Genomic DNA, 144,179 nt, shown 5'->3' with positions numbered 1-144,179 from the left:
TTCTTTCCCTTCACTCTGAAAGTGAATTGTTGGAGGGAAAAGAAATTCGATTGATTTTCAGTCTGATTCAGTCAGAAAAGTGAGTAGGAATGTGTAGCAGGGGGAAAAAGAAGGTGGGGTCACTGTCTTGGGATTAGTCCTTCTTAGCTGAGCATAAGGCAGCCCCAGATCTGCACCTTCAGAGCAAGAGGAAGGTCATTCCTTCCAGCTGAGCAGCAGGGGCAGCAGGCATGTGCTCCTCTTGAACCCCTGCCAGCTGCAAAGGAGAATTACTGCAGCCAAAACAACTGCCAAGGTCAGTGACTGCTGTATATTTATAGCAGCACCGAGTGCCCAGGCTAACAAAGGAAAGGGAGCTGGGCTAGGAGTGCCACCTCCAGCTCAGGTTCCCTCTGCTGCCCGCCTGCTGCATGTCTGGTCTGCTGTTGGGATGAATTCTGTCATGATCTCCTTAGCAGATGTGAAAAATTGAATCAGGTCAGGTTACCATATCAATGGGACTCAGTGATCCTTGCGAAGACTGCTCTGTAATGCTGGGGTTGGCCAGTCCTTAAGGAACTGATGGCACCTCAGGCTGCAAAACGACACTAGTGAAATCGGGAAAGAGAAATTCCAAGTGCTTCTGGCTGTTCAGGGCCTCAGACAGTGGCTCTGGGAATTTTATTTAGACCAGGGTGCTTCTTCGCTGCTGAAATGTCTTATAAGGTGTGATTTGGTGTTGCAAAAGGTTCTAGATATTTCTATCTTAAGCAGGAAATAACAGCAACATCCCTTATAAAAGTAATTGTGAAGTACATGAACCACTGAGGCCATTCAGTTATGTGATTAATTATGTGTGTCTCTGATGTTTACATTGTGCTGCCCTCACTGGCTCTGGGATAACCCACACCTATTGCAGCTATCTGGGTCAGGAAATAAAGGGTGCTTTCATATAAGCCCTTCTTTGCTGCCACTCCTCCTCAGAGCATGCAGAGCCTCCTGATTATTCTTATCCCTTTGCAGCTGGTATGAAGATTGAAAACCACAGTGGAGATGCCTAGCTTGCACTTATCTATGATTTCCTTCAGATAGAAAATGAAGATCAGAGCCATACAGTTGGATGGCTTTCTTGGAATCTGTTTTTAGGAGAACTTTCATCCTCATATTTATGCTCTGGTACGATAAATTCTTTAGCTGGCCAGCTCAGAATGTGCCAGGGTAATGTTTATTCTCCCAACTGGTGTTTTTTACTCTTTGCTCTACTTGTAGCTTCAACCTAAAAGCCAGTGGAAACTCAGACTGGAACAGGAAGTGTTACTGCTGATGGAGATTTAAAGTTTTTTAGGGGGAATGCCTCTGAGAAATTGACATGGCATTTTATGCTGTGGGATCACAGGATATGACTCAGGTTTCCAGGCACAATCATGGCACAAGCAATGTTACATAATGGTGTCTCACTGTTACATCCATCTGCACCCTGCCCATCTTCTCCTCCTCCTAAGTTATGCTTTGCCCTGTTCTCAGAGAAATCTACCCTGTCCTGAATTCTGTGTCAGGGTAACATTTGTATGCTGTGCATACCCAGCTCCAAAGTATTTGTAATGATCACAACTCTACTGATGATTTCTGTCATCCAGTTACTCTTTTGACCATGGAGCAGATTTTTATTTCACTCACAGTGTCAGTAATTTATATGAAAGGCCTGCCATATTTAATTATTCTTATAAACTCCAGATTTAAGTTCCCTTTGGTTCACCCTTCAAGCTCATCACTTTTCTGCCTGAAAAAGCCTTTGGAAACCTTACCTAAGCACTGACTGCTCTTTCTTTTCCCTCACACTTCAACTATTTTTCTTATCTGAAAGTGTATTTTTTTTTAATCTTGAATTGTGTCTATCCACTAGGTGCAGAAGAACATAAACCCAGGATATTTTATAGACTCTGTGGTCCAAAAGCACAAAGTTAGATTTGGAGCTTGAGGTTTCTTAAGGGAATAGAGCATTTTACAGCAGACATATAAACCAACAGCAAATAAATGGCTCCAGATAGGCTTGGCCATCTGCGAGACAGCAGGACCAAGGATCAGTATAAAAGGCTGTGTCAAGGTTTAGGGGTTGATCATTTATATGTAATTGGATTTGCTGCCAAATGAGGAAGAAAGCAGACTGTTATCATGAAGCAAAAATCCCTCAGGACCTCTGAAGCACTGAATGCATAATTAGCATTGTGCATGACAGCCTCTGTTACTATTTATTTCCTCTGTGTTTCATGGTCTAGCAAGAGAGATAAGTAAGAGAAGGGTGGTAATCATAGAATCAGAGCACAGAAAAGCCTCCAGCAGTCAGTAGCTTAGGGATGGAGTTTGCTGCTAAATCTGTCATTTGCTGGAATTCACAGGGCTGAATTCCTAAAGATTCTCTGACAAAGAGTCTCCAAAGCAATACCAGCTGTAGGATGGGACAGTGGTTAAACCTTGGGAAGATCTGACCACGTTGTTTCAGAATGAGCTCCAGATATAAAGCAGATAAATTTGGATCACTTCAGTTCTGGTATCCCAGCATGGAAAGTGCCTGGAACATTCAATTCAAGCTTATTCCTCAGAAAGAAAAATCTCATCTCATGTCCACATCTGCTTTGTAGTCATTTTACATTACAGGTAAAGAGAGGCATATAAAACAACTTGTTTTAAATTTTCTTAACAAGGCATCTCCACTAACACACCTTTGGAAGTAACCATTAGGCAAACCCAAAAGCCCTGGTGTAGTACAGTAACTGAAGGGATGTGATCACTACAGGCACTTGGAACTGCTCGCTGACACAAACAAACAATTCCAGTGCTTGTGTAGCTTCCAGCCCTTCTGGGAAGTAAATCCATGTTCCTTGGCTCACATGACCCCTCACAAAGACAAAGATCCCATTTCTGCAACCTTGTTGTCTAAGGGGCTTGTAAACTTCTTTACTTTGGGTAGTACTTAGCCTTATTTAGGTCATTTACCTCAATGGGAATCCTTGCTGTAGCCTTTGCCTGAAATGAATACAAGAAATTCCTTCAGCAGATGAAAAGCATTTCATAGCTAGTCAGTCTTGTATTTACTTCCTTAAAACAATTATAGTGTTGTTTAGACAAATAACTGCTAGTTTTCACAATTAAAGTAACTTGTCCCCTAATGTGTCAGTGTTTACATTTTGCCAGGAGCTATTCATTTAGATATTCTGCCAGTCAGGCAGAAATATGCTCCTAGGAATTTAAACCAGGAAATTCAAGAGGAAAAAGTAACTGCAGAAAGCAGTGCACTTCCTCTTCAGAGCCAGGGTTTGATGAATCCAGAAAAGGATTTCAAAGCAGCAACACAAAAAGAAATAGAAATTATCAACAGTGCTTAGAAGACACCACTGTCTATTCATGTATTTTGTTAGTACGATAGAATATCCAAAAGTATTAGTAATCCAGAAATATGTAAATCCAATTATTAAGTGCTTACAACTGACTTCTCTTTTCAATAGATGGTTCCACATACACAGCCACATGAGAATTGTGAGTAGACTCAGTCTTTTGTAACTGCAGTTTCTACAGGGTAGAATGAGAGCCTAAAGTACACATGAAATACAGCAGAGAAAAAAAAGAAAGTGGCATGCCATCATATTTTAATTTCCCCCGTCACTCAGGTCATGTCCCTGGTGTTGACCTGGTGGAGCTGGATCTTTTTTTCCCATGTAGAAAGTGAAACTTGGGTAAAAACCAAAAGAAATATATATGTATTTTAAATTCTATATGTATGTATTTTAAATTTTCTTCTTGAGATTTCTTCACATAGATACACAAGAGTTTTCTGTGAAAGCAAAGAGCTGGAGAAATGTTGAAATTTTCCCAGGAGCCTTATCAGCACATAAATTCTGAAGAGCCTTTGTGTTTCCCAAAGTCCACAGGGAATTTGCTTAGCTACTCCTCTCTGTGAACTAGGGCTACCCAGAAATATCAGCATTCTTTTTCCTGGAGATAACCTTTATCTCCCACACTTCAGAGGATGGCTGTAATTGCTCCGCTTGTTGGAGTCAACAGAACACCAGCCTGAAGTTGTTTGCCCCAAGCCCTGTCTCCTCCAGCAAACAGAGCAGGGCACCAACCTCTTCCTTCAGCACTCTGGACTAGAGCTGGGAGGGAAAAAAGCTTCAGTTCTCGTATCCCCCTCTCCAAGGCTGCTTGTTTTATTTTCTACCCTGCCTCCTAAAAGATATCACAGCTCCAAATATGACCATTTTTACAGGCCCTGCCTGTGGATGACTGTCACTCTGTTATCTCTGGAAAACTACCAGTAACTCCTGGGCAGTTCAGTAGCAGATGAGGGAGGAGTTGGGTTCTCAAAACCACTGGCTGTTCACACACTCAGTGAAAAAGCACCAGAAGAGATGGGAATCTTTCATGCTTTCGTCCTGTGTGTAAAGTTATGAGTTTGCTTTCTTCATGGCTATCAAAGAGTCCATATGATAGAGATATTTCATAAAACAGACTCCATTCCTTCTGCAGCATTTTTCAGCATGCATGGTCCTCAGAACAAGCTGGAAAGAAAGAATAGGCAGAATTTATCACTCCTGTCATCACAGGACAGCAACAGAGACATTGCAGGGATGGAACAGGGAAGGTTTGGGCTGGCACACACGTACATAGGCAGAAGCATGTGGTATAAACTGGGTGTCTGGGGAGTACAAAGGAGGAAAAAAAAACATAGGGGAAAAATGTTTACTAGTCTGTTGATTAGTAAAAAAGCCAGACACAGCTTGTCTGTTTGTTCTTCAGCCGGAGCAGGGCTCTGGTGACACGGGGACAGGCGGATGTGCAGTGTCAGGGGGTCGGTGGGGGTGGAACCTGGAGGATGAGAGCAGGAGGTGTGGCTGATGTGTGAGGCTCTGTCCCCGATTAGCGCCCCAGCAGCGGTGCTCGGAGACCGAGTGAGCCTGAGAGGGAAGTGCGAGTGCCCTGTGCCGAGTGAAGGAGCCGGGCACAGGGGCTGTGCTTCACTGCTGGCACACGTGCCGGGACACCCCATGTGCCAGGACAGCCCATGAATTCAGCGCCCCCTCCAAGGCATATTCCTCTTGGCTGCTCCCTCTGCCAGCAAACGCTCCCCACGGGTTGGATCAGCGCCTCTCGTTTTCAGACTCAGCCAAATCTTTAGTTTCTGTTACCAAACCCATTCCCATTTTTTTCCTCATGTACTGGGTATGATGAATCCACTCAAGGACAGCCTGGCAAAGCTAAAAAAGTTTTAAGGATGGCAGAATGGTTGTCTGGGAAGACAGCAGACAGCTCTGCAGTCTGATGGTTTTGTATGCAAGAGGTTCACCCACCAAGAAGGAGCACAGCACAGGCAGCTGAAGAGAAGAATGACTCCAGCTAAGAGGGAACATTGGCAGATGGTACTTTACTCAATGTGCTTGGACACGTTGGGATCATATCGGAGGGGTTTCTGTTTGCATCATTTCTGCTCTCATTAAGACTTGATAGACTTTTTCTTCCCCTGTGCATTTAAATTTTTCTCCTCCTGGGTATTTCAAGACAGCAGTGATGAAAAAAGTAGAAAGTGTCGTGCAGTGGAAAACACCGGAGATGATTTAACTCACACGGTTTCTCAGGACCAGTTTAGAATAGGTTTTGCTACCAGTTACTCTCCTGCTACCTTAACAAAATTATCACCCCGAGGGGGGTTTTTGCTCTTCCTGAGAAAGAAAATTTCCTCTCTGCATTTCAAAGAAAAGCATTCAGCCCTTTCCCTGCCCCCAGGCTGTTTCCTGTGCAAACCCTTAGAATTTCATTTTCTTTTTGAACCAGCTACATTTGCATTTCACTGAGCCCTCTGAGGCATCTCTTTTGTTGGGGTGTGAGAGAGGGCTCTGCCGAAGACAGGACGAGCTGGGGTGCACATCTGGAGTTGCCTGATGGGGCCAGGACCCAAGCACAGTGACAACAGCAATGTCAGCCTTTCTCCCAGCCTGTGGCTCCTGTGGCAGCTGTTTTTCCATGCAGGCCGTGTATGTGCAGGTATGGATGCAGAGGTGGTCACACAGGGCTGTTACCCTGGGCTGTGACAGGTATGGAGAACTCAAGCTTGCAGTACCCTGCAGTTTCTGTATGGACAAGAAAACACTTGGAGCACTCTAATGTTGAAAACCCCCAATCCTGTTTAGGAGGTCAGGATGCCAGAACAACTGGAGTGCCTGATGGACCTGAGCCTGAATGTGAGGGCCTCCAGCATGAACATATATTTAGCAAGGTGAATTCTGACCAGCATCCTTGACTTAGGTTTTCACTGTACCGTGCCATCTGTCTGTGTGCACTGGATAAGCAGATTTTCTATCCCTCATGCAGCTCTAAGATAGATTCCCTTTCAGAAGTAAATTGAAAAAAAATAGCTGCCCTTGGGCATGGTGAGGTTTAGTGAGGTGAAATCATATCCATGATGGCCTGTGGTGGAAGAAATCCCTAAGTGGCACAGGAGAGGAAGGAGCAGAAGCAACCTGAGCTCTTTCTTTAATATGTCTGGCTGGCACACACTAGCATTGTGAAAAGCTTGTTAGTAATTCATATTTGCCTCTAGAGGCTTTATCTTTACTCCATTAGATTTTGATGCTGCTGTGCCAGTTGCAGGTGGATGGTGAAGCCTGCCAAGTGTACAAAAATAATTGGGAGGATCAGCACCATAGTAACCTGGTTTGCACCACAGCAGCCACAGGTGTGCATTCCATTTAACACTATTAGGAATCATCCTGCCACGAGGGGAGGTGATTTTAGACACTGACCTGGAAGCAGCACCCAGTGCCAGGGGAATGAGGGAGAGCCTGTTTCAGAGGCAGACGTGGGCTGAGATAAGTGGCAAAGCTGCAGCTTCAGATGTGGGCAGTGCCAAGTGAGGAGCTGGGATTCCATGTGTAGGATTCTGGTGTGGCCAGCCAGAGGCAGATTTACCTTGGTCTGTGGACTGAGGACACATGTGAGGTATGGATTGTGCTGATGTCCTCCCTCAGTTCCCTCTCCACAGCCTCTGAAGCTGGTTGGCCCTGCAGTGATAAGTGGGCTTGTTCTGGGAGCAGGTGCTGTGTAAGGCAGGGCTGTGCACCTGACAGAGGCTGGGCTGCATGGAGATGAACTCAGCAAAGCCCTTGTGCCCACATGGCTCTGCAAACCTCCTGAGCTGCCCCGGGCACAGCCACACCTCTGCTCTGACCCACATGCACAGCAGCTCATGAGCCAGGGCCAGAAGACTTCCCAGGAGGAAAAATCCTGGCATCATCTGTGTCACACCCACCATTAATACAGGAGGAGTATCAGGTTGGGAGCCAGCATTTGTCCAGAGAAGGGAATCTTAAACAAGATGATGCAAGACAAGCCCCAGAGATGCAACTGTACCTGGGGATGGATGAAAAGTTCCCTAATCAGGGGGTGATTATTGATAACCTGTTGCTGTGGCTTGAATGTGCCTTTGTATTGTCTGTCAGTGTTGAGTTTGTGAGGTCCCCAGGATGAGGTGAGAGATGAGGAATCTGACTCCATGTTCTCAGAAGGCTGATTTATTATTTTATGATATTGTATTATATAAAAGAATGCTATGCTAAAACTATACTAATGAAAGAGAAAGAATACAGACAGAAGGCTTAACAAGAATGATAATGAAAAACTTGTGACTGACTCCTCAGAGTCTGACTCAGCTGATGGTCATTGGTCATTAAATAAAAACAATTCACATGGAACCAATCAAACATGCACCTGTTGGTAAACGATCCCCAGGCCGCATTCCAGAGCAGCAAACACAGGAGAAGCAATCAGATAATTATTGTTTTCATTTCACTCTGAGGTTTCTCAGCTTCCCAGGAGAAGAAATCCTGGTGAAGGGATTTTTCTAGAAAATATGACAGTGACATGTCAGGGCTCCCCTTCTTCACAGCATCTGTGTTTCCATATGGGCTCCATGTGCTCATGCAAAAGTGCATATCCTGCAGAAGGATTTGACTCTTTAAATTGTGTTATTCCAGCCAGGCTCTTGTCCAGCCTTCCATAGCAGAAAATGTTTGCTATTACAAAGTGGGGAAAAAAATCAGGAAAGAAACCCCCCAGTATTACTGAGGCCAGACATTTTGGAGAGGAATATTTTTTTCTAGTCCCTGGCAGGCAGTGGATTGGTACTCAGCCTGAAGTCACAGCTGGGCTGGGAACAGCGTGGGGTTGGCATGCCACATGGAGCAATGCTGGGTGTATTGTCCAGACCTTGTTTGCATTTGGCCACTAAGCCTGACTTAGCTCTTTTCAAACATTTGTTAGACGCACTGCAAGTAATGTCCTTCGATTTCACATCAGGCATGAAGGATTTCATATTCACTCATTTTAACTCAACCAAACTTAAAGACTCCAGCTTCTCCAGCATCACTGGTGAGGAGCTGCCTGAGCTGAGCATGTGAAACTCAGGATGCAATGCTCCTTATCCCTGGAGACCTGGCTGCTTTCTCTTGCAGATGCTAATAGCAGCTTCTCCTCTTACACACATCCTCTCCCAGGAGGGAATTAGGGTTTCCACAGCATGCAAAACAAAGCCAAACTGCTTAATAGTCTCATTGTCCTGTCCAATTCAGCCCAAGGACTACTCCAGCCAAGCAAAGCTGGGGTAGAAATACCAGAGGAAAGGGTAACCTTTGGCAGCTTCCCCTTCAGCCTTATTGCTATGTGAGGCGTGGTTATTTCAAATGAGAGAGCTAACTCCAGGCCCAACCTTGGGAAATGAACCTCAAATTTTAATTCTGCTTTGTAGGTAGGGATGTGTAATGGCACAACAGAAGCTGGGATAACAGCAGCTCCACGAGTTCCATTTGTGGCTTTGAAAAAAATGTTCCATTGAAACAGCCATGGATGCTCATTCCACCACCTGTTTTTGTGCTCTGATGCTGTGCAAAGAGCAGCACTTTGGCAGGATATCTCAGGGTTTATTATCTCACCTGCTGGTATCAGTATCTGAGCTAAAAAAAAGAAATGTGCTTTTATTTGGGAGCAAAACTGGCTGTTTGAGAGGCAAAAGCAGTGCTTGTGTTTTGCAAACGTTGTCAAGAAATGCCACATTTCCATACCAAGACACACATCAGGTGAGTAAACTGAATAAACACCCCAGTCATGTTTTATGATTGAAGTGTGTAATTTTCACAATCAAGATCTATGATATTTAGAAATCTGTAACTCTTCAGAGAGAAGGTTGGAAAGCATCCATGTGAGTTTCCTGTGCAATTATTATATGCTCTTTCCTGTCAATAACCTGAATTGTTATTGCACACGTAATTAACAGAGTGAAAGTCCTATTCTACAAATAATTGTGATGGATATGGTTAATAGGAGAAGAGTCTTGTTTCAGCTAGTGTGCTTCTTTTTTTTCTCTCTGTGCAGAATTAGTTTAGCGCTTAAATTGCCTATTCAGACATGACAAAGGATGGAATCATAGATGTACAAAAAGGAAGTAAACAGTTAAGGCAGTCCTTGCCTACAGCACAAACATATCTGGGCTGCCTCTTGATGAAGTTTCCTAGAGATCATTTATGTTCCTAGGGTTTAATTTTGGTTCCTATTGCTGCAGCTTTCTAATTTCTATTGTCAATATATAGTTTTTAATACATCTCGGAAAATCCTCCTGAAAATTCTCCTGTGACCGTAATTATTTGGCAGAGGTTGCAGCTTGCTTTGATGACAGACTACACAGAAACCTTTGTTCCAGTGCAGGCAATGAAATGTGGACTAAGTCATTGTTCTGGTGGCTTTATTGACATTTGTTGGGTGGAAGTAAAAGAAACTCTGAGTTGGGAGAAAATCCATGGGGCATCCTGATCTCTAAGAACTGTGTGGATAAAGAACTCCAGGAGTCCTTTACTCTCTTGGACAATGTTTTATGTTTTGTTTCTAGTTTAAGAAGGGTTTTGTATGTTATTTAGAAACTGGAATTTAAATCGTATCTTATGCACATATGAAATAATGTGTGTTTTAAAGAAAATAGAGTTCTATCATGTTAACTGTCTGATGCCACACAAACAAAGCAGTTCAATGTTGGTCATGGCTTGCATTCATGGCTGTAACCCCAGCTCTTTAGTGAAACACTGATGGGGAAGCTCCCTTTCCTGCCTTTGGAGTCAAAAAGGGAATTAGCAAAGCAACAGGGAGCACATGAGGAATGAAGCCTTGGCAAAACCAGCCTGTTTACCTAGCAATGCCCCAAACACAATCCTACCATCACTCTGCATGTCCTCCTGGGAAAGCTAGAGGGAAGGGGAGTGGGCTGTTTATCAAAGCCTCTCCTATCTGCTTGTGGTAGATTGCTTTGCCCTTCAGAAACTGATAATTAAGGCACTGCTAACCTGGGGGCTGTTTAGTGCCCTGGACCAGCCACGTGGTGGGTGTGGGAGGCATTTTATTAAGGAAGATACACAAATGCACCCATCTCACAATCCTAAAGCAGCTTCACAGGTAAGAGAGGCCTTGGAAAGACAGACACTTGCTAATGATTCTCTCAGCAAATAAAAACCTCTACCAGTCGCATGGCTTTGTTTGTGCAGTTGTTGAATATTATCTAAATTACAGATAGGAGAGGGTGACTGGCTAGAAGAGCAATCTTTTGTCCAAATTCTTGTCTCCCTTGAGCCCTCCCTCTGCCCCAGGCAGCCAGGAAAATCCTGGCAACAATTTCACCCCGCTATCACTTTAATTAGTATCAGGGGAGGAAACCATGCCTGAGGTTTGAGGTTTGTCACCTGGGGCTGCTCCAAAGCAGGAAGATTGCTGGGGACAAACTGGGAGAGGGGATATCTGGTACATTTAGAGGCCTGTTCATGCAGAGCAAAGTGACTACATTTGACAGTATGTGTTGTAAGACTTCAGATCCCGGGGTTAGCAGTATGGCATGGGGTGAAGAACAGCTGTCTCTTGCCTCACCAGGTTTATTTTCCATTTACATGTAGGGTTGTGCCTTACCTTGCCTCTTCCTTTACCTCCAGTTTCTTAGTAGAGGACATAGCAATCAGTCAATTTAGTTTTGATTATGTGAAGGAGGGGTAGAAGCAGAGGACTGAACATTCCAGACCACAGAGAACATTTTTTCCTCATATTACTTATCTGTTGGTAATTACTAACCCTTTACATTGAAGGGCTTTCCAGTCACCTGAATGATTTGCATTCATTAAAACAGTGTAACATTTCCATTCTCCATGAGTGGCTGCCTTTCTGCTATTTTCTGCACTCATATGAACAATCTCTGAAGTATTCCAGGTGACCTAAGGGAAAAAAAAAGAAAACCAAAAATCTGAGAAACCATGAAAAGTCTTATTCTGATTTCCTCATATGCTTTAAATTGCACTGCTGCTATGCCACTGAGAGATGAATTAGAAACAAAGGAGTCAGAGGGGCTCACTAGTGACACACAGTTAAAGCTGGTCCCTTTAACTTCAAAGGCATTTGCACCAGCATTTGACCTCCTCCTGAGGGCAAGGGAGGACAGATGTACCCCTTTCACAGTCTCTTGGCTCTGCTTTTATTTACTGCAGATTTACTGCTGCTGGGTGGTTTATTTCAGTTGTGTGTTCACAGCTGTGCACACACAAATCACTCCCAACTTTCACTTCACACTGCTCAGACACCAGAGGTCCTGCTGAGTGTTTGGGGCTCTGTCATGGATGGGGTAGAGCAGAGATCCTGCATTCAGAGCCCCTCAAGTCTCTCTAGAGGTCTGGGATCTCCCACTGAGCTGTATTCATGGCTGTGGAGCCAGAAAAGTAACTGGTTCTCAGTGCAGCCTGTCACTTCCCCTGCCTGAAATGAGCACCACGGGAGTCATTCATCTAAGATTTCCCTTCTTGCAGATCTTTCTTTCACATTGATACTGGTCTCAGAGGTGTGATCAATTCTGCCCAGGCTTCTGTTTCACTTGTGGTTAAACTTGTAATTTCCCTGTATTTTTCTAAAAACTTTGTTCCATATCATCTCCACTTTATATTCCAGTATACTTGCTGTCTTTTAATCATCATAATTTTTTTTCCAGCAGTGACCTAATGACACTTATAAAATACAATTGATCAGAATAATTATGCTGTTGAGACTGAAGGGAGTGCTGCTTCTATTTCTGCCTTTGCTACTGGCAGATATGGTGACCTTGTCCTTGGAAGCTTCTCTGTGCATTTCCTCCTCTGTGATGTGTTGGTCTTGATAAGATAAATTGCAAGGAAGTAATTCCAGTGGCCTGTTACAGCCAGCCCAGCCCAGGCTTCCTGCCAGGGTGTTGTGTATTTCCTTATGTTGTGTTTTAACCCCAGATGGCACCTCAACAACATGCAGCAGCTCCCTCATTCCTCCTCAACACTAGGATGAGGAGCAGAATTGGGGAAAAAAAGAAGTAAAATGCGTTGATGTAAGAGCAGTTAAGTAATGGAAATAAATTAAAATATAATAATATTATTAATAGTAATGAAAAGAGAGGTAGTAAAAAGAGAGGGAAGAATCAAAGGTAAGAAAAACAAGTGATGCTCAGTGCAGTTTCTCCACTCCTGCTGACCAATGCTCAACCTGCTCCTGAGCAGGGATTGGCAGCTCCCCCCAGTTTTCATACTGAGTGTGATGTTCTGTAGTATGGAATACCCCTTTGGCCAGCTTTGGTCAGCTGTTCTGGCTGTTTCCCCCCCCTGCCCCCAGCTTTTTGTCCACCTGATGGCTGACAGAGCCTGGGAAACTGAAAAGTCCTTGATTTACAGTAAGCACTGCTCAGCAGCAACTAAAACATCAGAATGTTATCAGCACTATTCTCATCCTAAATCCAAAACACAGCACTGTACCAGCTGCTAACAAGAAAATTAACTCCATCCCAGACAAAACTAGGCCTCCTTGTCAGTGCTTTCCAAGCAGATTCAGGAGGTGTGTTAGCTGTGGGCTGCCCCTGGCTGCTGGGGGAATTCTTCCCTCTCTTCCTGAGAGCTGCTGGAGCAGGGGAGGTGCAAGCTTGGCCTTTCTGGCTCAGTGAGAACAATTTTGGATGTGACCATCATCAGTTCTGCAGGAGTTTTAACAGCACTCAGAGAAGCACTTTTCCTTCCATAAAGTGCTTTAGCTCCAAACATGAAATCAGCTCCAGCTATGAAATTAGCTCCAGAAGAGATTTGCATCAAGAGTCATCATCAAAATATCAACACAGTGTTACCCACACCAGCAAAAGTAAAATGGGACAAGTGGAAAGAACTATAAAGGTTGAAAAGAGGAACAGTTATTTTAACCACTCAGTTTATAGTAATTTTTGTCTCCCTCTATCACCATCTAATACATCAGACATTGCTCTGGCAGGATTTCCTTATGTAGACACATCCTTCCAAATAGCTCTAAATGGAGAGCTGAGGTTGCTGAGTAGCTGAGCCTGTAAAGTGCATGGAAGGCTGAAGCACCTCTATACAGGTGTGACTGCAAGGACTTTAACTGAGTTCATCCCATCTGAGTTCTCATTTGTTCCACAGATGAGCTTCTCTCTCCTTTGCCTGTGCTCCTAATTCATGTCTTAGTTGTGTGGGCACAGCTCTGTCTTTTTGCCCTCAGTAACTACCTGTCTTCTAATCTTTGATGTGCCTCGATACTCTGCTACCAACAAGGAACTTTTTGATTCTCCTAAGGGAACAGTAGCCACTTTTAGCTCTTAATCAAGTGATTTTCTGGGTAACTCTCGTAGGCTTTTCTCTTTAGCTGTTTTGTGATTCATGTGGGCTATAGCTATTTCATTTGTTATCAAAGGCTCTGTTCTGATGCTCCTAATGGCATTTGTGATGGAAAATGCACACTGCTATCCCAAGGATGATGAGAACTGACAGCTGGTATCCAGATATAACCAGAGCAGAGGTCTCCAGTCTTTCCAATTCTTTTTTCCATGGCACAGACTGTATTTAAGCTTTTGGTGAACTGATTGTAAGAGGCAAGATCTCATTTGTGAACAGACTCTGCCCTGAAAATGAAAATAAAGCACATGCTGAACTCTATGGAGCTGTAGTTATTCAGTTCTGTGACCAACAAAGGACAAATTGTGTTTGGAGTGAAAGAAAAGATGAAGCCCATAAAGCTTTGTACTCACATGAAAAATAGTCCAGGTTCTCCAAATGACAATGATGCCAACACAGTTTTCAGGATATACACAGAGACAGATAGATAGATAGATAGATAGATAGATAGATAGATAGATAGATAGATAGATAGATAGATAGATGATAGAATTTTTCTTAAAGTCCATGGTATCTCAGATTTTGTGAGTGTATGGGAAAATAATCTCACTTAAAGTTTAGAGAAAACAAATGTTCCTACTGTGCTCCAGAAAAGACAAGCTGGAAGGCAGACAGGGGCTCAGCAGTTAAAATGAAGAGACAAAGACTTACTGATTTCTTTTTATGTCAGAGTGAGAATGGAGAAACCCACCCAAACTTTCATCCCGGGTCACAGTGGTGGGAATGGCTGCTATTCCTGTAAGGAGTCATTGATATTGCTATTGCTATTTGCTGTAGCCTAGGCTGGCAGACTCACCTTGCACCTTGCAGGGGTTCTTTCCCACTTGTTGAGCTGGGACCTGCATCCTCCCCATGTGCAGAGAAGATTTAAGAGAGAAGAAGAAATGTTTCAGAACTTTGTTCTTGGTCCTCAAGGAGTTCAGTGTACATAGGAGGGGATTTCCAGCAGTGCCTCCAGGCATTATGAATATCTTCAGTCTGTGGAGTCAGCTCTGCCTGGTCCTCTTCCCTGTCTTCTCCCTCTTTTCCTCTGAAATACTGGGGGACACAGCAGGACACATTTCATTTAAAGTCGTGTAATGTAACATATGTGCTCACTACTTTAAATATTTTGGTAAATACGTAGCTAGCATTTTTACCAAACACAAAGCAGACCTTAGATATTTTCCTATCTGAGGCATGGGAAGCTTCAATTTAAACTGGAATGTTGATTTACTTATGTACTGTCTGTGGCAGAACAGTTCAGACTTTCCAAGTCACAAAGTTTTCATGGTAATTAGTCAATTTATGAAGCAGAATTATGGTTTTTTGTCTTCTTAATTGGCATGTTCTAACCTACCACAGATGAACTGGTCTGTTATGAAACCAACCCACTAAACTGTGAGTGGTTTTATTACTTTACCCAAAAAGACTATTTTGGGACGTGGCAAGTTTGCTTCCCCATCCACCCATAAATACATATATAAATGTGTGTGTGTGTGTGTGTGTGTGTGTGTGTGTGTGAAGTGTTTACACACATACAACAAGTTTAAAGAGCACAGAAAACCATGGATGCACAGAAATGCAGCACATTGTCTCCTGTCTGTTGTGTTTTAGTCCAATGCAGAAACTCATCTAACTCATCTCAGTCCCACTGGGTTTTATGATCATTTTGTCAGATGAAGAAAGACTGATTCTGATCTATATGCAGCAAGGCTAGGGGCAGTGAGTTTGATTTCTTGAAGGGGTCTTGATGTCAGTTTGGGTGGGCTTTGTGCCTACTCAGAGATCTCCTTTGTGGAGGAGAAAAAATCAGAAGGAGGAGGCACAAAGTTCTGGGGTAAACTGAAGAGCTCTTTCTAAAGAGTTGTTCTGGTGCAAGGTGTGTGGTACTTTTCCCAAGATGCTGCTGCTCTCAGGAGTTGTGCTCAGCAGGACATTCAGACATGATACATGCCTGGCAGAGATAGCAGCCCTGAGATGTAATAAATGACTCCTGCCACATCATCATGCAGAAACTACTGCTACTGGAGCCAGGCTGCTGTGGAGATCCTGACCCTGCTGGTAGCCAGGTGTGACACTTTCCTACCTGCTTTCAGTCCAAGTGCCTTGGAGTACTTTACAAACACACATTATTTGTGCCTCACAGCACCTCCTGAGCCACTTCATATCACGTATTGCAAGATAAGCAGTGCCACAAACAGGAAGGAAAAAAATAGCTGGTGCTGCCAGCAAAATTAGCTTCCCAACCTAGAGAAGGAGAAGCCTGGTTTTCAGTGCTGTGCTGCATTTGTTTGGGTTGGACATCTGCTGTGTCCCCAGATAGAGGCACCACAAATGAGCAGCTGTATCTGCAAGAGCTGGGGTTCTTGCCTCACTTTACCTGAAGTCAAATACCTGCCAAAAAAAAAGCCTCAAACCCTTGCTCAGCTCCCAGCCTCCACAAAGCCTCTGGAGTGGGCCTGGATGTGATGTTCACATAGCTCCATGTGGGTGCTGAGACATCTGTTACAATTTATTTTTGTGGCAAAGCTTGGGCAATTTTCAGCAAACAAGAAAAAGGAAAACAAAACAAAACCATCTCATTGTAAAGCTTTTAAGATTGTCAAAAGAGACTGTCAAAAACGAGTAAGATGCATATAATTTACATTCTTTTACAGGATTTCTTTTGTTAAGATTTCAGAAGGGTTCAGATGACAAAGGCTGAAAGCTGGTCTGAAAATTGGACTGAGTGGACACCAGATATTTCTATAGTTACCTGAAAAATTATGGATAAACTAAAGCTGGACAACCTTCCTCTCATACTTGGAGCAGTATCTGATGTTTCCATCGACCCGGACTCCAGGAAGATCATTTTAACTTGATGCCATTTCATGTTTGGGTTGGCATCTGGGCGAGTCTTGTTTAGAACAGATTCTGTGGGCTGGGATGGAGCAGGACAACTTTCCCAGGGAAGGCAAGCTCACCTGTGGTCATGCCAGAGGCTCCTGTCCTTTCAGCATCCTCCTTTCCCTGTGGGACACTGGAGTGTGGGGAGCTGTATTGGATTAGCACAACCCCAGCTATTGGCAACGCAATTTCCTTTGGAGGGAACGTAAGGAAAATCTCATCTAGAGCAGCCAGCAGTGGACACTGGCTGCTGCTGACTCTGACTTCAGAGGAGGGAGTTTTGGAAGGTGGCATAAGGCTTTGCAAGACAATATTCAGATGAGAATCTGGCTAAGTGTCATTTTCCTCCCTTTCACAATCTAGCCATCCCCAGATGGCAAGATAAACCTACAAAGAAAAGAGAGAGCCTATACAGATTTATTTTCTTGCTGCTTATTCTTTTTTTTTTTTTTTGGTGGCAAAAACAAAGCAAAACAACACCACAGAAGACAACATAATATTTCTAAAATGCTTTCAATTGGCCTCTGCTCAGTCCATCAGTCCTTCACACAACCCAATACTGGTTCCTGTGAACATGGGGTCTGGCTCTGCTTGGTGGGAATGCCATAACCACAAATGGAATTCACAGAAAATTTAGCTATTCAGGCCCAAGGAATGCACATGTTTTATAACAATTCAGTTTTCCATGTGCAGAAAGAAAAAATTCTTATCCCCATGGCTGATGATCCAGCATAAATAGAAAAGGACAAATACTATAAAAACATAAAAATTCTGAAATATATAGACCATTGATATGGTAATATCAGCATATAAATGCTTACAAAGTTGGTTAGCTGACAGAGTTAAAGATAAACTATTTTAATTAATTGCTCTGTAATTAGCTCCAGCAGGCAAATGTATCATTATCATCAAGATAAAGAACTGCAAGAGTCAAACAGTTTTGGGGAAAAATAAAAGCTGTACCTTTCAACTTGATGGATCTTAGCAGCAATGGTACTGATTCCTTATGGATCTTCTGTTTATCACTGTATAATTGATATGGAATATCTGCAAAAGATACTCAAGAGAGGTAGAAAATACATAGTAATAGAATTAGCACTACAATAACATGTGAGAGCTAAGCAGGATTAGAAACCTACACAGAATCACAGACTCCCAGAATGTTGGGGTTGGAAAGGACCTTAAAAATAATCTCATTCCACTCCCTGCCATGGGCAGGCACACCTTCCACTATCCCAGCTTGCTCAGAGCCCCATCCAGCCTTGGACACTGCCAGGGATGGAGCAGCCACAGCTTCTCTGGGCAACCTGTGCCAGGGCCTCACCACCCTCATAGGAAAAGCCTGACAGGAAAGTCAGTTTGCTGTCCTGGAGTTATAAATTGACAGAGAAGGAAGAGAAAAGGGAAATCTACTCCAGATGAAGTCATTCCCTATCCAGGTAAGGATTTTTATAGAACATCCCCCTGCCTCCTTTTATTTTTTTTTTTCTTCAATTATCCAACTACACAAGACAGCCACAGCTTTATTTTGAAGAGGTAGTTTCTAGCCTCAGAGTTCCTCCCTCCTTCTTAAAGGGAAAGGAATCAAAACTGCTAAATGCCCAGATAAATTTTATCAATTGTCAAACTAAGGGCAACAACTGAAAACAGTCTTAATAAAATTGCACTATTTCTAGAGCTGTGGACTGCTTAATGACTTGAAACACCAGAAGCTGATGATCAAGATTGAAAATAAAAAATCCTGCTGAGGTGTTCTACCCTGACTTACAGCATCTTCCATGCTCAGATACCACTTGTTCAATAACCCTACTGGAGGCGCTCCATATCCCTATTTTCTCTAAAAACAAACCCTTCTTTTTACACTGTCTTGGAGTGATTTATTATGATAGTGTCATATAGCAAGCCTGAGCATTCTCCAGGGTGATTTATCTGGCTGCAGCTCTGCTGCTGTGTAAATGTGGGTGCCACGAGAAGAAATCCTGTTAAAAAGGAAAAATTCATATGAACCAATTAGTTAGGAAAAAAGGCAAGGGTATAAAAGTCTGACTCATCAGTGCTCCACCTTATTGGTCTGTGCTATAGTTAGAAAGGAGGTTTTAGAGAGGCTGGTTTTAAAAATAGGCAGGAGAGTGGGCTGAACCCTGACAGCACAGCTCTGCAGAGAGCTTGCAGCATGAGACTTTCAAATGCACTTCCTTATTCCCCATCCCTGTATGCTACTCTCTCAGTTTAACAGGTTTGTCCCCCAGGAAGCATTTCCAAGGTGTTCTCAAATTAAGTGCACAAATGAAAAAGGACACAAATGAAAACTCACAGCAAGTCCTCCTGTTGGGCCTGTGCTCAGTCAGCCTGGGAGGAGCTGCTTTTTATTACTACAATGTCTCAAAACAAGGCCAGGATGCAAGAGGAGGATGAAAAAAAAGAAAAACACTTGGTATACCTGACGAATATCTACGTTTACTCTAACAGATAGAGGCATATGAGAAATATATATTCTTATTTGTAAGAATGAGCCATTCTCTAATTGCCTCAGATTAGTAAGAACCACATAAGGATATGTGTCATCAAAGTCACCTTTTTTTTTTATACTTCTGAAATGTTTGGCAACAGCTGCCTTCAGAAAAAGCCTTCAGGAAAATCTGTTTTCAAACTGGGGTCTCTGGCACTACACCTGGATGTGCACATACATATGTGGGTGTACTAAGAACTAAGAAAAGCAAGCACGAGCAGGTTGTTTTGTTGGCTAATTCATGGAAAATTCAATACTTTCACTGACTCTTTATACTGGTTTGCAAAGTGAAAAAAGTTAGGAAGTTGCAAGGGCTCTAAGCCAATATGAGCTTCTTCTAATGTTCCCAGGTGGGCCAGGATTTTAGAAAAAATAATTGGCAAGGCAATTAATTTGTGGAATGATTCCCAAGGGATAAAGCCCGGGCAGCAGGAGCTAATGGAGATGTACACAGACAGCTGCCAACAAAGTAGTTTCATGTTCTGCCTGTCAGAGGTTCAGTGCTGAACTCCAGGGGTTTAAAGTACCTTTTGTTCCAAGCCAGGCATCCCAGACCTGCACAGTGCAAAATCATAATCACATTTTCCCTCTGATGCCAATTTCTCCAATGGTCCCAATCCATAAGCACACGCACTTCCTCTGAGGGGAACTCAGGCTGTTGAGGAATTTTGGGAAGAGAGTGAAGCATGCATAAAAGATGAAACACAAAACAAGTATGGCATTTACACAGCAAGTTTGCATCAACATTTTCTTTTTGATTATGAGTATTGAGAGTTTGGAAGTATTCAGTGCAAAGGAATCACTGGTGATGCCCTCCATATAATGGAAAGCCTGGTGTATATTTTAATGCCGGTACCAGAAATACTCTGGGAAGCACCACTTTGCACACTAGACTTGCAAGGAGTGCTAATTTTTTACTAAATTACTTGGGGAAAAATTAGGAAATTTTCAGGCATCAGGGTTTCAATAACAGTTGCTGGGTTAAATGAATGTTAAGAATGCTCTTCTTGGGGTTTGTGTTCCTTTTATAATTAAGAGACAGAGCTACCTGAAATACAGGCAGCCAAGGCAGTCATGTAGTAAAGATGTGAAACAATTCCTAAAGCAAATGTAACAATGATCATGATAAAATACTCACTTCTACCTCTTGACTGCAGATGAGGGGTAGCTGGTATTAGCAGGACCATTTTCCCTCTTCAGCTTGGCCTCTTTGCCCAAGGGGGCCATGAGTAACAAAAGCAGGTGAGAAATAATGACCAAGCAATACTAAATCCCCCTCATTTATTCACCTGTACTCATATGTGAATCTTGGTGGGTTTAGGAAAAAAAGCAGTCATTCCCCAAATATTTATGAAAGGAATGCAAACAGGGCCCAGGTCTGGATCATTTAGAGCAGGTATATGAAGTTTTGTAGTCAGGAGAGAATTAATGTGCCTGCAAATGTTTCAAGTGCCCTCATCTGAGGTGTTACAGGTGCTGGACTCAGCTGGCCACATTCAGACAGCTCTACTAAACCTGTATGGCCACACCAGAGCATTCATAGGATCTAAACAGCTTTTAATCCATGTCTCTGCTGTGAATATTGCATGAGGAAATTGTGGTTAGAGGTGTAGCATTCATGTACCCAACTAAACTTGGGGTGGAACCTACAACTGAGTTTCAGGTCAAAGATAGTTCAAATAGTGATTGTCTGACAAACTTCCTTGGCATTGACCAAATTAGAAAACCCCAACACCCTCTAGTGTAGCCGTATTTCTCTTCTCAGAGAAAAGCAAGGCACAACTTCCCAAGGATTCACATTCTCTAAACCTCAGAGAAAGAAAAACCAGTTCTTATCTCATTTACTATTCCTGTGTTTTGGAACGAGTGGAATGCATTGAGGAAGATTATTTACCTGAAGGAATTTGCTTGATTGGATTCTGGTGTGTGTTTTGATTCATTGATCAATTGAATCCACGTGTGTGAGTCAGGACTGTCGGCTGACAGCCACACGATTCTGTGCAGTTGAGTTGAGTTGGGTGCCTGTGCAGATTCAGTTTAGATGTAGTGTCATATAGTGTAATATTGTATAGAATAATAAAGTATAATAAATAATAATTAATAATTAATTAGCCTTCTGATATCAATGGAGTCAGATGCGTCATTTTCTCCCCCTCGTCAGGGTTGCCTTGATATACTGTACTCTAGTAATTCCCTTTTCAATCAACATGCAGTAATCTTTTATTCCTAATACACGTGATCCCCTTTACTGTCTTCATTGCTGGATACCTTTTGACCAATCTTGAGGCTGGCTCCCTCCCAAGCACCAAAGGGAATGTCAAGTCTTGATTAGCCCAAGACTTTCTGGGCTGGCATAGTGGTTTTTGGAAAGACTTGCAGCTCTTTGTAGTAATTTCAGCAATATGTGAAGCTATGGAGGTTCTGGAGGCTTAAAAAGCCACATTGAATTTATTCTTGAATGAGATGTTCAGTTTTGCCTGTTTGGATTTACTGTGCTCAAAATAAACCATACTATTAATAAACTCTACTATAAACTGGGCTGAAATATAATGATTTGTTTTCAGTAGAGAAGGATTTAGGATTAGCACATCAATTTAAACATTCTATACTTTTTAACTTTGTACCTGTGTAGAGGGCACTAGTCTGGAAAGGGACGGTGAGAATGGATGTTTTCCTCAAAGAACGAATGAAAGCTTTCCAAAATTCAGACTGAAGTTATGTATGTCAGTCCTGAATCTGTCACTACCCAATTGAGCTGTTTCATTGTATGTAGGACACAGGAATCTCCAATGTTTCTCAGGAACATTTTCCCTCTAAAATACATTCACTTCTCCCCTTTTCCACCAGCTGCATCTTGACACCAAGGTGAAAAAAAGAGCGCTGTCGTTTTTTCTGAGGCATTCTGGTTTCAGGACCTGTCCGTGTGTGGTTTTCTGTGTGTAGCGCTGACATCTACTGACCGAGCTAAAACCCACAGCCTTAGCACGTGGGAACTGCTTCAGCTCTGCTCTGTTTTAATGGTAATAGCAACATTTGGAGCTTCCTCTCGTTCAGCGACTCTGAATCCAGACCCATGGTGTGACATTAGGGCAGTTTTCCCAAGAAAGCCAAGCAGAGACTCCACTGGCAGCATCATCCAGGCATTACTGCACAGTTCACTTTCCTCATCCCTGTACATCTGGACTTTATTATCCAGACCTTTGGGACTGTAGATCACTTTAAATGAGCTGTGCTCTCGGCAGGGGTGTTACTTCATGTCAAGAACAGCATGGAAATCCATGTTTTATGAAATTCTGTCCCAAGGTTGCACTGAAAAAACTGACACAAGCAAAATTTACTGACCACTAAGCTGATACCAGCAGATTAAGGACCTGATTCAGTTTTAGCAAATATTTCTCTCATTGTTGTGTTTGCAAATAAATAGGTGGAAGGAAATAAATGGTGGAAGTGGGGAATGCAGATATCAAAACTCAGTCAGGTTTTCTGGTTAAAGATTCAGAAGAAGAATTAAGAGAACATGTAGTGAAAATGGGGACCTGTAATGTGGCTGTGAGTTAATGAGTCTCACCTCTTCCAAAGCACAGATGTAGAAGTTTTTACATTCAAAGCCCCTCTGGAAGTTGTGAATGTTCCAACAAGTGTCTCATATCTTGTTTAATTATCTACTGAGCCTATAATAATTAAACAAGATATGAGACACTTCTAGGCACATTTTAAAAAAATAATTTAAAGTGCCTTTTCACTTTATTGCTTTATAAGAAATAAGAAAAATGAGCACCCAACCCACCTTTGCTATATTCTATTACTTTGTACAGCCTGAATCTATTTTGAAATGAACAAGGAACATACCACTAACACCCATGATACTTTGTTTTGACCCCTTTTAATATTTAGAGAGAAGATCACCAGACCAAAAATATCTGGAAAGATGAGGAAAAGGTTTATGAAACAATTTATGAAACACAGTGGTCATATTTTAAAAACTATTTCTATCCTCACTCAGTATAATTTAGTTTGCATTTTACAGCTATTAGTGCTCAGTGCTTTGAGGTTGGGTTGGGATTTTCTCAGGAAAGAGAATATTTGGGCAATGCTCATGGGGTGGGATTCCTGGGGTGTCCTGCACAGGGCCAGGAGTTGGACTTGATGATCTCGACATGTCCCCAAGCACTCCCTGAAAGCCTACTAAGGCTACCAGTAGATGGTGGTAACAACACAGTTTCTTGGTTGGTTGGGTTTTTGTTGTTGTTGTTTGGTTGTTTGTTGTTTATTTGGTGGTTTTCTTTTCGTTTTTATTGGGAGGGGATTAGGGTTTTTTGTTGTTGTTGTATTTTGGGGGTTTTTTTGGGTTTTGGCTTTTTTTGGTTTTTTTTTTTTTGCTGTTGTTGTTTGATGAAAGGATTGACAATTTTGTGTGCTCCCCAACAGGCTCCAGATGTGAACCACAGTTTCATCGCTCAGCAGTGGGAAAGAATGTGGCTCCACCTGAAGCAGGCACAAAGGGCTGGCTTACAAACCCTGTAGATGTAGTTCTAATTTCAGAGCAGCTAGCTGCAAAGGCAAGGGGATGTTTTCCTTGCTTGCTACAGATTTTCTTTGTTTTTCTTCTGTATTTAAAGGCTGGAGGTTTAAATTTGTGGTTTGATTCCCCCTTTAGCAGTAGTCCCCACATATTGCAAGGGTGATGCTGCAGCAGCTTTGTTTGGTATAAGTTTTAAAACCTGGTATAAGTTTTTTATAAGGCCCAACCAAATTCCTTTTTGAAATGAAATGAAATTTTAAAAAATAGTGCAGAGGACACGGTAAAGATCTTCCTGTTGCTTGAGTATTTCTTTGTCTGCAGCGTTGGTTTGGTTCCAATGGAACAAAATTTAATCTAATGAATGTTTAAATGTATTTTGACCACTTCCCTGTTCTTGCATACCTTAAACAGTCATTTCAAACAGAAAACTCACCAAACCAAATAACTGAATCTGTGTCTATTGGACCAAACATTGTTCTGCTTATGTATTTTTTTCACCTTTGCAGCCAAGTCCTTGCACAGGCAGCACATTACCAACCAAACTTTTCCCCCGCAAAAATCATACTGGAATGTAAAATTTGAATTCCCTCTGTCTAAATTAGCACATTTATTTGCTGGTAAAAGCATTTCAGCTGATGTAACTACTTAAGGTGTTCATTCCAGTTTACAATAAATTTGATATTGTTGTAGCTAAAAGTATAAGAATATGAAGGAAGTGACACTGATATATGATTAATTGCAATATGAGATGAAGACTTTACTGGACTATTGCACTCACCTTGATTAAAGAACCATACTCTACAATATTCACTACTAGTTTGAACATTTATGAAGCTTTCTGAGATTCAGTTGGTAAAGTGAGTGCATTTCTCCCAGAACATAAAAACTACTTTATATAAAATATAAAATTCTATCTTATGCTATCAAATAAAATATCTGACAAAGAAAAACCTTATATAACACATACAGTTGTGAAAAATAGAAGGCATTTATTCCTAGTTTGAGGAAATTGTTCTGCGCCTTTCATATTTTTGAAATTGCAGGATGTGCTACATTAGCATTCAGTTTCTTTATTATCATGAATCTTACACCACTCTGTGTGCAATGATTAGGCAATGTTGTGATTTATTGGAGCCAGGTGGCCTGCCACCACAACTAATTACCACCTAGGGAGAAGTTATACTCTAGGAAAACAGCTCTCTTTTAAGGTGTTCCCTTCGTGCCCTTTTCCTCCCTTTTTTCACCAGCCTGGCTCCAGAGCTTCCAAAAAACGAGCATAAATCAGGACTGAGTCTGAGACTCAGAAAACCTGAACTACTGGACAAGAACTGAGTTGAAAGAGCAATGAGTCAGGCCCTTTTTGTGTGCTTCACAGCACAGCCTGAGCAGCCCCACTGCTCAGAAGCATGAGTGAGAGCAGCTGTGCACACTGGTCACTGCGCTGCGCTGGGGCTCCAGGATATTCCCTTTAATCCTCCCCATTAGTAAAAAAATCCAGCCAGAAGAGGTCAAGAAGCTGTAAAAGACGCAAAGCCTCTTGTCTCCAATGCATTCTTTGTGGTCTATTTTTACAGAAATCTCTCTTGGTTCAAGCTGTCCCAAGATTTATGGTTCAGGGAGGGTTAGTCAGCCTTCCCGGCCATGGAAAAGTAATCACGCCACTCAGGCAGCACAACAAATTGATAAGGTGCTGTGGGAAGTGCTCTTTTATATTCTGGCAGCCTGGGCCCCCAGGCTGTGTCAAGTGCGCTCAGAAGATGCCACAGCCACTCGGCCTGTGTAAATATCTGCCACAAAACCTCTCCCAATAACGTCAAAGCAAACTCACTCCAGGGAAAGGAGCCCTTCCTGTAAATAGCCGTGAAAGAGCCGCTTTGTTGGCTGATGGGGGTATTAAACACTATTTTCCTGGAACATTTACACCACGGCTAATAACAAATAAGCCAGAGTACACTGAAGCTTTATCATCTGTCATTGCATTTGGCAGGTAAATTAGGGTTTTGCTCAACAACAGCAGCTCAACAAGCTGAGAGAGACTTGGCAGGTTCAACAGCCAGCGAGGACCATCTTGATGCTGCAAGTCTGTGGCAGATAAGAGGCTGTGGGGGGACAGCCCCTGGGTATGACCCTTTAGCAGTGTCCCTGCACCCCCTTGGGGATGCAGTCAGGGGTCACAGCTGGGCTGGTGCCTGCTTGGTTGCACTGCCCCTGGTCTGCAGTGCTTATCCCAGAGCTGCTCAGGGTTATAAACTGGGTGATAAACCTCTCTCTCCTACTCTTTTAAAGAAAGTCCTCTTTCTCTTTTAGCTCACCAGGCTGTCAGAGGAGCTGATGCAAAAGCAATTTATTCAGCTCAAACCACCATGTGACACTTTGCCCTGACTCTAAGTAGGATGGCAAGTGGAAATCGTGGGTTTTATTACCTTGTCCCGTAGATTTTATTCAATCAGATCCAGGATTTAACTCTTTGAATACCTAATGATGCTGGTTGGCAAGTAGTGATGGTTTGAAAACCCGGAAATCTGTCTCGTTGCTTTACAAAGGAACCTGAACATGAACTCATGGTTTCAAACTCTGTCAGGCCTGGTGCTGTGATCCCTTCCCTGGGGAGGCTGTTCTGGTGCTCAGCCATGCTCTGGGTGAACAACTTTTTCCTAATGTCCAGGGTAAACCTTCCCTGACACAGCTTCATACCATTCCCTCAGATCCTCAGGGAGAAGAATGGCACAGTTGAAACATACCACAAAAATTCTTTGCATCAAGTTGAGTGATCTTTTGTTGCATGAGTCTCTCTCCTACCCTGGGCTGCTGCACAGCAGACTGCTCACCAATTTCTGCTCAGGAAGGTTTTAATCTGGTGGTTTAGCCCCTCCAAACCCTGTTTTCCTGGTGTTACATACAAGAACTGGACCCTGAGAGATGGCGAGGACAGCTCCAGAGAGCCCCCTCCCTCAGCCTTATCCATCATACAGAGCCCATTTATAGAGGGAGTCCTCTGGTGTGGTACATCCTTGAAAGAAATTATCTGTGTGGATATCATGAATTAGTTATAGTTGGCACAGAAATTGCTTTTGGAATATTAGCTGTGATTATGTTTGATTTTAAAATTTCCTTCCTTCCTTCCTTCCTTCCTTCCTTCCTTCCTTCCTTCCTTCCTTCCTTCCTTCCTTCCTTCCTTCCTTCCTTCCTTCCTTCCTTCCTTCCTTCCTTCCTTCCTTCCTTCCTTCCTTCCTTCCTTCCTTCCTTCCTTCCTTCCTTCCTTCCTTCCTTCCTTCCTTCCTTCCTTCCTTCCTTCCTTCCTTCCTTCCTTCCTTCCTTCCTTCCTTCCTTCCTTCCTTCCTCCCTCCCTCCCTCCCTCCCTCCCTCCCTCCCTCCCTCCCTCCCTCCCTCCCTCCCTCCCTCCTCCCTCCCTCCCTCCCTCCCTCCCTCCCTCCCTCCTTGTTGTTTGGAAATAATTCCGCCTTCATCCTGATGTTAAGCCACATTTTAAGTTTTCCCTGTAAAATGCTCTTTGAACAATCTTTGGCCAAATGATCATGCTAGTGAAGTGTTTGATATCAAGGCAGAGCCTTTCTTTCCTTTGTCAAGCATTGGAAAGGGCTGCCCAGGGTGGTAGTGGAGTCCCCATCCCTGGAAATGCTCAGGAAATGACTGGATGTGGCACTCAGTGCCCTGGGATGGTGACAAGGTGGTCAAAGGTTGGACTCCATGATCTTGGAGGTCCTTTCCAGCCTAAATGATTCTGTGATTCTGTGATTTTTTCACACGCTGTTGCCTACTTCTTGGGCAACGTGTGAGAAATCTGATTCTTTTATTTCTTTTGGAACCAGATTGAGCCTGTATTACCAACTGACTTCACACCTCCAGTACCAGGAATATGAGTAGCCATAAAAAATAACAGAGATTTGTGCTGGTCAGTTTTAGAGCAGGTACTATGAAGCTGTCTAATTTTCAGACAGATTTTTTCCTTTTCTATCTATTTTTTTAAAAGTTCACTGGTTTCCATAGAGGACAAATGACCATCAGATCTGGTCAGCAAGACAAGTAATCCAAAAAAACCGACTTTAGATATGATGCAATTAATCTGTCCCTATTAAGGCAAAGTTCTGCATTATTTCTATAAGGAGGATGAAAATAAACAGAATGTTTATTTAATTGATGTTTTGATTGCAGTGGCTTTAGAGTGCAGACAATAATTTTCCTTCACAGATCAAAAAAAACCTTGAAGCTTTAGCAGTGCAACAGAAAGGGAGATGTGGCAAGAAGCTGAGGTTATAGTGTTCAGCTCTAAATATTCTTAAATATAGGGAGGCTTTATTGTTGTGGAATTTCTGTACCTTGATTTAAAAACCTCAGTCTGACCATGAACTAACATGAGTATGAGCTTTGGGACTCAGACCCAAAATTATAACTGGCTGCTTATCATCAATGGCTCCAGCTTTAATTTGCTGAAACAAGGACAACTGAGGCCTTTATCTCTGTTTTCTTGCCCTTCCTCTTCCCATTTCCTTCTGCTTCCTCTTCCCATTTCCTTTTGCTTTTTAACTTTCCTTTTTTTTTCCTTCTCCATCTCATTCTCCTCCTGTCTACTTTGCTTTCTGCTTTCTCCTTTTTCTCTTTCTTCTAGAGTCAATTTTTGTATTATTACTTTTTAAAAACAGATTAACACTTCATAGAATAATAGGATCACAGATTGATTTGGATTGGAAGGGATTTTACAAATCATCTTATTCCAACCCCCTGACATGGGCAGGAACACCTTCCACTGTCCCAGATTGCTCAGGCCATCCAGCCTGGCCTTGAGCACTCCCAGGGATGACAAATCCACAACTTTTCTGGGCAGACACACTTGGTGTTGTCATTGTGTGCTTGGTGAAATTTTTGCATATGAATTTACCTCACCACACTACAAGAAACACAAGCTTCAGCACCTGTCGTGACTTATAATTTTTCTTTCTCCCAGTCCTATTTTCCTGCTGATGGGTTAGCCTACTCCTAGACAAGTTTTAAAACTCTCAGGGATGCAGCTGTTGAAATGCATGTTAGCTTAATCAAAAAACAAATAAACAGCAAGATGTGTGGGAAAGGAACCAACTGCACTCACTGTGAACACAGCAGTGTGCAGGATGGAGATCTTTTCCCTTTAGTTCCTCTTGTGATTCAAAGTTGGGTTTTTTTCCACCCATGAACCAGAGAGTAACATTTGATCTCAGTTTGACTTCTGAAATAGGTCACTGTGGGGTTGGGGAGCAGAGATATGCAGAGATGATGTGTCTGCCTGGAGATCAGTTTCTTGTGGCTAAGGCAGAGCAGATAGGAAAGCATAAATCAAAATAAATATCTTTGTCCCTACTGTGGTTGAAATGGGCTCCCGTGGTATCCAGGGACAGCGGAGGATTTGGAAAGAAAGGTTGCAGTGTGACAGTATTTTTCCCTTTGTGGTTTACTCAGAGTCTTGCATGGGAAGATGGGGAGCAGCTCTGAGCACAGATAATTGGGATGAATCAGTATTTCTAATTCCACCCAGGATAGCCTCTGTGAGAACTGGAGAGGTTAGCCCCAAAATACAGCTCTGGTTTGGAAACACTGCTGCCTGTTTCAAGGGGAGCCAGAGTAAATAATGTGCACAAATGTGACTCTGGCTCTCATGACAGAGAACAACATTAAAATTATTTATCCTCCTCTTTTTTTTTTTTGTTTTATAAACAAACTAGATTACCTTGAAGCATGAATTAGATAGTAAGGACTGCAGTGCAGGAGAAATCTCTTAACTTCTGACTCTGTTAATGGAATGGTGCATGACTTAAAACTTGCAGACTGTGAGATGACAAATTTAGTATCACTGTTTCTAGAGAAATTAGTCCAAAATTATTAAAACAAATGACTAAATGTCAAAACAAACAAACGACATATACAGCCCATAGGTCCTGATGGGTTGCTCCTACAAGGGTTGACTAATGTCATTGTGAGGCCACTCTCAATTATTTTTGAAAAGTTGTGACACTCAGCAGATTCCTGCTGATTGGAAGAAGCAAATATCACCTTTATCTTCAGGAAGGGCAAGAAGGCCCTTCTGGTGAATGACAGGCTAGCCAGCCTCACCTTAATCTCTGAGAAAGTGATGGAGCAACTAATCCTGAAAATTATTTCTAAACAAATGAAGGACAAGAGGTGACTAGGAATAGTCAGGAACAAATGTACAAATCATGCTGATCAAGCTCATAACCTCACAGACAAACTGGCAAAGTGGAGTTTAGATAGGTGGGCAGTGAGGTGACCTGAAAACTGGCTGACCTGCAGGATCAAACACTTGTCATCTATGACATGAAGTCCACTCACCAGTGGTATGCACCAGGAATTCATACTGGGGCCAACACTGTTTTAAAATTCTGTTAGTGATGTATGAAAGTGATGATACTTTGATTTCTTTCTCTTATTGCAAAGAGAAATGGTCATGGATCCTGTTTTACTTCCAGTTGTAAAAGTCCCCACGAAGTTTCACTGGATCAAAGACTGAACTGAAGATATACAACTAAGTCCATATTGCAGTAATTATTACACTCCAGATGAAAATTTTCACCTCAGCATTGAAAAGTGGGAAATTCTTGCATTTTCATAAACCAGAGAGGGTTATATGTGCTTCAACTCTTTTGTTCCTTCTTAGTGCTGCAAAAAAAACACCCCTAGAAAAGTTGAAACAAAGCTAATGTAAGGAAAATTACTCTGTAAAACAACACTGTGAGATTTTTTTCCCTCTCAGTGTAAACTATACGAAGCTCACAGGAAAAGAAAAAGGATTCTTCAGTAATTGTAAATATAGCCTGCAGTAATCAGACTGACATATTATATCTATCCTACCATGGGAAACAATACTAGATAATGTTGAATTGCAGTGTGGTTTGTTTGGGGTTTTAGCAGTAATTTCAAATGTTTATTAGGTGCTCCAATTATGGGGTACTCATAGTCCCCTGCTCCTCCATGGCCTCACCAGCTGCAGGGTGACTGCCCCCAGCTCAGAAATTCCACTTGCTGGGAAGGTCCAAGCCAGTGTGTCCTGGGAGAAATGGACTACATCAGCCTGGACCCATATCTCTGGGATATCCAGAGGATATCCTGCCTTCTCCATGCCTGGGAGAAAGCTGGATAGCTCTGGAATAGAGTGAGCTGAAAGGTCATCTGTGAAATCAGGTGTTTAGGGAAGAACGGAAAGTGAGGCACACTGAGAGTGGACGTGCACCCATATTTTTGTGCTTGTGTGAATGCCTGCCTGGCTTTCTGTCCTGGTTTAGGGCAATTTCATGAGAAAAACAGGTCAGGGACAGCTGGAAACCTGCTGCAGCACCCTCAGGATTTGGAAGAACTTGGACTTCACTGATGATGGTCAGTCAGTCCTTCACACACCCGTGGTACTCTGACAGCTGTAGCATTTTCATTGGGAAACTCTGAAGGGGGTCTCATCCCCAGGCAATGTTCTGTGGCCTCATTCCTCTTCTTAAACCATTAAAGGGACTTCTTTTGGAAAGAAGAAGAAGAAACAGGGATTTTTTTGGATTGTTTTCCTAGTTCCTGCTGTGTCAGTGAGTGTCAGTGTGTGTCCATGAACATGGGACATCCATTTAAATGGTTGGAAGAATCAGTACTCCCTGCTGGATGTCTCTCAGAAGGCTCTGAGGGAAGGCATCTCTCTGGTAGATGGAGGGGCCCAAGGAGCTGGTGGTCAAAGGTTGGAAAGCTCCTGGCCATGAAGATGGCTGAGGAGATGCTGCTGTGATGCTCCATCCGTGTCTGCTGGAGGGAGCAGCAGCTGAGGTGCAGGCAGAGGCTGTGAGCCAGGCTGCAGGTGCTCAGTGAGCCCACAGCTGTGCAAACAACATCACCCGTGCTCCCATAGCTCCCACAGAGGGAGCAGGTACACAAACCCTTGGATTCAAGGCTTCAGGCCAGCCAGGATGGGGAACTGTTTGCATTTGGCTGGGGGCACAGTCAGAGCTGCAGAGAGCAGAGATGATCCACAGGCTTGGACAGCCCAGCTGTTAAACTGAGCTTAAGTTAGCTCAGCTGGTCAGAACCTGGTGCTCGTAACACCAAAAAGGGTTGATCCCAGATGTATGGGCCATGCGCTGAAGAACTGGATGCAATGATCCTTGTGGGTCCCTTCCAACTTGGAGTATTCTCCAATTCTGTGATCTGAAGGCCCTGGTAAATAAAAACTGAATCTGGTCTTGTGATGCTTCTTTGTCATTTTTCTGGCTTTCCATCTCAAAATAGGCTACAAATTCTGTGCTAAGAAGCCCCATGATTTAGGTTATACAGCTGAGGCTGGGTCCTTACAAGTTCATCTGATAGGGACAGAGATTTTTCCATACCTGCATCAGAAAGTGGCATGTAATTCTGAAGCACAGTCCTTCCCTGAGCCTTTCCTGGCACTCCCTGCTAGGAGGAGTGTGAATCCCATTGGCACAGGGTTTTTTGCCTGTGTGACAGATCAGCCATCTGCTCAGCTCTGGTGGTGCAAATCCAGAATTTCAGGTAACTTCAGCAGAGCTGCTCAGAAGAGACACATGCCGTTGAGGTCAGGATCTGTTCCGCTTAATTAAATAAATAAAGGTTAAGTATCCTGGAAGATCCATTTTCCAGTGTCCTTAACCTTCTCTTTGCTGGTGACCTCCTTATTTATTTATTTACTTATTTTCCAACTGAGCTTTTCATGGCCATTTCATTGACATAAATTTTCCAGCTTTTTTAATACAGAACATCTGTGGTCCCTATGCAGTGTCCTCTATAGGTCATGGGAAAGCTTTATCTTACTAATAAGCTCCATTCCTCTATATATTCAGGCCCAATTAATGGGGCCAAGTGTGTTTATAAATAAATATTGTCTTGTAATGACCGTTTCCATATGTCCCAGAGGAATAGAGATTTTGTCCTTTTGAGCTGGCCAGCTGCCTCCTTTGTAACAGTGAGAACAGTTTTCCCCTGTCTGGTTAACATTTGATTTATGTGGAAATGAACTCCCCAAGGTGACAGACCAGTGATACTGAAGAATGCAATGCTCCCGACTACCCTTCAACAGTCAGGGAACTCTGTTCATCCACCCACCCTTCATTTTTCTCTTCATCAAACCAAATTGGTTGTATTTATTGAATCTCTCTATTTGTCCCTGACCAACTCTGTCTGCCTCAGCCAAACAGAGACAAAAGCATGAGGAAGGCAAGCAAGTTCCACTGGAGTTCTGTCACATATCTGTCACTAAGAAAAATGACCACTGACGTAGGACTTGATTAAATTATGGAAGAATGTGTTTGCTGGGAAATGCAGAGCGTGGATTGCCAAAATGTATGGTGAATGATTGGCTCTTCTTTACTGATGAGAGCAGCAAGAAATATGCTGCCATATGGCTTCTCCTCTGCACAAAGTGTGATCCAATAGCTGCTTATGACTGAAGGATGATACTGTGCCCAGGGCTTATTTCTTAACTCTGTCCCATCAGAGACAATATGTACTTCTTACACAAGCCTTGACCTGCTCTGCATCCTCTGCCAACTAGGCAGCAGTGCAAAAGAGGTTAGGATCCATCTTTTAAAGGCTTTCAGAAGAAATCCATTGGAGACTTTAGAAGAACAACACACAAGACTTATGTAGGATATCTGTTAATCGTCGCTTCTGAAATTGTTCCTTGAGTTACATATACATGTGTTTATGTGGAGATATACACACACAGTAAAGAATGTTTATTCTGATTTTCCACTCTCCCAAAATATTGTACTGTGTGGAAGGGAATGAATGCCTGGAGATTTCTAGGCTTTGGTTTCTGGTAAAGCCTGTTTGATAAACTGTCTGATCAAGCCTCCAGGCTTGATAAATAATGAGAATACATTCCTATGGCTGTAATTTCATCCTACCCTGTAGTCTATTAGAAAGGTAATGAGGAAAGAAAGGAAATTTTCAAGAACTTCATTTTATTATGCAGAAAAATAATCCAAGTATTATCCCTCTCCCTTAGCATGCTGGGGTTTAGCACTTAGTAAAGAAAGGTTATATCAAAGTAGGACATGTATTTTGGGTATTTAGGTGTTTCTTCATTTTTGTGAGAAATCCAGTTTTGACTGATGCATGAGGGACTAGACAGAGCCTCCCTTTCCTGTACTCTGGGACATGTTCCATGGGAGAATTCAGCAGAAAACCAATTCCTGTAAATTAAGTTATGACATCCTTATCATGTTTTCCAACTCCTCTCATATAGCACAGCAATGTATGTCAGAAGGGGATGTGTGCACTGTGGTCTGGTTTCGATGCCAGTGAGATTTTGTATTGCAGTCCTGGCTCTTCTATTTCATATGGCAAAGGGAAAGCTGTACCACCAGGAGAACGATATAAAATACTGTTTGTGGATATTTAATTTCAGGTTTATGAAGTAGGAAAAAAACCAAATCCAAACAATCACACGCCAAACCAGCACAATTGATCTGTTACTGCTGGGATCTGTTCTTTTTTTGTTGTTGTTATGTAAACTGCATGATGGCCTGGCTTTCCAACAGTGGGAAAATCTCCTGAGAAGAAACGTGTCCCTCGCTTCCTCTGGGAATGCTCAGTACCCTGGAGATTCTTCTTGCTTGACATTTTGTTTCTCAAGTGACTACTGGACCTTTGCTCAGATGAGATAAGTCATTTTTTCTTTCCCTGGCTACAAGAAGTACATGTAATTATGTTGTTGTAAGGCTTAAGGCTAAACTGGTTTATGACAGTGGACATACAGGGGGTTGTCCTCCCAGAGCTTTTCTGAGGCAGACTGAGCTGGGCTGTGTTACTTTGGCCATGTTTTGGTGGCAGGTAGCACAGCAAGCTCAGGAAACCCCTGTTCCGTGGTGGGCCATTGCCCCTCCCTGCTCTCATATATTTTCCCACAGCAAATGTGGGGACCAACATACTTGAATGCAAACTAGAGTGTACTTCTTATGGTTTTGAGCCAGAAACAAACCCTGTTTATAAAATTTAAATAATTGTTCTATCTTCTGGAAATATAGCACAGTTAGTGTGAATAAAGGTTATAAAATATGATGAGGTTGCATCTGGAAAACTTGAAATCCTCCACAAAACACCAGATTCAGATTATGTCAAACAAATGTAGCTAACCTGAACATCTTCTTTGCACCTGATAGTGTTTTCAGATAGGATCTGCTCACATTCACAGCATTTGGAAGGCACTTTGCAGGCAGGACAGATCTAATAAATGCACACAAGTAATCCAAACAGTCTACTTAAATTTATTTTAATTGTACAGTGATCTGGCATTTCAAACAGCACCAGCCTATCCTGCAGTGTCTGGAGGTCTGTCTCCAAAAGGAGCCAATTGTCTCAAAACCAGTACTGAATGGTGAGACATTATCTTAGGGAACACCAAATCTTGTTTTCTTACTCGATTACTGATGTATCTTTTTTTCTTTATTGAGGTTCCATTTCTACATAATCTTCTTCTCCTTTTTTTTTTTTTAGCCAGAAAACCCATGGAACAAAAGTAGCCAGCTGCCATATAGAAAGGGCAACTAGAACCTTACTGCTGTTTCCTTTTCCATCAGAGGTTGCACTGAAATGTCTAAACAAAGATATTTGTGTTTGTATGGAAGTTTAGGATTAAAGATCTCTCTGGGGCTGAAGGCACACACCCACGCTGCCTGGGAAGAGCTGCTTCAGGATTAGGAAAACTCCCCTGATAGACAGATTTATGCTCTGGAGATCCTGCCACTTTTCCCTTTGAATGCTCTTCCTGCCTGGACTCTTTAAGTAGATATTTAACTGTAGGATCCTTAAGAAGTCTCCTAATTTGGAGGGAGCTTCTCACTATTGTAGAGGGATTGCTGAGCTGTTTAGGATTTCAGAGCTGCTCAGGTGTTTTACAGAATCACAGAATGCTTTGGGTTAGAAGGGACCTCAAAGCTCATCCAGTTCCATCCCCCTGCCATGGGCAGGGACACCTTCCACTAGACCAGGTTGCTGAGATTCCCATCCAGCCTGGCCTTGAACACTTTTTATCTCAGTAGGTAAGAGCATCCCGAGAGTTTTAATTTTGTTCTATTTATTCATATTAGCAGGCAGAACTCTACAATTAACAATTTCTTAGGTACCTATGTCTTAGCAAGTGATTCTCAAAACAACAACTGGAATCCAGCACTTGAAGATCTCCCCTTCAGAAGACTTTAATCTGAAATAAACCAAAACCACATTTACTTCACCAGAAAGAATAGTACATCTACTAAGAAATGTTTTTAAAACTGTGACCAGCTGACATTCACTTCTGCTTTCCTAAAAAACTGTCTGTCCCTTGACTTCTTCAGAGCATTCGCACATTAGCCTGGTTCCCTAGAGGGGCTGTCTTCTCCTCCCTTGGATGACAAATTTCTTCAAGTCTGCTGTCTCTGATATCCCTGTTTTCCATCTTGCCTGGTCATTGTGTCATTATAATACTCCATGTGTGCTGGAGATGGCTTGTCCTACCATTCCTGGATTTTATTCTTCCTTTTGCCCAGCAGCCCTTTGTTGAGCTGATTCACTGGAGTGGCCCAGCCAAATTGTTTCAGCATTCACACTTCCCTGTTTACCACAGAGAATCCAGGTTTTCAGTGCTCAGAGCGTGAGCAAGACCTTCACATGCCATAATCAGTGGCTTAGTAGGAGGAAAAGCAAAAGCCAAGGAATGGAAGCAGGAATCTGGTTTGCTTCTGACAGCTCCTTGAACCGTGCTCTGGCAGCTCTGAGCAAGCTTTCCCTGGGGGCACATCAGGCACATGTGCTTTGGAGAGCAATGGGATCGGGGCTGATCCTCGATGCTGCTGCTGCTGCTGCTGGGAGTTCCCGTGGTCATGGCTGTGACCTGGCTGGGAGCGACTCCCTGCCTGGCCGGAGGGGCTGCACGTAGCTCTGTGCTGGCTGCTCATTTCCATGACCAAATTCCATATCCTGCACGGCATGTGCAGCTCCCCTGCGGCCTCATCCATGGCTGGGGAGCTCCCCAGGGACACAAATGGGCACTGAGAGTAAGTGCTACCCTTTAAAAGCTCACATCTCTGAGGGAAACCATTTGGCAAGCTCTCTGAGTCTTTGATAATGAACATTTCACCCCTCGAAAGATATTTTTGCCCTCTTCTGTGTGCATGGTGCTGATGGGTCCGTATTTGTGGCAATTTTACCAAGCTGAAATGTCACAGCCTCTTGATGATTTCAGGTACCAAATTATTGTGGGCAGGTTTTTCAAAGGGAGGTCTGGAATCTGTTGCTACTAGGCAAACCTCTCCCCTTTTCACAGCAGGAACAAAACATCAACAAAATTTGGATGTGTATTTGCAGACACACATTTGTACATGCACAGATTTTTCCTCTGCAGTTTATTTCCCCAGTGTCATATCCCAAATGACATTCCCAAAGTACCCATATGAAATGCCTGGAAATCCTAATGGGGGTAAGAGCTCCCAGCCTTTCTCCACCACTGCATGCAAATGTAAGTCAAGTTGAAAATATCCCAGAGGAAAGTGACCATGAGAAACTCACTGAGACACTTGACAGAAATCTAAACCAACACATTGGAAAGAGTTACAAACAAAACCAGTCTCACAACCAGCGCTCCTCCTGTGACATCATGTCACATTAATCACTGCTAGGTTGACCTAATAAGGATGAAAATTCCCACTTCAAAGCCTGCTCTCCCAAAAAAAAAAAATTGCACTTTTTGCTGTGTTGGACCTTCCTTAATGTCTGCCAGAAGAGATGGAGCTGGAAGTTTTGCTCAGATGTCAGTGTAGTTAGCTGAGGCCTGAGGTGGGAGAGAAGTCCATCTTACTGAGGGTCTTTTCTCCCTAAAGCACAATGGAGTCTCTGAGAATGAGGATTCATTCTATAAATATATAGTGGAATCTTTTGGCTGGAAAACCAAAGTAAAAATAACTTGGAGAATCCCTACTGTCAAATCTGGCAGTGCTTCTTTAAATATATAAATGCATATGTGTGTGTATATATATATATATATATATATATATATATATATATATCAAGGTAAACAAGTTTTTCTCCTTTGATTTGATAATGTGCCCAAGGAGAACTTAAGTTGAAGGATTTTACTGAGGAATTAATAGTTCTGTGCTTGAAGTGGAATAGGAAAGAATGTGTTGATATACACAGATACATGGTTTTGGAAAGACTAAGGAGTTATCACCACTTGCTGGCAGTGGATTGCAAACACTGTGCAAGGTGTGACTGCCTACTTAAAATGATATTTCTGTTTTGTGGGCACCACTAAGAACCTCTCAGTGAGTGAGTGCTCAGATGTTGGCATCTGAAATGACAAAGATATGATTGATTCCATGTTTCCATGCTAAATTATCGTGTTTGTACGTGTCTTGTCCATGATTTCAGATTAAACATTGCCACCTGTAAAGTCTCTGGCACCTCTGTTTTGAAGACTGTTCCACCTACCATTCAGTACATGGTCAAGCAATTTTTATTTCAGTTTTCTGAACTTCTTATTTCTCTGGTTTTGTGCCTTTCCTCTCATAATTGATATGGCAGAATTGAGACTCATTGCCTGCTGCTTTTTATCTTTAAGCAGAGTATTGAATTGATATTTGAACAGATTATTGTCCCTTAAGGAAAACACCCATGACTGGTAACACCATACTTGCTGATAATATAAACTAAAGGATATTCACATCTTTAAAATTAGGTTAAATTTAATATTTTATGGAGCACATTCAGTCTTGTATTCCATTTTTCATGTGGATGTTGACAGTATAAAGGAGCTGACTATAAGGAAAGCTTCAGTCCAGAAATTTTATTACTCTCTTAATTTAAAACAAAATATTTAAAGAATGCAGTGAGATTTTGTATATGGAAAAAATAGCACATGCCAAACAATTTAATCAGATCAGCCAAGAATAGTATCTGTTTATAATATGATTTAAAACACTAGCTAAGGCTGAGCAGACAACATTTATTAGTACTTGATATATTTTTGAAAAGCTGTGAGACAAAAAGCTGACCACCCAAGGGGAAAACAATTGTCACTTGCTCTCGCTCAAACTCAGCAGAGTTTCTTTCAGTTTGTGTCACAACCCTTCAGTTTTGCCTTATGTCCTGCCCTTGACTGAATTTGGAAACCTTGACAGTCAGCAGAAGCAGCCCCTCTCTGACAGACCAACCAGATGACCCAGAATGAAAGACATAACATCAAAAAATACACCCTGAAGGACAACAAGGCTGGGCCATGGGAGGATGCAATCAATTTTCATGGCTATTGTGGTTACAAAAGAAAAAAAAAAGCACTTGAGGAAAGCAGTGATGTTCCCTGGATGAGGAAGATGCTGAGCCCCAAACCACAATACCCTTTTGCAGTCACTCCAGTGCCATTCCTCAGTTTTATGGTCTTTGTAATAGACCTCAGACCATAAAATCAAGAAATGTAATTTCACTTTGGCCCACACAGAAGCTGACTTTCTCATCCTTGCTACTAAGCCAAAATTTAACAACAGCAGGAATCCAAGAAAACTCCTGTAACAATGAGATACCCTAATTTTTACAAATTGTCCCTAGGGACATTTGTCAATGCTGTTTGAAGAATCCATAATTAGCACTGAAACGCATTTGTCAAATTAAATCAACCATTTAGGGATGCCTAACTCTGCTGGGGTTTCTGTTCCCCCATGTTTGTTTGTTTCCTCTGTGGGAGATTAATTTAAGACTCAGAGGAAAGCTTTTGCTTGACCAAAATTCATTAAACTCTCTCTATCCATAAATTTGGAGTGCAGCAGGGACCATTAGATCATCCCATCTGACATACTGAGCAATACAGGCCATGACATTATGCACCCCACACTGGGCCCAGAAAAGTGAGCAGAGATTAACAAGTATCCTCCAAAAAACTGCAGCATGTTTGTGCTGGGAGTGATGTCTTCAGATAGATCAACTCTTCCTTAGGGTACAAAAAATAGGTGTTAAACTTTTGTTAAAGGTGAAGACGGAATCCAACATGATTTTTTTGCCTCTTTGAATTTTTAATAACCTACATGTTCAAATAATTGGTAGCAATAACTAAAGTATGGACTATATTTTCCTTGAATTGATGTTTTTTGTTTTCCTTGCATTGAAGTGTGTCTTGATGATACTAGAACATTCCTTTCACTGCTAGCTAATAGCTCATCAGTGTTCTGAGAGTCCTCAGCCAGAAACCCCTTGAATACTTACTATTTTTAAATATTTCTTTTAATTTAATTCAACAGCTCCCACGGATTTTGAGCATGACATTTGGGTATCCATGCCCTTGGTGGTGTGTGCTGACTGTGAGTGCCTCAATCCCAGTGGCTGTTTCTCTTGGACAGCACTGATCTTGTCTCTGCAGGCTAAATTTCTCTTCAGCATCCAATAAGGGAATATGGGAACATATTTTATCTTTACTGTCCAGTTATCACATGAGAAATCTCTTTCTTTTTTTTTTTTTTTTTAATGTTCAAAGAATTCTTAAGGGAAAATAGAAAACACAATTCAGGGACATAGGATTATTAATAGGAGAAGCATCATTAGTATGCTAAGGGTATTAGAAAATTCCTGTCTATCATCTTTAATTAGTCTGGATGGCATGCAAACACAAATATAGGGAAAAAATATTTTAATATAAGCATGTGGGGGAGAAAATGTTAACTCTCACCTGGCTATTCAAGCAACCCCCCCACAGTGTTTTGAAAACACCAGGCCACCAGGCCCAGCAGAGGTTATATTTTGTGAAAATATTGAAAGCTTTGTTCCTTTCATCATATAATATCAAATGGTTTTTCTCCTGTCAAAGCTCCTTTCTGGTCTTGGCCTAACTACTTTTGTAGCTTGCAGCAAAAAAACATTTGCTAATAATAACCACTGGAGTGCTTGGAAACTGGTTTCACAAAATGTCCTCAGTCTCTAGTTTGTGATGAAAAAAAGGATGCGGAGAATTAACCATCTTTTTTATTTTTAATCAGAAAAAATAATGTGTCCATGCTGCTATCCAGATTGCAAAGTAAAAGCATGATTCCTGAACTTTATAAAGTGTAGATAAAGGCTCAGACTTCTATGACATTCATTCACAATGGCTTTGAGGCAAAACCACTGAAATGACCCTTTGGCCTGGAGTGACACACGGCTTTAGGGCAAAGGGCCATAGCACACATGAGATGTTTACTAAATCTGAATGTTCCTCTGGCTCTCACTTTACAATGTCCTGAGTACCCCAGAAGGCCCAGAAGGAAGGGTAGCCCTTCTATGGAAAGAGCCAGGCAGTTGTATCGGCAGATCGCTGTGGGACAACGTGCTCATGAAGACATACTCAAGGGGCAGAACTGTTTTACAAGGCCAGAACTGTTTTACAAGGCCAGAGTGATGCCAGGGGTAGCAGAGAGGTTCAAGGTGTGCCTTGCAGCGGGGCCTTGCCAGTGCCAAGGTCCAGCTTCTGTCCCTGGCTTGCACCAGATTTTGCAAAAGAGAGCGCAAGAAGTCCTGAAGGTGACAGCCATAGACTCAGCTGCCAAGAGGGAAAGTCTCCTCGAAATCCTGTCACTCAGATCTTGGCTTCAACCCTGAAGCATTAATCTTTATATCCCCTGTAAGCACTGTCGGTGTTTGTTTGCTCTGTCCCCACCACGGTAACTCTGAATCTTCTGGGTGTCCCAAACAAGGACAAAGGCTCTCACAGCCATTTCTCTGTTTAAAACATAGAAGCTTCTCAGGTGAGAGCTAGGAAGAAAAAATAAAGTGTAATCCCAGACATTATGCCTGTCCTGGAAGGACTTTATAATTACTTTTCTTAGCTTAGAAAAGCTTTGCTGCACAAAGAGCCAAAGCTTATTAAATCCACAGAATAAGTGAAGTCAAGTATGCAGTTCTAGTTACATCATGCTGCAGAGGGATCGGAATGGTAGGGACATAAATAAGTGTGAAGGGATGATGTTGATACCTTATTTAATCTAATTTACTAAATTATTATCAATGAGATGGGCAGTTAACTGCTAACATAAACTGTCAGCACTGTTTGGTAGAAATCTCACTATCATCCTTAACTTGTCAGGCTGTATTGCAAACAGAAGGCTTCAAATTTAAAATAAAACCCCTTTCTGATAAAGTTGCCGGGAGAATAAATAATTAAACGTATTGAGCTGTGGTGCTGCCAGCTGATGCCCCCTCAGCAGGCAAAGCTGGGTATGAAAGGACATGCAATGATATTGCAAAGCTGGGTCTGAAATCTGTCCTTTCAGTGAGGGAAGCAGCTCCTAGACCAAAGACCCCTCTCCTGCTCTCCATCACTGGCTGCCTCTGTCCCTGACCTCTTCCAGGACTGCAAATCTTGCTCAAGAAAGGGGCTTTGCACAAAAGGATTTTCTGCACGGAGCAGGAGCACAACACATATGAACATAACATTCATGGCACAAAGCTCTGCCTTGTTTATCTGTTCAGCATTGGAAAGGCTGGGATATAGGAAAGACCAAGAGTATAGAAGAATGAATGAAGAATACAAAGAAACAAGAAGGAAAGGAATAGAGAAAAATCAGAGATGGAAGAAATAATTTGTTGGGGGTTAGGATTTTTCCTTTTGTTTCTTTCTCTTATGGAATCTTGTCCCATCTGTGGCTAAGAGACAATAACGAGCAGTACTTAAGAGAGACAAAAAGGTGGGGGAACCATGCAGCTGGCTACTCTCTTACCTGGGAGGTTTTCTCTTTGGAAGGGCAAAGATACCATGAGATTTTTGCTGGGTGGTGAGGGGCTGGGCTGGGCTCCTCTCACTCTTGGCATTGGAGTAGCCACAGCCGGTCTGCAGTCGCTGCCCAGAGGATTTGCTGCCACAATGGAGCTTTTGTCCTTCCATTGCATCTCCTACTCTGGGTGAGCCTTTGCTCGTAAGAGCAGTTGTTGGACGGGGACATTACTAACACCCAATCTGACTGGAAGGGACCCTTACCATCTATTTGGGTGCCTCAGGGGAGAAACCCAGGACCCCAGCCCTCTTCCCCTTCCCGGCTTCATGCCGCAGCTGCTACGGGAGGAGCCTGGCTGCTGCTGCCCAGTCCCACTGCTTTCTCCTCTACACTCTAACCCAGCACCCCTGCCTGCCATGACACCTGCTACAGCTGTGGAGTTTCTGATACATTTCCTTGGCTGCTCTGGTGTCTGCTCATCCCTGCTGTCCCAGCCGCTGCCCACCGGTCCCTGCTAAGGCCCATTTTCACCACCCAGCCCGCTGCCATTACCGCGTGAGGGAGACGCGGCTGAGCTCGCACACAGCGCCCCCTGCAGGAATGATCGCACCTGCCCTGCCCGGCCGGGAGCCAGCAGCGCCCCCGCTGGCCGTGACCGGAACTGCAGTGAAGGGGAGAGCGCCGCGGCTGAGCCACTGCGGGTGCGCTCCGGGTTCTGTCCGTGTTGCTGCTGTTGTTTGTTTGCCTTGCTACACAGACTAGTAAAGAACTGTTATTCCTTTTCACATATCTTTGTCTGAAAGCCCCTTAATTTCAAAGTTGTAATAATTCAGAGGGAAGGGGATCATATTTTTTTCCATTCCAAGGGAGGTTCCCACCTTCCACGGCAGACACCTGTCTTTCAAACCAAGAGATTATTGTAACTCTTTTTATTATTATTTTGTATAAAACCTGCTTTTGCACAGCATCTGACTTAACCATGTATCCAACAGAGAGCCTCAGAGAAGTTCACAGTCCTGGAAATGGAGGACAGAGACAAATTGTAATATAGTGTTTCACTCTGACTGTTCTTGGAAGCTGCAGGTGATCATAGTTTGGACATACCAGGGACAGATTAACTTCTCCAGATGTTCACCATCCACCCTTCCAGAACATTAATGGGCAGGCCAGGGAATGAATGATTTCAGCAGAAACTTCAATTTCCTCTGCTGCTTCAGATGAAGTATTTTGTCAGTTTTTGTTCTGAAGAACATCTGTTCCAAATGCAGGGAGTCCACACCTCAGAGCAATACCCCTCCATGCCACCATCCAACACCTCATGAAGCCTGAAACCATCCATCCAAAAATTGCTGATGAGCTCCTTCAAAAAGAATGAGAATCCAGCTTTGACTGTTTTACCATAGAGAAAAAAGCAAACATTTAAATGTTTGAGTGGCTTGGAGGGTCAGAACAAGGATAGTAATTCTCTCGACCCACAGACATAAAACAATTTCTGCAAGACAGTTGAACAGGAATTTGTCCATAGTGATGCTTACTCACATGGGAAAAAACATGTATCAATTTAGGCTACCAAATGTGACAGAATTAGTTGTCTTACTTTTATGTATTCCTGTAGAAAAATGTGTGATGATATTTTTGGGAAGGCTCCAAGTAACAAATGCCAATTTTAATTTGAAGAGGAAAGCTTCTTCCCACCAATTCTCAGTGCCAGATTATATAAAAACACAGGTGAGGCACTGCTAAAAACCCAGGAATTCAGCAGCAGCATACAAGTCCTCCTGAAAAGCATTCAGATGGTTTTGAAAATGCTATCTCTAATATTATTGGCAGGCTTCCCTCTCATTCTCATTCATGAGTTCCCACTGGCAAAAAATAACCTTCTTCTGGATGATGCAGACTTAATCCTATGAAAAGTAAGTGAAACAAATACATGTGTTTCCTTCATGTATGAATCTATCAGAGAGAGGAAAACAGTATTTGGTCTTCTGTCATGATGAGAATGTTAAAGAGGCATCTTCTTTTTCCAGCTTGAATAATTTCAGTGAAACAAATGCCCAGGTGGCAGCCAGGAGGACTGGGATTTCTCAGCTTGGCCTACAGCTAATCTAAGATGTGTGTTGTCCCGCAGCCAAGTATTTCACCCTGAGAAGAAGAGCGGCACTCCGTCATTTTGCTGGGTTTCCTGCCTGGAGTGACACCAGCTTTCCTGTGGGATGGACAGGTCACAACACCTGACCTGAATTTGCTCTCAAAATGCCTTTGCCACAAACCAACAAAAAAGAAAAAGCCTGGGAAACCAAAGATGAAATGGTCACTCTTCTCCAGTGAAATCCTTGAGGAATTTAGTTACTCCCTTTAAGAGAACAAGGAATTCACACAAAAAGATCAATATCCAAATGTCATGCACAAATCCATGGGAGCTGTTGACTATAGAAGTTTTGTGAAGCACTCGCGTAGGAAAGCCCCACATTTTGTGACAGCCAGCAGAAGGTAATAAAGAGATTTTTGATAAGAAAAATACGATTAAAAAAATCAGCATGCCACTAAAACAAGTATAAATACGCATTATATTACATGGGTGAAGTGTGTTTTCTTTAGTGTACGTGCCATTTTTTATTAATTCATACACTAGGTGCTAAGCTGTTTTCTAATGCCATTAGGTGGTGCTTTCAGTAAGTAATGGAATAAATAGTTCTTGCACGGTTCTCTTCTGCATTGTGTTCTTGTTTTCTTAAGTAAAAGGAAATTGAAGGAAAACACCACAGGTGCCTCCTCCTTCTGAACCCCAGTGCCCTAGCACAAAGCTGTGCATCACGTTTCTGAGGCACTCTGGCTCCCCTCGGGTGTGATAAACTGCACTTTGGGCACGATGAGCGAGGAGTTGGTTCTCCGCATGGAGTTGCTCCTCCGAATGGAGTTGTTTCTCCTCATGGAGTTGCGCTTCCTCAGGGAGTTTTGGTGGGACAGCTCGCTCTTCTGCAGGGTCTGGATGAGGATGGAGGGCTTCTCATCAAGCTCCCGGGCACTGCAGCGTGGTGCAGCCACTTTGACAGTGTTGCCGAACTTGGAGTAGTCGACAGCGTACACGCCTTCCTCCTCGGTGACAATGGGCACAAAGCGGTGACCCCACAGGATCTCCTCTGCCACGTAGGAGGTTCTCGCCTGTGTTGTGATGCCCGTGGTTTCTACAACCCCTTCCAGTATCACAATGAGCTCCAGGTCCTGGAGCGCCAGGTCGGAAGCAGAGATATCATAAAGAGGACTCCGCTTGTCAATGACATGACAAATGATCAAGGGAGCCACCAGGAAAATGTTGTTGCTTTCAATGGGGTTATCCACAGGGATATCCACCTGGTGAATGGGTATGACTTCTCCTTCAGGGGTCATGGTCTTCCTCACAACCTGGATTCTCACTGAGGCGCTGATGATCATGCTCTTCCTCAGGTCCCCCACACGGAACATGAAGCAGAGCTTGCCATTGCGGACAGCGATGACCGCCTGCCGGCTGAAGATCAGCGTCTCGGCCCGCCGGTGAGCCTGCGCCGTCTTCATGAAGATGCAGCCCAGCATGACGGCGTTGATGATCAGCCCCACAATGTTCTGCAGGATCAGAACAGTGATGGCCAGGGGACACTCCTCGGTCATCATCCTGCCCCCAAAGCCAATGGTCACCTGGACTTCGATGGAGAACAGGAAAGCGGAGGTGAAAGACCTGTAGGGGAAGATTGCACCCAGTTAACTCTCAGGACACGGAGCACACACTGAGAAGCTGTTAACATGTACTTCCAGAAACAAACTTAAGGTCATGTTTGTATGGCTCTAGTACACATAAGCCTTCTGTTAACACCAGCCAAAGCATTGCATGCTTGGTGGCTCAGATTCGTGTGGCTGGTGTAGTGTCTAACGGTGGCAGCAGAGACCTCAGAGCCTGGGCTCCTCAAAGACCATCTGGGTGACCCTGAGCAGCTCACGGAATCTCCGTCCAGGAGCACAGGCTGCCCACTGGCTTAGTGAACAGCTCTGGAACAGCTAGGCTTTCCACCTTCTCCATCTCATGAAGCCCTTGGTAGAGAGAGGTAGTTTTGGGAAGCATGGGCAATCAGCTGGCACACTGAGATCCTTCCACCAGCCTGTGCAGGGAAAGGAAACAGGGAAAACTGCAGCACTTCACTCATGCTACCTGAATCGTGACCCAGAATTTCCTGGTGGGGGAAAAGGGGCTTTCCCAGATTTGTGACACTTCCCAAACCTTTGCTCGCCTTGTGAGTGAGCAGGATGAGGCTGCAGAGAGAGGCCAGTGGCCCCCAGGTGTCCCCTGCACACCCTGGCAGCAGGACAGTGCTGTGACCCAGGGCTTGGGTTCAGCTCACTGCCAGGGCAAGACCAGCTGGAAAATTTCAACACAGAAGTGGGATATAGAAGTGTGGGTTTAAGTTAAATACCCTAAAACACTATGGTGCTGGACATCAGCAAATGCTGCCCACAAACTTCCCAAAATACATTATTTATAGTAGCCACAAAGTCATATCCCCTCTATATATCAGGGTCCTTAACTTCCTTTTATATTTAATTTTTTCTTTTATTTCTTCCAGATAGATCCTTCCAGTGCAATACAATAAAAATGAAGCATCCAATGCTTAACAGGGCCATACCAGTAGAAAATATATCCTGGCCATGAAGATGGGTCTAAATAATTCATTGGCTTTGCTTTGCTTTTCAATTAATCTGTTTTTAATTTTTTTTTTTCTTTTCTAGCCATATTTTCACTGGGGTGTCAAAGACACATTTAAATAGCATAGGCAATATCAAGAATAATTTTCTGGGCAATAAGAAAGTCCATCTTCGAGAAAACCAGCCAGTCTCTGCACACGTATCTTTGAAATAACTTTCTTATTTTGCCTTTTCTATTCTTAATCATTAACAAATTCCTTTGTATTGAGGGGGTTTATTTTGTATTTCACTCTGAAGCAATCAGGGACGAAGGAGTTACTTAATAGAATCTATGGAATGATTTCTTATAATCATGAATATTCAGTTATATGCAGAATGCAGCTTCTGGATTCAATTTCAGTCAGCTTAATTTAGCTTAAAACTCTGTCCAGTAAGTAGTCTGACTTCCCTTAGCAACACCTTTCTTTAAAAAAAGAAAAAAAAAATCCATCTTTTTAACAGTGGAAGTAAGTGAAAGAGCAAGTTTGGAAAGCATTTTAACCATGTGAAATGGGAGAGAGAAAGTGCAAATCACACTGTTCCCAGGTCCTTCCCCTCAGAGCTGTGTAGCAGCTTTCCATTTTGGATAATGTTTGCTTTCTGTGGCAAAGAGATGTGAGGCTTAGAAATTTCTACAGTACTTCATAAAATGAAAGGGCTGTGCAAGCTCTAGGCACTGGTTAAAATTTCCAGAGCCAGGTTTTCCTGTAAATAGGTAATGGCACCCACCCAAGAAGCTCTCCTGAAATATCCGTGGGCCTAAACCTCAGGGAAGTAGGCTAAAAATTTTTTGTCATGATTTTGGCATTCCAATAGTATTTTACACCCAAAACCTTGCCATTCTTAAAGCTGTCAGCAATCACATCATTACTTCATGACTTTGACCAAAGTGGTCACCAGATTTCCCTAGGAAAGGAAGAGATTTCTCATGGCTTGGATATGGGCACTGGAGCAGCTGTTGCCTGGACACCCCATGAGGGAGGGGTGTGTGTTCTTCGGCATGGGCTAAACCTGAAATTGTATTGATTCATTCATTTTGTTACCAAGCAGACATCCTGGAAGATCCACAGGCAGCTATGGAGAGAGAACAGGGGCAGAGTCCTGGCTGTGGATGTGCCTGGCCCCAGTGGCATGAAGCCCCTCACCCCCAGCTCAGGATCTGCAGGGTGACACCGCAGCCACACTGAGGAAGCTGCCAGCCACACACAGGATGTCCCCTCAGCTGACCCTGGAGAGCTGCAGGGTTGTAGCTGTTCACTAATTCTAGTTGGACAGATCCCACAAATCCCAGAAATGCCGGGGGTAACGCTCCTGCGGGTGCAAGCTGGGTCATGACATCTCATTTCAGAGGACACTGCTTGTGGCCAGACATCAGAAAAGAAACAAGACAGCAACTCCTACTCCAATTCCCCCTAGCTTGGTGAAGGGAAGCTTGGGAAAATCCCCTCTTCTTTTACCTTGGAAAATCCCCATTTAGCAAAAAAACTGTTCTTTTTGCTAAATTAAATCTGAATTAAATCTCTGCTACCTCATGAGCCAGATACAAAGTCCCTTCAGACTTGGTGAGGTACCTCAAAACTTTCTGGGAGAAGGGAGAAAAGGGAAGTGGATTCACTGATATCTCAGAGCACCCTGCAACACCCAGACCCTCTCAGGACAGCAATGTATACAGGCAGATGATCTGGGGCAGCCTGGTGGTACAGAACCACCAGGTTCTATCTAAAAAACTAATGTTAAAAAAGCAGATTTAATTGATGAGATCCTTAAGTTATCTTACAGTTTACCCCACCTCTAATCCACAGTCTTCTCTTCCATGTATGTTTGTGTCAGCTTATCAGTGCCCTGACAATTGTCATGGCTTTGGGGACACTTCAACAGGTGATATTTAATCCAGTCACCCCTTAAGCTTTCACTGTCTGACACAAATGCATGGTGTGTAAAGTGTTCCTCTGTCCAACTTCTGGCCTATGGATTCACCAAGATATTTTGAAGCCCCACATATTTAACACTCTAAGGAGAGTCATCTCGAAACACTCAGTTTTGTTCTAAGTGACACATTTCCTGGCACCTCTGACTGGTGCCCTGCCTGACACCCAGGGCTGGTTCCCTGCCTCTCAGAGGGAGTGCCTCTGGTCGACGTGGCGCTGGGGATGCTCCCGCTGCCGTAGACAACGTTACAATACATATAACACATACCCACTCTTGCAGCAGGCTCTTATCTCGACAGGCAATCGAGTTACCCACAGAGTGTGGAGACACATGAAAAGCAGCAGGTCTCCCTCTCTTTCAGATCCTGTAAGGAATCAAAGACATCTACAGTACAGTATTTTCCAAGCCCGGGAGGCTTGCTGAATTTACGCAATCTAGAGGAAAACACTGCACTTTTCAACTGTCTCAACCAAACCCAACAGTTCATGTAAACCAAAAGCTGCACTTCAGACAATGCCAGGACAGCTGGCAGCTCTGTCCCCGCCCTTTCTTCATCCCACCAAACTCTACCTGACACACGTCACGCACGGCGTCCACTTTGTGCTGTTCGAAGGGTTTTCTGTGCTCGGGTCCATGTCGCCATGGGCAAAGGCCACCAGCCACCACATCATGGCAAACAGCAGCCAGCTGCACAGGAAGGACATGGTAAAGATGACCAGAGTATGACGCCACTTCAGGTCCACCAGGGTGGTGAAGATATCCTGCAGGAATCGTCCCTGCTCGCGGATGTTCTTGTGGGCCAGGTTGCAGGCGCCGTTCTTGGCGATGAAGCGGGCCTTGCGCGGGCGGTCGCGGATGCGCGGCTTGCGCAGGTTCTCGGCAGCGATCCGTGCCAGCACATACTCTTCAGGGATGATACTCTTGCGAGCCAACATCCTCCTGCCACCATAGTCCACTCAGCAAGATGCAAAATGGGGGGTGGTCCCTCTAGCAAGTATCTGCAGGGCTTGCTTTACCCTGCAAAAAAGAGTGAACTTGGTCAGAGTTGTCACCTGTGCAAGAAGCCCCGATTAAGGTACCCCCTGCCAAACCCCACTACATTAAATGCTGGTTCTACAGTGCCCTCTCTCTCTCAGACCACCATTTTTATATGAGCAGTCGGTATCAGCTCGTAGCAGATATGAAAGATGCTATTTGGAGACTCCTTGCATGAAGGGAGGCTGCACAGCAGTCTCACAAAGTCGCTGTAAAGTACCGTGACAGACATCAGCTCGGTTCCTCAGGCTGTTTCTCCGGGAGACAGCAGTGCTCAGATGGGGACCGGAACACGAAGCACTATGTTATTCGCATCCTTCAGGACCTGAAGAATCAGACGTCTGTGGTTAGAGCCGAAGTTAGTCTGCGGAGACGCGAGGAGACTCCCTCCTTACGGTTGCAGCCCCGCAGCTCATCCAGCAGCCTGTGGGGAGCCCCTGCCTCGTCCCCCTAGAGCATCACAAGAAGGAACTGAGCTGGAGGTGCGGCAGGCAGGGAACGGGACTCCTCGGAGCAAGCGGTCGCATTTTCCCTCGCAGCTCTCCTTCCCTTCCGGGATCAGGCGGGGAAACCCTCCCTTTATTCCCAAACTTTGTCCCCAAACGGGTGACAGAACAAACGCACGGAAAGCCCGGCTCCCCGGCTGGCCCGTCCCACCGGGGGAGGGCAGGGCTGCCTGACCCCCACTGGCGCCTCGCAGGGTCCCCCCGCCCCCGGCCGCCACTCACCGCAGAACGGGGCGGGACGCTGCCGGGCCGGGCGGAGCGGGGCGGGCGGAGCGAGGCTCGGGCTCGGGGAAATGCGCAGAGGGCCTGGGCCGGGGCTCGGGCTGGGGATGCGGGGCTCGGGCTGGGGATGCGGAGCTCGGGCTGGGGATGCGGGGCTCGGGCTGGGGATGCGGAGCTCGGGCTGGGGATGCGGGGCTCGGGCTGGGGATGCGGGGCTCGGGCTCGGGATGCGGGGCCGGGGCTCGGAGCAGCGGTCGGGATGCGGAGCACGGGCGCACGCTCACTGCGCTGCGCAGGACGAGGTGCTAACGCTGCTGGTCTGTGCTAGTTACACAGATCTGCCTGCTTCCCCCGACAAGCCGAGTTGTGCCTTCCTAGCTTTATCTTCCCTCGAATCTGGCTGAGGCAGAGGAAGCGAGGCTTGTGCGTAAGTGTTTGGGGGACCAAAGCCAGAATCTCATGACCTTTGCAGCTTTGGATAAACTTAATTACCTGTCTCTGCAAGAAGGGAAGGAAAACATTTCTTTTCACGGGTCACAGCTCTTGCTGAGCAGCGTCAGGCCCGTTGTAATGTTCAGCTGGGAAATGGGCACTGGCTGATGAGGATTGGTATTTGGGATGGGTAGGAAGAATGATGTACAATAACAATCTCTCCTCCACCTCTCCAGTGAAATCCCTGAAGTTCTTTCTCTTTCCCACTGGTTGAGGTTAACAATTTTGGCCCTTTTGTTAAATGGAAACTTTGGAAACTTGCATTCTTGGAAATCACAGGTTTTTTGGTTGTTGTTTTTTTTTTTGTTTTGTTTTGTTTTTTTTTGTTTTGTTTTTTGTTTTTTTTTTTTTTGTTTTTGTTTTTTGTTTTTTTTGTCCTGAAGTCTTAGGGTTTGTAATGGAGAGAATAAGCAGTGCATCAACTTTATGAAAATATCTACATTCAGATTTTAATGAAGGAAAGTCCAGAGATTTTGTCAGATTAACTCCCTTGTATCCAAGTAGTGTGAGAGAGTGTGTGTGTGTGTGTACGTGTGTGTGTGCAGTAGGGAGGTTCCAAACTTTTCTGTGTATCACTCAAGTGAATCACCTCTAGGGTATAAAATTTCTACAGAACAAAATACCTCACTCCTCTCTGTAAACTAGGGAAAAGCTTGACAGGCCTGGTGCAATCAGGAAGGTTTTAAGCATACTCAGGCGTGGAAAAACTGAGAAGGCACATTTGACAGGCAGTGTAATCCTCAGCTTGAAGATATCCACCCTGCTGAACACATGCACGTGCTCAACTTTAAATAGATGAGTGGTTCCTGGAAACTTCTCCAGCACTGGCCTTTGCTAATACCACATAGCCAGTAGCCAGAGGAGAGACAGACACAAAGCCCCAGTCATATTAGGCAATTAGCTAAATATTTATGTGTGAAATTAACTTTAGGCAGATGGGATGCTGAAAAATCAGGGTCTAAGCCAAATGCCTTTAGATTTTAACCAGACTCTGAGTACAAACACATAAAATCACTTGGTGGGTATCTGCAGGGTCAGCATTGTTGGTGTATGGCACTTCATGGGCTGGGCTTGGAGAGCTTGGGAAATTACCCTTCTGTGAATGAGGTGGCAGAGACAGCTCTAGAGGGGCTGCCTCATTTGTTTCATGCAGCCCCAAAAGTGCATCTCACTTAGCTGCAACTATTGGTTTAGTACCAGTTCCCTTTCCCTTTTTCCATTTTCCCTTTTTTCCTTTTTCCTTATTCTCTTCCTCTGCCCTTCTCCCATTTAGCTCCTGTGAAGTATTTGTTCTGTTCTAGGGCTAGAAACAAGACTGGCGTTCCCCAGTACAGCTGTTAGGTGCAACTCAAAAAAAAAACAAGTATCTGGGAACTGCATGGAACACTTCCCACCCCTCACTTCTTCATGAGATCCTTGAATTGTATGACTTTGCTTCTGACAGAAATTAGCTCATGCCACATGGCCAATTGCACTGTTTACTCTGAAGTTCTTGAAATCCACAGCTTTATAATCGGGGACACAGAAGCACCAAGAAATGTTTTATTTACTTGCCACTTCAGAGCATAAACCCACGTGTGTGGCTGTTTTCAGCCTCATCCCTTCTCACCCAGGCTCAAGCTGCTGCTGTGCTCCCCACCCCATCTCTGCTGGTAGTGAGTGCAACTGTGTGACATATAGTTAGTGTGTAGATTAGCAGCTAGTTTGGAAAAATGGATCAAGCCCATCTTTGAGGGCAAGTGGGAGCAAGAAGTGACATTCCTTGAGCTACTCAAGTGGAACAGAAACTGCTGGCAGCACTGGCACTGTCAGGAGTTCCCTGTGAGCTCTCAGGCCCATGTGTTCCCCACTAACCTGCTGGAGGTTTCCTCCCCCTTAACTGGGCACCATGCAGAGGCTGAAATTCTTGTAGCTGAGATAGGAAAGGATCCATCAAACACATACAAATATCCTGGCACAGCCCCAGTGTGGCTGAACAAAGTTACTGATCCTTTGACCCACCATCACACATTGCAGGAAAAAGGCTTATCTTTTCCTCTCTGCCTGTTCAATACTGGAAGAGATGCCTTCCTCCTCACTTCTACTGGAGATGAGTTTTGAGGAAGCCTGCTGGGTCATGACCACAGGGATGTGAGGATCAGGAGCTCCAGCCATGACTCTGAGCACAGCATCCATTTCTCCAAGTTCCAGTCTATGAATATGCTCTGGAGAGTGACAACTACTAAAACCCTTCCCCTCTGACCTTTTAAATACTTGCATGGTTGCCACATGCACACTTCTGTCTGAGATTTAAATAATAGCTGGGAAAATCTCCTAAAACGTCTCCTAACCCATTTGGTAAGGAACAGAGTGTCTGAGTGTTGTGAACACAGCCTTTTCAGGAAAAAAAATGATCAGAATTGATGGCAGTTTTAGGTCCAGTTTTCTTATGACCCTTCATGTGTCTCCTTCTTGATGTTTCATTCCCCTCCACCCACAAGCATTACTGATATTATGGTAAATATCACTTTACAATTATGCCTATCTAAAATCAGGATTAAATAGTGCACTTAGACATGAATCTGAATTTTCCACATTATAGCTCTGTCCAGCCCTTTCAGAAAATCCTGCTTTGTAATAAGTTTTGTTTGAAATTCTAATCTTAGCTTAGAGATAGGATGACTTTGCAGGCGTCCAGAGATGTCATGTACTTAGAGTGAGGCTTCCACAGAGACACAAAGCTGATAAGCCATATTCGGACAGTGTGGGTGAACTCTTCCCTACATGAGCTGGCAGGACATCCATCAAACATGAAAGAGCAGAAACTGCAAACTAAGGGCATCTGTTACCCTGAACTAGCTCTTTCTCCCCCTGTTTCATGCAAGAGCAGCAGGACAGAAATAGTTTTTATCATCAGAATACATGTAACTAGTGCCCTTTGTCCAGTGTAAGTTGCATAGTGAAGTTTGTTGTTCATTACGTGCCTCTTCCTGGAGTTTATCCTAAGGCTCGGGGAAGAGCAACCCCAGTTTGGGACCGTTTCCTTGCCTCCCCATGCCATAATTTACGGGAAGGCTGTAAATCAGTTTCTAAGTGGGTTGAACACAGTTACAGCAAGTCTCTAGCTGTGTTCCTAGAGCATGGTGTCCCTTAGGTGCTTCCCCTCCCTGGCTCACTGGCTTTTTCAGGGTTAAATTAAGATTTTGCCAATGACAGAAGAAAGATGCCATGTCTCACCTTCAGATCTTATCACACAGTATCTGACAACTCAAAGCTGTCAAATCTCAGATGCTCTGGTGGGACCTGAAGAAATAGATGACCCCAAATCTGAATGATTCAGCCGTGAAAATCTGCAGTACTCAGAGATTCTTAGGCTCCCACCTTCCTGACTCTGATGGAGAAGTCATATTGCTGAAAGAGTGAAGGCCTAACGTGGCTGGTAGAATAAAAACACATATAACCATTAAATATGGAAGAATATGCTGCCTTGGGGCGTCTGTAGCTGTGCTCTTGAAGGGTGGAGGTTCTGGACCATGTCATTTACACGAAGCTGCATTAGTTCCTTAGTTACATGGTTAAATATTTTACTGCACATTGAAGTTATATTTATGGATATAGCCCGAAAATCCTGAAATAAATTAAAGGGAGAGTTAAGAAATGTCATGGTAATAGCTATGAGGAACTCTTCTGGGCAGTCCTAGCTGGGACTGTTCATTACTTACTTATACCTTTAATCCAAGGGTTGTATAACGATGTAATGTATTTATGTATAAAGCAGACTAATATAAATACATGGGAATGAATTGCAGTGCCCACTGAAATGTGCAGTGTGCTGGATGCTGTATTATTATATAACAGATCATGGGATGAAAATCCCCATGTTCCATGTAAATCAAAGCAGGCATCTTGCACGTGATGAATGATAATTACACCTAATAGAAACCAATTAAAATTATATTTTAAAAAACGGCTTGTTTATAGTTTTCAGAATGTGGTATATTATATTAGAGAAATGAGCAACGCCTGCCAGGAGTGTCTGTTCTGTTTCCATGGGTAATATCTAGCAGCAGACAAGTGCTATCAATAGTGAATAATTAATAGTAACTGTAGTAAATACATTTTCTAAAAATCTCTCTTCTCTTGACAGATTACACTTGGAAGTTTCTTGGCTTCATTCAAACCAATACTTTAAGCTGGGCTGCCAAAACAAAACAGCATCAGCAAGTTGCTAATTTGTACAAGTCAGCAAACTTCTGCCTCACAACAATTTTTTCATCATTTGAATACCTGATAGTCTTTCCCTACAGTTCTGCACAGAGGTCAGTTCTAGAGGAGAAAAAACAGAGCAGTGAAAAACCAATGTGGAAATGATTGGGATGTTTGCATGGCTACGAATAATTTGATTTACTGTTTTGTTTTCAGACTTTTCTTAGTAGTCTCTTAGTTTTGCCTCTGAAAGGATTTAGTTTCCAAAGAAACTGAGGAGTTCTTCACATGCCACCATGGAATTCATATCAGAGAATTTACATAACATATTTTGATTTTAAATAAGCTTTCAAAAGATGCTACTTGAGGATGCAAATATGCAGAGTTAATTGTTGCTTTTAATCACATTTAGTGGGAGAATATTTGCTCCAGAGAGTTTTTTACAAGTGGCACTGTGGTTTCAGTGGCTATTTTAGAGTTGATTTTGACTGGCAGTATCACACTGAGGACATGGGGTTATAGTGCTTCCAAGGGGAACATACTCCAACTTCTGACACTGAATAATGGAAACATGATAGCAAAGACATGGCCCCTGTCAACAGCTTTTTTTATAAAGGTAGTTGTTGACTCAAGTGTGTTATATCTCCATTTATTTTTTTGATAAAATATCTACAAGCATTCATGTAAAATGCTCATGTGAGAGTTCCTTCAGCTTTTCATGATGCATTAACAAAATTGCCTGTGAATGTATTGACATCTTTACACAATAAAGCACAGCCATTGCTTTGGGAAGCAAAAAGAACACACTCAATTAAATGAAACAACTTATTGTACAAGGAGTTTTTACTACTTGACCACATTTGAAATTGTATTTCTATTTTAAGAAAACACAATTCAATATTATTGCTCTTTGCAGAGGGTTTATATATAATGAGATGCAAACTTCTTTGGGCTATGTTCCTGTTAGTACTAATTGAGTTCTCTGGAGGTATATGAATTTATAGCAGAGGTGTTCTGCTATAACAAACCTAAAAGGGGCTTGTCCAAGTCCTTGAGAAGCGTTGGAGAATATATTCTTTCAGCTGACTCATACAGCTGGGAAAAGCAGGCACACTCCTGCAAATAAAGAGCTTTTTCAGGTCTGCAGTGAGACTGGAACTTATAAGCACTTAAGATACCTCTTGTATGTATCACTTGGCCTAACAAAGCAGAGATCTCCCCCTGCAGAGACTTTGCCTGGCTTATGCCCCTGGCTTAACAGAGCTATCCCAAACTGCTCAGGGGAAGTTCTAGTGTTTCCTAGCATGATTAAGTTTGGGCTCAGTAGACGTTGTATGGCATATTTCTACTTTAGAAGAAGCAGGGATGAGCTATCGTGAGCTGTGATGAGTTTGATGAAAGGCCATATACAGGAAGGGAGCAGTTTGATCCATGACAGCCCTTAGACCTGGCTCAAGGAGTGGGAAAGACACCCATGGGTTGTAAGCCAAAGGTTAAGAAACATTGCTGTGATTCCACAAGCAGCTGCACAACCAATTTCTGTACTTAAAGGGGACCTGCAGGAAAGATGGGAAGAGACTCTGTGAGGGAGTGCAGTGGTAGGAGGAGGGGGAATTGCTTCAAATTGGAAGAGTGTAGGTTTAGATTGGATATTGGAAAGAAATTCTTCCCTTTGAGGGTGGTGAGGCCCTGGCACAGGTTGCCCAGAGAAGCTGGGGCTGGCCCATCCCTGGCAGTGTCCAAGGCCAGGCTGGATGGGGCTCAGAGCAACTTGGGGTAGTGGAAGGTGTCCCTGCCCATGGCAGGGGATGGAACAAGAGAAGCTTTAAGGTTCCTCCCAACCCAAACCATTCTGTGATTCTGTGATCAGCAACAACTTTGCTGTTTCTCTCCCAGGAACAGTTAACAGAAAAATAATGCAGATGGAATGAGAAATATTATTTATAACTTATCACAGAGGTGTCTTTCCTCTATCCATAGTTAAATTTACACATAGCCAGTGTTAATATTCAAAGCTCCTTTGGAGAAGGCAGAACTTCATAGTTCTGAAGCACAGTGTCACAATACTGAAAGCTTGTTTGGTTTAATGCTTAGAAAACAAACCAACCCCAAAACATGATGTCACTAGAGTAAGTGTCCCCCTGAAGAGTAGGGGTGTTATGAAAAAAAGACAGGAAAGGAGAAGGAGAGTGAGTGCAGAGCTGTGTGAGAGAAGAAATGGGGCAAAGGGCATGGAGCTCATCTGGGAAGGAGTGGGAGGGCATAGGCAGAATAAGGAGCGTCCAGAGATACAAGCAGGAGCCTCAAAGGTCTATGACACAGGAAGATGGTGAAGAAAAAAGAGCAAGGAGGCTATGGAAGAGAAGAAGGGCCTACAAGCAGAAGAAGCAGTGTGACAAGAATGAAAGAAACAGTCTACAGCTGATATTTCCTTTACTGTGCATGTGACATCCTTAGGAAATTGCTCCCAAATGCGACACACTTCAGACCTTTACATGAAATCAAAAGAAATTTGTTTCAAAGATTTCATCCCTTCTGCACCCTTTTCAGTAACAAAACAGCTGTGCAACCATTGGCATCACCCTCCTCCTTTAGAGGAAAACACAAAAAATGTTCAGCCTAAGCCCTTGGGGAGTCTGTACCATCATGTGGACAGCAGCTGTAACAGGAGGAGATCTCCTGTGTCTGCAGCAGGTGCTTTATGTTTGTTATCTTGTAAGATTTGTGTATGTTCAATAGGATTAATGCTTTAGAAATGGGATTATGCTTTTAAACTTGCTGGGCAGCAGTGGGCCCCACTGCAGCCGTCACCCAACGCTGCAGCCGTGGTGAATCTAACCCTGAGGCCAACATTCCTGCACTCCTCCCTCCAAACGAATAAAGCATGATGAGGTTCTCTCACCCCATCATGTGTTCCTTTTCTCACATATCTTTTTCTTACCACCTGTTATTATTTTCTTACCACCTGTTCAAACAGCAGAGTTCACTTCTAAAGCCGAGGGTGGGCAAAGATGGTGCTTCTCACACCTGTAATGGCTCTGGGACAAACCTAAGAGAAAAGAGATGCTAATTATTGGCCCCTCTTAAGTATTACAAGACACAGTCCCAGGCCCATGGCAACCCTTTAATGCAGTGGGAACAGGGATCTCATTGAACTGGCTGGCACCACTTAAAATAAATCAGGATTGCATTGTTATCAAAGACACACAGATCAACAAAACTTTTTGTGCTTCATCTTTATACCCAGTCTGACAGCAGAGAATCCAATTATCCAATTATCTTTTCACTGAAGACAATTAAATTAAATCAAGAAAAATTTTGGCCTTTTGGCCATGAAATTTCGATAACAATATGTGCTTCTGCTGCAAGCATCTGCTTTTTAAAAATTTATTTCATTTGAATGACAAAGGTCAGCATGGGGCATTAATCCAGAAAAGAACAAAAATGCTTTCACAGCAGTAGACAGGGAAATCACAGAAGTACTTTCCTTCATAAAATGTTCAAGACTGAGATCTTTTGTTTAGTTGTGTCACACAGCTTTAATTTTCAATAATTCAGAGAAAATAAAAACTTCCAAAAATCAATTTAAAAAGATAAACCACTGTATCATTTTTTACACTGTGAGACTAAATGAAAGCCCAGTTTCAAATCCTACAACTTCTCCAAAATTATTGGGGGTTTTTTGGGGAGGGTGGGGGGGGGAGGGCCAAATGCTGTGCCTTATGTTATTTTAATGCACTATAAATAGGTTTAAGTGCACTTAGTGTTCTTCCTAAATGTTGTAGCAGCAGGTGAATAAGAATCACCTTGAATATTAACAGTGAAGCTGATCTCTCAAGCTGTACCTTTGAAAATATACCTGTGAAACTCCTGGGTGTTTACTGCCCATGGGTCAGGATCAAACTATGTGTGAAAGTCAGGTGCAGGCAACCTTTACAAAGCTGCCTGATGTAAATATGTGTCTAACTTCATCTACATTCTTGAGGATATAGCAATAATTTGAAAATCACACCTACTTGCACTAGGTCTGATTTAGAGGTAGGCCATAGATATATAAAGGAAAATAAAAGTTGTCCCCAAATTGAACTTGAAGAACTAAAGACATATAAAATAATGAGTGGTTGGTTAATTACATGCCATTTTAAGAAGAATATTTTAGTAGACATGATTAAAGGATTGGCTAATATCAAGTTTATACATTCAGATCAATTTTAATACAAAGTCTTGAGATACTGTACAAAATTCCTCTATAAGCCTATCAAAGCATGCATAATCATAGGATGATTTGAATCTTTAGTGAAAGTTGGAAGAATGAATTTGGATTTAAGAACTGACTGTATGAATAAACCATTGTTGCACTGAAAATAGTTCTGTCACGACTGAAGTGTTCTTACTAAAGTGAAGGACAGGAAGAATGTCCTTATTCCTGATGAAATTCCTTTCCCTTATTCACTGCCCCTCCACTACAACTTGAAGAGCAAAGTTTATGCCTTTGGAATGTAGCAGATTGGCCCAAGTGTTATGGGCTTGGATGTTTTTCCTAATTTTTCCCTCTGGGGACAGAATGCATCTGGGGAACCTCTTGCTTCCTTGACAAACTGCACGATTTGATTGCTGGTTCCAGCATAACATATGCAGTTTATAAATTCAGTGCATTCTTTTTCTCTCTTTAAACAAAAATAAAGTCAATAAAAAGTCTAAGGAAAATGCCAAATTCTCAGGAAGTAAAAACTTCTCCCTCCGTGTGTGTATATGTGTGTGTGAAGTTTAATAGCTTTGAATAAAGTAACATTTTTATTGCTTCAATGCATACATATATGGCAATAGGCTTTATTATTTTGAAAGATGGAAGTGTGAAGAAAGAAGCTCTAAAAAACAAAACAAAACAAAAAGGTAAAAGTGATGTTACACTGAGTAGAAAATATTTGCATTTCATCTGTTTAAAAATAAGCTGTTAAAATGCATTGTGTGGCTGTTCACATGTCAGCCCGGACAAAGGAAGCGAAGATGCCATCTTCCTGGGAAAGCAGGTTCTCAGGAGTATCGTATTCCAGAATGTTCCCTCGCTTCATGACGATGACCAGGTCTGCAGTGAGGATGGTGTGAACCCGGTGCTGCCACGAAGGAAAGCAAACAGGTTTTCATTTGGATAATTCCTCTAATGGGCCTCATGCAAGGCAAACCCCATTGGGGAAAGGCTGTCCTTGTTTGCAGCAATATTTGGAATAGATCCTTTTACTTTAACCTGAAGAGATCTTCAATTACTTTACAGCCTTTGCCACCAAGCCTGAAAATACTTAAGCATGAGCTTCACTTTTTGCCATTATGGACAACACAGCTGTTTGAATAAATCCTATGGCACCACTGAAATACATCTTCCACTGTGGGAAATAGGGATGAGAAGCATGCTGCACTGTCAGGTGACTTAGCATCCTGCTCTGCTCCTTGTTCTCTGCACCCCAGCAGTCTGCTCTCCATTTACCTCAGGGCGTTCCTGGGCAATTGCCTTCTGTAAATCCCTCTGAGATTTAATTTGAGTGTACTCCAGGCAACAGTTTAATCCCATAGGCTACAGGTTTGTAACCAGTTTGAGCTTAATTTCAAGGCCATATAAATACAGCCGGTCAGGTATAAATGGGGTGAACTCTTAAAAGTGTGATATTTCACTAAAAAGGCTGAAAGTCAGACATCACTTCATAGGTTGGATTCCCTTGACATGGTAGTTTCAGTGTCAGCTGCATGTCTAAGATTTACATATGATCCACATAAATAGTCATGAAATTAAACAAGCCCAGGAACCACACAAGAAACACCTTTTTGCACTGTCCTCTCAGAAGCTGTGCAGTAGAAAGGAAGCAGAGTGAAAGGAAACTGAAGAGGTAAAAATAACTACCAAAGAGCCAGAAGTCCTGTGAACAGTGTGGACTGAGAGAGTCTACTTGTGAGTCTTCACCAAAGTGGTGAACAGGCCATCCTCTTTGAGGAGTAAGTTTGAGGCAGTGTCACATTCAACTAGAAAGCCCTCAGAAAGGACTAGGACAATATTGGAGTCCAAGATGTGAGACACACGATGCTGGAAAAAAGAACAGAAAAACAGGTGGGTGAAGGAAAGATCAGTGAACAAGGAAAGGAAGGAATGAAGCCAGCTCCATGAGGAAAGCTAAATATTAATGTGTGCTGTTTCACTTGAGACACTGACTTTGGAAAGACAAAGCCAAAGAAAGAAAAGTGAGATTCTAGCCAGAAGGAAAATAAGCATGGAACTGAAAGACAACAGTGTCACCACCAGAATCTTCAGCATTTACACAGCCAAGAACCTTGGAGCACATTGTAAATGAGCTGGGTTAAGTGGCTTGCTTGACACAAACTACTCGATGACAGGCTTGAGACAAGAGTCCAGGAGGCCTGCCTGTAATGTCTAACCACAGGACTCCAAATTCCAGACAAGGATTCCAGACAAGGCAAATGAAACAGCTGTTGAAACATGTATTTATCTCGTGGAAAAAACCTCTGTTTGTTGACTAACACTGCTGTCACAGGTGGAAATATTCTTAATGGTGTCCACCACATGTCTATGCACGTGTATGTATGAACATGTATGGATATAGGGAAGTGGCAGGAAAATGGGAAAGAACATCATAAACCCCTAGCTGAAAACAGGTTATTCTGGGGGGTAATTCCCATTGATTCTGATGCCTTAAGTTTTAGCTTTCATATATTCCAAATTCTGTACTGCCTTGGTGTGTAACTCTGAACTTCATATAAAGTGTTAGCTAGTTCTCTTCACAGTTTAGTCTGACAAAACAATCATTTTCCAGACTGAAAAGCAAGGACACTGTTGCAGCTTCAGGCCCCAAAAGTACCAACAATGGCAAATTGAGGAGAGCAGTGTGGGAGGATGGGACTGCATAACCTGAAGCTGTTACTGGACAATTAACCCAAATATGTAAATGGAAAAAAACTTATAAAAGTGTGAAAACTTGTGACATGATGTCCATCTTGGGTGGAGCCATGGCCAGGCTCTTGTACTGCTCAAGGTGTATCCTTTGAAGGCCTTTTTAATAAATATCTATCTTATTCTTTAACACTGTCTAGCCTCTGTAGGCTCTTTAGGCATAAATTCCAGTTTTTAAAACTTTTATTGTAAACCCAGCTTTTTATTCCAAAAGAGAGAAAAGATAACCCAGCTTGAGAAACCACATCAAGAATATTATGAAATCTCAACTCATAAATTTGTGCTGTGTTTGTAAGCGCTACACATACATAGCCTTCAGAGGCAAAATTCAAACCTAGATTTTGATGCAACTTTCAGTAATGGTTCAAACCATGCATTTGCTTTCAATTTTTTAGTGAGAATGACTTCAAATTTTGTTGGTGACAGTGCAGATGCTGAAGTTCCCTGTAAAGTCTTTGTTCAAATCCAAGTGTTTTAGTTTGATAGCAAGACGACATTTACTGCAAAATTTCAGGTTGATAGTAGGTGTCTGACTTGCTCTGGTATCATGGGAATATTCTGGCCTCGTAGTTTAGTTCTATTTTGTGATGCCTTTAGTTTTATGTAATGGTGTTTAACTGGTGAAGGGCAAGGTTAACTGCCTGAGGAATGAGGAAAAAAGAGCTTTTTCTGGCTTAATACTTACCGCTATTGTAACAACAGTGCGGTCAGCAAAGGCAGTCATCACAACCTTCTGCAAGATGTTTTCCTGTCAGAGGAAAAGGCTCACTCAGTTACTTCATCCTGTTACATTCTAATTCACGTGTTTTTAAGCATATTCCACACTATCTCTTTCCCAGCAGGGAAATGTCACACCTATGAAAGCAGGGGTTCTCTAAAGTGTTTCATTTTATCCTGAGAAACAAAAAAACTGCCAACTTTTTCTGCTACAGAGATCTCACACTTTGTGGCTGACACTTACGGAAGATGCCTTTCTCCTGGTAGATCCTTAATTAGCTAATTGCTGTACTCACTGTGGCCATGTCAATAGATGCTGTGGCTTCATCCATGATGAGGATGCTGCTCTTGCGGACAAAGGCTCGAGCCAGACAGAAGAGCTGCCTTTGCCCCACACTGAAGTTTTCCCCTCCTTCTGTGACCATGGCATCTGTAACAAAACCAGTTCCTGTGAACATCTGAACACCTCTGAAATGCTGCCCCTGAGAGCTCTGCTTGTGCACTACTCCAGGGCCAAGCAAAATCCCCATAAAAGCCAATAACCATAACCTTGACTGACCAGTGGGATGGAGGGATACCAAGAAAAATGAGCACAGCCTCTTGGGAAAGGAGAAATATATCACTAAACAAACAGTTGGCACAAATTGTTAGAAGATCTGGTAGGCTGCAGGGTAATATCTTAGTAATATGAAATATATTTAATATGGAAATAAATATGGAAGTTTCCTTCATGAAATGGATTTGAAATTGTAAGAAAAATACTCTGTCAGAGTTTACAGCTCTGCTTGCAGAGCCAGGTTCTGCTAAAGAGGAAAATTGTTCTTCTTTCTCCTAAGTAATTATCCCACTGTGATTATAGAAGCATCAAATATCCTGAGTTGGAAGGAGCCCACAGGATCACCAAAATCCAGCTCCTGGCCGTGCACAGGACAGCCCCAAGAATCACACCATGATGCTGAGGTGTTGCATGATTTTTCCACAGTGCATGGGAAACCAGACTATTCAGCTTTTCAATTAAAATATTCTCTACTATGAAGAGTGTCTGGCAATCCTACATGATGATCCAGAGTGTCGGATGGGGTGGATCTGTTTTATCTGTGTGCATGCATGATTCCATTATTGGCCCATGATCCAGACATTGGTTCAGACATACCAAGGCCTCCTGGCAATGACTTGACCATGTTCTTCAACTGAGCAATCTCCAGAGCTTCCCAGAGTCTGTCATCAGTGCACTTGCATTCGGGATCCAAATTAAAGCTGCAAAGAAAACCATAACAGGAGTCTTGTCACTGCAATTACTTTCAGGTTTTCTGCAAATTAAAACCTTGGCATTGTGTGTCACTTGGCAGGCTGTGCAGATGGATTTGGCTGGGCTAGGAAGGTTCCTTGGCTGTTCCATCTTCTCCTGTCCCCCAGCTCCCATTGCACAGCCTGCCACCCCCTGATGGCAAACACCTACCGGATGGAGCCACTGAACAGGATTGGGTCCTGCAGAATGATGGAGAGCCGGGACCGGAGCGTGTGCAGAGGCAATTTGCTGATGTCTATCCCATCAATCACTATCCTCCCTGTGTCAAACAACACACAGAACACCCTGAGGGAATTGCACAAAACATGTGATCCACAGGTAGCAGGTGGAAAGGTGGAACAGCCCCTCTGGGCTGGTCTCTAGATGATGGGACACTGTCTCTGTGAGCTCTCAGACCTGACAGACACATGGGGAAGGTGAATGTATCTAATTACACAAGCCAGGGATGTCCCAGATTATTAGCGACACTGCCACCTTGCTCTTTTCCTTTTTCTTCCCTCCACCCTCCCTTAAAGAAAGTTACGTGTCTTCCCTTCTGTGTGACTAATGATAGCACCAGAAGGATAGTTTATTATGGGTCAATTGCAGCCAAACAAACCAAGAACAAGAGCAATTTAGGTTGCTGTGCCTTTCTTTGTTCCCCTTGAATTCAACAGTTGCTGAAGACATTTCCTTTAAGAAGGAGCACAATTTCTTTTGCATGATACATGCATGTGTACTGGGGGTTGGAGGTGATAGGGAAGGGATGGGCCGTGGCAAACTGAATGAGAATATGGTAAAGGCTATTTCCATCAGGCACTTTTGCAGTTTTCATGTGGATTGCTTCACTAGGCAGCTGCACTCCTTGCTGGGATGTACTTAACATTCATTTCATCAGTTCTCTCTCCCAGCAGTGAGAACTTAACTGTGAACTGGCAGGCACGTGGATATTCAGAGCTTTGTACGTGTGTCCCTTCTGTCATTCCCATTGTCATGATACATTTTGTAGGTTGTTCTCTGTGACCCTGTTCCAGTGGAAGACCTCATTGCCCCCCTAGCTGGACTACTTCTATTATTGTAGTTTTATGCTTTTACTATATGGCCAGAAGAATCAAGATTTTATCTGTAAGGTGCAAAGTCCAATTATTTTCACTCTCCAGAAAAATCCAAATCAGGTTATAGGATTCTGCTTGAGACATTGGTGGTTGCATAAATTTAAACAATTCCTTTTCTTCACAAACAAGGATATTAGAGTGGTTTAGCAGAAGATGAGGTAGGATAAGGAGGGAAAAATTAATATGGCATGCCTGAGGAATAGGGAAATGCATATTTGATAGAAGCCAGGGTGCTCAAAGAAAAGAGGAAATGAGAGAACCTAAGGGAAAAATTAAATTTGAGAGGAGCTGGGAAACTGGGAAAGGATTGAGGGGTGATCAAGCAAGACACAAGAGAAATGGGAGGTTGTTTGAACATCAGGCAAGAGAAGGGAAACACTAAAGAACAAAGCAAAAGTAGGAAAATAAAATAGGACAGATAAAGTTTAGGGAGATAATGAAGACCTAAGGAATAGCATGAATGAAATTTTGCCTCTAGTAAAGTTACTTGAAATCTTATTATGTAACTTTTATTAGAGTCAGCACCCCACCCAGAAGTGGATCAGCATGGAGGCCAAATACGGATCCAGCTGGGACAGGGATGTGCACAAAGGATAAACAGAGCTTGATTAGAAAAGGCTTAGATGTTCCCATTGGGAAAACTCAGGGATACAGGAGAAGCAGACAAAGAAAATATACAGAAGGAAGACTTAAATAGAAGAAAACTTGAAGCTGGCCATAAGCATGGTTATTATTTCTTTGGAATATTTGTATATCCAGGAATCACAGTCATGAATCAGAAGCCTGTGACCATAGACACGTATAGGCACAGAACCACAACAAAAGAAAGTATTAGCTGCATCAGATTCATTTATCCTCCCACATCCTACTCGGCTTTCTCTGGCAAACATTCCAAGCACAATGGCTAAATTAGAAACATGGCAATTTTTGAAACAAAAAGATGTCTTTATAGTGGTTTTCCATATTCCCTCGACAGCACACATGTATTTGTATTATAAATGCTAAAAAGCAGTCCATGCCAACTAGCTGGGACAGGTAAATGCTGCAGGAGTGAAAACATAGCAATATATTTCCAACCCTTGAGTCAAATTCTGCTGCAGATATGGGAAAGCATAATAAAATAAATTAAAAAACCAAGGGAATGGACTTGTTGAGTTCTAGTTTCTACTCTGCTAATATTTTGACAGCTATAATAAGTTAATGCAGTTTTTCTTTAGGCAAACATTTAGACACTTGAGAGTTGCATATTTTTTGTTCTGTCTCAAAAATTGCATATTGTTTTGTCAGGCCATATGCAATTTTTTTTTTTTTTTTTTTTTAATTAGAAATATAATCTGTGCACAAGATTTCCTGGGAGAAACAAGTGCTATTCACAATAGGGCACTTTGTATTTTGAAGGATTAGGCATAACATTTCTAATCAAATATCTTCTGAGCCAGAGAACCAGGCTATAAACTATCAAAAAGGCTCCTTGCTTCTTCTCAGGAAATAAGGGGGTAGCAGTTGAGGAATGACAATATATTCCAGGGAAAATGGAAAAAACTTACCATCAAAAATGTCCACCATTCTGAAGAATGCCAAGGATAGAGAGGACTTGCCACTACCAGTGCGACCACAGATCCCAACCTGCAAAAAATGGATGGTGTCACTTACTCACAGAGTACTTACTCACTTACTCCTTACTTACACCTGCAGTTCTTTTGGGAAAGCTGCACTGGATTGTGCTGCTGATAAGTAGAAAGGTCCTTCCCAAAGGCAGGTGGCACACCAGGGAAAACACAAAACAGCACAGCAAGCATATTCCCCTTTTCCACCCCTCATCATGAGGACTTGTCCTGGGGGCATTTCAGCATTTTGACATGGATGCCAATGACACTCTGTACTGAAATGTGAGATACTCTTGTGTTTTTACACAGTTCAGTCTGATATCCTTCTAATTTATCTGCCATTTAGACTTACTTTTAAGCAAGGAAAATGGACTTGGAAAGACATGGGATATCCAGAAGAAAAATTGCTCCCAGCCAAGAATAAGCTTTTATCAGTGTAAGTTTTTGATCTGTGCCCAGGGACCTCAGAGAGGACTGTAAATGTATATCTCTGATAATGCAAGTTGTTAATCTTGTTCTTCTGGCACTTCAGAAAGGAAAGCTCAGTAATGAAGAATCTGCACCAGAATGGGGATGATGGGCAATTGCTGGACATGGTACCTTTTGTCCTGGTTTGATATAGGCCTTCACATGCTTCAGAACAGGCTTCAGGTTGTTTTCATAACGAACACACAAATTTTCAATCTTGATTTCCCCCTCCTGGGGCCAGTCTTTAGGGACTTGAGAGGGATCTGAAATAGTTACAGAAAAAACAAACTGAAAGGAGTGCTGCCAGAGGGTCACCCTTTACAACAGTCACCTTTCCCCCTTTCTCCTGCCCGGGCACCTTCCTTTAAGCCACTGGAGGTACAGAGCTCCAGTTCCCTGCCAAAGGGAGGCTGAGCTGGGAACTGCCTGGCAGGCACTTGGCTTCCATATCTCCACACGCAGGGAGAGAGGGCAGATACTGAAGTGTCTCTTGGCACTGCAAGAGGGAGAAGCCAAAGGAGCAGAGAACGCGGTGTCAGGGCAGCGTTAGCGTGGCCTTGGGTCAGTGACCGGCGCAGGAAGGGCAGCTTGAGGAAGGAAGTTGTTACTGCCACACAGCATGAGCTGTTGACATTATCACAGCTCTTGTTTCATCCTAATTTGTGAATACACAGCAGGTTTTGTCTCTGGACTAAGGAGCTTGGCTTTCCAGGGAAGCTTCTTGACCTATGAGCCATTTCTTGCATTTCAACCACTTCTGAAATAGTAATCAAGGCCAATTTGAAGTGTGTGGAGCACAAATTCCAATGTGCAGCTCAGAGAAGAGTTGCTGAGGTCTGCTTGCCAACGTACCCCTATCTTTAGTCCCCATCTGCTAGAAAGATCAGAGATTTTGAAGCATGTAACTTTTCTAATTTTTATCCTTATTTTTGTTTTCTAAATAACTTACATGGATGTTTTGCTCATCTCGTCTGTAACTGTGGTATTTTTGATTGTACTACAGAGTCCTGCTCTGTCTCCCTGGCATTTGATAGGATTTTTTTTCACGTTGACCAATGTGAACAACGTATTTTCATAGCTTCTCTTAGCTATCCTTGTCACTCACACCAGTGGCAGCTCCTACACCTCAGTGAGAACAGATTTTGGCCAGAGAGGTGTGTACATTTTGCATGACCAAGTCTACCGTTCTTTCACATTACCGTGTAAAGCCCCAAAAAGATTAGGAACAATACCCAGGTAGCCTTCATAGTTCTCCGACTCCATGTTCAGGAAGCTGTGTACTTTTTTCACTGCACCCATCTGCACTTCCAGATCAGCCAGATTCCTCACTACCCAGTTCAGGTAGTTGGTTATCTGCATCACAAAATGAAAACAAGGACAGGGTTCAGCCTTCTTTCTGTTCATCTACCTATCTGGAAATAAAGGTTGGATACATTTGTGAAAATCCTTGGCCTGATTTAACACAGTGGGTCTCTTTAACATTACAGCAGTTCAAGACTCAGTGCAACAGCATCAAATCCATAAGAAGCCAGTCATACTCCAACACAATTAGCCCTAAGACAGCAATTTGGTGCTTGGTATTCTCAACCTTGTTTTTTGAAGGTTGAAGTATGGAAAAGTTGTACCTAAATTCTGACTGATGGAGGGAATCTCTTGTTTTCAACATCTAATAATCAGCACTGAAAGGTGTCTTCTTTAAGCACACAAACAGAAAAAAAATCAGAATTGAAAGTGCTGTTTGGAAATATTTTCTACTATGTATATTCTAATCTTTCAAAAACTGCAACTAAAGATTAAGAAAGTTCACTATTTGCAAATATATTGAAAAGATTTTATGATAATTTCATTTCTACATATTTAGATAATCCATTTCCCTCTGTGGAAAATATGAGAAATTTTTAGCATAGAAATATATGAGGGAAAAAAAGTGTTATCAGTTCAGCAATATTTCCTTCCTGGTTTTTATTCTCATTTGTAATGAAAAGGATTTTATCAATAGTTAAATCAATAGTAAAGGTATTACTTTTAGTTGATAATAGTTGATTATTAGTTCTCTAACAGTACTCAGTAGCTTAGAAAAACTCTTTTCTAGGCAGGACTTACTGTTTAAGGTTGAAAATTGTAAATCTGTTTCCTAAGTCTGTATTTAGGTGCTTCTGTAGAAAAGAAGAACTGATCTTATTAGGAAGAGTTGACTGACAAGAATCTTTAAAACTTGAGATATTTTATGTACCTGAATGAAATTTTAGAAACTTAAAAATAAAAACACCCTATGCACAAACGTATCCAGAGAAAGGCTTTGCCATTTTTTCTGGTGAGTGCCAAATAAGGCTTTTATTAAGAATAAATCACCCAGTCTCACTTCTTTACCACTAACCTAATATTGATGCAGTAATCAAACAGTAAATAATTTTCAATGAGATTCAGCAAAAATTGTGGTTAATTTAGAGGACTTGGCTGCTTGCTTTATCCTTAAGATAGAGTTCTTGATGGGGTATTCACTCCTTTATGTTCAGATACCTGCTTATTTGGTGTCCAGCTTTTAAGTTAGGAAGTTACAGAAATGGGAAAGTTTGCAGATAAGCAAAACACTATGAAACACCATTGCTGCTTGCAATGGCAGGCTGCTATCCTAGATCTGACAGATTTGATAACACAACCTGGCACCCAAAACTCTGCCCATTACCTCAGGCTTCATCACAGTTGTGCAAAGGAGTTGGCAGGGTTTATAAAAGAGGAGAGAATAAATTCAGGATGTCCACTGTAAACACAACCGCAGCACAAACAGTTTGTTCTCATCTAGGTCCAAATATCAGCCTTCTCTCAGCTGCAAAGAATAATTATTTAAAAAAAACCAAACTATGCCAGGCGAGACAGGTAATGATCCAGCTGCCTTCAAAAGTTCATCAGGGTTATTGTGGGCAGGAGGGAGACAGGTGATCACTTGGTGCCTAAAGCTCTTCTTCACCTGTTGTGCCAGACTTCAGCACATGCCTGTTTCACACCAATGAACTGTTTGCAAACACAGGGCTAAAAACAAAGAAGCCAAGGATGATGCAGACATCCTGACGCTTCTAGATCCCTGCTAATGAAGCAGCATTACCAGGAATATTTTCAGAGTAAATCTGAAGCCCTGGGATTGATTTTCAGTTGTTGACAGATTCTCACACTGTTGCAACAGCAGCACAGAGGGGATCTAAGGTCTCCCTAAGGCAGCTGCTGAGGACTTTCTGTTGTGGCCATGGGCTCACCAGCATTTACGTGCAAAGCCAGATCTCAGGGTTAGACCCACACCTTTATCCTTTCCTCATACCAGTGCTTCAAAGCAGACAGATTTTTGCCATGCCAGTCATGGTTTCAAAAGTTCTTCCTGCCACTATCATCATCCTGCCTTTGTCCCCACTCTCATGGTTCATTCAGTAATATTTTGTCCCAACTCTTGTGCTTAATTCATGAATACTTCTCTCCATGGTGATTGTCATTCACTCTGTGCTCATGATGAATACTCAGCCTCTCTTGCAGCCAGGTACACTAAAATACTGTTCCTTCTCACTGCTAATGACAATGACAGAGTGAACCAGCTACTGGACCACCACAACCTTGTCATCCTTAAGTCCATCTCCTCTGCATGCCTACTGCTACCTGGCATGATGAACCATGCCCACAAATGTCCCAATCCCCAAATCCATTCATAATTGCATGGACTATCTTGGGAATCTCAGTAATTTCCCTCCAAGGGCAAAACCAATAATTCTGTTTCTTCAGCAATTATTTTATTTGGTCTTTGGTTAAAGATTACCCAGATGATGACAATCAGTATTTCCTGGCAGGTTTTGCCATGTAGAGGTGGAAACAGTGCTGTGTTGTACAAAACAGAGTGCACAGCAGGTCCTCTTACGCATTTTTAATTTTCCTGCTCCACTTGGGAGCACGCAGGGCCTGGGAATGGTTGTGTTTTCTTAATTGGCTCATAAAATCTGAAGCAAGTCCAAGTTGTCCTGAACTCTCTCAACTTTGGCTTGAGTCCATTATTTGCAGGACTCTTTTTTTTTTCAAGATTAAGAAAGCTGGGAGATGACAGTGTAACATTAAAATGTTATAAAATTAATATGTTGGTCTGGAAGTTCTTACACTTGGCCTTGGCACGTACCGTCAGAGCATACAGGAGACCCAGCCCCACAAACCCCGAGTGTGGCCCTTCAGTGATGGAAGTGACAGCAGCAGTCAGGACAATACAGGCACCCAGATAATCCTGGAAGGAGAGACAGGGGGACAAAAAGGGAAAAATGCAGCAACCAGAACATTTCTTTACCTGTGGAGCAGTTTTGCTTTCCTAAGAATTATTTATATAATTACATGTAGCCCTTAATTTTGGTTTGTTTTTTTCCCCTGGAAGAGGTCATGGTTGTGATGCTCAAACTGAAATACTCAAAGCAACTTGCTGAACACTAATGAAATAGGCCAGTAAGTGCTGCAAATTCATTTGGGCTAAGGCATCCCATTGTGTCAACCCCATAAACAGCAGGGATCAAAAACTCTAATAAGCATATTAAAAAAATCATGAGAAGGATATAACAGTGACACCTCTAATTCCCACCACTAAAACAAATCAATTCCACTCTCTGCACTCTCCTTCAGGTCTTCTCAACTATGGATCTGCCTCCTCAAAAAAGGAAGTATCACTGACTTCACAAAGTCCAGGAAGGCTTTTGGTAGAATTTATACATGTCATGCACATGTTTTATTGGCAGAAGCTTTGCAAGAGCTGCAACCCATTTTCTTGATGTTTACCTCAGGTTTGAAGCATATGCCACATGTCATCTTGTGGAGTCAAGGTGCTGATTAATGGGATATAGTTGGTATTCCCACTCTCCCACTGCTGCCTGCATTACATTTACTTTGGATCACATTTTCTATTAATTTTTTCCTCCTGCCTGATGATATCGTGTCAGGAATCTTTCCTTCTGAGATTTGAAATGAGGTCTGCCTAGTTCATCTGTCTAAGAAATTATGAGCAGATTACAGACTCAAATTTTAGGGGAGAATGGATTCAAACTGACAGAGGGGGGAATTAGATTTGCTATGAGGAAGAAATTCTTCCCTGTGAGGGTGGTGAGACCCTGGCATAGGCTGACCAGAGAAGCTGTGGCTGCCTCATCTCTAGAAGGCCAGGCTGGATGGAGAACTGAGAAACCTGGGATAGTGGAAGGTGTCCCTGCCCATGGCAGGGGTTGGAACTGGATGGGCTCTAAGTTCCCTCCCAGCCCAAATCATTCTGTGATTCTGGGATTCTGTGACTCACACCTATGGAGCATAATGGTCTTGAGTCTCCATCATCTGCTAGGACAGGACTTAACAGCTGCTATTAAATCTCACAAAGTTTTTAGTGGTCTTAGTTCCACTGTGCCATTAGGCAGAGCTAGATGAACTATTCCTTGGCAAGACCACATTATTTCTAATGCTCTCATGAGGCAAAGTGTATTCTTGGACCAAATTCATTCTGCATGTAAGCAAGTCTAAGTCTGTGAGACATTAACAGGCTTCTTCCAGGATTGGCTGTTGCCCTGTTATTTATCTGTCTTAGATTTGGAAGCAATTTCAGCTGATCTTGGATGCTGTAAGAAGCGGAAAGCTTAGAGCACAAGGGAAAGCTTTGCCATCATAAAAAACGGAGAATAACTTCATTGCTCCAACAGGAAAAGAAGGTGAGTATGCAGCCTTTGATGTGAGGATTAACCATGCCTGTTGCTATTTATGTCCAGCAGAATCAGGCCACTGCTCTGTTTATTCACTGCTCTGTTTCAGATGAATAAGGGAATCACAGTTACTTTGCTTGCTTCTTCTTGCCTTGCAGATCAGGAAAGTCCCTCGCAGAGAGCCCCACAAAACCCAGGAGCCTACGTCAGTGTCATTGGCTGCATTGTGCCCTGCTGTCATTTTCTTTCTGGAGTCTAGTAATGCTATCTTTCATGATATCAAACAATAAAACCACAAACAGTATGGCCCTGCAAGGGTTTAGCTTACAGCTGTGGGATTAACCCTGCTGCTGGAGAGATACTTCAAGACCTGGGAGATCAGTATGCCTAAAACAGCCCTGGCAGAAGGATGGCACAGTTCATAAAGCCACTGAAAAGCCATGCTCTGCCTTGAAAGTAGTTCCTGCTGTGGCAGGTCTGTGGATGCTGCACAGTAGTAGAGAAAGTCTTGTTTGAAGTTATGTAAATGTTTGTTCTCGCACTCCCTTCAGACGCGAGACAGCACAGCAGCAGAAGATGAGGCAGACTTGTATTTTCTTACTCCTGGCCAAGAAAGCTGAAAAAACCCTCTGGGTTTAACATAACAATCCTGATCTATTTTAAGGAACTGTGTGTATAATCTCCTCGTGAGATTAATACTCGTTATTATCTTCTCTGCATCAGGCAAAGTCTCTGTTTGCTTCCAAGGTTTCAAAACCATGGCTGGGACAAAACTGAACGTACCGTCCTGACCTCCAGCCATCTGTTGGCAGCTGACAGAAATAAGTAGGCAATGTTGTTCGTGTCCGTCAGCTCCAGCATACGTTGTTTAAATCTGGCTTCGTGCCTGCCGGGACCAAAGTTGTTACATTACAACACATTATGCACTCACACACAAAAGGGTAAAGCCTTAACTCTGCTCTGCCTTCCCTTTCCCCAGCCCAAAACTTTTTGCCCTTCTGTTTTTGCCAAAGTTTGGGTTAAAAGCTCTTCCCTAAGAACGCACATCTGCTGCCACAGCTCCCCAGAGCCAGAGCGACACGTGGAGTTGGGATTTGTTTGACAAGCAATTCTGTTGGACTAGGGTTTGAACCAGAGACTGTCCCCTCAAAGAAATTGCAATGCCGGGGTGCTGGGACAGGTTTTGTTTCCTAGAGCTGATCCACCTTTTATAGCTGTGGATTGTAGTCCACTCCTCCCACAGGTGAGTGCTGCTGTGGCCCCTCAGCTCCTCCTCACAGGCCACTTGCAAGGGCAGAGGGCTCACCTGTCAGCTTAAGTCTGATTTCAGAAGTTACCTGGCCAGCTGCAGGGCTCTTCAACAGGGGTGACATCCCTAAAGTTTCAACTAATATGGATGTAGACTGATCTGTAAATCAGACCTTTCAGATACTCAGCTCAGCTGTTTTCTCAGCCAGTCACATTTTGCCTAAACAACTGGGAAAGTACAATCAGGGAGAGCTATAGATCACCTCTAAATTAGAAAAATGAGTGGTGTTACCTCCACTGCCGCTTGTTCCTCTCTCCCCCACACAATGCCCATCACATTTAAAAAACAGTGCAAGGATGCCAGAGCACTGAAGAGCCGAGGTACATTTGGGAGGGCAGGGAGAAATCTCTATTGGTGCTAGTGTATTAAATTCATGGTGCCTTGCACAGTCAGATGGAAACCATTTTGTTTGAAATCATAGTCAGTGAATAGTCTGGTGAATACCCTCACTTGATTAAACTAGCTGAACTTCAGTCAGCAGCTCAGTGTGTGTTTTATCTTCCATTTCAAAGTCTCAGGGCACCTCTAATGTCTGTTCTTCCAGAAAATTCCTTTTTTTCCTGCTATTTCCTGCTGATATTTTATTTCCCTCTGCACAGCTTGTAAACAGGACAAGCAACCTCCCCAGAACAACTGGTAACAGTTACGATGCAATGTGGGGAGGAACAAGGATGCACTGACTACTCTGCTCATCTGCTTCCCTGGCAGCAAAACTCCTGCTCTCCTAATGGAAAATCTGACATGCTCAATCTGTGCTTTCATCCACGTTCAGCTCATCTTCTGGGCACTTTCAGACTTTTATCCTGTCAGATGACGAACAGCAAAGGTCACTGAGATTGCTCTCTGATCCAACTGTATTGCTTTGTGGTAAGTTATGTGAGGAGCTGCTCAGTTTTATCCTGGAACATACTGAACCTAAACTGCAGAGAATGAGTAACAGCACCAGCAGTAAAAAGAAACTTGCAGACAATAAATGCAGGAGACTTCAGGTTTGGTGGGCAGCGGAGCACAGGCAGGGAAATGAAATGGCTTTGATTAGCGCCAGCAATCCTGAAAAACTCAATTGTTGTGGTGCCCTCGGGTGCCTTTTGCTCTCTGCCATCCAAGCCCACATTACCTTTTTGTGCGGCAAAAAAGAGTTTAACCACTCAGAAAGTGGTAAGCTCCTTCAGCTTCCTCAGGAGATAACCTCAGGTTCATAACCTTCCTCAGGTGATGAAAGGCCACTCTGAACCTCTTGAGAAGTACTCAGCATACATCAGCATCAGGCCCTAATGATGACTTCCCGTTTCAATACATCATTCTGTTGATAAAGCTAATTAAAGCATTTCCTGTTGACCACTGGCTCACACCTGTACAACATAACAGTGGTTTTGCTTGTTTTTCCACAGGCCTTACTGCAACACTCTGTGCTAACAGCTGAGGTTTGAAAGCTTAGCTTGATGTGAGGAAACAGCCTGAAGCTGATTAAATAGGTGTGGAAATGTCATTGCAGTGGGATCTGCTCTGGTTTGGAATTCTGCATAGTGCAGAATGGGTGCAGGGTGCACTTACTGGGAAAAAAACCTCAATCTGGCACTTTGACAGTCATCCCCACAACGGAGTGAACATAGGAGAGTTTGGCCTATATTTCAGGTAGAAGAGAGAAAATGTATGCATGGAAAGCTGGCAAAACTCTCTGGATCTTACAGAATTGATTTTTCAGTTTTGATTAACAAAGTCAGGTTTTACAATATTAAAATCAAGTTCTGTTCTGCTGCAGTTTTCTTGGAAACTCTCTCAAGTTGCACACTGCCTTGCAGCTGGAGAGCACCATATAAGCGCCATAATACTCCTTGCTTGGGTAGTGGGTTAAACACAGAACAGATTCAGGGACACTTGGATATAGCAGGGGGTTTGAAGGGGCAGTGCCTCTGCCTGCCTGGCAAAACAGAGCTCCCTGCTGTTCAAGTTAAAGGCATGTTAAAATAGATTCATTAAAAATTTAAATATCATATCCTAAAAATATAATAATCTTTAATTGAGTGGAACACCAATACACGTGTTACTGAAAATATGCAAAATGTTTAAGAGGCAAAGCAACACAAAAAATAAAAAGCATTATCTTTTTTCTAAATAGCTTAATAAAGTTCTTCAAATTCAACAGTTTGCCCTCAGACATGCTCCAAGGAAGCTGAACAGGCTAGCCTGACCCTCAAGCCTCCCTCTAATAATTTGTTTTACAAATTTTACCCAAATGCTCTGATGGTGGTAAGGCCTTCAGCTGTCTCAGAGAAGTGACACAGCAGAGGGAGCTGGGTGCTGTCATCAAGTTCCTGGAGGTCCCTGGGAGTACAAAAAACAACAGATGCCCATTACAATGCAAACATTTCTGTCTGTAGAAATTTTGCTGCACAGCAGACAAGAACAGACATTTTCTGTATTGCACATATTCTTTTCAGGATCACACAAAATTTCTATAGTACAGAAAGACACTGGCATGGGAATATAACATTCCTTTTTTTTTTTTTTTGCCACAGGAGCCTTTGAATCATCTCCCTGCTGCCCTCTCCATTTACTTTTGGTCACTTTAAGCTTCTATTTGCCCCCCAGGGATTATGACATTATCATGTCTCTCCTGGATAAAAACGTGCTATCCATTTTAGACAGATCCTCATTACATTTTATTCTCACAGATTCTGATATATTAATAAAATTAAATTAAATTCAAAACCATTGATTTTAAATTTTTTAGCATGTTATTTGTGAATCTTAGATCAGGTATGTAATAGGGTCTGTGTATCAGGAAGTTTATATATTTTATGACAACAGCTGGCCTAACAAAAAAGCTGTATTTCCACATAAACCTGCCCTCATTTTCCATATCTGGAAGTGCCACAACATGCTGAAAGTAAAATATTTCAGATGATAGCAGATCTTCTCTTTGTGCTGTTAACATTGGTTGTAGCAGAGACAGCACTGACAGAGAAATAATATGAGTGATAAATTTCCCAAATTACTCAGCAATGACACTTCCAAGACCTGCATGGAGCAACAATATTTAAGTCCAAAAAGTTCCAGTCTTTTAAAAGAGGAACATTTTCCAAACCACAGAAAAAAAAATGCATCTTTCTGTAACATTCTGCCATTGGCATAGCAGCCAGTTGTACAAACAGAAGAAAGTCCAGCTCATTAGAGATTAAAACTTGTTATCAAAAGCCTACAAATTTTGCTCACTGCATTAGATAGGCTAGGAGAAGCAACTGCTTGATGTTGCTGAATGTTGCAGTGTGCAAAACTGAATTTGCTGCTGGTGTTTTGATGGTAAATATCTTTCAAATTTATGATGGAAAATACATAGAAGTTTTTGAAAGATGTAATGGAAAATACAACAAAGAGTCAAAGTGCTGCAAGAAATATTGTAAATATTTGCATTTCTAAAAATTATTGAGGCTTATATGCCTGCAAAGGACTGCATGCAAGTGAGTTACAAATACTGGCTGAAGCTATTCCGTCATCCTTCATTTCCCAAGACTAACTTTTAGGGAAATAAAGTGGATGTTTTCATTTCTATTGTCCATCAAAAGAACACGAGTCACATCTCAAGTGATTTAAAAGACTTTAATTTAACAGAATAATTTGAGAGTGAGAACCAGGTCTCCTGATTTGTCAGCCACCTTGAGATCTGGTGTACTGCCACACACATCTTCATTTTGGAGGTTTGGTGGGGCAAGAACAAGGGTTCTGAAAAATCTCACAGAAATTAGGCAACTTATTTCAGATTTAAACATTTCTGCTTTGTGAATTCTGATTACAGAGTTTTCTTCTAAATAAATCTTGGAAGATTCTGTCTGATAACAAAAGACTAAGGGATTGAATTTAAGAAAAAACTGGCTTCCTGAAGATGTATTATGAAATTATAGAATAAATTTAGCACCAGAAGCACGATTCTCATTTTGCTGAAAAAACTGTACTCTTTACACCCAGCTAAGCCACCCTGAATATGGAACACTCTACAGTGGAAATTACTTTCTGTGGAGATTTTTTCCCCCAATATGAAGGAAAAACCATGATTGCTGTTAATCCAGAGAATTATTTTCTGTTCTCTACTAATGCTCAAATGTCAAGGAGGAGTTTTGACCAGATGCAAACTCAGCTGATTAACAAACTTCATGTTCATCTCACTCTAGAGCCAAAAAAATGCATTCAGTTGGTGTTACTTCCCCAAATACTCCATTTATAGCCAGGTCAGTTAGAAATATTCCCCAGTGCATGTCTCAAACTCGTGCATCAGGATCAAAAGCAGGATGCCAGGGTCATTTTCCCCTTTTTTAGCTTCTACAAGCTCACATTCCATCACAGTTCTTATGTACAATATTTCATGGAGGAAACTTTCAGGACAGTTCTTTAATACATACTTGGAAGCAACCCTGAAGTATTTCTGGATGAAATAAAATGCTATGCCCAGGGGCACAAGGGCCACAAGGAACCATGGAGTGGCATAGGAGATCATCCCAATGGCTGACAGGCACAGCAAGGTGGATCTGGTCAGAGACTCCAGTGTGGGAGGGATGTGCTAGAGGGAAGTGAAAAACATCCATGAAGAAAAAAATCCTGGTAGCACCACTATACACCTTTTCCTATCAGAAAAGTGAAATAATACCACTAGATACTCATTGATGTTCTCCTAATATCAAGAGTCTTTCTGTTTCTATGGGTCTCGTAGCCAAATGTACAGGAGTTAAAAAATGAATCAGTAGGTTTTTGTTTTCTAAAGGTCAGAGTTTTAAAGATCATGGGGAAATAGGAGCCATTTCCACCTCATTTATATATCAGGCAAGGAGGAGAAAATTGTTCTTGATATGCCAGATATTTAAAGTAGAATGCTCTGTCTCAGAGTCTCATAATTTTTATTCCATATTCCCATCAACCTTACATTCAGGATTATTGTTCATCCAAAAATTTTAATGCACAGTCATAGTGAAAGCTCTTCCTCTCCCTGGATGCTTTAAATCCACAAGTTCTGCCAGCCATGGTGGAACATTTATTTTTCACACCTACTCCCATATATTCAAAGTTCTTATATTTTACTGTGTTTCCTGTTTTGAGTCCAAAATCTGATGTTTTCTTAATCCAGATCTTCCAACAGAATCAACCACTCTGCATATGAAGAAATTAAGAGCCACAACTTCCCACTGTGTTTATTTTAAAGGTTACTTGCCCTCATTACTACAAATGTGTGTACTTTTTGAGTGTCCCTATTATCATTCCCAGAGCCTGGTTTTGCTATGCCTTTCTCTACTGAATATTTAGTACATCATCTCATTCAGATCTACACGAAAATTTGCAGAGTCAGGATAATAGAATGTATTGCTACATCTACCTGATCAATGATATTTGTATCAGCAGAGAAGCGATTCAGAATTAGCCCCAGCGGAGTCATGTCGAAGAACCTGTTGGACAAATTAAAACCAAAAAGTAACCTGTAGAGGAATTCCAGGTTTGGATTTAAAGTCCAGTCAGACAGAACACAGAGCTGTGTACAGCCATTGTCTAAAACAAAGCAATAGATATGAATAACATGCCAGATCATCTTATCTGCATCTTGACTGTCTAAATGCTTCTTTTGGCACTTTCCCCTGAAAAAAAAATTGTCTCCTCTTCCACAAACCTGCTGTCTTGTGTCCTGATCTTTCCTTCTTGCTCCATCAGGATTTAAGATCTCTTCCAAAGATCACAGCCTGTTCTTGGCTGCTGCTCAGCCTCCTTCTTATGGGCACTGACCCCAGATGTTTCATGGAAGAACTGTGATAAATTTATTTGTTATTCAGGGATCCTTTGGCCATTCTGCTGCCTGTGAGACCCTGGGTATTGTGCACAGAAGAAGCCTTGGTGCCCACATGGTTTGACACCATGGCCATTGCTCAGAGCTGGAGCTGGGTGCCCTGGAGCCTGAATTGCCCTCAGAGCTGTCCTTGAGCTCCAACCCTGAAGGGGTGCCAGCTTTCTGAAACATTTCAGCCAGATAAAAAACAGGGGCAAAATTTCACATGTTCTCTCATGGAATGTTTCCCCCTCTGCCATGGTTATCTCACTAATTATTTTCCCTTTCTGAGGCCTTGAAGGAAACAGGTCAAATTCAAGAGCTTTTCCTGGGGGTACCCTTGCAGCTACAAAGAGGACAGGTTTTGACCACGTGGCTTTCCAGGGACATCATTTTTCCTGTACCTGATTGGTCCAAGGATGATCTTGTTGAGGAGATTGTGGTGCAGGTTCTTGGCTGCTGTGAGGCCCATCCACTCCACAGTCAGGGATGTGATGAGGCAAAGGACAATCCCAGCTCCAGAGAGGATGCTGAAGACAGCTACATGATATGTCTAATGGAATGACAAATACATCAATCCTAGAAATAAACACCCATTTTTCTTTTCTGCTAGGAAGTTCCCAAGGTACCTGGTGCCCATCAGCTACTATATCCTATCTCTTGTATTACATAATTATATATAATCTTTGGGAAACAAAAGAAATATGATGGAACTGCAGTGATGGAACTGCAATTCACTAAGTCCACATAATTAAAAGTTCTGGCAGGTCTAAGATCCCTCACTCTATTCTACCCCTCAAGACCTTGAAATGGTAGCTCTTAGAGCTGTGAAGACTGATTATGTGGACAAAAAGAAAGGATCGTTAGCCAAGAAACAGGGAAACCGAGTAGAACCTCTCAAGAATTAAGGCATTTGAGAGATGTTGGAAAGTTCCACTTTAGTAAGTTCAAGCATTATGAAATTCACAGGGCAAATCCTAAACTGATCTGCCAGGGTTATAGCACATTTAAACCTTCTGAAAGTCTAGTAAGTGGATTCCATGAGATATTGTACTTGAGTCAAATTTACGGCTATAAGCAGATTGTACTTTAGCAGAACAATTGAAGACTTCCTTCCTACTTAGGAAAGCGGGGTCATTGACTTAGAAGACCAGTTGTAAAGTCCAGATGGAAAAGTTTAGTATAAGGCTCCTTACTTTGAAAGGTCAGTTATTTTTCTACCCTCAAATATTATTCTGTTTGAGTTCTGAATTGTCAAAATTATTGATAAAATTTGAATTGCCTTATTTTAACATTAAGAATCCATTCATCCTGTGTAATAATCTACCTGTGATTTCAATCCAGCTGGCTTCTAGATGAAAAGCAAAAAATTACTTTAGAACATGTTTTTTTTCATTTTTTTCCCTGTCAGGCTCCAATATCTGGCTCACCTTCTCTTTGCTCTTGTCCTCATCAGCATTCCTGGCTTCGTTTGCATTGTCCATGGATGTCCATGTGGCAAGCCAGTAATCTATGGCCACAATAACTGAGTGTTTCAACAGCTTGGAGAAAATCATCAGAAAGAGCAAGAAAAATCCTCCAGAGGTTAGATATCTCCAACAGGTTTTCCATGGCATCTTTGTCCTGAGCCTCAAGACAGTTGACATGTTATCATCTTCATCTTCTTCCTCTTCTTCCTCTGTGACTCAGACATTTGATCAAGTTAGCATGGATTCAATAATAACTATACCTTGTTTTACTGGATTTGTTGGGCATTTTTTCTTCTGCTTTGAATTTAAATTTTAAAGTCAAAATTCAATTTGTCATTTAAGAACAGTGAACACTTCAGACATATTTTCATAAGACTTCCCCTGTGATCTTTAGCTATTCTATAGTTTGCCAGTCTTTGACTTGTCACAGTTTTGTTAAGAAAAAGTTTTTATAAACCAAGTCTTTACTACTTATTATTTGGAGCAGAGACCAGGCCTTTCCCAACCTGTTCATCAGCTTTTATTATACAGTCAGAAGAGCAATTTGGAAGATTTTAGAAAAGCCTCCAAACTTTTACATCCAGACTCTTCATCATCTGTTTGCATGAACAACTTCCATTTTCCTTTCAGTCAATAGTACTAAAATGATAATTGATCACGTGCTATTGAAACACAAATGGTGGAAGACTTCTGCTGTAGAAAAAAAAATATTTCAGAGATGTATAAGCAGGAAATTTAATTTTTTTTTTATCACAGATAATAAGAATATATATCTCACAGCCCTGCAGGAGGGAAATTTCCCCAAGGACAGGAAATGTTCACATGCTCTTGACAGCTACCATATTTTTTTTCCTTTACAATTTCTGATGTTGTTGTACTTCTGTCTCATCCCACAATAACTCCAGGCACTGTGAGTTAGCAAAGACATTAACTTGTTTTGACACATCCTTATCTCTGCATGATGTTTAGGGAAATATATGGAGAATCCCTTGAACGAGTCCTATTGTAAACAGGTCAAAATGTTGGACTTTCCACTATTATTACGAAGTGTCATCAATAGAGTTACACTTTGCTGCTAAGAACTGCCAGCTATTAAAGTGGAAAGGCAATGAAAAATGGTGTTAAATAAAGTGAAATTGTAAAACAAACCTTCATCTTCATCTTCCAGTTGTGACTTGGATTCTCTGGGGTACATCGCCCTTCTAAGGGTTTTTCTCTCAAGAGTTGTCTGGTCAGCTTCCATATCCTGGAATAATTAGGTTATAATCATTATTATTATTATTATTTATTAATAATAGATTTAATTAATTTGAAAGATCATTTATTAATTTGAGAGCTTAGCTGTTCAACAATTGTAGTAGTAGTTACAGTAATCTCAAAGAGACTTTATATGGATCATTTAACTTACAGAATGGAAAAAACACAGTATTTTTCGATTTAAACTTCAGAGAATTCAACTTTGCCCACTTCTTTCCCTCTCTCTGCCATTCTTTCATTCTCTCTCCTCTGGAATGAAAAAAACTTCAAAAATAGTCTTTAGAGAATCCTAAATGTTCGTGGCAATAACAGAATAAAAGGATAAGAGATACCATAGGAAGTTTCTGGGTCCTACCCTTGCCCCACCAAAGGATCAGTTGTGCACCACATTTCCAAGGGTTTCTTGGCTAAGATGTGCTTACAAACCATCCATGATGGATATAACACACGCTTCCTGGACAATCTATTCCAGCCCCTAAAACTCCTTACAGGTCATGTGGTTTTGCCCTAAAGTCAAGTTGAAAATGTGCTTCGGACATGGTTTGGGTTTCTTTGAAATTGAATGACAAATATTTCTTTGCAGAAAAGTCATCCTTGCCTAAACGCTCTACTTACCTTTTCCAACTCTTGATCTTGGCGATTCATCAGAGTTTTCCAGTGTTCATATAGCTCAACATCCTTGTTTTGGATATCCTTTAGTGTCCCTTCTCTAAGCACCATTCCATCCTTCATTGCTATGATCTAGGGGAGAAAGCACCCAGCACTCCACAACACAGATACCATAATCACTGACCTAGGTCCTACAAGATATGTCTCATCATTAGTGACAATACCATTATGCAAATTTCTGTCTTCATTTTATTCAATATTTTGTTGATAACTTCTTAAGTTTGCTGGCACAGCTCATAAACTGAAACTTGTATAAGTCACGCTTTCCTGCACATCAGACAGGAAAAAGCATTGAAAAGAAGGGATAGACAGTTACAATTAAAACAAATTCTCCAGGCCTTTCAATGAACAAAAAAACCTCTACTTAAATAATGTAAAAATAAAATAGTTCTTCCACTATAAAATCTGTGTTAGCTGAAGTGGCAGTTAGCCACATGGCATACAGAATTAAGAAGGGACTCTATTGCAGAGAAAAGCAATAATCCCATTAAATGTTATGGTGTTAACTTCAGGAATTGTCGAGACTGCTTAGAGTAGCAAGCCTCTGAATAAAACTTCAACTCTGCTGGGAATTTTTCAATTTTTCAATAACATCCTGATGCCTGCTTCTGGCAATCATCCTTAGCAAATTTTCCCCTGGTACGTCTTCTCTTACCCAGTCAGCATGCGGCAGATATTGTAATTTATGTGTCACCAGAACAAGAGTCCTCTTGTCTTCTTGCAGAAACTTCAAAATCCCTTCCTGCATTAAGTGATCACTTAAGTGAATGTCCAGTGCAGAGAATGGGTCATCCTGCAACCATATCATATAGAAAAATATTAGAACAGGATACAAAAGTGAGGTGTATTCCTGAAATAGTATTTTTAAAATAGGAAGCACCATCTCTCTCTAGTGACTAGGGCCCAGTCAGAGGGCTGTGCTCCAGTGAGCTGGAATCCACTGCTCTTCAGTTCACAGCAATGGACTCAGTTTCATTTCTTGTGTCTGGTGTGTAGTGTGTGTAGTGCTGGTGCCTCACTGACAGAGTGCAGGAACACCAGAACTGAAATTTCCCATCCAAATTTGAAAATGCCCGGATCTAAAGCCAAACTTGGGTCCAACTTTGGTGTGAAACTGGCACAGGAAAATTAAAGCAGAGTTAGCAACTCTTCTCATTTCGTCCAAAGTAAACTACAGATGTGCTTGGTCTTTACAGTGAGTGAGTGTGGCTGGAAATAAGGCAACATTCAGATAAGGAGGATGTCAATATGTAAACGCTTTTTCTTCAAGAAGTCTCTCCTTAATTTTGAAAAGGCTCAAACAGCCTCTTCATGAACCTCCTGAAATTCCTAATATGCCTTGAAAGTATTATCAGAGATGGGAAAGGCTGTCCAACTCCACAGGACTCTGCAGGAGAATGCTGAGCCCTCAGACTGTTCATTATGGCTCCTTATCAGTAATCCTGCTGATTTCTCTGGGACTGTGCTGATAGTAGGTCACCACTGAAAGCAAGGAGTTAAGACAATCTGTTCCACTCTTCCAGTGTAAATCTGTGCAGAAATTCCCACCTTCATCAGTCTCCCAGGATGTTTTGATGCTGCCTCTCTATAGTTTGGTTTTAGAGTTGAATACAGGTCCCCATAGGTCTTCTAAATATAAACTAAATATATGGAATTACAGTTTTATTACTAACTTTGCATGCTCCATGTGAAAAAGAAAAATCTTACCAAGAAGACAATGTTGGTGTTCTGGTAGAGTGCTCGAGCTACACAGATTCTCTGTCGTTGGCCTCCACTTAAATTAATCCCCTAATTATTCAAATGGATCAGAAATAGACATCTTTGAATAAACATTATAACAGGCCTGGAAATGTGATTTTTTACAATTATAGAGTTTATAGTAAATAAAAAACTTCATTAAAATGCTGATTCTATTGATAAACAAGAATAGTCCTCATATAATATCAGAAGAAAAGTTATTATTCATGGGCAAGTGTAAATTATGAAGAGCTGCTCTGAGCACAGTAGGCTTTTTAGATTGAAAATGTAATCAATACCAGCATCAAATTCTGCAAGCAAAATATGGGAGACTTTGGTCAAGAAATCCCATTTGAGAAATAGCTGAAGAAACTGAAGAGACTTCAAATTTTTGGGTAGTAACCCTTGGTGAATAACAATTATTTACCTGTCTGGCAGCCCAATACAGACTAGAACTGTCTGAGTAACATAAGGGAGTGTCTTCTTAATATAAAGACCAAGCAGAGATTAAAGCATTCACACTATTTACCCTTTCTCCAATTTCTGTCTGGTCACCAAATGGCAGTAAGTCAATATCAGGCTGCAGAGAACAGGCATCTGTAACAGCCTTGTACCTGGAAAAACAACGTGGTCATTGCAATTGTTTACCCAGCCACTCACTCTGCTAACACAAAAACCTCCAGGTAGATGTCACCACAAAGTTTTTATTGCTCTGTGATGGCTGGGTAATTGTAAAAATAAGTAGGGCAAAATGACTATTGAGAAATAATCCTAGAGCATCCTAGAGTAAATGAAGCATTGTAAAAAAATTACATCTTTATTAGAAGCCTTTATTGGCAAGACTGCTTTTTAATTATGTAAATTATTGAATACATTCCTCCCTATCATGGAGTTGTTTGGTTGGACTCCAGAGTGTTTGAAGACATTTTCCATTGAGTTTTTATTCTCCCCCTTTAAGTGCCTCTTCATTTTCTTTGGAGTGATGTTACAGGACAAAGGATCCTTACAGTGCTTCTGGTCTTACCAGAACTAGCAAACCACTTGCAAAATTTTGAAATTTTTTTGCTGAGATTTCTGGGTCTGTAGCAGGTGATCTGCTGATGAGCAGCTGGGATCAGACTATATGAGTGCTGAAATTCAGCCTTGCCCCTTTGAAGCTAGTGAAACAAGCTGATGGATGCAGTGGCTGAAGAATCTGATCCCTGAAATTTTGGTGCTTTTCTGGATTTTGAGGCATTGGGTCATGGTTAGGTTTTATCAAGCCAGAATGGAGTCATACATCTTAACACAGCACAGACTGAGAGCAACTGGGTGTATTTTCAGTAACTGAAAACAGAGCGAGTGTTGCCTTTGAAAACATCAGCAATTTGTTTTCCTTAAGTCCAGTCACTTTTTCCACATTTCTTAATTGACCTTTTAGAAGGCTGAAAGAAGCAGGTGCTGGGTAGGCACAATAGAAGCTGTGCTCCTCGGCTTTCACACTTCCTTCTCCTGTATTTCTAAAGGAAGAATTAAGGCCATTCCCTGGAGACACCACATCTTCATAAATGCTGTTTTTGGAAAGTGGCTGCTCCAGTAACTTGATCACAGCAAGATTAGCACATAAACTCAGTGGAAACATGCCTAGAATCCCTGTTTTCAGAGTCCTTTGGCAACCTTGGGCTCCATTAAACAAAAGAAAATTGCATAAGTAGTCTCCAGAGATGGGATTTATCTCACCTTGGAAATGACACATATGGCTTCAGCTATATTCTATGGAGAGCCACTGCCACTGTGGGATTTCTCACAAACATCTTGGACATGTGCTCTGGTTAGAGGAGCATCCTGGCTTAAACCAGAAACCTTCCTCGGAGTCAGGTCAGCTAAATCCACCACAGGTTTAGCATTCACTGATTGATATTTTCCAGAATCTACAAACATCCTCCAGAAGATGCCAAAAAGCCTGTTTAAATGGAGCTGCCAGGTGTTTTTGCAAGGAGGTGGATATTTACCTCTGCTTATTAAAGGGGCTGCCAAAGATGATGTTCTCCTCCACGGTGGCATTGAGCAGCCATGGCTTCTGAGCTGCGTAAGCCACGGAGTACCTGTTCCTACTGCAGACAGACACAGAGTTTTAGTAATAAACAAAGCTCTCACCCTATAAAATGCCTGATAATCAAGTTTTTTAAAGTTAATTTCATGAATGTGCATTCAGAAAAAACACAGGGAAATGCATTAGCAAAACAAAAAGAAGGGAAGAATTTTAAATTCAATGCTTTTGTTAGAACAGCACCCACTCTCTCCCCTGATGGCCAAATCTACACTCTGGGTTGCACTTTATTCTACTATAAAAAGCTGGTACCTACCTCAATCTAGTAATTGCAATTCAAATACAAAAGCAAATTATAAATTATACTAGAAATATTAAATTCTCACAGGAATAGTTATTTGGCATTATTTTCTCTAACATGAAAACACAAACAGAAAAGGCACTGTTCAAATGGCATTGGCACACTTGTTGCTTTCTGAAGTGTGAGATTATTTTATGTGGCCAAACATATAAATACTTTTTTCTCAGTGAATACTTTTTTTCCTTTCAGTTTATTAGATCCTCAATGATATTGGAAAAGAGGGCAGTTTAATCCAGATTGGGAAGAAATCAGGGGTAGCCTCCCAAGGATTTATTAGACATACCTTAAATGTGTCTAAATGCCTATTGACATTTGTCTATAGGGGCATGAATGTTCTTTACTTCTGTCTGTTTTTCCAAGGTACAGCAGCAAAAATGGTCAGGTACTTTCAGAAATTTTTCTGAGCTGCCCAAGGTGATGTGAGGAAGGAGATGTGAACTGGTACCAGCTCATGGATCTGAACACTTATAGAATCATGGAATGGCCTGCGTTGGAAGGGACCTTAAAGATCATCTTGTTCCAACCCCTTCCATGGGCTGAGACATCTTCCACTAGCCCAGCTTGCTCAGACCTCCATCCAACCTGGCCTTGAATGCTTCCAGGGATGGGCAGCCACAGCTTCTGAGCAGTCTATGCTAGGGCCTTACTACACATCAATAAAGAATTTTTTTCTAATATCCAATCTAAATCTGCTCTCTGTCAGTGTGAAGCTATTCCCCTTGTCCTGTCACTCCAGGCCCTTGTAAAGAGTCTCTCTCCATCTTTTCTTTAGGCTCCATGCTGGTTCTGGATGGCCACAATGAGGTTCCTTTGCTTTGTCTCTTTGATGGTATTGCTTCCACCAAAACATTTGCTTAGCTTCATTTGTAAGTATGTAGGATTTACTATTGAGAGAGGGGTGCTAAGGCAGGAGAAACAGCTGGTTAGAAGCTGTCAGCAATATCCCAAAACTTCCAGGAGTTTTAGCCATTCATATGCACTTGTATGAAATACATCCTCAAGATTATGGGGCAGCAAATCATGGTGTGGCTCCCAACCACAGCTCTGTGTGCCACTACTTCTCTCTCATTTACGACATACTTTTAGTGGAGCTTGTCCTTCTTTTAAACCTGGAGCCAGGGGTAGAGTCCCTGCTTGGCTTCAGCTGGAGCTGATCTGGCTCCCTCTGTGCCCTGCTCCATCCCATCCCAGGTTAGGCACCATGGGGAACCCAGTGCTGGACAGAATACACAAGAACATGTGGGAGGAGACACCTAATGATGCCTCATACCTAGAGATTCTGCCTTGCATAGCAAGGAGCACACTGAACTCCCACTGTGGTCAGATGGGAGCTGGGCATCTTTCAGACAAAGAGACAGAGGTAATGGTTCACTGGCTGGAGAAGTGTGGGATCCACTGGATTTGCACAGTCTATCAATTAATCCCACAGGAAACAATTATCAACATGGTAAGGAAACATGAAGATGGCCTAAGAGCACAAAGACAAGGATTTTGGGAAATTCTGAAGAAATTAATGATTGTTTTATGATACACTAGAAAAGAAATAATACCTTCTGGATGCTTCAAAAGAAGGTTCAGTTTCATTTACACTGTAAGTTATGGTAAATGACATTTAGTAAGCAGGAAATATAAAGAATAACATTTTGTGCTAGTTTTACACACAGTGAACCTGGAGTTAATGACATACTTTAAGAACTCAACATAAGTCTGGGTTTTTATGTTCTTGAAGGGAAAACAAACAAGGTGTAAGCAAAACCATAATACTTCTTGAAATGTGACAGTTTCGTATCTACAAGGCATAGTGGCTAAATAGGCAAATTATGTTGTTAGAAAATGTATTTAAAATTAAAATTTTATCATAAAACCTATTAAAAATTAAAATATTAATATTGCATGGCAAACAATAAGTTAGCTTCTCCACACAGTTCTGCCAGTGGCCTGCAGAAGTTGATAAGTGATGTCAAATTTCCCCTGGAGTAAAGATGAGCTTTGCAGCTACACTGTAGAATCAGAACAGATTTTGAATCTCTTTGTAGCACTAAGACTGCATAAAGCTGTGCACAGCCCTGCAACATGTAGGTTTTCCTTGTCATCCTCCACTTCTTAAGGATCATATTCTTAAGAAATAGATTCTGAAGAACATTCAAATATTAGCAATGACATGAATGATTTTGCAGTTCCCTCTTTTTGTTAATTGACTTTTTAACAGTCCCAAGAGCCTGGAATGGCAGGGAAAGTGGTTTTGGACCAGCAATGATGCTCATTCCAGGCATGGAGATGCATCACTGCAAAGTGCAAAACCTAAAAGAGATTATACCAGGTAAATAGAAACAGGCATTGGAAGGGGGTAGAAAACTCATGCTAAAATATTATTTTCTTGACTTTAAAAAAAAAAAGCCATGAACAAACAAATCCCCTTCTCTCAGGCCTATGAACACTCCAGATGAAACACTTTTATGTTGAGACAGAAATGACTGCTTGACTGCTGGGATACCAGTAAATGCAGCTGCAATCATTAGCAGGCTATCCAAGTCTAGAAAGAGCATAAAAATTCTAATATCAAGCAGAGTCCTTGGAATGCCAGACTCATGGATTAAGCATCTTCCCAAAATGCCCGAACTGAGATGTTGTTTTCTGTGCTGCACATCAGCTTTCTGAGGACTTGGATAATTCAGGCTTCCTAAAATGCACAGTCTGTGTTTTCTTCATACACCAATTGCCAGAGAAGGTGCTGCATCAGAGCACCTGAGACATAAGTCTCAGAAGTGTCAGAGAGCCACACACTGAGGCTCAAAACAGACAGTCCCTCACTAAAACTTGGTCTCTCATTTAGCAGAAGCTTCCTGTCTTCTTTACAATGGAAAAAAAGTCACAAGAAAGCCAAAGATGAAATCTAAGAAGAGATTGAAAAGGGACTGGAAATTAGGTGAAGGCAAACAAGAAGAAGAAACCCTAAACTTGCTCTGTTCAAGACTCCAAACTTTTATTAGGAGAGCACTGCAGTGATAAAGAGAAAATGCTTTCAGGTATAAGTTTGGGGGCACCTTCTGAACTACAAGTCAACAAAAACTGGGCACAAGCCTTGCAAGACTCCTTGCAATTCCATGCCAGATTTCATCTGCTTGCCATGATAACCAAACAGACTTTCTCAACGGGTAAGGACTAATTTTAGGAGCTCTGTTTCTTAAACCCTTTTTCCTTGGTTAGAAATTTCATTCCCAGCTTAGCTTGACAAATGGACTTTCATTCTGCCAAATTATGAATGAGATTTCTGTGAGAACCCACATTTACCAATAATCCCATGAATAAACACAGAGAAGACCTTTAGGGAGCTGGGACTCTCACAAACAAGGGGATTAAGTATTTGGTTTTATACTTTATTACTCTGCTGAATCTGAGAGTGATGTGATTGTAGGGCATGGGAGTGGGCTGAAATTGAAGCTCCTGAGATTTCTAAAAAGGGTATTTTATTTGCCTGACGGGATTAGCATTTATTTCCTCTAGTTCATTTATTTATTGTAATGTGGCTATTTATACTGATTTTTAGCTGTACTATAAAATATGCATATTGCCCATAATGGGGTGTGGTAAGTTCAAGTCTGAAATGGTAGGAAGGGCCAAACTAATCAATCATTTTTATAGGATTTTGAATATATAAGATGAAGAAACAAACAACAACAACAAAAAAAATCAATCGAAATCAAGGTGTTAGGAAAAGTAAAAAAGACCTCTTGTTGTGGTTTAGACACTTTTATGGTAACTCATAATATTTTAAAACAGATTAAAGCATGTCTGAGCAGGCCCTGATTCCCTCATTCTACAAAGTAATGAGGGAGGAGAAGGAAGATGCACAAAATCTCTGGAATACCCCTGTAGCCACAGAATGAACCATTGCCTCTGCTAATATAGGCAGGAAATTGAGGCAAGATGAGGACCAAGCATCTACACAAATTCCATACAGGAGTTTTGAGAAATTTAGACTTGTGCCTGCAACCAGAACTGGTAGTTCTGCTGGTTTTGGCCACTGACTTTTGTATGGATGATTTTTTTATCCCTCCAGTGCTCATTATGCTCTTCAGTGTTTCCTGTGAGCTCCTGTGGTTGTAATCTTTGGGCGAGTGTTGCTCTTGGCAATCTTTCTGAGGGGAGCACTGACTTTTCCTAATATTTGTCACATCCTTCTGAATACTTGAGGACAAAACAGGCCATTTTTGAGGATCTATTTAACAGTTCTTGTGTTTCCTGAGCTTTTCATTTAGTATGCAACAAGCTGTTTGCACAGAAACCATTTCAATGTAGAAAAAAAACACATAGCAAGTGAAAGTTTCCACTTAGCCCCTGTTGGCTTGGCAGTTTGAGAAGATTGTTTGGCTTGATGTGCATGAAGGGAATACCTGTCTCTGCATGATTCCCACAAATTATTAAGAAATAACTTATTAATAAATAACTCTCATCTGAAACAGGCTTGGCTGAATGACTACACCCAGACAGCCCCATGCACCAGTGTCTAACAAGCTTCTCAAGCTGATTGCTCACTAGGAAAACAAAAACCCAGCTCTATGTCTAAGGATGTGACATTTCTGGGCCATGTCTCATATAAGTGGGAAAAACTGAGACCCAGCCCATAAGATTTGCCCTGGCCAAGATCTTTTACAGAAAGATACATGGCCATGCTTTATTTCCCTGGGATGCCAAGGCAGTGACAACCCTGGCAGCAGGACACACAGCTCTCACAGCAGTCAGCCTCCACAGCAACAGGGCATTTGAATCCCAGTGATGCCTTGCAGGATTGTCCCAATATAACTGGGGCTGCAATCTTATCCATGCTTACAATTACTGTGTTGTTACAGCTGAATTTGTAAAGGAATTCACCTAGCCTGCATTTCATCCCTGGATCAGTAGCTGCGTTAGTCATGCATGGAGAATCACATGGAAAGGGACTTAAAAGAGTAAATAGGACCTTTATTATGGTTTTACAAAATACAGGAGCCACTTAGTTAAATACCTGAAGTCTCCTTCTGTATTCATCTGTCTGCCAGGCAGTCTGAAATTACCAGCAAAATATAACCATGTTTGCATCAGCTATATCGCAATTATAGTGTGCAAGGAAAAAAGTCTGAGGTGTTGGATAGAACCTGAGTTTCTTGGTGTTGTGGTGATATACAGACTGTTAATCAACTGACAGCATGATTCTATCTCTTGAGCAATATTAAACTTAATTTTTTTCACAATTCATAATTACAAAACATTTCATAAGCTGTAACTATTATGTTTCTAAGATTTCTCATTTTTCTAATCTTTCCAAGGTTCCATATCTTTATCTACGAAAAATCTGAGTCTTTCTCAAATACTTCTTTCAAAACAATTGTGAGAATCATTTCAAGGTACATTCTACTTATCCCTTTTATTTTTTTTAAACTACTGAGAAAAACAATGCCTGATTATGGTATAAAACCCTTCATTGCATGTCTCAAAGAAATTAACTGGAATAGGTCACATCTTCTTCTTCCTTCAAAGCCTAAATTCATATATAATTAAACTAAATTTAGTGTAGCCTTGGCTTCAGCTGTACCTGCTACTCCAATGAGATCATATGTTTAGAATAGCAGAAAGTGAAGAATAGCTAGAGAGCAAAAATGCCATGGATACTATCACAGGAAAAGCAAAAAACATCCAGTTTACAATATTGCTGTAAGAAAAGTATGACAAAGGAGGTTACAAGTCAAGGAAGGGGGCAACACAATATTTGTCTCTGTGACAAAATTCCCTCTTTTCTCAGCAAAAAGATAATTGAGAGGAGGTTGGCTTGATAGTTTTAAAGAAACAGAACTGATCTTTAAAACCAAAGAACAAGTCTTGGGGTTACAGCACATCACTTCTACTGTCTCTGCCTTGGCTTGAAGAGTGCTTGCTGCCCCACTTCATTTCTGTGGGAAGTTCTCATTCACTGGTTCTGAATCCCAGGCCTGACCTCATGGGCAGTTCTCCTTTCAGAAACAGCTTTTGCTCAGCCTTTACTTTTAAGGTGTTTGGTGTGCTCAGGCTGTTTTTGAGTGTATCACTTTGAAGAGTGACACTGTTCCATAGGTGAGGCTTGGGTGGGTACCAGGGAAGGAAAAAAGCATTGCTCACATGTAATTTTTCTTTTTTTCTTTTTTTTTTTTTTTTCTGCCAGCAGTAGCTGCAGCTGTGAGTAGAAATACATCCTTTCCTTTAGGCTGGCACCCCACAGATCCCACTGGGCTGTAGAAGCTCCACACTTTCACTGGTGGGTACAGGACCGATGTGACCGATGTGCCTTCAATTATAGTGAGTACTGAAGCCTATTTGATAAAAGGAATAGCCTATGCTTTCTTTCCAGGTCATTTGCTAGGCCAATATATTAGATATTAATCACCAGACCAGCCTCTCTCCCTTCCTGAGGCACTCTGCTCTGCACATGATAAAACAGTGAAAAATACCTCCTGAGTTTGCAGGTGATGCATTCCAGAGAATATCTGGGTGATGGTAATCACTCAACATGCAGTTCTGAGGCATGAAGTTTACATTTCTCACAGCAAATCTCAGCCTCCTCCTTAAATGAATACAGCAATTAATAGCTATATAAACATACTTGCTCCAGTGAACTTTTCCCTCCAGGGTCTGCATCTCTCCCAATATAGCAAGGAGAAGTGAAGACTTGCCACAGCCAACTTGGCCCACAATCATTGTCATCTGACCTATGATAATAGTAAAAACAACAAAACACATTTTAAAAAGAAAAAAAAAAAAACAGTTCACAAGGCCCAGCTAGATTCAGCTCCCAAGCACCCAAAATGATTAAATAATTATTTTAGCATCCACTACTTAATGGGCAATATTGTACATATTCATCTATGGAAACATTAATGGACTGCAGTAACACACTAATCCCCAAAGGAATGAGACTTTTGCTCTTACCTATATTAACATTTGTTTTATGGAACTTATGAAAGTTATTTAGGGTCAAACAATATATGATGGGGAGTGATTATTCAGCCTGGAGTTTCATGAAAATTTGGACCAATCTAATAAATTAACTGAAATGAATTTGGGCCAATCTAGTAAATAAACTGAAAGAAGGCCCATTGCTCTTCTCTGCTTTGCTGTACTTCCCCTTCCACCCCCACAGAGACACTTTCCTACCTCCAGTCCTACTCTGCAATGACAATGGTTCTTCTCAGATCTTCCTGTACACTGATTGAACTCACTAATTGTGCTGGTGAGTGCATTTCATAGATTCACAGAATGTTTGGGTTGGAAGGGACCTTACAGATCACCTCATTCCACTCCCCTGCCATGGGCAGGGATACCTTCCACTAGACCAGCTTGCTCAGAGCCCCATCCTGCCTGGCCTGGAACACTTCCAGGGATGGAGCAGCCACAGCTTCTCTGGGCACCCTGTGCCAGGGCCTCACCACCCTCACAGGGAACAATTCCTTCCTCATATCCAATCTAAACCTTTTCTCTGGCAGTGTGAAGCCATTGCCCCTTGTCCTGTCACTCCAGGCTCTTGTCAATAGTCTCTCTCCATTTTCTTGTAGCCCTCCTTTAGATATTGGAAATTTTCCAGTTAAGCTTCTCTCCAGTTGGGAGCCAAGGGTCTTATTCCTTCCAAAGGAGGCAAACTCTGGCTCACCCAGCCTGTGAACCCATGGCCTCAGACTGTAAACTCCTGGAGCACAGACATTCTGCTGGTGACACTTAATGCTACATGGAAACAAATCATACAGGCTTGGGGATTACTAAATCACCATTGGACAGCAACCTAAAGTAATATTCCATTTTAAAACAAAGCCCTTGATAGGAGATCAAAATAGAGCATAAGACTATTTAGTAACATGAAATGCCAGAAGACAGTGTTATGAATATTACAGCATTATCAGCAACAACAAAAAATTATTGTTGTTATTATTAATAATAAAAAAAAAATAGTTGCTGCTTTTCACACTTGCTATGCAAGTGTTCCAAAGCAAACCAGCATTTTGTAAACCTGTGGAATCCCTAGCCAAAGACATTGAGGATGCAAGGAATTACAGGAACTCAGCCTGATAAAGAGGAATTAGTTGTGAAACAAAATAATTAAGGATTTCTTGACAGAAAAACTCCATCTTCTGAATGAAAATAGTTGTGAACTGGAAGACTGTAATGTTGATAAATGGCAGGAAAAGTATAATATATGAGTATTGCTGAAAATAATACTGAGTTAGATGTATCCTTGGTTTGAATGAGTCTGGAGTTCTGCCTCTTTCTTTTTTATTCAATTTCTCTATTAAAAATAATAATTATATTTTTTTCAACCATTTTTTCATGTTTATTCTAACTCTCGACTTGGTTTGTGCTATTATAAAACTATATAAACTATATAGAGATATAAAAGCCACAAAGTTTATCTAATGATATTATTATATAACAATACAGCTCATGACCTTGTATACACTTTAAACTCTATTTTTTTCTTATAAAATTCTAAATGTGTACCTTTGTGCACTTCAAAACTTCAAGAAGTGGAATAAATAACAATTTGACATTATATATTTCATGTTTAAGGTGTGCTTTCATCCTACCTGTTGGAATTCTAATGTTTATGTTGGACAGTGTAGCTAAACCACTTCCCCATGAAAAGTATCCATTGGTCACCTACAAAACAATTACCACAAATCAGACATTTAAACACAGGAGGGGAAAAATTAGAATTATTAATTTAGATTTAAAATACCTTCATAAAATAAATCTGTGATTAATGAACACGGTGTGGTATGGTTGTACACACAGAGATAAAAGTAAGATAAGTTTGTAAGGATTGCCAAACCCCCAAAAATTGTGAGTAAGAAAAGATAAATACACAAATGTACATAATGTATGTAAGGCAAGAAAGGGAGGATCTTGAGTTGAGGTCTATTTACCAAATACTTTCATTCTGTCAAATATGAGACTAAAGACTTGGACATCAGATTCATGATACCTCTTTGTTTCCTGAGAAGACATGAAATAACTGTAAAAACTGGTCTGAAGCTCACTTTTCTCACTGTAAATTTTTCTAGAGTGCTAACTTATTAAACTTGCTCTTGCTATGGAAAATTTGAAGTAACAACAGCACTTGGGCAACATCGGGTGCTGTTGCAGGAGGACCTGCTCCCTATTTTCATGAAGGAAAACATTTTCCAAACCACCTTAATGGCCACATCATCGATCTCCACGGGCCGTGTCTGCTTCCTGGCTGGCTGCTCGTAGCCCTCGAGCTGATACCTCAGGGGCTGCCTCCTGTTGATGGCCTTGGTGTGCTGCACAGAGAGAAGTGAAAACAGGAGAGAAGTTGGAATCCTCATGAGAAGACAGCATCTGGTGCCCTGTAAAGCAAACAATCCATTCCCTTTCCTACCACCATTCCAGCTCAGAAGAAGCAGCCAGTGATATGTGATAATATAGATCAATATGTGATAATACAGATACAACGCTGTCATGCACACATTTTACATGTTTTAAACACTCTTATCTGAATCACAGAAAATATTGGGATTTTTTGCTTCCCATGCATAACCATCCCAAATTTCGTCTCTACCATCCCTCTCAAACCCTCTCCCCATCATCTACAGTCTCTATAGGACTAAACAAAAGGTGGACAGGACAAATAAAATAAAAGCTGAAACAATCTCATTTTTGTTTCTTTTATTATCATTGTTAGCCCAGAAAAACAAGAAAGGTGTTGTTTCAGGTTGGCAAGCTAAAATAAAATTTATTTTGTGCTAATCCTTTCTTTCTGTTTCTGTCTTCAAGTTTCAGTCACATTTCAAATTGTACAGTCAGTTTGAATCTGTTGAAATATATAGCTTTAGAAAAATGTCAAAATGAAAAAACACCTTTTCCCAAATCATCTTCATTGTAGTTTTTTGTCTTCAAATTTTACTCAAATCAACTCTATGTTTAGTACTCCAGAAAGAACATTTTGGAATTAATTCCTATTTCAAAAAGTTTGGTGTTGTTTTTTTCCACCTTTAATTCTGAATTTCCCAAAGCAAGAATTGTTCCTCCCTAAGGATGCCCAGATTGATTGTATGGGCAACAAACAGTACAAACCCCATAACCACAAGATATCCTCCTGGGCCTTCTATATAAACAAAGAAGCTTGAATTTTAGTAATATTTAAATATGTTGGTGTATTATGGTTGGTTTAGGTTGCTTTTTTTTTTACTACTGACACTTCAGCAATGCTTAAGTGTGTTTGGGGACCCTTCATATCATAAAAACACAGAGACTGGGACATAAAAGAGGCAAAACTGGTCAATATTAAAGCCAGGCTAGGAATAAAATGTCCCAGGCTCTGTCAGCTTGGCCACTGGCTGGTATAGGGTTGGTATGGGGCTATATGGCCTTTTTGCTTTGAAATTCAGGGTCATAAAGCAGAACTTACAAGTCCTGTGTGCTTCTTACAGGATTCATAAGGTACAGAGCTGTCCCCCCCTCTCCAGCTGTCATCTCCAATCTCGTCACTCAGGAGAAACTCATTCAGCTTCTGTACACTTGAAAGAAAACAGAGGACAGTGAGTTACATAAACCCAGGTTTCCACGAATACATTTCCTTTTTTGTGCAGTCACGCCAGCAGGATTTATCAGAAATGTTCCAGAAGAAGTTCATGGGATACTTTCATCTGCCACCCTGATGGCAAATGAAGATTTATGTGTGTGGAAGGACAGATGAATATAATTAAGCATTGTACTGGTAGCTGGGAATGAAGAGCAGAGCAAGTCATGAGGGTGCCAAGGGAGCTCCGTGGGAATGGTTTCCCTCTTGGCAGGCTTATCTCTTCTGTGCCTTTCTCAGGCCATTGCAGTCAGGGTGCAGAAATAAGTAATTCACCCACCTACATCCTCTGGAAATGCCAGGGCAGTGGGTGCATCCTAGCATAGCTTTTGCATCATATAAAAAAGACACTAAAGCTATTAGAGACTGTCTAAAGCAGGTCCTGAGGATGGTGAAGGGTCTGGAGGGAAAACCATATGAAGAACAGTTGAGGTCACCTGCCTTGTTCAGCCTGAAGAAGAGAAGACTAAGGAGAGACCTCACAGCAGTTCTGCATCTTTCTCTTCAGGGGAAGGGAAAGGGAAAGATCTGCAGTTTCTTCATGATGGGAAGTGAAGAGGCAACTACCAATCTCTGCTCTCTGTGACCAGTGACAGGACTCAAGGAAACAGCATGAAGCTGTGTCAGGGAGATTTAGGTTGCATATCAGGAAAAATTTCTTCACCCAGAGGGTGTTCAGGCACTGGAACAGGATCCCCAGGGAAGTGGTCACAGCTGCAAGGCTGACAGAGTGCAAGAAGCATTTGAATACTGCTCTGAGGCAGAGGGTAGGATTCCTGGGGTGTTCTGTGCAGGGCCAGGAGCTGGACTCAATGATCTTGGTGTGTCCCTTCCATCTCAGCATATTCTGGGATTCCATGCTTCTAGGCACAGCATGCACACAGGGGCTGGGTACTGCACACCTCAGCACAGCCACAGCCAGCCCTGGAGACGGAGACACACAGCAACTCTTTGCTTAGCTCTTAAAATTGTCTACTGGGAAACACAGCACACAAGTTCAATTCATTCTTCATCACAGGGGGATTTGACCCTCTCTTTCTGCCCCCCTTCCTTTCAGAGTGCTGCAAGCACCTGGGTCTTCATCATTCCAGGGAAGGGATGAACAAAATCACACACCAGTCATGGTGAAGTTATTACCTTGCAAAAACTAAAATCAAGGTGCGTTGGGCCAGAGACTGAGAAAGCAGAAGGACATATGCCTTCAGATCAGAGATTTGAACATTAATCTGCAAATGAGAAAGTAGTCCATTTCAAAGCCTGTCTGTGTATTCTGATATGTTTCCATATCAGAATTTCAGTCTTACATAAGGGGATAAGCAAGAATTTATTTTCTTGTAGAAGATACAAGACCTTGTTTTGATCATGCACCTAAAATCACATCAACCCTTATTTTGCATTTGAATGAGGTACCCTCAGAAGTTTTAGTGGCACTAAACAGAAACAGAAAATTGAGATTCTGACCAAAGTATAAGCTCTTAATCCCAAAACTAATAAGCACATATACGTGTATGTATTTGATTGAGAATAGAGCCATGGAGCAGCCAAACACACATTCTTTATCCTTCACTTGGGGGACACGATGTTCATGGGAGAAAGATGTTAGGAAATTAGTTTGACAAAGGATGCAGTTTGTTTTGGCAAATCTGGTCTTTAAATATTGCCCTGGGGGTGGCCAGCAGTGTTCAGGAAAATGTACACACCATTTTGATATTAGGGCTATGCTAAACATAGTACAGAGATGTAGAGGCTTGGATGATTTATAGAGAAGCCTGGAGATTTTCCACTACTCAGAAATCATTTTCAACCTAGGGAAAGCATCTCATGTGGCCCATCTGCTGCTGCTGCTTTGATAAAAATAAACTCTGTTAATTTTTTTGTTTGTTTGCTTTTTAAAGTCAGTGTGCACTGACAAAAGACAGCTGTGGAGCCTGAAGTCCCCTTGACTGCTTCTTGATACCCACTAAAAACAGACAGTGACAGCAGCAATACCATTTCTTTCCAATGTGCCTCAGCCTTGGCATGAAGGAAGGATGTTTCTGGGTTGGAAGGTTAGTTCTGTCTCCACATTCTGCTAGTACTTGGCATCTGACACTTTACTGCCAGCCAGGTGTCATTTTGCACCTCTTGGGACATCTTGGCAGGGTGTAGGTCTGCATAACCAAACTATGACTGTGACTCTGTCCATACAGGCCATAGACACAACACCCAAAAGCCTGAAATTCAACTTATACCAATCTGCTCCTTCAAGATTAAGTGCCCTATAGCTCAGCATGAAGGAAGCTGCTCTGTTGGACTGTTTTACAGAAACAAATACCTGGAACAGGTTGCAGGATATCAATAAATTCTCACTTATAGCCCAATGTACTTTATGTGGAGGTAGGGTTTAGCCAGTTACTCTTCCTTGATTCAGCAGGGCTGGTCTTGCTAGAGAGCTTCACACCAGGTTCTCTCACCCCCTTAGTGCTGAAAAGAGCCCAGAGAGTGTGATGGAAGAGTGGTGGTGGGTAGTCAGAGTGTGAGAGGAGGAGCACCTCCCAAGGAAGGACAGTGAAGCTCTGAATCAATCCCAAGTGCCAAAGTTAGTGAAATTGTAAAAAGAATGGAACGAGAATCACAGAATGGCCTAGGTTGGAAGGAATCTTAAAGATCACCTGGTACTAACCTCCCTGACATGGGCAAGGACACCTTCCACTAGCCCAGCTTGCTCAGAGGCCTGTCCAACCTGGCCTGGAACACTGCCAGGGATGGGGCAGCCACAGCTTCTCTGGGCACCCTGTGCCAGGGCCTCAGCACTCTCACATGGAACAATTTCTTCCTCATATCCAACCTAAACCTGCTCTCTGTCAGTGTGAAGCCACTCCCCCTTGTCCTGTCACTCCAGGAGCCCTTGTCAAGAGTCTCTCTCCATCTTTCCTGTGGGTTCCCTTCAGGAATTGTAAGGCCACAATGAGGTCACCCCAAAACTTCTCTTCTCCAGGCTGAACAATCCCAATGAACAAGTCCCTCAGCCTTTCCTCCCAGCAGAGCTGCTCCATCCCTCTGATCCCCTTGTGATCCTGCTCTGGACTGGCTCTAGCAGCTCTCTGTCCTTCCTATGCTGTGATTCTTTGTGTCATGCATGCAGTAAAAAGGAAGGGTCACTCTTATTTCTCTCACATCTTTAGCATCAGAGGGCTACCTCACAACACTCTTCCATGTGAGCTGGTAGGAACAATTTTTTCTGGTACTGAATGTGAATGTTCAGGAGTTGGAGGAAGGAGAAGAACCACTTACCTCACAATGGCCTTGACTGCAAAACGAACCACGGTGGAGAGCAGGAACAGAGGTGTGACCAGGATGTGGAACAGTGACAGGGATGCAAATGCCTGGGCGGGCTGCAGTGGCTTGTCACTGGTGTATGCATAAGTCACAAAGGTCTGTCACATCAGGGAAAGAGCATGTCAGGACAAGGACTCTTGAACAAGATGAACAAGGACAGCAAGCAAAATATTTTGCTCGGCTAAGGCTAAGAACAATCTAAGTTCACTGGGAATCAGGATAAACTTTAGAGAAATGTGTGTTCTGTTAAAACAAAATAGATTCTAAAATCTTGCCTGTGATTTCAAGAGGTTTACATGTTGAAGAATGAAAGTTTTCAAATTTTACAATTTTTCAATTTTTACAATTTTCATTGTAAAATCTAGCATTTGATCACAGCTTTGTAATTGACTTTAAGATTTACAGGAAACACACAACCCAGAAAAAACCCATTAAGAATCTAACAAAACTTAGGGGTTTTTTTTCACAGATGCAGAATTCTGGTCATAAATGTTCCAATTCTTGTACACACTCAGCATACTCTGCCCCCAAAATTTGGTCTATGACAGCTCCTTACTGACCAGTATGGCATAGTTCCTCTAGTGCATGAGGCTGAGACTTAAACCTGGAGGACAAGCAAAACTAATTCCTCTTTAAACTGCAGAGTAACCTTTCTTGAAAACTTTAATGGTGCCTCATAATGCATTTTGAAACAGGAATTAATTTTGCTGCTAAAGAAAAAGAAAAGACACTCAGAATCCCTTTCAAAAAGAGCTTTTCAAAATGGGTCCTCTTTCAAGTTGCAATGGTCTCTCTTTCTTTCTTTCTTTCTTTCTTTCTTTCTTTCTTTCTTTCTTTCTTTCTTTCTTTCTTTCTTTCTTTCTTTCTTTCTTTCTTTCTTTCTTTCTTTCTTTCTGTAAAAAATTCAAGATGTAATGATTTTTCTTTCTTATAGTAAAAAATTATTTTTCTCTTTGGTTTTACTAATCCACCTTCTGGGAATGAAAACTTCCAGTGTCATGTTCTCCTACAGTTAGCAGAGGCACCTTAATTCATCTGCTGTTTTTTTGAAGAATAGGTCCTACAATAACAATGGTGCTATTTCTTCCTTTTTACACCCCCTCTCCCCACTTTCCTCTCCCTTTTTAATAAGGAAAACTGAAAAAAAAGGTATCTTACTGCAAGAACAGCTGCTATTGGTATGGCTGCATTCATAAAAACTGGGAAAGAGAAATAAAATAAGCATCAGATTATAGGAAATAAGAAACACTAAAATAATGCAGTTATTTCCAATTCAAGTAATTAAGATTCCCAAAGGAAAATTAGTCTGCAGGAAGAAATTTCCTTCCCTGATAGTCAGAGATCTTAAACACATCAACAAATAAGCCATAGAATTCTCTCATTTGTCCACTCTACTAAGCTGGGATAAAAATCATTATGTGCACAATTAATATGAAACACAACTAAAACATTACTCAACCCTTCTACATTGCAGAAAACACAATTTTTATGAAGAAAATATAATTTATCTTTGTTGCTGTCAGAGCTGCCAATATTACCTGGAGCCTCCTTACTATAAAGCAACTCCTAACTGTAATGTCACAATGATGGTAAGAGAAAACTTACTGCAAAAAAACCCCAACAATATGTATTTTATCCTTTTGAATTTCTGTGCTATGTATTTATCATACCTTTTTATTTTAATGACATTACACACAGACAAAAATGTCACAGGCACAGCTGTATCTCTCTTTAACTGAAGTTGGGAGGAATGTTGACATGAAAAAGAGGATAATTTTCCAAGCCCTATAAACACAGTTACTTACTGGAAAGAGATGTATGAAGTGCAAAGGTTTTGAGACTGGTGAGCTCTTTCATTCTCGTTTCTTCCACACTTTTACAAAATATGTGCTCCCAGGCATAAAGCTTTAATAGCTTAATGCCTTTGAGTATCTCATTGGTTTTCTTTAATCTCTCAGTAGAATAGTCCTTCAGTTCAAGAGAAAACCAGGGAAAAAATTTATAACTGTTTGTAGTCTTAATGACAACCCTCTTTTCCCCTCACTTCTGTTGTTAGATTCATTTAAAAAATAATTTTGTTCATTTGTGATTTTGTACAGGTGCCATACTAAGAGGAAGAATATAAAATCTCATTTTCTTTGGAGGTATTAAAATATTTGCAACCACTAGGGGAAATGGTGTCCATAACCATAGACAGAAACCTAAATGGGTGTATTTGCTGATGCAAGAATCATTCTGGGATCTAGCTGTAAAAATAAGTGAGATATTTATCAATGTATTTAGCTAAATTCCCCTCATCAGAAAACAGTAATGGTAAGTTTTGGTAAAATCATAATCCAAAAGATGTTACGAGTCAGAGGAAGGCAGAATAGAGCAGTAGGAAAGTGAGATTATTTCTGAAACGATGCAAAGATAAGTCCTCTGTACAATTTTTACAGGTTACAAAAATGGGCACAACTCAACAGGATTGAAGTGTGCTGACAATTAGATCCATGCATCAATAATTTGCCTATCGAATATTAAGATAAAAAGGATCTCTAAATATTTGGCAATTTAAACATCAAAGGCTTATTTAAAAAGTTCAAGGGTCACAGCAAGAAAGTTAAAAATTAGACAAAAGAGCAGAAAACATTTCTAACTGGTGAACTAAATGAGGCAGAAAAATAAACTTACAGCACTGAAGAATTTAGATATGAATATATAATAATCCAGCAGTGCCAACTGATTTTTAGAAAATACCAAAGCTTAGGCAGAGAGTAAAATGTCTCTGGACTTTACAGAGGGAGGTTGTGCACATTCTTTAATACTTTTCTGCTATAATTTATCAGTTTTTTGCACTGTTTGCTAACATCCCATGAAATGCAACATCTGCATGTGGGAATAACACCCTTCCATGGAGTGGAATTCAGACAAAATTGTGCAAGTTGCATTAAAAATACTCTTAGCAGAGAAGGCAGGCCAAGGCCCACATACTTTTTTTGAGATTCTCTTCTGACAAATTGTGGGGAAGGAAGAGACACTGAGCCACAAGAAACAGACAGTGACGGACAGTGCAACTGAGGGATGGCCTATCCAAATGCACACAGTGGTTTTCACTAACTAGAAGAACAGAACCCAGAAACCCTGTTCTCATTTCTGGATCACAAATATCACTGAAATAATTCACTTACAAGAGTGCTCTTCTGAGCCTCAGCCAGCTTGGTGGCTATGAAGTACTGGATAGGAGCTAAGAGCACAATGACAGCTGCCCCAACCAAGGCACTCACTCCCAGCAGGTTATAGAGGAGGATCACACCCATTATTATCTGTGAAGAGAAAAGCAACACAGAAAGAAAAAAAAGAAAAAAAAAAGTCGATTTCAATATGCCTGAACCACACCAAGAGAAAAATGTTTGTTCTTCTAATAAACACTTAAATGGTTCATAGGAATCAGCTGAGCCCATACTTCAGGAGGTCACATTTGGAAAGTGTGGGAAATAAACCCAGAAGCCTTTCTTTTTGACATTAACTAAATAGTTTGTGTTAGTGCCTGGTAGTTCTAATTCCAGACTGGGTTTCCACAAAACTAAAGGAACACTAAAATGATGGTGCTTGCCCAGAGGCATTTTACAGAGCTCCTGGCCTCAAGTCCTGTTTACACTAGAGCCCCTTACCTCACTCTGGAAGCATTCAGAGGTCTTAAGGCTGTCATGGATCACAGTTGCATTGTGTTGTACTGTCCCTGTGCAACTGCAGGCAGAGGGACATCACAGACAGGCACTGAAGCATGAAGCAGATGTGCTGGGGCTGACACAAACTGAGCTTGGGCATCAATACCATGCAGCCCTGGAGGAAAATGCTGCCTTAGCCCTGCAAAGGGTTTGGGAACACTTCCTACAGAAGGTTACCTGGGAATGGCTGTCGTGTGACTCCTGTGATTCTGGTTCCCGAGTTAATTCAAGCTCTGCTATATAAATATTTCTATTAAAAGCTCCACTTTGGGATAGAGTGATGTCCTCAGTGATAAGAGGGCATAGAGAATTAGTTGCATATCTCATACTTTAATCTCTTAAACAAGTCTGTCTTTAAATCTCCCTTCTTATTTTACAACATCAGAAGTAAGAATCAATGGTGTTTAACATTTTTAAAGCAATATTTAGCTTTTCAGGGTCCTGTACTGCAAATTACCATACCTAGCCATAGCAATCAGATCACATGTTCATTTAAATAACTTTCAAAGTATTGATAGCAACACTTCCAGCCACTTCACAGGATGTGAAACAGTGAAATGAAACCATATATATTATTTCTAATTTCTGTTTCCATGTAGCCTTTTTTGCCTTTTTTGACACTCTAAACCCTACCCAACTCATTAGTAGTAGTAATTACTGACTAATAAAATAGATTACTGATGCAGCTTCAGGAAATTCAGCAAAACAGATCTACTATAAGAGTTGGTTCTACCACTTAAATTTTTTTTTTAATGTCAGTGGGATCACCACCAGGTAAGGACTATGCCAAACACACCCTGAGCTAAAATTCTGAAGAGGCAACAGGAGTCCAAGCTTCAGGGAAAATTAGCATGCCTCAGGTCATTAAGTCATTGGCATTTTTGAAAATTTCTTTCGAGCTAAATAATCTCAACCTACAGATCTGCCTCCATTTCTTTACCAGCCTTGTTAAGAAGCAGGTATGTTCAGTGACTAAGTTGCTTAGATGAGGGCTCCTCTGAGCATTGTCAGTTTTCATGTCAGTCATGGAGCAGGATTCAATTGCTGTTGGTCCTGCCACAAAACCCAGTTACAAGTGGACACTGCAGAAACAATGCTTAGGGCTGATGCCAGGTGGCAAAATAAAAGCAGTGGATTTGTGTCAGCAGTGGAAGAAATATGAGTAGGAAAAAGGATTGCAGGTCCTCATTCTTCAAGTCACAGACATGGAAATCCTGCTAAAAAAATCCTCTCTCTTCACTGGCCCTTGGAAAGATACCTTTCCAGCCCTTGGGGCACCTTTCTGCTTGCTAATCTTAGTGGGAAGTGCAGGTTCCCCTCTGGATTTTGTAGCAGTGTCCCAGACATGCACTCTCCTCAGTCAGGCTGGAGTATCTCTGATATCAGGCCCTAACTTGGATGCTCTACCTGAACAGGCATTGCCCACAGATTGGGGCACAGGAACAAGAACCACATTAATTGGTTGGTTTCTATGGCAACCAAGTTATTGATTTGTCCCAGTGTCATCTCTCCCATGGACAAGTTGGATGTAGAAAGCCTCAGGATCTTATTATATATCATTGCCTGTAAGAAAGGGGGAAAAAAGAAAGTTACTAAAATGATGTAATTATAAAAGAACTGTAGCAGTGGGGTGTTTCAAGCTGCATCATCAGCCTTTACCTAGGACAGCCCTTCTCCCAGTCTCTCACCTGAGACAAAGAGAGATGGAGACAGAGTGAGAGAAAGCACAAGAGAGAGAACTGACTTTAAAAAACTCCAATTCCTCTTAAAAGGTTTGTTGCTTAACGCAGACCTAAAATAGAACAAAAAATGACAACAAAATATCAAAATTTAAGAAATTGGCCAAAGAACCTTTTTAACAAGCATTTGGTGAGCCTGTTTTCCTGTGACACTGTCTGTCAAAGAGATCCTTGTTTCTGATAAGACAGGTAAATTTATGCTGTGAAGTTTGATCAGAGTGGGTATGTATTCCTTTGGGTTCCTCTCCATTATCTGGCCATTCGTCTTCATAAATTTTGCAGGAGTTTAACAGGGTTTTAAAATTAATCAGGGCTTACATCTACTGAATTTTAAAGGCAAATATTGTGAGCCCAGTTTGCAGTCATGATCAATCATCAAATGCTGCAGCTCTAAGGAAGTTTTAAAAATAATTTGTCCTTTTGGACCCATTTTCTTCATTAATAAAGTATATCCTGTCGAATTAATCAGAAATGCCTGATGAATTATACCAGCTGCATATGCTCCTAAGGGTCCCAATTTTGGTAAGTGGTAGTCACAAAAAGGAGTCACAAAAAGGAAATAACCAGGAGCTCTTTCATCCCCAAGTCTGTACCATCTATCCTGGGAGAAGGCAGAAAATGTTTGAAGCAGCTCCATCAATCAGAGAAAGCACACACAAAAAAAAAAAGAAGCTTCCATGCTGAGATGATATTCCCATGGCTAGCTGCATCTGGCAAAACATCAGTTCCGGCTCCTGGATTGCTACTGCTGCCTGTGGAGCTTGGTCTGTGCAGAGCCCTGCTACACCCCACCACGTGCTGGGCTGTGCTGGCTCCAGTCCATAAACAAGGCTCTCACAGAGGGTTAAGGGATGCTGGGGTTACAGACACAGCCCTGCAGATGAATCACTGCCGTCCCATCCCACAGGGCTCTGGGCTAAAGGGCATAAATATCCAGAGTCATCACTGCCGATGCATGCACAGCGTTCCCATAAAACAAGGACACTCTGCAGATGGCTCTGTCCACAGTCAGCAGAAGCAAACTCATAAGCAAATGAACAAAGCTGATGCAGAGCCAAAATGATACTGCTGATCTTCATCTATCTCCCATTGTCTACAAAGATGTGTCTTCATATGCATGGGTTTTTATGGGTGTTAAACTTTGAACAGGTTAGAGTGATGGGATTAGTTTTTAGCAAAAGGAATTGGTGCCAGCAGTTTACCAGCACTACTTTTCCAGTTTTCTGTATAAAAATACAGCACATATCTTCTCTGAAACCATCATTTCAAGCTCAGTCTTCAGATGAAGAACGAGACAAATGAAAGGACAAAGCTGGAGCTGTTACTAGTGAATCTCCTGGCAGATCTTTGCTCACCAGTAAGGCACCCCGGAGGTTGATGCCAGTCTCTGTAGTCACATAGTAGGAGGCCTGCAGAAATGTCCTCTGCAGGATAAGTGCCAGGAAGAGAAGGACTGCCAAGACATAAACATTCCTGAGGAATTCCTCTGATGAAAGGTAGGAGTTTGATGGATCCTTTACCTGAAAAGAAAGAAAGAAATTATGCAAGTGCCATAGGAGGGATTGTACATTCCCAAGAAGCTGGAAACAAGCAAATTTAATCATTGCATTAGAATAAAACATATTGCTGGTGTTATGGGAAAGTTATAGAAATCAGATTTCTCACTGATCTCTATATCAAAATCATTTGGATACAAATTTAAAACTCCGCTCCTGTTCCAAAGACTGAGGATTGAGACATTTTGGCAGTTCTAAAATGATTTCGTTTTAGCAGGAAAGGAAGAATAAGATCACCATGTCTGCCATGTCTTTAGTTTCCCCATCAAATTGTGGTGATTTGTAGGATAGAAATGCTACTCAGTAGAAAGTAAAGCTCATTCCACCTGCCCCCCAGAGAAGCTTCAAGAAAATATTTTTTATTATATGGGATTAGTTATTTATGTTGCACTTGCATATTATTGAAAGAATTCCTTCCACAAGTATAGTCTATGATAGCCATAAATTCTGAATAACATTAGACTATACATGCCAGTATTCCACACAAAATTAAATTTAAATGCCTCAATATGGAAGAGAAAAAAATTTTGTTTAAAGCCCTTTGTTTTCATTTTCTAGTTTTTGTGTTCACTGTTCTGCTCTGTTTCAGGCAGAAAAGGAAACAAATCTACCAAAATACTCCAAGGAAGACTGTTCCTTTGGTATTTCCGACCCAGCTGGAAGCAGGATGTACTGGAATTCTTACGGGGGAAAAAAAAAGAAAAATAAAAAAGAGAAGGAAGAAGCCTGTTCTACTAAAATATCCAGCCTGATTCTCAGATGAAAGGTATGGGCAATATAAGAAAGAAAGCAATCTGCCCAAGACTCCTTGAAAAAAGGGTTGCTTATGTGCATGAATAGTGAGATAAATATATTTGAAAACCTCTCTTTTAATATTCTGCTGCATATAACTTCCTCTTGTTTTCATAGGAGGGATATCATTAAGAAAATAACATTGTAGATAGCTTTTTTTAATGTATATGGAGTTCTCAGGAAATAAGGCAGAATAAGCATAAAATTAAATGTATTCACATTAATTAGAACTAGACAGAATTTAAAGAAGAAACGTTTAATAGCAAGAACAACCAAGAGAAAGTTTATCAAAATCCATAAATTAAAGGCACTTGCATTCTGAAATGTATCCAAGAGAAACAGTGACTGTCAGCAAGCCAAGTGCTTTCAAGATCTCCAATGATTTCAATCTTCCCTTTAGCCAATGCTCATTAAAACTTTAAAAAGCCACAACTAGCAGAGGACAAAAGATAAAGGAAGCAGACAAGGTACAGATTCCTAATTCTGAGATCCAGAAATTATTTTCAAGCTTTGTTTTTTCACCATGCAAAAAACCCCAACATTTTTGAAGGCACAAAAACATGCACTTTGCCTCGTAACTCTGTGGCTCAAATCCTGCATGTGCAGGTTCAAGGATGATAAAAAGCTTTATTTGATAAGCTGTACAATTAAACTCTCCTTCAGTGCAGGAAAGTCTGAAGCCAAATTGAGACCTCAGTCAAGAAAATTAATGTCAAGTGTGAGCAGCCAAGAAAAAGATATGTGGATAGTGATGATAGTCAAATACTTTATCTGGGGAGGAAAATGCTATTCCATTACATACCTATCTGCTCATTCAGAGATAAAACACTCCAAAAACTGTATGGAGATGTATCTCTGTCACAAGACAAATGCAGGAAAATGTCTTTGTCTTTTCTTCTCTGCTGTCAGTAAAATAATTTTACCTGTATCTTTTCATTAGTTACTCATAAATTCTTTTTCTTGTGATAGAAAATGTTCTGTATCAGAGGCTTGCTCAGCATTTAGATGTGATCCCTGAAAGTTCAGTCTCAGTGAAACTTGAAATTAGCACTGAACTGGCATCTCTTGTGCATCTCTAGTATCAGGAACACCATCGAGTAAAGTGGATACTTTTCAATTTCTCAGTATGTGCCAACACAGTTCATCACAGCAGCAATCAATACAATCAGCCACAAACAGGGACTGGCTACTGTCAGCTTCCTAGTATAAAAACAGATTTGAGAGAAGTCAAAACTGTCAGTGAAGTATAAACTGACAAATGGACAGGAATTAAGCAAAATTCCCATGCTGGATGCATCACTGAGGTACCACCAGTGTGTGTCCTGCCTGAAAGAAACAGGCACAGTTGAAGAGGAGCAGAAAAAATTGTTCCTTCTTCCCAGAACTGCTGGGATGACTCCATCAAGAGAGACAGCTGGGAGCTGGAGGGAGCCTCCACAACCTGTGTTCCATTCCTACACAAGTCTCTCATTGCTCAGGTTTATAACTTGACTGTCTCTCATAACAGAAATATTCAATTTGCTTGAGAGAAACAATGAAATAACACAGTGATGACCACAGACCTATCAAAGCACGCAGCCAGCTGTCTTAAATACCTGATATGGCTCTAAAACTACTACCAGAGCCTTTCAATTCACATTGTCAGGTTACCTTTTCTGTGGTGTTTGTATTATTGGTTGTATTCTGGAAGCCCTGGACAATGCCAGAAATGCAGAGTGGCCCAGCAAAGCCCAGCAGGTCGGCCAGGTAGCGGAAGGTGCTGCTGAGCAGGATTGGCCGTCCAAAAGCGCTGTACATGGCCAACCAAATGGAGGGACTCCGGTTTGGATGGTCCTCCACCTTTTTCTGGAAACAGAAACAGGTACCCAGTGAAATAAGAGAAACCTCCCAGGCTTCATATGGCATCATTCCTGTCTGGATGCCCAAAAGGTTCCTAAAAGGTGGTTTAGACCATGTGAGGCAGCAAATTTGCTGTAATTATCGACAGATTTCCGACATTCTTCACAGTAAATTCCAATTCTGCCTCCCCTTGGTAACTGTGGTTTCTCACTTCTATATCCCACCACTTTCCTCAACCTGTGAACACAGGAATGCAAGCAAAGATTATCATCCTGGCAGGCAGCCATTGTCCCTTGTCACATGTGTGCTCAGGGAAAGGTCTGACCTTTCAGCCCATTGCTCATGTGGTTAATCCTGGTTTCACAAGCTGTAAAGGCTTCTGATTGCAGGAAAAATACATGACAATTACAATAATATAGTTTAATTGAATTAATCTGGAATTTTTTCCATCTCTTATATGCATTCCAGGATGACACACTTCAACCAATCAATGATAACTGTGCTGAAAAAATGAAAGCAGCAGACCAGGATGGGAGGTAAGATTAAATCAACCAAGGGTCCTTTCTAGCCTTCAGATCTGTGAATTTACACAGTATCACAGCTCTTGGCTAAAACACCAGCCAGCAGATGTGGCTTTGTGTAATCAGAAGAGTTCTGATATCCCTGAGGTCCTTTCAGTTTAACAAAGGAAGAGTTTTACTGACCAGAGCCATGCTCTGCAGCATGCTTCCTTGCACTTCAGGCAGCAGCTTTTGACACTTTAAACAAGCATCTGTCATTTCTCAAGTAGCAGAGATGCCTGCAAGCTGCAAGCCAAGCCAAGCTCTCTTGAGCATTCACAGAGACATTTTAAGCACAGCCAAGCAACAACCACCCCCTGACCCAACAAGTTCACCAAAGAAAAAGCAAATGTGCCTGTAAACTGCCTGGCTGCCTCATGTCTTTTTTCCCCCCTCTTTTCTTAGTTTTTCCCTTTTATGCCATTTCCACAGTGAGATGGATTATATGCATGGTGCCAAAAATGTGCAGGTGGACCAGGTGGCTGCCAGAGACTGGGCCAGGCTAGTGCCAAGGAGCTTAGGAAGGAAAAATGGAGTCAAATTAGAGCTACCATTTCAGAAAGGGGCGAGAAGGAAATTGCTTCCTCTGAGGAAAATGCACTCCCTGAGGAGGGAAAGAGCACAAGGGCCTCGTGTGAGTTGCCCAGACAAAAGGCTCTGAATATGTGGCCTAATGGGTTTTGAGCTTGAGTACCCTAAAAGGATTAATCGCCATCTTCAAATAAATGATTAATAACTTTAACAGCTTGAGAGCAGCTAAGCTAATTTATTAGGTAAATGGCTGCCATCTTTTGGGGAAAAAAATTGTTATATTGTTCTGGGCATTCAATTAATAGTAAATTTGTTAAATAGCAATGGTTAATCCTTATTTCTCCAACAATTTAATAGCCATTTTCACTGTTACTGCAATTCACACATTAGCCATCACTATATGAAATGTTTCCTTTTCATTGGAAAAAAATGCTATTAAATTATCTAATGTATTGCTAAACACTGTTTTTTCTTCTTTTTAAATCAGGACTTTGTATTAGCTGAAGCATGTAACAGGAAGAAGGGAGAAAGACCTTTTTCTAATAATAATTTCTTTGCCAGAATGGTCCTTGAGTGTTACGGGCTTGCATAGAATGTTGCGGTATTAATTAACGAGTCTGGGATGCTGTTCCCAGCTGTGCCACTTGATTTGGTTTTCCTTGTCCTTGTCAACTTCCTTTCAAATTCCTGTAATTTTCTCTACCTTGGGCACTCCACAGTTGGAATAAAGGGCAGTGAGACAGTGCTTTGTGATAAATCAAGTCACCTGTAAGTTTTGCCTCAGTAAATATGGAAATCTGACTGTTCCCATCATTCTGGAACTGGCAGTATAAGCCTGATACTGAAGGGCAATGCCCTGTCCCTGTGATTGATAGTTAACACAATTTCATTCCTCCTTTTCTTGGCCCTAATAGCTAAGAGCCATAGTGGCACATGAATAGCAGACATAGGAAACCAATGGTCCTTGACTTTAAAAATTGAATTTTCTATTAAGTGCCCAAAAGAAAAGGTTTCTATTGACCATCAGGACAAATTACACAGGATTCAGGCCAGTGGGGTAAACCAAATGTAATATCAATGCGCTAAATCTATTTTTGGATATGTGATATACAATGCACTGATATGCGGTGTGAAACATTTAGCCTGCTTCAATAGACATTGAAACAAAAGCAAGCAACAGTTCTGGAGGATCACTTTTTTTTTTGGGGGGGGGGGGGGCGGCAAGGGATGTAAATGGAATTATGTGAGAATTGATACTATTATTTCCATTTTCATAGCATGCAGAAGACACAGCAAGACAATGTCATGTGAGCTATCTCATAGGCATTTCACAATACAGAGTATTCAAGGTCGTGTTCAGCATCTTTCATTAAGGTGTGAGAAGAAAGGTTTGGGAAGGACAGGAGTTTTCTCTCTGCAGGGCTATGGAGCAGCTGAGATCTGCAGGCACAGGCTGGGGTAACCCCACTTAATCCAGGGGAGGCTGTGGGGCTCCCCTCACCAGCAGGAGATTAGTGTAAAATACACACTTGGAGCAGAGACAGTGGCATATCACCTCCTCCAGACTGCAGACCACACTCCAGTCTGAAGAATTTTCCTAATTCTGTGGCTGTTTTCTGGCCCACCCAGGCACAAGCCAATGCATTTCTCCACAGGAATGAACTGCAGTGAGTCCCACTGCCTGGCTCCATGGATTTGCTTTAGCCATTTGGTTTACTTTAACTTTATCTACAAAATACCAGTTTACTTCAGGGTTGCAGCCTGTTTTTGAATAGTAGCACAAATGTGCTAGAGGCTGTGGTAATCTCAAGGCTTTAAACAACTACAGAACACAAAATACCTGATGTAAGGCAGCATCAGAAATGTAAGTGTGACTGCATATGTAACATTTATGCAAGTGTCTATATGTGCATGATATGCACTGAGGGAAGCTACACACTGAAAGTTTGTGCTCATGCACAAGAGAAATGCACATTTACCTTGCCTTTTGGCATCTGAACTGCATTTTTGTGCAGGCACAGACAGTACCTACAGATGTGAACGAGCTACAGACAAATACTGGCACCCAGCTGTCGTGCCTGTCAAGAATGGCACAGACTCAGGCCCTTGGGCCACGTAGTTGCATATCTCTCTTTTGCCTCTTTAAGGGTTTAGGCACCTTAAGAAGCTGGTCTAAGGGATGCACCTCTCCTAGGTTGCTGTGTAAAGCTCGGTTCCAAAACTCAGTAGCTTTCTGCCTAAAGCAGCAGGATCTTGATCTCTGGTCTCTGTAATCCTCAACTGCAGAAGGAAAAAGAAGCAACCTATATCTATTAAGGTCAAAACAATTGTACTGATAATTGTTTCATCTCAGAAGGCACAGGAAGGAGCCTGCAGCTCCATTAGCTGCTGGGAGCAAAGAGCTGCCTAAATGCATCCAGAAGTTTCCCTGGAAAATCCTGCCCTACCCAGAGAGTTTTCCAAACCATGGTTTCTGTACTGGGTCTGGCTGGGATGGAGTTAATTTCCTTCATCGCAGCCTGTATGGTTGTGTGTTTGGGACTGGTGACTAAACCACTGCTAAGACACCAGTGTTTTGGCTATTCTTGATGTGTGGTTTTGGCTATTTTTCTGTCTGGAAAAAAAAAAGGTGAAAATGAGTGTTTCCAGCTGAAACTATGGACAGAATGTCTTCCAGTTTCAAAAGTAGCTAAGATTTAAACAAATCTTTCACTGTTAAAATCTAGCAAGTGATCAGTCTGTTGTGGTTTTAGTTTCCAGTTGCACTCAGTTTGGCAACTCTCTCCTGCTATAAATTCACTTAAAACCAAACAGTAACTATTGGATTGGAACTTCCTACGCCAATGTTTCACCTTGGAACAAACAGTCCTAAGTTAAAAATTCCTAAAATGAGGATTTGATGAAAGCTGAAGAAATTCAAAGTGACACTTTAGCTTTCTAAGGCCGAACAGTGACATGGACATCTGTTATTACCTTTTGTTCCTCATAGGCTTCTTTGAGACAGACATAATTTGTCAGTGCTCTCATTGCAATTGGCAGCTTCCCAATGGCCTTCAGGTCCACAGGTTTCTTGTGAGCAGAAATAATGAGAGTGTTCATCCACCAATAAGTTGCCTTTGAGAGCAAATTGACAAATGGCTGCAGGAACCTCACCCCCAGATCCTGCAGATCCTCTGGAGGCTTTACTTTCTGAGGGTTCATGAAAAACACATACCTCTGCAAAGGAGAAAACAGACAAACATGGGCTCAGAAATTATCTTATTGATGGTAATTTTTTAGTAAAAACTATGTGTAAGACAACAACAGTCTCAAATTTGCTTTTAAAGGTAACTGTATGTGGAATTTGTGTGTAAAAAGGAGCATTTCCATTTTGACAGATAACTGGCAAACGATTGAGCAACACTGGACGTGGATACTGTTCTGAACCCTATCAGTACCACCTATCTCAAGCTGAACAACAGTAAAAATGAATTATTGGGAAATAATTTTATTTTAAATTATCATGGGTAAGAACTTATGCTAACTTAAAAGATTCACTACATAAACAGTTCATTAGCACTAACACAGCACATATTTTGCAGATTGCATCCACCTATACCCTCCTCATGTGCACAACTATGCATCTATCTACACAAATACGTGTGCACTTTGTGTGGATAGATGCACACAGGCATGCACACACACCAAGCCCAGGGGATACATCAAGGACATACACATTAAAGAGATTTAAATCACCACTGATATCCACAGAATTAACCAAACCTTTATGGCTAAGCTAAACTTGGGCCTAAACTTGACACAAGCCAGAGTTCCTGGACTAAGGAGACATCTTCACCCCCATGATGCCACTGATATTTTTCTGGATCCTGAGGAAGAAGGCACATACCCTGACTCGGATGACATTGATCTCCACAGCCATCAGCAGCCCATAGAGGATGACCATAATTCCAGTGATGCAGAAACGCAACTGAGAAAAAGGCACCCCGTCCTGGCAGTATCTGACAAGCTTGATGGTTTTGGTGACAAAGGCCATTATCCAGTAAAGGAACAGGGCTGTAAAACAGGTGCATGTGCATAATTTAAAAATAAATTAATAAATAAGTGTAACTACAGCATTTTAGCTTCCATGGCTTGATATGGTGCAGGCACAGTGATCCTCTCTATCACCAGCCGCTGTTTTCTTTCCTGGGCCACAACCCTTCAAACAGATCCACAATGGCAGATCTTCACACAGATACAAAACTCCACTGAAGAGGACTTAATCTGAAGGGGAACTTTGTTCTTATAGTGAAGGAAAAGGCACACAACTTGACAAAAGTCTTATTGCCTCTTAAAAAAAGCAGGGTGCATCCCAAGTGAGAATATGGAAATGCACTCATTTGGAAAAAGAGTTTATGGAATTTAGTGTTAGCCTGCATTCTGGCAGGGATCTGTCAGGGCCTGGTTCAGGTGGTTGAGTTACAGGCAATTTGTACAACACACTTGTATGGAACATTATTCTGTCACATCTGGTCTGACCATCTCCTGACTGAGAGCAAATGGGATAATCTTGAAATCAGCTGCAAAAGATGTTGAGAAAGAGCAGCATCTGCACAGGAGTTTGTGGTCAGATCATTATTCAAAGTGGCCTTTTGAAACAGCCCTTTTGAATGCAGACAAGTTTTTCCTCAAAATTATCACCCGTGTTAAAAAATACCTAAAAGCTCATGATAGAAATGACACAGGCACGCAAGGTTTTCTCTTTTGGAATAATTTTAAAAGTAGTTTTCAGTGTGTACCTTATGAAAGGTGCAATAACTCCTATGATACTACCATATCTGCAAGAGCAGAGAGTTATTCCTCTCTGTTTTAATATTCTCACACATTCCACCATCCTCCTCAACCTACACAAGCTGAGTTTGGCTAAAAACTGGGATTTGTAAGAGGACATAAATATCAGACGTAGACTTACCCAGCAGTAACTTTGGAAAGTTGGATGTTTCAATATTATGGTAATAGACTATGGATACAGTGGCAGCCACAAATCCCATTATAGCTGGTAGAAAGAGATGCAGGTGGCGTGATTTCATTTGTCTGAAAATAAAAACAATATAAATTAGTGAATTTAGTGCCTTTTTTTCACAATGGTGTGAAACCATAAGTGTTCTGCTAATCTATTGAAGAGGACAAACATGAATTTCTAGAGACAAAAAGATTTTTGTCCTCATGAGTGCTTAACTTTGACCAATAGTTGCTTGCTATTATAGCTTGAGAGAAGAATAAATGCTAACAACGGCTTCAGCTTCATCCCATTAAAACCTGGACAGTTCATGAAAGGATTCTATGAACTTTCTGGGGGAAAAACCTCCTCATGCCTTATTAGCCAGCCCATCAGACATTAACATTGTTCATTAACAAATGCAATTAGCATGGTTATCATGGTTACCAAACTCTGCCACTTACGTGTCGGAAACAATCCCCTCTGCTATTTCACACACGTGCACGAACAATTAACATTGTTCATTAACAAATGCAATTAGCATGGTTATCATGGTTACCAAACTCTGCCACTTACGTGTCGGAAACAATCCCCTCTGCTATTTCACACACGTGCACGAACAGCAGGGTGAACGTCAGGATCCACCGCAGGTTGTGCCCGGGGAAGTGCAGCCAGGTGTTGTGGTGAATCTGCACTTTAGAGCTCTGGCTTCCCCAGCCTGGGAAATGATAGCAAGGAAAGAGAAAGCAAGTCAGTGACTGATCTGCTTATCAGTTTTCTGGGCACACTTACATGCAATCAATACAAGCCCCCTACAGGCTACAGGGCTGTTGTTACTAAAAAGATGACCCAGGACTGTCTCAGTTGCCCCATAATTTAAAAAAACCCTGAAGACAATGAGACAACATTTTTTCCAAATTACAAAGAAAAGTCCTTCCTGGCCAAGAAAAGTGATAAGAAAACAACAACAAAAGAAACCACCCCAAGTGGCACCCTCACACAACAGGGATTGACAGAGCTGAAGTGATGGCATCCTCACGTCTTTCACAGTCACAGAAAGAGCGGGAAAAATTTCCAACTGATATAAAAGTTGCATCCTCAAATGTGGCCTCAAAGAGATGCTTTTACTTGAAACAAGTAACATTTATTATCTGTTTCAGGCCTGGTTGGGAGTCTGAGTGGAGGCTGAACAGTGATTTCTCTCCCTCAGGTGCAGCCCAGGCCTCTCCATTGCTGGCCCCTCAGAGCTCCCAACACAGCTCCAGAACTCAAATTAATCAACAGATTCAACCTCAAGCCTATTTCCCTGTCATCACTTCAGATGTCACCTGCCCTTTCCAGGCAAGATCCTCTTTGAGTCCAGCAACACAGCAAGAGGTGGGGCACAGAGGATCTGCGGGAGGGGACAAGGCCTGACCACAGGCTGGCCTCTGGTGTGGCAAGCCTCAGCCTCTGCCTCTTCCCGCCCAGGTACGGGGCTGTCCTGACTCAGTGGGCCCAAAAGTCCCTCTTACTGTAAAGCAACTCCTGGAATTCCCTGACAGGCTTCCCAAAGCCTGTAGAGAATGCCACCAACAGCACATTTTGGATAAGTAAAGAAACCAAGCAAAAGGAAACAAAACTATCTCAGTTTAAAACCCAGGATGTGCTTTGGCTACACAAGGATGCAGTGCCCAATCGTGCTTGGAGGCTCACCAGGTGACTCAGGAACACATAAACCAAAACCTAAGTGTATTCATTCTTGGAAACTGTCAGCATTTCACCATTTCATCCTTGGTTAAGACAAAAAATTCTTCAAGAACAAATTATTCTCTCTTCTCCATAGCTATCTCAAGCATTTTCTATAGTTCTCTAAGACTTTCCTAATCTAATGTGGTTTTCTTTGACCTTGCTCCTGTCTTTGTCTCTATCAAGATGCTTTTTATTTTTTCTTTGCCCACACATTTGCACAAACTCAGCTTATCACCAAATTTCTGGTTTGGGGTCAGTCTATACCATGGACTCCAGTTGGCTTTTAATGCTCCGTTCAACAACTATTTGTCCTGATAATTAGCATTCAAAATAGAAAACAAATAATTACATACTTACATAAATAGCATACAATTTAAAATACTATTATTTTTCCTAATGTTGTTATGAAATAGAGGGAATTTTCAGCAGCTGCAATACTATTTCAAAATTATTTGGCTAATGCCTCTAAAAAATTGAAACAGCACTTAGTTAGAGTCTTCTACAATATTATCTTTGCCCTCAGACCTTGCATTGTACTTCCATCAAACACTACTGCACAAAGCCCTGTGCTTCAAGGAGGACCTGCATCTCACCTCAAAGGAAGAGCCAGCACTGAGGTAAAAAATCCAGCACTGTTGGAGAGAGATTCCATAACCCTGGGGTTTCTTTCTAGTCTTTATAATTTGTTAGAATTTGTTTCTTATTCTCTTGTTTAATTATTTAACTAGTTTTAGTCACTGGATCATGTCACAGTTAGGTAAAGACTGTCTTAGCCCAGAGGTTACTGTAGCATTTTATTCAACCGCTTTGGAGTCTTTTTGCATGATGAAAGCCCTTAAAATGTCCAAATACAGTCTCATGTCCAAATACAGTCCCAAATTAAAATCTTCCTTGTGGAAGAAATGCATTACCATGCATCAACACATGCAACACCAGGAAAGTAACATGGAAGAACTGACATGGCATTTCTCATGCAGTTGTCAGGAGAATATTTATTTTCACTAACACTTTTGATGGTTATTGAAGTCTCGTAATCTCCTATGATCAGTAAGAATGCCACTGTTTGACCTCTCTGGAAAAGTATTAAATTGTATTTATTTCACCACTGCAAATTAACTGGGATAAAAGGACAACTGTAGAAAAAACTATCATTAGAGTACTAGCTGAGATGGGTTTTTTTACAAGACTATGTGAGTTGAGCCCCTGCACTATCCTACATTCCTCAAGAGGAATTTATCATTTTTTATTTTTTATTTCTGTTAGGGGAAAAAAAATCTCTATTGCTCTACTTTTGTTTACAAATGTTAGCAAAGAAGCAATTGTTCTATAGTAAATATTTCCTACACCTGTCCTAGCATTAGACCCAATGTGAACATTTTGGATATTCTCTGTAATTCATGTAACTTCAAGGAAATTCAGACCCACTGCCCTAAGTCTTCTAATATCTAATAATAACAAACGTTGCAAGTTGCCAATTTCAAATCTGAAGAAAACTTCTGCAGAGAGAAGTTTCACAGCAAATTTGGATCTGATCTTTCTGGTTCTCATACATCTCTTCATACTGATTAGTTCAGATTTATATCTAAAATTCTCACATTTCAGCAGGTTAGCCTCTGGGTGAAGCCATTCTTCCTGTTCTTTTTTCAGAATTCATAAATACAAAGCATCCAATGGTTCCACTGAGCCCATGCAAACATGACTGAATATAAACACATGCTCGAGTGTTTGTGGGAAGGCAGAGCTCCATGGAATAACTCACCAATGAACAAAATTGGGAAGGTGATAAACAGCAGGAAGACATGAGGGACCAAGTTGAGGGCATCCACAAAGCAGACATTCCTGAGGACACCAGCACTGATGTTATAGGCTGAGGCATTGTCGTTACCACAAAACGCGAGTCTCATCTCTTCTGGAGGGTCTGGCTACTACAGAAATGAGAGAAATGTTGACTACCAAGAGTGCCAGCATTCCCTTTGGCTAAAGACAAAATAAATTTAATTAAGAGAAAGGGAAGGAGCACACTGAGCAATCCATAGAGAATAACACAATTGTATTTTGAAAATTATTTTGGGCAATGTTAAATACAAGTACATTAGAAGGCTGTGTTTATATGACATTATTATTGTTTATATTTTTATAATATTGTTTATATTTAGCTGCATTCATTATTTAAGTGCTATTTTTAAATACATTTTGCTATAACTTCTAGTGCTCACTATAGGCACAAACACAAACTATAGGCACAAACTATGCTTCAATAGCTCTGTGAGAATATAAAGAAAGAAAGTAGAAGATTTGAAAAATAAGTATTTCCATTTCTCATAAGAAAACCCAAATGGACATAAGTTGACCTGTGTGTTGCTGTTTCTTTGGCGAGCCAAGACTGTCTGTGCAATATCTCCAACAATTTGTTGCACTGCATTCCCAATGCAAGCTCTGAACCTTTGGTATTTGTGATCTGGCAGCTTTGCACTCACTAATATTTTGTATTTCTTCGTTGTCACATAGAGCAATGGCCGCACACAGGAGACATTACAGAAAAATGACGAACTCTTAACCAAAGTAGGTGGTACTGAAGATTGCCTAGGCAGTAAATCAGCATTTATGTTTGATCCTGAAAACTCTTAAACATGTGCTTAGACTCATCCCAGCAGTCTCTGACTTCCATGACTTCTAGTGAGATTATCTTTGTACACCATGATAAACTCCTGTGTTCGTACTTGCAGAGCGTGGGCCATAGAGTGACCCGGAGTTATGGCCAGGTTCTGGTTTAAATCAACCTGTGCATCATTTATTTTTTCAGTCTTCTTTACCAGAAGATGAAACAAACTGCAAACAAAGTCTTTCCTTGCTTATTTCTTTGCCTGAGACTTACACAGAGCAACATAGTACTGTAGAGTAAGTTGTGGAAACTCATTTATCCACACTCTTTCTCAAATTTTACATGCTAAAATAGAAGGAATGTATTTAATTCAGCAAAGCATCTGTCTGCAAGAACGTTGGTATTAATAGGTTTTGCAGAATCAGAACAAGATAGGGATGCAGAAAATGTATAAATGCAGTTTAAAAACAAACCAAAAAAAAGGCAGTTGAATGGGCAGAAAAAAATCTCCTTCTTTCCTCATATAGTTATTAGTTTTGTAATTTGTTTAAACAAGGTAATCATAATAAGGTAAGCATAAACTACACAGGTAGTCCCTTAGAGACAGAACAAACATGCAGATCTTCACAAAAATATAGAATTCAAATAAGAATTTTGAACCTCTGCTAAACCCCCTGTTAGCTTTTAAGTTCTTTTTGGATCTGAAAATCACAACCCATATCAAAACACATCAGAGAAGAGGAGTTTCTTTGAAAGGAGTGTGATAAATGCACTCCCTTTCCCAAATACATCTGTAGTTTATGGCTGAGATTTACCAGAAGTTAAGCATAACTCACATTCAGGTACTCACTGTGAGGCAAAAGCTGAGTGTCAACTGACTCAAACTTCAGTAACCACCATCTGCTAACAGTCCATGTGCTGTAACACAATTTGATGGAGATTTTGGCCCATTCTCTATAATAAATAGAGTGATATGACCACTATCATTCTATAATTTTATTTTTATACCAAAATACATTAATAAATGCATAAGGCTAGTAAAAAAACCCAAACATTCTGTTAATGCGGGATCTGTCTGAATATATCAAGGAGTTATTAGCAAAACAAATAAGGAACTTTTAAAAAAATCTACACAGAGGTTGTTTGGATTTAATTTGTGAAAGCTTGACATGTCTTCTTTAAGTGAAACATAATGATAATAGTAATCTCTTGAAAATCAGAAGTGCTGTTTCCTCATTTTTATCGAAGGTCAGAAGTCCAAGGGAGTTCTGCTGGGAATTTTCCTCCCTTTCCCAAAAGGATGCCTCTCTTCTGAGGCAGCATAAGATGCTGTTGTGGTCTAGTGGTTGGAGTGGTACTGAAAGGCAGGAGAATCCTGGGTTCAGATGACCACTGAATCATTTACTCCCAGTGTAGCTTTTGGCTTCTAGACAAAAATCAATCTGGGAGAAAGGATGAAAACCACATCCAAGGGAAGCTAAGGGAACTGTTGGTTTTTTCCCATTTTTCTGGAAGGGAAATAGAATAGAGGTGGCAAATGTTCAAGTGAAGGACTATTAACTGCAGAAAGACTGTTTTCTCTTAACAGGAGACCACCATCAGTTTGCAGAGGTTTCCTATCACACCTCAAACAACAGTTGCTAAAAGCCCTCATGCAAGATGCATCTTTGAAGAATCACATCTGAATCTTCACAAGAATCTGTGCTGGGCCTAGTCCTGTGATGGAGTATCACAAACAGTATAGTATGGAGTATCCAGTAACATTCTTAAAACCAATTGTCTTTTGCACATTGTCAGGACTGAGAAAAGAACCTGGTCCTATTAATTAATACTGATATCTAGAGACAGTGCCCATCATACTGGTGATCTTTTTCAAGAGAAGGTAAGGGCAGTCTATTCACAATACTTCTGTTAATTTCAAAAAAAGAGAAGTAGAATTTAATTGCCTTCTCTTAAAAAAAAAAAAAAGAGAAAGTCAAGTCTAGGTTGGTTAGTTTGCAAAAATTCACACAAAATAAAAAAGATTGCATGGCAAATGAAACGAGATAGGGCAATTGACACAAAATTCCTAAGATTTTTTATCAGAAAACCTCATCATGAATCAGTTTATCCAGTGACCATATTCATTAAACTTCCACAGGCTTAAAATCTATGAAAATGTTCTGATCAGTGTGGTGATGTTGTGCTGCCCCAATGTAGCTTTGGCCTCATAAAATGCCAAATCATAAAATGTACAACTTCCCTGTTAAGCAGCACTCAGCTCAGGACACACATCCAGTACAGTTTGGCACTGATAGGGAATAGAGGAGATAAGAACTGTGGAAGCATTAATATTCCAGTGAGCCTTCCTTCCTCTCTTCCCTCCTTTCTTCCACCCATTTTTCCATTTCCATTGTGCTGGGAATGAACTGTGGCTGGAAGTGGAGGACTCATATTCTGTATCTGTTGGCATGTCCCAAATTTCATAACACCTGCTGCTGGCAGTTCTCTGGATCTTCAAGAATGGTGTATGAAAACACCCTGCACTACCTTGGAGCTCTGAGAAATAACGTCATCTCCAGTGTGCCTTGTGGAGAGACAGGAACCACTCCATCTTTCCCTTCCCATCCGTTTCTGGTTCAGAAGGCAGATCCCACACACCCTCCACAGTTCTGTTACTCAAACCACTGGACCTTGCTCTGTTTTTTGGAAAACTTAGATACAGAGGAGACTCTGGAGGTGGAGACATGCACAGAACTATCACCCCCTGGAATAAATCATGTAATGTAGCTCCTGCCTCTTGGCTCAAGTTTCCTAGATAAGGGAAATATACTGGATGAAGTTTTGCTGATATCAAAGGGAGGATGCTTTGCATTTACAGTCAATGCCCTTTGGTTTGAAGCTGAAATTAGCCATTGCTTTCTGCAGCATCAGGGCATGCCTCCAGAAGCTCATTTCCATTAGCCTCAAAGTTTAACAAGCTGTGTTCTTCTCCAAAGAAGGACAGAAAGAAAGCCCCTAAGGCAGAAGAACAAATCCTTGATTTCTCTAGACAGTACAGGGTATTTTTCAACAATGCTTTTGCAGTTCCACTAAAAATAACAGGAATTGGACCATGACAAGTTTTCAGATGCAATCTCTCATCCAAGAAAACAGTGCAGCCTTCAGTCTTTTACAAATAAAAATTTGATAATATAATGGCAAAATTTCTTGTGCCCACGCTCAGATCCCATGGTTGGAAAGTACAGTGTAGCTACAGAATGACACATTTTTAGGCCTGCAAACAAATTAAGCTTCAGACTAATTAAAGAGTAAAAGTTGCACTTTTAAACAGCATTTCAGTATTGCAATTTAAAGAGATTCTAAGAATTTTAAAGAGTTTTAAAAGGCCTCAGCTACACTGATTTTAATGAGTCCTAGTTTTGAAAGCTTTCACTCATAAAACTGAGCCTGGAAATTAAGACAGTTTGAAGATCTTGTTTGCAGTTACCCAGTGAAAGAGTGAAAAGGCACCATTCCCCTCTTTCTGTACAACCATAAGATTTCGTGAAATGAAATGAAAATGTGAAAATTAAGAACAATAAATTAAAAACAAAACAAAAAAAAACAAACCACAAAATAAAGCCAAAACATGAAGAATTGAAGAATTGCAGTTGTGCTTACTGTTGTAACTCACTTAAAACTGTAGCAGGAAAGGAAGTTGGAACACTTCTATGACTGACCACTGATCAAATGTGGTTCCCTCAATAAAAATTAAACTATTAAACTATTCTTTCTTTGGCTTTTACTCTACTAGTAAGAAAATGCTGGGCTTCAGTCAGAACTACATCTGTAGAGAGGGAAAAAGGTATCTTGCCCATGTGAGGAAGTGCTGTTTGTTTCTCTCCACACTGAGCTTTATGCAAGTACATAACTAAATACACTGAATACTTATTCTGTATTTTCCACCGAAAAAAATGACAGAATGTTAATCACACAGAACAGCAAAACTTTTAATGCTGAAGGTCTTTGAATTAGACCTAAGCAAATCAGAATACAAAGCTCACTCAAGTTTTCCCACCCTGTGGTCAAAGGTTCTCCTTCCCAAAGATGAAGAGGCAGACTTTTTAGGCCACAGTAAGTGTGTGGGGAGAGATCAAAGAGGTAAAACTGGGCTGCAGAGCCACAGGAGGAGAAATTTGAAGAGATTTCTGTTATAACAGGGATGGAAGAGATTAAAGCCTTTAATGCTCCAACTCAATGCATTCCAGAGCAGCAGCTGCCCTCCTACATCTGCCAGGACCCTTCCTTGGGAACACTGGAAACAGCACTGCCTGGAAGGGTACACAGGTGAATTAAGCAGCAAAGCCAGATGGGTTTATCACCCTCTGCAGTCTAACTGCCTTGCTGTGGGCTCACAGTCCAGCAGAGAGCCACACAAGCATAGTTCAATCTCACAATTAACAGTCCTAATCAATGTGCTGTTCCCAAGATAAGAAGCCCTGTTCTCATAAAGCTCAACATCAGAGCTGAACTGCTGCAGTTGTCCTACTTCAATTCCCAAGCTGACTCATGCAGGACTGTCTTAAGGACATAAACACTGGAGAAATGTCCACCAGCCTCTTAGCAAAACTTTATCTGTGGGGCCCAAAGGAAGGGAGAGGCACTGGAAAACAAAGGCCTCTCCTCATATGCATTGACCTTTTCTCTAAGCTCATGCTCAGGTGGGAGCCTTTGGAGCTGAAAGCTTCTCTACAGGAAGATGGCTTTGACTGGCCAACAGCAATGTCTGAACAAAATGGGAGCAGTCTAACTGCCACATTGAAAACAGAAATTGTGTAACCTAAAAGTGAATACTCTGGAGAAAACAGATGAAGGGTTAGAAAGTTATTTTGAAATTTGTTGGTCATCTGCAGTTATGAACCACTACTTCTCATCAGGTAGTAAGTAGCAGCCATTCAGAATAACTGTTGAGGGGCTCATAAACTAATTTAAAAAGACAATGTTATTCATAGTCATTGCAAAAAATGGCTTTCCTAGAGAAAGTTTCACTTGCTGTGGAATACAGTAGGCCAACAAGTTATGCTGGGGCAACTGCAGCAACATGGGTACATCACAATTTGCTTCACTGCTAATTACAGCAGGAATGTCACACTTTATAATAGTATTGCCATGCATGCTAGGTTTAATCTATCTTTTCAGACATGGAAATGTAGTAATGGGACAAAGATCATCTGATAACAAGCATGTGCCATCTGAGGACACCAGCTACATTCAGCAACCCAGCAGGAGTACCAAGTGCCAGGTAATTTTTTTTTTTAAACACTTGTAGGCTGGAAGGCCTTTGTCTTTCTAAGTTACTGTCAAATTACTCACTTTAACTTCTGTCTTTATGAACTCTACAACTCATCAGAGATTCTCAGAGGTGGTTTTTCCTTCTCCCTTTGAGAATGGCCTGTGCACAATAGTCAGTATGAGCTAAAAGCCATCAGCCAAACTTCACAGAGGAGGGGAATGGAAAGAACAATTAGGAGGATGGGCCCATGTTGGTACCAGTGGAAGGTAAATTTCAGCTCTCCTTTACATCATTCGGGTATCTGATTCCCTGTTGGTTTACTTTAATGAGAATGTGAACTATCTAAACAGCAGTTCACCCTTCGATGAAATAGCTAAAAAACCCCTCATGTCCTTTAAGCATTTAAATTTTTATTACTGGCAAGTTAAGACTTCCTGGTTTTAGGCTAAGGTGGATAGACACAGTCATAAGAGAATAAACAGAAAACAGAACAAAAGTGATTCATGAACAAATATTCACTGTGAAGAGGAAAGAAGTTTTGGGAAGAAAGAAAATAAGTCAAAGTTGTAAACATGGAAATGACAAAACACTGAACCTAAACACTCACAAATCTCATTTTAACAAAACATTAATGGTGATTCTCAGGGCACTAAGCCAGTTCATGAGATATATTTTCCATAAGCAATTCTGAAGAAGACAATGGGAAAATGGTAGATAATCTAAATTTCCATTAAAATTATGAGAACATCCTCACCAAGTACAAAACTATAAGAATCCTAATTAAAGACATTTTAACTACCTTAAGGGTCTTTTAAAGTGGACTTAAAAATCTTCATATTCAAGAGTTTGATCTTACCTGAATTATCACTCTGATCGTCATGCTCTGCAAGGTACTTATGACTACAAAAAAAAGAGTATAAGTACACTCCTCAGGTGGAGCTTGTTTGGGGGAATAAGAATATTTTGAAAACATTTATTGCAGTAGTTCTGTTGTCCATACTTTAAAAAAATATATATAAATTGATAGTTGCACTTCCTAATTAAAATATATCTGTTTACAGAGCATACTTGTGTCTCAGTTCAGATCAAATTTCATTTTGGTCTTAGATATAATGTGCATTATATGCCCATATATACATATAAACATGTATGTATATACATATGTGTATGCATATAGGTGCAGGGTGAAGAAAATACTCAGAGTTTTACAAAAGTACTTAGTTCTTATCTTCTGGATAAATCACAAAAGTAAAATTTGTCTTTCCTTCTGGAATTTCCCATAGTAAATTTTAACTAAGGACAAATTATTAATTTATAGCTTTGAATGGAAGGCCTAACTCTGAGGTTTTTCACAGATTTTAGGTTAGTGCTCTGAATCTTTTTCCTTTCTAGGTTGAAACCTTCTAGTTTGCTCTTACCTTCCTAAAAGCACTCTAACCCAACCCATGTGATCTATAGTCTTGCAAAGAGTGCTGCAGAGCTAACGGCAGAAGGCACTGTCCCTTTAAAATCTATTTTATCAAAAACGACCCAATACAAAATACAATTTTCTTTTTATTCCTTATTTAAGCTGTGACCACCTATGCTCCACAGACCCCTCTTCCTTGCTAAGCGCTGTCCCAGTTCCCCTGGGCCTCAGGATGATTAATTACCTCTGGTGCTTGTCAGCATTCGCAGCGCTAACTGCCGTGTGCCACAGCCTGATCCAAACGGTGCTGAAGTCAATGCAAAGAATCTCATTGACTTCGGGAGCCTTCTGGATCAGGCTCCAAACACAGGGAAAATCACAACGGCAGTGGTGCTAAACAGGCTATTGGCACTGCAAAGCATTTCACACAAACATCTGCAGTGGTCTCACACATCTAAATACATCGCTTTTTTTTTCTTTCTTTCTTTTTTGGAAAGCCTCTCCACACAATGCAATCCCCAACACCAGCGTGCTATGCTGCCTGCTGTAAAACCTTCGACTTCACATTGCCAAGACAGGACAGTTTAAAAAAAGAAACATAACCCTGTGAACAGCAGCAAAGAAAACATCAGCAGGAGGGGACGGTAAAGAGAGAACGCCTGCGAATGAAAAAGGAAAAAGAGATTGGAGTTGTAATCCCAGGAAAGAACGAGGAGCAGCCCTGTCCCACAGATATAAAGGGAAGGAGGAGGAGGAGGTGGTGGTTAGTGGGAGATAATGGGGGGAGGGTCATCGCATGCCCCGTTTGGTTGCTGAATGTTAGATCAAACTCTGCAGCTTACCTTTGTAAACACAACCCCAAAATACCAACCCAAAGTGTCACTCGGTTGTGCTAAGTGATCAATATCATCCCGATGGCAGGATTTTCCTCCACTTAGTGAAGCCGCTCCAAGCCCTGGAGTGGATTATTTTTAGGCTGGTGATGGGAAGATCAGCTGCTGCCTCCTATCGAGTTTCCAAAGTGCACAAACTCTTCTTGCCTTTCTCATACGCTGAAGGGGGCAGGAAACTGGGAAGAGACAGGCAAGCAAAAAGCACCAATTTTTCGCCTCCTGAAGCTACAGTCCCCTGGGATTTCTTCTGCTTGCTTTTATTTTCATTTTTCCCTCTCTGGAGCAGTAAGATTCCAAGAAGCTGCGTTGCAGCACATGGACTATTGGCAGATGGCTATTCTGAAGTAATTGATTTAGACAAGGTAGTCTAACTTTTGGCAGGCTTGCAGAGATTCAGCTTTTGATTTCTATGTAATTAATCTTGGATAATTTGAATGTGACAATGTAATTTTGCATGTCTTCCACTGTATTAAGCAGAAAAGTCTACTCAGATATTTTACTTTACTCACTTACCTAAGTCCCTCCAGCTATTCTGCTTAAAATACTGACCAGATCTCGCTTTTTGATCCACAGGTCTGCTTCTTGTGAAATGCCTTTTTATATACTTGAAATAAAATTCCAAACTAATTTGATGCTCATAGCAGGAATACAGTTTTCAACACAATAGCCCTTATTTACATGGGATAACTATTTTAGTTGAAAGATCCATTATATATGTTTACTTAGACGTGAAGAAATCCCAAGAGAGCCCACATGTGGTCCGTTGGTTTGTTTGCTCATTTTCTCACAGCACCATCAAACAAAGATGAACCAAGATTCGGATTTTTCCATCGTGACAGTTTCACTTGAGCCTTACAATTTGAGGCCATATATTGCAAAGATCTGGGACTTGTGGTGCAGCACCAGATATGTGGCAATGTAGGGTGGTTTTGAGTACACTGTTGGAATCACAGAATAGCCTGAGCTGGAAGAGGGACACAAGGATCACCCAGACCAATTCCAGTTCAGTCATTCAGTACTGAAGCTGGAGGCCCTTGGGACAGAATTCTGCATAGACCTCACAGAATCCAGGGATTGCATCTAGATCATTAGAGAGCAAATGGTTTCCAAGGGATTGAGGTCAAAGATGTTTCCATGTTTCCATGAATGGGGTTACAGAGAATGCTAAGCTGAGAATGGACTTGGATGGCTGAGGCCAAACACTGTAGGATTTATCAAAACCTTGGTAAACCCAGACTGCTCCTTTTTCTTTGATGTTTCAAACCTGACTGTTGTAGGGATAAGAAATCAGAAACCTCAGAGCTAATTAGTACCTTTTGTTAGCTCCCATTGATTTGAAATACCAACACAGCTTTACACTTCAACAGACCTCAACAGTTCTCCAAGGCATTTTAAAATCTTTGACTTGTGTTTAGGTTTTTTTTTTTCCCTTTTATTTCTTCCCCTTACATGTATGAAATGCTTTAGAAAAAAGATTATGGATTGGAAGTCTCTGAGTTCTGCTATATATTTATGTTTGTTAAAGAAGATTTTTTAAAAAAATAAAAAAAAAATTATCCCATTGAATCATCTGAAATAGTACTGTCATGTAATATTTTTAAAAAAACATTTAATTTCTGACAGAGATGAGTAACATTTATGGTCACAATTTTCTTCACCAAAAAAATGAATATTTAGTTCACTGTTATTCAGTTCTGTCTTTTCTACAAAATTGTTTAAACAGAAAGGAAAAAAATAAGACAAAATGAACATGGAATCAGCCAGCATATTTCATTTTGCTGTTTCTAAATGGGGCACTTTCATTTCTCTACATGACAAGCTAAAGTGTTTTGAAATGCATCTAAAAAGGATTAAGAAAAATGAAAAGCTCTGAAATGTCAGAACAGTCGGCCCTGATCTGGCATTTTGTATGAGGGCTTTTCGATTTGTCAGGGGGAAGGAGAGGGTACAGAGAGGGGAAAAATGGTAATTACAGGAATTCAAAATGTTTCAGGGAATGTTTGGACGTTTAAATGAATGGAAACAACCACAGGCCGAACCTCAGGTACCCCCACATCCAGCACGTCACCGGCTTTCCCAGGCAGCCTCCAGAAGACGAGATCTGGTACTGACATCTCCCCAAGCCGAGGCTGATTCAGCTGCAGAGGTGCCCGCGGTGCGGGACAGAACCGGGCACGCCACCGCCAGCACCGGGACTGCCGCACTGGCAGCGGATGCGGTGGCGGAGGGAGGCATCGCGGGGAGGGATGCGGGGAGGGATGCAGGGAGGGATGCGGGGAAGGATGCGGGGAAGGATGCAGGGAGGAATGCGAGGAAGGATGCGCCACCCCTCGGGCTCCCGCGGCCGCCGCTGCCGCGGCACTCACCGGCGGCGGGGTCCCTCCGCAGGCGGGTGGCCCCGCGGCCCCGGAGAGAGGGGAGCGCCTGACCATGGCGGATGGGCAGCTTAAAGCAGAAGCTGCTTCACCTGATGGCTTCGGGGAGGGAGAGGCAGGATGCAAAATATTCTAAGCGGATCTTAACAAAACCGCTGAGTTTTGGCTCCTTCGTTCTGTGAAATCCACGGCCCGGCTGGCACTGATTTCCACACCCTGGTGGGCTTCCATCAGCTTGACCAGCTGAACCCAAAAGAACCAAAATGGTGGAGGAATAACATGTGTGGGAAAAGGTTTTCATAAATTAGGACTCACCAATGTGAGGGAAATGACCCAATAGGCGCTGCAGTGTGGATTTCTTTGCCACAGGTCCTGGCTGAGCACTCTCCACCTGAACTGTCTTGGTTTATTTAACTCACTAACCAGAAAAGGAAGGTGGCTGCACTCTGGACCCTGCTCACACAACAAGCTGTTCTGGTTTCAGCTGCCAGCAGCTCTCTCTGTCGTTTCCCATATTGTGGGCCAATCCATAAGTACCCTTCTACAGCATTTATGGCAATCAAAGCACTGGACCCTAAAGAGTTTTCACTTATTAGCCAAACTCAGGGAGATGCCTGCAGGCTCCTTGTCATTTCCATTTCTTAGGTGAAGAGCTGAGGTCACCATCATTTCATCCACTAAAGTAGATTTTTTGTAGAAAACCTCTCATTGTGCTGAACTGGACAAATTCCTTGACCGATTTTAAACCAACTTACATAATTTATACCAGGGCTTTATGCTAATAAAAAATTCAGAGTCAATTATATAAGTTATAGACTATCAAGTCTTTATTTTGCTTCTAAATTTGTCACAGTGACAGAATCCCCACAGTGCTGTGTCAGAACTCGTGCCACCATATAAAAAGATCAGACTGACACAGCTTTCCAGATTAACTTTATTTACACTTACAACCCTACTTAAAAAAAGAGCTTGCTGTTTTCTTATTTTTTCTTTTAATTACACATTGCTCATTTTATCTAAAGAAAAATTAATGGATCTAACAAGACAATTGTAATGAAGTAGCAAAGACTTAACTTCTTATTTAAATTTTTTTAATGTCATAGAAAATTCAGCCTGTTCTTTGGATAAATTCTCTGTCTGTTTAAAATATTTATTGTTATTAAGGGGGAGGGGGGAAGGAGTAGAAGCTTAGTATTACTTGAAATATTTTCCACAGCTTTTTTTAAAAGTTATCATGCCTGGTTTCTATGGGGAAAAGTGTTGTGGAAAATATATACAGCAAAATTTCAACAGAGCAATCTAAGTAGTGAACAACTCTATATGGAGAAGGATGAGAAAATCCCAGACCTCAGAGTTCATCTCTATAAAAGGTGTAGAAAGCCACAGGCCTTGAACAGGGATTTACAAAGCTTCTGACCTTTGAGGGATAACGGAGCTGTGGTGGAGTCAGAGGCACCAAATACGATGCTACCATTTGCCTAAGTATCTTCTGATCTTGGCAAAAGTTAGGCCCTGCACACAACACAAATTTTCAGATCTCCAGGTTTACCTGTTCTGTTTGACAAAAGCTGTTTTAGTAAAACAACAAACAAACAAAACAACCTCACAACAAACCACCAACACAGGCAACCAAACACATGTGGTTTGCACTGCACTATTTTTTTCCTTCAAAAACCCACAAAGTCTGAGAGGTATTCCTTTCATATTGAAGGGCTTTTCAAGGCTGTCAAGGATAATGCAAGATCTCTACATCCTCTGAGAATAGAGGAGTTGCATCATAAATATCATAAAGTAAACCTTATGTACTACAATTTAGATTCTACCAAATGCATAGACCCACTTGTACTATAAATTACAATGATATTGTAGATTTTACATGTATGTCTGTGTGTGAGGAACGGAAGAAAAGGGGATTCCTTTTGTTTTAAATAATCACAGAATCATTACAGTTGGAAAAGACCTCCAGGGAAATCAGGTCCAACCTGTGACCTATCTCTACCTTGTTACCCAGCTCAGAGCACTGAGTGCCAGCCACATCCAGACATTCCTTGGACACCTCCAGGGATGGCGACTCCCTCCTCTGTGCTATATTGAATTTGAGTCTTCTAGGCTGACACTGGACAATTCAGACCATTCTTTTGCATTGCCCAGAAAATCTTCATTATTTCTAACCCAGCAAACCCATCAGTCAGATTTTAAACCTTCTGCAACCAAATCAGAACTAATGTGGGATCAGGTTCATTTTCTCCCATTAAACTCAACAAGGCACTGACATTGTTCAGTCCCATTTACAAATGTTGGCTTTTAGACACGTAGTGGTCAGAGATAATTTTAGGTGTTTAATTTCAGAGTGAATGCCTTTCAGAATGAAAGGGGCATTAGATACTAAACACAGAACTTGCCTCATGGAGGATTAAATGGCAGATGCTTGACTGCTTATGTGTCTGCCTGCTACTAGACTCCCTATATAGCACTCAGAGAGAAAAATACATTTTCAGATGATTATTCTTTTCATTCTAAACCAGATATAGAAGAGAGTGGGAACTAATTCCACCCTGGATATTACTATCTCATCCCCTGGAGAATGACAGTGTCTATATGGTTAAAGTTTTGAAAACTTTACCTGTATCTTTCTCTTTTTTTCTTCTTCTGAGGTATGGAAATAAAATTTCAGCCTGATATATTTTTGCATGTGTATTTTAAAAGGGCAATAACCATGACAAGTGTCTGGTAGAGGCCATCCCCACCATTTTTACTACACCTGGTAGAACCCACACAGAATGTCTCCCACATGCCTTTCCATCTCTCATTGTAATTCCAGAAGTTTTCCTACTTGAGGCCTGCCACATTCTACACTGGGAAAAACGTATAGCATAAGGAAAAACAAATCATCAAAGCTATTAGAAATCTCTTTGATGGGAAAAGATTAAATTCATTTGCCTATACTAACCCTGAAATCTGACATGTGTTGCATACAAAATATAGTTTGCTTTTTTTTTCTGTTATTTGTTCCATACAGAATACATTCTTTAAAAATCCACTACCTTAAGAGGATGTATTTTAATCTTTAAAAGATTCCTATCTTTTTCTTCCAGGAAAGATATGTAGTGCAGTGCCTTGCTTTCAGAGAAACATTCAACCATAAAGGGTCCCACATCTGCGTTTTATCTAAATCCTCATCCTCTAGTCTCTGAAGCTGCATATCTGTAAACTGGAAACTTCTTAACATATCTCTGTTCAGACTTCTGGGAACAGAAAAGAACTTCTGTTCAGATTCATTTCCATAAAAAGAACAAACCCCAAATACATTTAAAATCATTGTGATCACACTTTATGTTGTATTTCAGTTAATGATTGATCATCCAGGTAATTCAACTGCTGCAGATTAAGTTCAGGATTAAGTTGAGGATTTAATACACTCTGCCCTGTCCTTTGTATTATTTGCTATCCCTGTATTTAGCACATAATACTGATGTCCTGGATCTCAGATCTTTTCTCATTTTCTTCTACCTGATGCCATCTGCTACCCTTGCTGGAGATCAGGGAATGGTAATGTAAATCTAAAGTCCATTTTATAGTGCACAGAACTTTATTAAATGTCACTTTACATGGATTAAAATTTGGAATAAAAATTAATCAAAATATCAAAATTAAGTTAAAATTACTCATTTACAGTAGGACGTGCCAATGGCCCAGCAGTGGAAGACAGTGTCTTAGCAGAAAACAAATTTGAAAACAAATTAAAACTTCCTAAATTATCCAGCAATCAGCATACTGCAGAAACTTTATGTCACAAGGAATGTTGCAGCCAAAACACCTTCTGAAGCTCCTGGGTAAGGTTTATCTAAGGTACTTGTGTAATACTTCATCACAGGCCTGTGACACCAGTCTGACAGCGTGGTCAAAGGGTTCATATAGGTAAAGAAAAAATGGGATAAATACTTACAACACTATTGGTTCAGGTCTAAGACAACCACATGGTAGAGAAATTATAGAACATTATACTGCCTTTGTGGTGAAAACAGCAGTTCCTGGGGAACAGTAGCAGCAAAACACCTCCCTGAAGTGCACAGTGATTCCAGGCAGACTCTTGGCAGACAGCGTAAGATTTACTAATGTGACTTTAGGGACATTTACATCAAATTTGCCGTAATAAAGCAAAAGGTCTGAGAAATGTAAAAGGGAATTAAACAGACTTTCATCATTGTTCACTCTCTTTTACATCTTGTCCCTGTAGCAGTGACAAGCAGCACCATCTCATTTCAAGTGGCCCAATGGGTTCTTCTGTATCTTTGCATAAGAAATGCTGGCACACTGAGGCAATCTGGCCACCATCAAAATAATATGACCAAAACCACCCTAGCCAAATCTTCACTTTGTGAACTGGTATGTAAATGGACTGCACTCAGGTCTTCTGCTGAACTGTTTCTTCCCTGCTCCCAGTTATCTCAGGAAGACCCTGCTGTTCTATGTGCAATGCTGTGTGTAATGTGTTAAGCATTCTCACTCTAGCTGCAGTTAAAAATGAACCCCATCTGTACAATCCAGACCCAAATCTGCTGTAGATGCATCATCATCCAGCAGTTGCTTCAAATTACAGGGTTTTATCTACAATGAAACTGATTTTGTGAGCCAACTTGCATCAACTGACTGCAAGATGGGGCTGAGGGATGTCTGAGAGAAGTTGAACACAACTGGGTTTAAATTTGAACCATGAGGCAACAGCCACGATTGGTAAGAATCATAGACATATGACATGTATTCAATTATATCCTCAGGAAGTCTCTATCCTCTTCAGAAAATTCTAGATGGAAATAGGAGTTCATATGTCCAATTCTAAGTTCATACATTGTAGAGTGCCCTGAGCAGCTGATGTTCATTTGAACTCTTTTATTTAGACTAAAACACCACAACAAACTCACTTTATCTGTTGCTATGGCAATACTATGTTGTTGGAAAAAAGTAGCTAATGCTATTGTGATTCATGTCATTCCACAGAACTGAGAAAGAAACTGTGAGAAAAAGTGAGGGGAAAAGAAAGGAGAGACACTTTAGAGGATGTCTCTGGGAATACTTGTGTCTTCCAGGGAAAATACAGCTGCACATCCTTCTTACTTTCAATGAACAGACCCTTTATAGGTGGCTTCATCTGAACTGGATATTTGGATAAATCACTACTCAGCCCAGGTAGCTGGTGCTTAATTAAACTGATTCAATGCTAGTTGATAGGAAAACCACAACTAGCAGAATTGGTTGGAATTTTATTTTGAAAAGTTTTTTTGTTATTCTGTCGCACTCACTAAAAAAAGAAATAAGAAGTATTTATGTTATGTATTTCCTTTTAACTTACAAAAATTTTTCTTATTTCTACTTTTTTCTCCCTCTTTTATTTCTTCCCTCCTTTTAGAAGCAAAACACAGAGGAAGAAACTGAAAAATCTTATTTTTCTGATGTTTTTAGGGTCCATCGTACCTTGTATTTGTAGAGATGACAATTATGATAACATTGTGAAAACTCTTATGTGTCAAAAATTTATCTTTTTCCTATGACATTTATTTCAGCATTTTCAAAATGCAAAATCCGAGGCTCCATATTTTGAAAGTTTTAACTTGTCTTCTTAAGAAGCAGTGCTAACAGTGTTCCTACTGAAGCTGTGAGGAGAGGCAGATTCCTGAACTCCTGAAGAAACTTCCAGAGCTAAAAAAAGAGATATTAATTGAATTAATAGAAGATGGGGAATATATGGAACAATTATTCATATATGGAAGCAGTTATTCAATGTATTAAACATTTTATTATGTCGGGGAACCCAAAAAAGTGGGATCCTGATAAATAAGCTGAAATGCTATTTTCTAGTGGATAATTTACCACAGTTTCTGGACACAATTTGAACAGTAAAAACCAAGATTCTTGTTTAGAAAGCTTTCTCTCCTGCAAAAATGCATTTCAGCTTTCACCAAGAAAATTTACAAGGGTGGAATAGTTCTCTTATCAAATCATTCTGTGTTTTGATATCAGGTATCACCAGTAAAAGTCCCACTACAATTTTGAAACAACCTTCTTTTCACCCTCAGTTTGAAGCATTCAGCTCTGGTACCTGAACAAGATGTACCAGTATCCAGGCATATTCCATCTACATATGGAGCTGTGAGAAGAGTGACACAGGGGGAAGTTCCTCCTCCCAGCTAAAAACTCTTGCTTTCAGACCAACAGGTGTCATTCCCCCTAAGCTCTAAGAAACACATCAGTAAAGACAGAAAGTTACTGGTTGGAGCTGTGGAATACTTGATATGGGGAAATGGGAACAAACACACGAGGCAAATCAGCCTGAAATTTAACGAGGAGACAAAAATAATTATTGGAATCGTTGTGTGCTTGTGTTCAGTGTGGCTGTGGTCAGTGCCACGAGGAGCTCTGGCTCCAGAACAGCATCCCCTTGAAGATACCAGCACTTTCAGCCTCAGTACAACTAAGCCAGCCTAAGAAAAATATTTCCATGTCAAAGATACATACTTTAGGTAGTTTGCACAGGTGGTGAGGGCTAAAGGAGATGTAATGCATTTCAAACACTCTGACAGGTAAGAGATCTAATTGGCACCATTCACAGCACAGGTCTTTGCAAGTGCTGTGCTGTCAATAGTTGTTAAAATTTTCCAGGAGTCCTTTCCTTAGAGACAAGCTAGAGGTGTGATGTCTGATTGTGGTTTAGAGTATGATTTGAGGTTACATAGTAGTACAAATTGAGATTTGAGTCCCCCATTACCAAAATTTCCTGGATGGGTTTCATTTTGAAAAAATGACAAAAAAACTTGCAAAGGCAAGGATAAGGGTATCATAAAAGGGAAGATGATAAAATTACTAGATAATATCTGTCTCTAAAATGTAGGGCTTTCTGTGTCCCACTCTTTTGCAAGACCTAGCAAGGAAAAAGTCCAGGGTATGTGAGTTACTCAATGTCATCTTAGTCACATCTTGGCCCAAATGGTTACCTCAGCCCCCTGTTTCCCCTCAGGAGGCACTTCAATCAAAATTGCATGAAGCTGATCACCACAAATCAGAGTGAAATCCATCAAAATTGCATGACTGAAACTGCTTAAAACCAAAACCAACTATAAAATCATTTTATAGTGAATGTTCAGTGTCTTCAGTAAAATAGTAATCCAATTACTTACTCCACAAACAGCACAGTACTACTTTTGGGTAGGGTTAATTTAATGAAAAAAAGAATTTATCACAGATGTCCTATGGCCTCTACAAATACATATTCAATTACTTGTTTTCCCAGCAGCAATTACAAGTGAAATTGGGTGCCTGGGTAGTCCAAAATGAGCATTTGCTGGCTGCTGAGTTGGACTGTGAGAAAACCATCTTCCAAAACTTTCCGTGGTAGAGCCACAGGAAGATTGTACATGCAGACCTGAGCTCTGAAATGCTCTCAGCAGCTGCCTTGAGGCAAGTGAGCCTAAGGAAATGCAACACAAAATATCTGAGAAGACAGCCGGGCCCAGGGGGCACAGAGCTCCGGGAACTCTCTGGCTCTGCTGCCCATTGCGCAAGCCATGGGGACTAGGAAGTGCATTTCCCAACAGCCTGAATTCCAAAGGTGGGATCAGGAGCCCCTGGTCTCTGCCTGATCTTTTGTACAGCCTTCTGCAATTCACATGCTCATAGAGAAATTAGGAAGAGTATTATTTATCCAGCCCCACAAATTCCTGCTTGGCCTGGGCTCGTGGTTCCATCCCAGGCCTGCTCGGTGGGTCCCAGCCAGCCATGAGCCTGGACACAGGAGCTGCCCAAAGAACAACTCTCCACTTCTTTGTTCCCATCCAGCTCGAGGCCTAGGCACAGGGAGGGTGCTTACTTTGAAAGGAAGAGGAGTAACATGCAGGCACAAGGGATGCATCTCATTTAAAAGAAAACCACCACTGCTCTAGACCTATAAGAACAGGAATTCCAACTCAACATAGCCATATAAGAAGCAAAAAATATAGTAATTAGAAACTGCAAGCTGTAATGGCATAATGGCAACAGCAGAAGCCATTCCTTGTGCAACAGCCTTAGATTAGCTGCCTGGAAATCCGTATACAGTAAAAATAGTGATTGTGCTGAGTTCTCCATAGACACATTTTGACATCACTGTTATAGTAAGAAGGGTAATTCATTGCACCTCTGATGATGATTCTCTCAGCTGATTATTATTGTTGCTGTGCCACATGGTGTTCATGCTGCTCTAATAATGGCACCAGATAATACTGGTCCCACCAGCTGCCGGAATGACATGTGAACACTCCTTTGAGTTGCTAATTTTGAGTTGCTCAGGGTTACACCAGGCTGTGCTACTGCAGCAGTTTCAGAAGGCATAGCAGACTATAATCTGTGTGAATCTATAATTAAACCTACTGCTTTAGACAGACAGAGGTATAAATTGCTCTAGACTAGGCTAAAATAAGGCTCTGTTGTGATTAGGTCACAATTTCAAACTGTGGATCTCTCTCCTACTGAGAGGCAACACACACTTGGCAGACCAAAACCATTAGCAGCAGCCAAGGATGTTCGGTGTCAGGCAAAAAGGAGGCACTATATACACATTCCTGTGCTTTGAGTGAAAGAATTTGTTAATATGTAAAATAAACATGCATTTCATAAATAGTTTTGACATATATTGTGGGCAAACTGCTGCAGCGGATTGAGGATGTTTATGCTCTCAGCCGGTTTAATGACCCAGTGCTCAGATAAAATGAGTGAGCTGGCTGCTACAGTGGTAGAGATTTCTAACAAGAAATATATTAAGAGTGTTATGAACACAGGATGAATGGAAACACATGTATGTGACAGCAGCAGATGAGAAAGTAGAACAAGGGGTAAAAGAATAGCCTGTACTGGTAATGAAGAACACCATTCACTTGACACTGTTCCCAGAACATTGTTCTCAGCAGTAAAATTGAGTCATGTGGTATTTAGGGCAAGCCCAAAAGGCCTGCACTGAAGCCCACAGGACAAGATGACTTCACAGCACACGATGCTCCAGCATCCTCACAACAGGATGGCAACAAGGCTGCAGCCTTTCATTCCCCCATTTCAAGCAAACCAGTTAAAATGGGCTAAATCAGCAACTTTTTAAAGGTTTATGGAGGCTGAAGTAAGCAAGAACCCTAAACAACAGACTGCCCTATAACAAACACTGACTCCTAAAGGTTTTCAAAGACCCATCAAAACCCCAAATGTTGTCAATCAAGAATAACACCAGAGAAAGGATGAGCACATGACAGACAGTGTCCTTTGCTATCTGTGTTGCACACAAGTGATCCTTGCTGGGGAGACACACACAGGGGCTTGCAGGTGTGATATGGGACTGTGAGTGAGTGAGTGAATGTTTGAGGGAATGTTAGTGCATAACATCAACTTACACAGAGATTTTATAATTAGGTAAAAAGTTCTCTTCCTCTAAATCTAAGATTTTGTTACATTGAATTTTCCTCTTTTTAAATATGTCCATGTCCCTCGAAGTTTTCACCTTTAGCATTTCTAACAGCTGGCCTGAATATGCCATGAGTATGGCATATCATGCTTGTAACTTGTCAAAAGAAGTCATTGACATTACAAGGAATTTTTTTGCAGAAATCTTTTACTTGTGTGACAATAAATATCAGTTCCCCTCTCCGTTCTCTCCGTTTCTACTTAAAGAGCTCCATTTCCCCCAGTAGTTCTTCACAGTTTTATTATAAAAAGAAAACTAGGCAGGATTTTTGGTCTTTTGCTTTACCAGCTGCTAAAAAAAAATCTTTACCAGAATTTTTTGGGGTTGATTTAGAATACCATAGGCTGGTTGATAGAGAAAATATATAAGAACAACAGGCTACCAAAAAATCATTTGTTCATGCATGGAACAGAGATTTACTTTAAAAAAAAAAAAAAGAGAGAGAGAGAGAGAAAAGAAAAAACACGCACAAAATGCTGAACCATGAAATTCCCCCCAACACTGTAAGAGGATATATACAAGTTGGAGGAAAAAGAGGGAAAACCATGAACTACAGAAAGAAAATATCATTCCTGTATCGAGACCCTTAAGTAGGATGGAATTTTTGAAGATTTTAGGGAGGATCAAGATTAAATTGCACTGCTAAAGAATATTTTTTTTTAAACAATCAAGGTAACAAAGATATTTGCAAGTCTGAATTCAGGGGAAAACTTTTTCTGCTTGTAGATCTGGCTAAAAGCTTAACCATGTCCATGTAATTAGGACAAACTAACCTGGCATCTGAAAAAACGGAGTATTTGGGGATACCTAGCACTGTTAAAACTCACTTTCCAACTGGGGAAAGCTGCTGATGTCCCCTCTCTGAGGGTAATCCAAAGTTAAGTTGCTTTCAAATGTTCTCTCCAGGTACTTTTTGAAGGATATTTGAATTGTAAACTTTGACTGTACAAAGAACCTGAGGTATTCAGGCTTCCAACTCATTGCTCATTTGGACACCTGGATTTATGCAGGATGAATCTAAATCATAGTATCAAAAATTATGTTTATATGTAAATGTCTGCAATATTAACTTGATTTGTCAAGGTGTTTGGATCCTTTTATAGTAAAATAAATCAGTGCTGTTTTATATCCAGACAGGTAATGTCTACGCTATCTGTCAAATAGTCTTGGTAAAAAAAAAAAATAATACTTCAGAAGTTTGAAATTACTCTTTAATATTCATATTTCAATTCTGATTTCTTCTGTGTCCATGAGATTGCCAAAAGGAACACAGTCTGTCCAGCAGGCACCGAATTAAACACCAGCATTTCAATCTGCTGTAGCAAAGTAGTTTGCTCCAATTCATTTCTGCAAAAAGTCCAAGAAATACACCAGTTCAAGCATAAACTCTGAGCAATCATATTCCTTCCTGCCTGCTTTTCAAAAATTTCAGACCCTTGGCCTTTTTCATAAACATGGTAGCATTTATTCACCTAACTCTCATGTATGGACAAGCTGTATCAGCCCAAGAACTGCACGAAGCTTCCAATAACAGCAATGGGTAATTTGAGAGATTTCACCAGGCCCATTCCCTGTTTCCCTTACACTAGTTTGACTTCAGAACTGCAGGGATTTCACTGGAGCTATCCATGGTTTAGGAAAGGAGATTTGGAATTCTGAACTTTCTGTTGCTGCAGAGAGGCCTAGAAAGAGTAAATCCCAGTTCACCCAGAAAGGGGAATCCAGAACTTCTCACTAAACACTTCCATTGAGCCTTCCTTACCTGTTTCCATAGCATTCACTAAATCAGGTATGTCCTAGGAAAAGACACAACCCTGCAGCTGGGCCCACCTGCACTGCTGCTTATGGAACCTGAATTAGACTGCATGCACACCAAATTAAATCCCAGACCCAGCTGGGCCAGCAGCAGTTTGGCCAATGTTTTTTTAATGCATTTAGCTTTGACCCACACTCCACAAGGCTGCAGTAAGCTTCAGAGAACCACTATGACATGCTTTTCCTGTCTTTTCACAATACAAGGTGTGGATGTCAGAAAGGGCACAGCAGATCTCGAGACTGGCAATTTGGAAAGGCAGGGCTAATGCCATGCCAGGCAGTTCAGAGGGTGTTGGTGGCAAAGCAGACCCCAGCCATCATTACTGAGAAGTTTCTTGTCCAGCCATGCCTGATACACGTTAATAGCAGCTCCAACTGCAGAAAATTTCCCTAATTAACAAGCTAAGTTCCATGACGTGCTCCCTGATAGTTAGGTTACAACCTCTAAGCATTAACAGCTCAGCACACACTTACTGAAGACCTCTGGGCTTGTCCTTTTGCTCTTACACATTGACATGAATGAATGGACCTCCCTCTTCAGAAAAACAATAATCTGACCGTTTATAGCAACTGAGTGGTGGCCAGAAAGGAAACTCACAGATTTCACTATTCCCAATGGAGTCATATGGCATGGAACATATTTTTTAAATAGCTTTATTCCCACTAATTTTACTTCTATACCAGCATTTCCTTGAAATTATCCAATTTAGCTCTTCTTGTTCAGGGACAATTGGGAATGACAGGATGGGGATATTAGTGAGGGGAAGGGAACATGTGCAGTTCCAAGACCTTGTCCCCACCATGGGATGTGGGAATGAGTGCTGCACTAGCTGGTGGTGATGGAAGAGCTGAAATCCCTTCCTCCACACTGGGAAACCTGATCCTGCATGCCACTTTCATGATACCCTAAACCAGGGTACATGTCCCAAAGATGCAGAAAGCATTATATTCTTTGTTCTGTTCTCCACTTTTCTATTACTAGAATAGCAGAAGTTCTTATCTCCCTGAGTGCTGTGACCCACACAGTCCCTCCAGGAGCAAGACGTCAGTTCAAACACAGAGAAAGGAGTTGGGATGCATTTAGCTGAGTAATGTGTGC

At 41.4% G+C, this 144,179-nt stretch overlaps 2 protein-coding genes across 2 annotated transcripts; both read right to left on the bottom strand.

The window, feature by feature from the left end:
- Nucleotides 1-43,256: 43,256 nt before the first annotated feature.
- Nucleotides 43,257-50,626, bottom strand: KCNJ8 (potassium inwardly rectifying channel subfamily J member 8). Its single transcript, XM_036404989.1, has 3 exons — nt 50,237-50,626; nt 49,552-49,998; nt 43,257-46,054 (listed from the first exon to the last, which is right to left on the bottom strand). Exons 2-3 carry the CDS (start codon nt 49,914-49,916, stop codon nt 45,154-45,156), a joined length of 1,266 nt encoding a protein of 421 aa, XP_036260882.1. The 5' UTR covers nt 49,917-49,998; nt 50,237-50,626; the 3' UTR covers nt 43,257-45,153.
- A 9,605-nt stretch (nt 50,627-60,231) lies between these two features.
- On the bottom strand, nt 60,232-122,788 carry ABCC9 (ATP binding cassette subfamily C member 9). The gene is made up of 40 exons (XM_036404972.1): nt 122,708-122,788; nt 121,015-121,180; nt 118,101-118,242; nt 117,498-117,619; nt 116,433-116,599; nt 115,520-115,762; nt 111,267-111,461; nt 108,624-108,788; nt 106,937-107,092; nt 104,990-105,124; nt 103,625-103,787; nt 102,978-103,018; nt 101,775-101,917; nt 98,331-98,439; nt 97,093-97,203; nt 96,487-96,559; nt 94,515-94,620; nt 92,907-92,945; nt 89,452-89,490; nt 87,503-87,604; nt 86,041-86,125; nt 85,482-85,562; nt 84,430-84,567; nt 83,721-83,846; nt 82,998-83,094; nt 81,810-82,057; nt 80,784-80,932; nt 79,939-80,008; nt 78,974-79,131; nt 76,809-76,901; nt 74,051-74,153; nt 71,722-71,823; nt 68,804-68,924; nt 67,704-67,834; nt 67,044-67,122; nt 64,553-64,661; nt 64,247-64,350; nt 63,390-63,523; nt 63,062-63,124; nt 60,232-60,535 (listed from the first exon to the last, which is right to left on the bottom strand). Exons 2-40 carry the CDS (start codon nt 121,157-121,159, stop codon nt 60,398-60,400), a joined length of 4,725 nt encoding a protein of 1,574 aa, XP_036260865.1. The 5' UTR covers nt 121,160-121,180; nt 122,708-122,788; the 3' UTR covers nt 60,232-60,397.
- Between the last annotated feature and the right edge of the window lie 21,391 nt (nt 122,789-144,179).

The sequence above is a fragment of the Molothrus ater genome, chromosome 5 (assembly GCF_012460135.2).
Source record: "Molothrus ater isolate BHLD 08-10-18 breed brown headed cowbird chromosome 5, BPBGC_Mater_1.1, whole genome shotgun sequence".
Lineage (NCBI taxonomy): Eukaryota > Metazoa > Chordata > Aves > Passeriformes > Icteridae > Molothrus > Molothrus ater.
Note: the sequence above shows the minus strand (reverse complement) of the source record. Positions and strands in the feature narration are given on the sequence as shown.

What these genes read in the sequence shown, in the direction of transcription:
- KCNJ8 (XM_036404989.1), bottom strand. Translation starts at nt 49,916, where the DNA reads ATGTTGGCTCGCAAGAGTATCATCCCTGAAGAGTATGTGCTGGCACGG. An exon ending in CCGTGCGTGACGTGTGTCAG is followed by an intron (nt 46,055 to 49,551) that starts GTAGAGTTTGGT and finishes CTTCCCCTACAG; the next exon opens with GTCTTTCACCTCCGCTTTCC.
- ABCC9 (XM_036404972.1), bottom strand. Translation starts at nt 121,159, where the DNA reads ATGAGACTCGCGTTTTGTGGTAACGACAATGCCTCAGCCTATAACATC. An exon ending in ACCTCCGGGGTGCCTTACTG is followed by an intron (nt 107,093 to 108,623) that starts GTGAGCAAAGAT and finishes CCTTTCTTACAG; the next exon opens with GCAATGATATATAATAAGAT. An exon ending in GCACTGTTGTTACAATAGCG is followed by an intron (nt 60,536 to 63,061) that starts GTAAGTATTAAG and finishes CCTTCGTGGCAG; the next exon opens with CACCGGGTTCACACCATCCT.